This window comes from Macaca fascicularis, chromosome 4 (assembly GCF_037993035.2).
Source record: "Macaca fascicularis isolate 582-1 chromosome 4, T2T-MFA8v1.1".
NCBI lineage: Eukaryota > Metazoa > Chordata > Mammalia > Primates > Cercopithecidae > Macaca > Macaca fascicularis.
The window spans coordinates 29,263,945-29,408,123 of record NC_088378.1 but is presented as its reverse complement, the minus strand read 5'-3'; the positions used below and the strand labels follow the sequence as shown (position 1 = coordinate 29,408,123).

The 144,179-nt window shown below is 38.9% G+C and overlaps 2 long non-coding RNA genes across 4 annotated transcripts; both read left to right on the top strand.

Moving 5' to 3' along the window:
- Nucleotides 1-31,766: 31,766 nt before the first annotated feature.
- Nucleotides 31,767-87,851, top strand: LOC135970395 (uncharacterized). Of its 2 annotated transcripts, none has more exons than XR_012433410.1 (3): nt 31,767-31,920; nt 73,502-73,582; nt 87,553-87,851. It is a non-coding gene; the product is annotated as an uncharacterized lncRNA (long non-coding RNA). The 2 variants fall into 2 exon arrangements; XR_010586072.1 differs by lacking the exon at nt 87,553-87,851 and adding an exon at nt 68,676-68,804 and having other exon boundaries at nt 73,502-73,816.
- A 9,954-nt stretch (nt 87,852-97,805) lies between these two features.
- On the top strand, nt 97,806-132,219 carry LOC123573043 (uncharacterized). Of its 2 annotated transcripts, none has more exons than XR_006697774.2 (3): nt 97,806-98,083; nt 122,793-123,441; nt 128,945-132,219. It is a non-coding gene; the product is annotated as an uncharacterized lncRNA (long non-coding RNA). The 2 variants fall into 2 exon arrangements; XR_012433409.1 differs by lacking the exon at nt 97,806-98,083 and adding an exon at nt 119,645-119,711.
- Nucleotides 132,220-144,179: the final 11,960 nt, after the last annotated feature.

Below are 144,179 nucleotides of genomic sequence, written 5' to 3'. Positions count from 1 at the left end.
ATGCATAAACTATTTGCTAGGGAAACCTTGAAAAATGAAACAATTTGGTCAAAAGCACTAAATATAGACTAGCATGGCTGAAAAACCAAACAGGTGGCCAGTTACAATTCCATACACTTTGATGACCCTTGCCAGCTTATAATGCACTGTCACATTCTTCTAACTGTATTCTCATAACAACATTGAGAATCAGTGGGTAAGATTTAGAGAGAACAAGTTACTTCCCTTGATTACATGGCAAGAAGATGGCAAATGAGGACTCCAAATACATCTACTCCCAAGTTCCTGGTCTTTACCTCTCACATCAGGCACATGGACCTTAATTAAAATGCTTTGCAAAGAATGAAGCCTGTTACCTATATCCTCTGTTTCTTTTTGTTGAACAGCTGCATGAAAGTAGCCCATAACTTTGAGGCTGGTGCAGATGCTGAATTAAAGAGAAACTGATCTGGGTAATGTGTGCTTAGTGTGGAAGCATCTTCCATGTCAGGCTTGATGTGTGAAATCGCTCCGTGTTTGAATCAGCAGTGATACAGAATACAATTTTGTTCAGACTGATTGAAAAATGCAATCTGCTGGTTGGAAGAAATCTGGTGGTTAATGAATGTGAATGGGGACTTTAAGGAAGTCTCTTTGGCTATACTGTTTTCACATGCTTAAATGATTCAAGTGCAGTTCTTGAGAATGAGTGCTATTTGATGGAACCAGAGGAGATGAGCTTCCTTAAGGTAATGATCTAGTTTAGACAGAAAGATCTGCCTGATCGGTGTTCAGGAGGACTTCCTGAACAGGCTTCCCAGAGTGCTTGTGGCTTACCACCCCCTTGAAAGAGAGAAAAGAAAGAAGAGTTTCTTCCAGCCAAGCCCTGCAGACATAAACCTGGAGGTAGCAAACCAATGATGGAGTTTAGGACACATTACCTTGGCATTTGAGAAGACAGTAGAAGCAGGAAGGTCACCTCACCTTCCCCTTGCCCTTCTCTCCTGAAGCAGGTCATAAGACTTTCCTTCGAGAGGCGCTCTACCTGTACTAGAGGAAAGGAGCAACCTTAACTCTGAAGACACAGGGACACAGAGAAGGTGTGAAACAAAAAATAACAGACCTTCCTAAGTTCTTCCTAGTTTATTACCATTAGATGACACCCTCTTTGTCCAATTACACGTCTCCCTGACTATTCATTTCTTCATCACACTTAACGTAAAAAATACACAGGTTTCCCTGTTTCTTTGGGGGCTCATTTCCTTATGAAGGCTCCCGTGCCACAGAAAACTTATACTAAATAAATTTGTACGCTTTTCTTTTGTGATGGGGCCTGAGCCATGTACCTAGGGATGTGTGAGGAAAGGAAATCTTTCCGTCCTATACTATTATCACTGTGAGTGGAAACTGAAGTCCAAAGGCTGAAAAGTAAATGTTTCTAGGAAAGTCAAAATTGCCCCATATCCAATTGCCTGGCACATGTGAAAGACTGAGAGAGACAGATTGCTTTCATTTGGAAAATGGGACAGTCAGAGATGGCAACTGTATGGAAAGTGTAATTAGAGAGGGTTTAATTGTGCCCTTCAATGGACAGTTTAAGCACTAATATATATCTCATAAAATGCAGTAAACAGGGAACTTTTAAGGAACGTAACAAAATGTCATTAAGTGGCATAGAAATAATTGTGAAATTATCAGCAAAAGGTTGGTAATTAGGGGATGCTCTATTTCCTTTGGACCTCATGTTCATAAAATGAATAGGATTCAGGCAATTATCTGCACAATTGAAATTTTCTACATTACCTGAATTATTGGGACTCTGAGGTAGAAGGTCTGTGATCCTAGATTATCACTGTAATCTGGAAGTCTCTGTTTGCTTTGCATTGAGAAAGTGTGTTTGTATTCCCTACTAAAACACTTTTTAAACTTCTCACTTGAATGTCTTTTTTCAAAACACTGATGCTCACACACCTCATTCCTAGAGACTCTGGTATAGTAGATTTAGATGAGGTTGTAGAACTCTAAGTTGGAAACAGCTCACCAGGTAATTTTGATTTTCAGCCAAGTTTGGGAAGCACAAAACAATAGTGTCCTTCTGCTGGACCATGCCATGCAGCATGCTGTGTAAACAAACCCTAGCTCTTACTTGCTTTTTTACTATTTTCCCATAGTGCAGAACACCAGACAATTCCAGTTATTTGAAGGATCTGGTTAGCTCAATTTCTGTGCATTAACAGGGTACTGCAATTTCTACTGGATTTTCTTGCATTGGGAGTGAGAGAATTTAGCATGGAGTGTGGTCTTTGCAGACTTCAGCCTCCACTATCTCCAACTTCAGTACCTCATGCCTCTAGCCTAGTGAGATGACATCCCTGACTCAATCTTTTCCTCACTCTTCAAAAAATCTTACCCGCATTTCCGTGCTTAATCTGTTTTAGTCTTACATTTCTGTGCTTATTAAACAGTAGAATGGCCAGGCCCTCCATGGAAAAGAAGTAAATACATAAAAGGAAGGGTGCATTTATGCGCCTCTTGAGGAAGTGGCTGATCATGAATAAGTGAGAACTTTGAGTGGGATTTCAGTCTTACTCAAAAACAACAACTCTCTTTACTCAGCAAAAAGCACAAAATTCAACCTTTTCATGGAAGGATTTAATATTCTTTTCAAAGCTACATATCAAAAACCCACACACAATGGAAACATTCCCCCTCAAAGAGGCATCAAAGAAGAGAGAACTTGCAGACCAGGCTTTCTCAAATGAAGTCTTTTCATTGCAGCCTCAGATTTGCTCTCTGGGGATCACTGACTCAAAAACATGTAGAAGATGGTGAGGGGCCCTCATACCATTTCCATTAAATGCAGTTGTTGATGGCCATTTTCCCATTTTCTTTCTCTTCTTCCCTATTCCACAGTATGCTTGCATTCCTATAAAATGAGGCTTCGTGCAATAGGCCAGACAACACCATTCTTTCCCCAAATGACAGTTGCTTTTCAAGTGGGTGGTGGGATAAGTAAGAACATTTGTTACTGGGCAGAGTCTCCTCAAAACCCATTAAAACAAAGTATTCTGCCCCTTTTTTATGTGGGGATAGTTTTTTCTCTTTATAGTTTAATTTAATTTAATTTCTTTTGGGAGAAGAACAGTGGTCAGTTTAAAGTCACAATCACTCCATCTACACAACCAAAGTAAAACAGGAATGGAGACCTTTCCATTTCACACAGAGTTCTGTCTGACTGACTTTATACTGTGCGCTTGGAAATGAATAGGGAAGGGCAGCCACTCATAAATACTTGTGTATATTTTGTTGTTGTTCTTTGTTCCAAGTGGTAACATACTGTGGTAGCTAGTCTTCTAAAATGACTCCCAGCCTCCTAGCACCCATGCCTTTGTGTAATCCTTACCCTTGTGTGTGAGCTAGACCTAATGACTTGCTTCTAATGAATAAAACATGGCAAAAGCATTGGGATATCACTTCTATAAGTAAGTTACAAAGGACCATGACCTCCATCTTGCTAGCACCCTCTCTTGTGGGCACATTCTGTTGCTATGTTTTGACCTGCTGTATGGAGATAACTGTGTGGCAAAGAGTGGAGGGAAAAAAACTGCTCATGAAGAACTGAGGCCTCGGTTCAGCAACTTGCAGAAAACTGAGTCCTGTCAACAACCACGTGAGTGAGCTCGGAAAGAGATCCTTCCTGGTTGAGCCTCGAGGTTACCACAGCCTATGAGAAACGCAGAGCCTGAGAAGCAAGTTAAGTCATGCTTGGATTCTTGACCCATAGAAACTGTGAGATAACAAATGTGTTCTGTTTCAAGCTAAGTTTTCAGATAATTTGTTACAGAGCAAAAGATAATTAATTAGCATGTATTATTTTTATAAACATTATCTTTGAATAGCAGACATATAGAAAAGTAATGTGCAAATCAGAAGATCACAGCTCAATGAACTTTTTAAAAGGGAACACACACAGAATTACCATCAGAATCAAGAGATAGAATATTGCTAGTATCCTAGAAGCCTCCCCTGTGTCCGTTAACTCAGTAATCTTCTTCCTAAGATGATCATCATTTTGATTCCTGTCATTATAAGCTAACTTGCCTCTTTTAAGCTTTATATATTTGGCGTTTTCTGTTTTTTGAGACAGAGTCTCATCCTGTCACCCCAGGCTGGAGTGCAGTGGCACAATCTTGGCTCGCTGCAACCTCTCCCGGGTTCAAGTGATTCTCCTGCCTCAGTCTCCCAAGTAGCTGGGATTACAGGCACATACCTCCATGCCTGGCTAATTTTTGTATATTTAGTAGAGACAGGATTTCACCATGTTGGCCAGGCTGGTCTTGAACTCCTGACCTCAGGTGATCCACATGCCTTGGCCTCCCAAAGTGCTGGGATCACAGGTGTGAGCCACTGTGCCCGGCCTCTAATCATTATGTTTTTGAGATTCATCCCTGTTGCTTCAGTTAGCAATATTTCATTTACATTAATTTCACTGTGCAAAATTTTAAAATCCATTTTACTGTAGGGAAAGTAGACTTTAGTTTCTTTATTTTTATCTTTTTTTACTATTAGAAATAATGCTGCTATAAACATTCTTATTCATGTCTTTTGGTATATATATTTTGCATTTCTTTTGCATATATACCTAAGAGTGGAGTTTCTGGATCACTGGAACATGTGTATGTCCTGCTTTAGTAGACACTACCTAATCTTTTTCCAAGGTGGCTGTACCAGTTACAATTCTATCAGCACTGTGTGAGCGTTCCAACTGACCTCATCCCCACACTTGGTATTGTCAGGCTTATTTTTAATTTTAGCCAAATTAAAATCTGAGGCATACGCTGTAGCATCTCATTGTGATTTAGTTTGTATTTTTCTAAAAATTAATGACATTAAGTATTTCTCATGTGTTTATTGACTATTTGATTATTTTCACTCATAAATATTAACATATAATGTTATATTTTGTAGTAAAATTTTTATCCTCTTTGGTGTAATATTAAGATACATCAAAAAATGGATACTCAATTTACCTGTCACTATTTATTCAAGGATCATGATTCCCATAAAAAATGGACACTCAGTTTGTCTGTCACTATTTATTCAAGGATCATTATTCCCACTTTATTGCAATGGCATTGCATCAGTTTTCTACGGCTGCTGTAACAAAGTGCCACAAGCTATGTGGTTGAAAACAACAGAAATGTATTGTCTCAAAGTTCTGGAGGTTAGTCCAAACTCAAGTTAGTTTTGGACTAACTCTGGAGGTTAGTTCAAAATCAAGTTGTCAGCAAGTTGTCGTGCTTCCTCAGAAACTTGCAGTGGAGAATCTTTCCATGCCTTTTTGTAACTTCTGGTGGTTTGCTGGCAGTATCTGACATTCCATAGCTTTCATGCATCACTTCAATCATTGTCTCTCTTATCACATAATTTCCTCTCCCCATGTGTCTGTATCTGTGCTCAAATGCCATTCTTCTCATAAGGACATTAGTAATATTGGATTAAGACCCATCCTACTTTGGTTAAGACCTTGTTGACTTCACTAACTGTATCTGCATCCACCCCATACCCAAAATAGGTCACTTGCTGAGGTACCAGAAGTCTTGACTTTATATCTTTTGGGGGGACACAGGTCAACCCACAACAGCCTTTTTGTCATAAATCAAGTGAGTGTGTATTTGTGGGCCTGTTTTTGGACTTTCTCTTCATTCCTGGGCTTTCTATTTTTCCCTATTGACCTATTCACCTGTTTTTATATAATACCTACACTACCTGAATTACCTTGACTTTAAAATAAACTTCATATCCCAATAATATAAGTTTTCCAACTTTATGATTTTTTTAAAAATATAGAATTTCAGGTTGGCCCTTCATTTTAAAGATACAATACCATTCTCTTTTGGTTTTTACAATTTCTGTTCAAATGTCAAATAGAAATTTTCTTGTTATTCTTTTATTGGTAATATATCTCTTTTTCACTGGCTCCTTCCTGAAGTTTCTGTCTTTCATTTTCAGCAGTTTTACTCTGATGGCCAGGTATGAATTTCATAGTATTTCTCTTTCTTGGAATTCCTGGAGCTTCTTCAGAGTTTGATGCCTTTAATCAGTATTGGGAAACTGATGAATATTTAATTATGCAGCATTTAATAGATATTCAAATATTACATCGGCTTTATCTTCTTTCTTCCCAATTTGAGGAGTCCAAATACCGATGCATTAGACTTTTTCTCTAAATCTCATATGCCTTTAATGCTCTTTTTTGTATGTTCCACACTTCTTTCTCACTGTGCTCTAATCTGAATATATTCTAGTGACTTATGTTGCAGCTCAAGAACTATCTCTTCTTCTGAATCTAATCTTCTGCTAACCCATCTATTGAGTTCTTAGTTTTGTTTATTTTTTATTTTTATTTTTTGAGACAGAGTCTCGCTCTGTCACATAGGCTGTGCAGTGGTGCAATCTTGGCTCACTGCAGCCTCTGCCTCGTGGCTTCAAGTGATCCTCCCACCTCATCTTCATGAGTAGCTGGGATTACAGGCATGCACCACCACACTCAGCTAATTTTTGTATCTTTAGCAGAGACGGAGTTCCACCATGTTGGCCAGGCTGGTCTTGAACTCCTGACCTCAAGTGATCTGCCCACCTCAGCCTCCCAAAGCACTGGGATTACAGGCATGAGCCACTGCACCCAGCCTCAGTTTTAGTAATTTCATTCTTACAGAATTTCCATTTGGGTCTTTTTTTAAAAAAAAAAAAAAATCATGTCAGAGTTCATTTCATGTGCTTTATATTCATTATCTCATTTGAATCCTTACAAATACCATACGAGAAAGGTACAATTAGTATCCACGTTTTCAGAGGAGGAAAACAGAGACTCAGAGAGATTAAATTGCCCAGTGTATACAGCAAGGAGTTGATGATACTAGGACTCAAATCCAGGAAGTCTGACTCAGAGTGGACTTTCAGAGCCTTAAGTCGCATTGCTCCTGGGAAGTGCATGGTTATGATTATAATGGTCACTAACATCTATATAGGCTTACTGTATGTCAGACATTGTTCTGATATTACCTTATTGAATCCTCTCAATGACCTAGAGATATATACTATTATTGCCATTAAACAGATGAGAAGTTGGGGCTCAAAGAAGGTAAATTTTCCCTAAGGATTTTACATCTCCTAAAAGTGCAAGTCAGCATTCCAGCTAATGAAGTCTGTCCCCAAAGCCCATGCCCTTAGCTACACCAAAATACCTCCTAGCAAAATCAAGAAGGCAGTGACACTTGGAATTGAGAAATATCCCCGACAAGGGAGAGAGTGAATGGCATCTCAAATCTGTTCCCTAAAAAAGTAAATACAATGCTTAGAGAAGTGTAATTTGGAGGGGCAGACTAGGAAAACAATTACAAGTGTGATATAGGATAAGGAAGAAGAGAAGAGGGAAATACAAAGGACAAGATAATATCACATAAATTATAAACAAGGACATGCTGCATACAGCTTGGAAGAGGGCATTCTTTGGAATGTGATTTGCACAATCCTAATGTAGAAGACAGAGCTCTCAGCAGCACAGCAAGAAGAACCAAGGCTGTTTAGTGCTGAGTCCTGGCAAGTCTTTAAGGTCAGGAGGTTCTGAACACTATGGTGGTAGCGAAGATTTGCCTGATAATTGCTAGGTTTGAAAGATAAGTATCAAGAAGGCAAAGATGTGGTCAGGATGGTCCACAGGGGTACTAATCACCAGCAGTGGGAATCTGAAAACTGGAACTAAGCATGTGGGGGTAAGCTATGTTAACTTGGGGCTGTAATTATCAAACCACTTCCCAGGTTTTCTCAAAACACAGATATATATATTTAATAAGCGTGTTTGGAGAGTTTACAAAAGACATTGAATGTGTAATAAGTGACATTAGGCGATGTCAGCAGATAGGAATGTCATTTCTATTTCTATGTTACTGCATGCAAATATATCTCTTCTTTTATGTAACCTGGTTGAGATTCCGTAAACACTGGGGATAAGTAGCTTGTTTTTTAGTTTTCTTGAGGCAAACCACATGAAGAACCCAGGCACCAGAGTGGGATCTGGGTCCTTCCCCCATCTTGGAAATGCAGAACTGAAAATAATTTGTGGTAAAAGGATTAATAAAACAACACTTCTCTGCCTGTTAGCCCTCCTCAAAAAGGCAAAGTAGAATGTACTCTACTTCTTGTTGGTAAAGCACTCTAACATTTAGCATCCTTTATAGTAGGAAAAGGCCAAATCTAAATCTTTCTGTGAAAATTGAAGTCTTTCCCCCTATTCTGAGAAACAAAATACACGATACCAGACTGCAAGTCCACATTGAGTTTCCCTTTTAATCTTGCTTATGTTGTCTTCCTTCATATCCCACAGCACAGTTTGTATCCATATACTTACATGTGTATGTATTTGTTTATTGTCTCTCTCTCCGCATTTATAGTCTAGTGCCTGAAAGGCAGGGAATGCTTGCTTTGTTCACTATTGCATATCCAGAGCATAATCTTGTGCCTAGTAGGCTGTCAATATATATTCATTCAATAAATACTTGGGAGAGAAGATAAAATCCATAATTTCAGATTTATCCTAGTTCTTTGTTTAATGTCAGGCCCTAGAGTGGGCATTTATTTAATGTCTGCCACAGCATGTTAGATGTAGTCAATAAGTCACCTTGCTCCAGAACTGGTTCTCTCCATTCCATCTCTAGGAATTGCTCAAAATAGTCATACAAAATCTCTCCTCTGGGCCAGTGAGGCCCATGCTAGCTTCTAGTTTTTCTCTTGTCAGTCTCATGTAGTTATAATCATTTAAGCTTTTATGATACTTTATTCAAGGCTAGAATGAGCCATGTGGTACTGGATTACTGTTGGAGACATGATTATAAACTAATATTTAGCTTAATGTAGATACTGATAGATCAATATAGAAATAATTATAAATATATATGTGTGTGTGTGTGTGTGTATATATATATATATATATATATATACCAGTTAGTATACTTACATGTATTTCCCAAGTCTGTCTGCTGAGAGGGCCTAGAGGCAGTTATATGTCTTGGTTTTCTAATACTCTATTCTTGAATAAAATGAATCTGAGATCTTCGGAGAAATAACTGGTCCTAAGACTTGATGAGGAAATATACAAGATGGCCTGAATCATCTTATAGTGCCAGAAAATAAGGAAGTGCTCAAAAAAATAAGGCAGGTGTATTAGTTTGTTTCCATGCTTCTGATAAAGACATACACGAAACTGGGAACAAAAAGAGGTTTAACTGGATTTACAGTTCCACATGGCTGGGGAAGCCTCAGAATCATGACAGTGAATGGCAGCACCAACAGAAATATGAGGAAGAAGAAAAAACAGAAACCCCTGATAAACCCATCAGATCTCGTGAGACTTACACACTATCACAAGAATAGCGTGGGAAAGACCTGCCCCCATGATTCAATTACCTCCCCCTGGGTCCCTCCCACAACATGTGGGAATTCTGGAAGATACACTTCGAGTTGAGATTTGGGTGGGGACACAGCCAAACCATATCAGCAGGTATGCCAAAGGAACATGACAGTTTACTGAAAGAGCATTCAAAGGCCAAAGATGGAATAGTGTATGGAACAAAATAAATGAAGTAGCATTGGAATTATAACACCAAATATAAAATAAATGTCCATAGATTTAGAGTCTAAATAAATGATTGAATAAATAATAAATGGGAAAGAAAAGATAAATCCATATGGAAGAATTCCAAATCATTTGTATAGCTACTCTGCCCTCAAGGAGGTGGAACATAATGCTGTGCTCTTTAAACATGGGCTATGCTTGGTGAATTGCTTCTAAAGAGTACAGTATATAAAAAAGAAAACAGTGATTACACATTGGAGAAAGCTGGCAAACACTACCTTAGCCAGGTGATCACCATTAACATCACCAGTGATAATTAACATCACCAGTGATAAGTCATGTTGATAACATGCATCTTTAATGTGATATGTTGAGGATGACACTGGATCTATGTGCTTTCTCCCAAAAACCTATAATCCCAATCTAATTATGAGAAAAACACCTGTAAAATCCCAAATGAGGGACATTCTATATAACACATGACCATTACTCCTCTAAATGTTGAAGGTCATCATATACATGGAAAACCTGAGGAGGAACTTAAAGAGATGTAGTGACTAAATGTAGTATATTATCCTGTATGGAATACTAGGAGAGAAAAATGAAAAACTAATGAAATCTAAATAAAGTATGGAGTTTAGTTAATAATAATGTATCAGTATCAGTCCATTAGTTGTAACAAACGCACTGTATTAGTCAGCTTTCATGCTGCTGATAAAGACATACCTGAGACTGGGCAATTTACAAAAATAAAGAGGTTTATTGGACTTACAGTTCCACATGGCTGGAGAGACATCACAATCATGGTGGAAGGTGAAAGGCACATGTCACATGGCAGCAGACAAGAAAAGAGATCCCATGCAGGGAAATTCTCCTTTTTAAAACCATCAGATCTCGTGAGACTTATTTATTATAATGAAAACAGCACATGAAAAATCCTACCCCCATGGTTCAACTAGCTGCCACTGGGTCTCTCCCACAACACATGGGAATTCAAGATGTGATTCAGGTGGGAACACAGCCAAACCATATCATTCAGCCCCTGGCCCCTCCCAAATCTCATGTCCTCACATTTCAAAACCAATCATGCCTTCCCAACAGTCCCACAAAAAATCTTAACTCATTTCAGGATTAACACAAAAGTTCACATTCAAAGTCTTATCCAAGACAAGGCAAGTCCTATCCACCTATGAGCCTGTAAAATCAAAAGCAAGTTAGTTACTTCCTAGATACAATCTACTTCCTAGATACAGGCATTGGGTAAATAGAGTCATTCCAAATAGAAGAAGTTGGCCAAAACAAAGGGGCTATAGGCCCCATGCAAGTCCAAAATCTGGCAGGGCAGTCAAACCTTAAAGCTGCAGAATGATCTCCTTTGACTCCATTTCTCACATCCAGGTCACATTGATGCAAGAGGTGAGTTCTCACGATCTTGGATAGCTCCACACCTGTGGTTTTGCAAAGTACTACCTCCCTCCTGGCTGCTTTCACAGGCTGGCATTGAGTGTTTATGGCTTTTCCAGGCACACAGTGCAAGCTGTAGACAGATCTACCATCCTGGGGTCTGGAGGATGGTGTCCCTCTTTTCACAGCTCCATTAGGCAGCACCCCAGTAGGGACTCTGTGTGCGGGCTCCCATCCCACATTTTCCTTCCACACTGCCCTAGCAGAGGTTCTCCATGAAAGCCCCACCCCTGTGGCATACTTCAGCCTAGGCATTCAGGCATTTCCATACATCTTCTGAAATCTAGGTGGAGGTTTCCAAATTCTAGTTCTTGACTTCTGTGTACTTACAGGCTCAACACCACATGGAGGCTGCCAAGGCTTGGGGCTTGCACCCTCTAAAGACACAGCCCAAGCTATACATTAGTCCCTTTCAGCCACAGCTGGCACAGCTGGGACACATGGCACCAAGTCCTTCAGCTGCACACAGCATGGGGACACTGGGCCCAGCCCACAAAACCACTTTTTCCTCCTAGGCCTCTAGGCCTGTGATGGGAGGGGCTGCCATGAAGATCTCTGACATGCCCTGGAGACATTTTCCCAATTGTCTTGGGGATTAACATTTGACTCGTTACTTAGGCAAATTTCTGCAGCTGGCTGGAATTTCTCCTCAGAAAATGGGATTTTCTTTTCTATCGCATTGCCAGGCTGCAAATTTTCCAAACTTTTAAACACTGCTTCCCTTTTAAAACTGAATGCCTTTATCAGCACCCAAATCACATCTTGTATGTTTTGCCGTTTAGAAATTTTTTCCACCAGATATCCTAAATCATCTCTCTCAAGTTCAAAGTTCTCACAAATCTCTAGGGCAGGGGCAAAATGCCACCAGTCTCTTTGCTAAAACATAACAAGGGTCACGTTTGCTCCAGTTCCCAACAAGTTCCTCATCACCTTCTGAGACCACCTCAGCCTGGATTTCATTGTCCGTATCATTATCAGCATTTTGGTCAAAGCCATTCAACAATTCCCTAGGGAGTTCTAAACTTTCACACATTTTTCTCTCTTCTTCTGAGCCCTCCAATCTGTTCCAGACTCTGCCTGCTACCCAGTTCCAAAATTGCTCCCACATTTTTGGGTATCTTTTCAGCAGTGCTCCACTCTCCTGTACCAATTTACTGTATTAGTCCATTTTCATGCTGCTGGTAAAGACATATCCAAGACTGGGCAATTACAAAAAGGAAGAGGTTTACTGGATTTACAGTTCCACATAGCTGGGGAGACCTCACAATCATGGCAGAAGGTGAAAGGCACATCTTGCAGGGTAGCAGACAAAAAAGAGAGCTTGCGTAGGGAAATTCCCCTTTCTAAAACCATCAGATTTCATGAGACTTACTCACTATCTTGAGAACAGCACAGGAAAGACCTGCCCCCATGATTCAATTACCTGTTACGAGGTCCCTCCTACAACATGTAGGAATTCAAGATAAGATTTGGGTGAGGACACAGCCAAACCATATCATGCACCATGATATAAGATGTTAATAATAGAGGAAATTGGATGTCGGGTATACAGAAATTTTCTATCTCTGAAACTTTTTTGTAAAATCTAAATTATTCTAAAATAAAATGGTTTTTGAAAATTGTAAAAAAAAAAAATTTAACCAAAAAACTCACAAAAAATCAGCAAAAAAACCCAACAAACAAACCTCCATTTGCCACATTTTACCCCATTTGAAACTGTTAAAAAGTCATGGAGCCCAGGGCAAATTCAGGTCTGTCTAGAGCTCATGGGCCATTGTTTCTCTACTTAAGCACTTGTGATTCAAATGAACAAGGTGAAATGAAGACCAATCACAAAACAGACACAGAAACATGCCTCCCACCACACAGACATCTCCTCAAGATCATAATTATTTTTAAACCTGACATTGACTCATTAACAAGTTTAAACCCCACAGCAGCTCTGTGAGTAAAGTATTTCTATTCTCATTTTCTGGATGAGGTTGCTCGCAAACAAAGCAGGTGAACTGGGATTAGCACAAAAGCTGATACTGTTTAATTCACTCAAAAAGACGGATTGAGTTTATTGAGAACTGAGAAGAGTCCAAGGTACTGGTGTGGGTTCAGGGAACATAACAATGAATAAAATGAAATATATAAGATAACCGTTGTAGAAGGTAACAATAAAATAAAACATGCTCCTACCCTCATGGAGTTTCCATTCCAATGGAGGAGATGGGAAACAAAGACAAAATGTTATCACTAATTTATTAGATAATATTGATCATATGTATAAACTAGGATTTCCAGTTTCGGATCCAGCGTTTAAGGAGTTTGGAAGTCACCTCTCTTTCCTAAAAACAAGTAAAAAAACTGAACAAACTGAAAAATCAACAACTCTTCTAAGATCCTTGAAAGGTATGAGATCACAGGGAAAACTTCTGTGCCTGAAATTGGAGAGACAGACAGACAGATACAGAGAATTACAACTTACTGGAGCAGAAACCCCAAAACAGAATCCCACTTCTGAGGGCAGCAGTACCAAGGTAGGAAAACCTGAACTGTGATTTAGAAAGTGTGGAAGGCTTAGTGCGGATAAGTCTGTGAGTTAAAACACTCCAAGACCCCAGAAACTTTTGTAAGTATTACATCTTGGAGCTCTACTAGGTTCTTACAGTAAAGATTAAAAAAACAAACAAACAAACAAAAAAGAAACAAAAAAACCCAAAAAACAAACAAACAGACAAAAAAAACCTCCTGTGTTTATGGCAGGGAGAGAGGGGAAGAAACCATTGTTAAATGTTCTAGTGCACTCTGTTCTTCCTGTCCTCAAGAGAAACTATTTTACCAGACTCTAAACTGCTAGGATTTTACCAGTGACTAACCAACCCAGGAAAGAAAAATAACTAAGTCCAGCCAATTTCAGCCGCCCTGCTCCACCTAAGGCCAGAAGAGGAAAAAAAAAAAAAACCTGAGAGGTAATTATTAAGTTCACAGCCAAGGGGCAGAGGCCCACTAAAAAGACTAATATTTAATGATAGGACTGTAGAAGACTTACCCTCCTCCTACATCTCACCATCGCATTACTGAAGGTCTATGTATAACATTTCCTTTCACCTAGTATTATACATCATACCTGACTTTCAACAAAGCAATTACAAGTCATATCAAAAGGCAAAAACAGTTTGAAGAAACTGAAGCATCAGAACCAGACTCAGATATGGCAGGCACATTGGCATTATCAGACTGCAAGTTTAAAACAACGATGGATAATATGCAAAGGGTTCTAGTGGAAATAAGGAGATAACATGCTAGGACAGATAGATAATATAAACAGAGGGATGGAAAATTTAAGAAACAATCAAAAAGAAGCACTAGAGATGTGCACACATGCTATAACAGAAATGGAGAATGTCTTTGATAGGTTTATTAACAAATTAGACATAACTGAGAAAAGAATCTCTGAACTTGAGGATAAGTCAATAGGAACTTCAAAACTGAAAAGCAAAAAGAAGAAAAAAGACTAAAAAGAGGAAACAGAATATTCAAGAACTGTGGGACAACTACGAAAGTTGTAATATATATGTAATGTGAATAACGGAAAGAGAAGAAAGAGATAAAAGAACAGAAGCAACATTTGAAGGAATAATGACAGAATCTCCCCCAAATTACTTTCACACACTGCTTTGGTTTGAATGTCTGATCCCTCCAAAAGTTATGTTGAAATTTAATTGCCAATATAATGGTATTGACAGGTAGGACCTTCATTTGGTGTTAATTATTTATTAATTATTTATTAATAAAACATCTTATAAAAGGATTTTTGCCGGTGGGCTTTCTCTCTTGGCTCTTCTGCCCTTCTGCTATGTGAGGAACAGTGTTTCTTTCTTCCAGAAGATGCAGGGTTTAAGGTGCCATCTTAGGAGTGGAGACCAGGCCCTCAACAGATGCAAAACCTGCTGGCACTTTGATAGTGGATTTCCTCACCTCCACAACTGTGAACCAATAAATTTCTGTTTATTATAAATTGCCAAGTCTATAGTATGCTGTTATAGCCTCACAGACTAAGATGGACATTAAACCACAGATCCAGGAAGCTCAGAGAACAACAAGCAGGATAAATGTCAAAAGACCTACACATCCTCATCCTCAAACGGCAGAAAATCAAAGATAGAGAAAAAACTTGAAAGAAGTCAGAGTTGGAGAAAAATACCCACTTATTGAGGAGCAAAAATAAGAATTACATCCTGCACAAGCAAGAAATAAATCATGCAAACAAGAAAAGAATGGAGTGAAATATTTAGTGTTGAGAGAAAAAAACCCACCAATCTAGAATTCTGTTATCTTGTAAAATTATCTTTCAAAGTAAAAGAGAAATAAATACCTTCTCAGACAAACAAACACTGAGGGAATTTGTTGCCAGTAGTTATGTCTCAAAAAAAAAATTTAAAAAAATTATTTACAGAAAAATAAATTAATATAGGTCAGCAATTCACAACTATATAAAGAAAGGGATAACATTATAAGCAGTAGAAAAGAAATAAGTGAAGGGAAAAAACTTTTATTTTTCTTAATTAGTCTAATAGATAATATTTTGTTCAAAATAATAGTAGCAATGTATTCAATTATGTATGCTTATGTATAAGTGAAATAAATGACAGCAATGATATAAATGACTAGAGGGAAGAATTAGGAATATTTTGTTAGTGTAAGGTACTTGCAACACCCATGAAGTGGCATATTATTTAAAGTGGATCTGAATTAATTGTAAATGTTGATTACAAACTTTAGGGCAGCCACTAAAACCAGGAAAAAAAAGAGAAACTTACAGTTAAGGCAAAAGACCCAGAACAGACCCGCCAAATTGAACACAACATTGAAGAACAAAGTCAGAGGACTGATACTACCTGACTTTAAGACTTATTATAAAGCTACAGTAATCAAGAAAGTGTGGGCCAGGCGCGGTGACTCAAGCCTGTAATCCCAGCACTTTGGGAGGCCGAGGCAGGCAGATCACGAGGTCAGGAGATCGAGACCACACTGGCTAACACGGTGAAACCCCGCCTCTACTGAAAAATACAAAAAACTAGCTGGGCGAGGTGGCGGGAGCCTGTAGTCCCAGCTACTCGGGAGGCTGAGGCAGGCGAATGGCATAAACCCGGGAGGCAGAGCTTGCAGTGAGCCGAGATCCAGCCACGACACTCCAGCCTGGGCGACAGAGGGAGACTCCGTCTCAAAAAAAAAAAAAAAAAAGAAAAGAAAAGTGTGGTATTGGGGAAAGAATAAATGAATCGATCAAGGAACAGAAGAGAGAGCTTAGAAATAAACTCATATAAATATAGTCAACTAATCTTTGACAAAGATCATTTTGCCCTTTGAAGCAAAGTCAACATGATGGAGCCAAGATAGTCTTTTCAAAATGATGCTGGAACAACTGGATATCTATATGCAATAAAATGAAGACTAGACACAGATTTTACATCTTTCACAAAATTAGCTTAAAATTTTTTATAAACTTAAGTGTAAAATGCAAAACTATAAAACTCCTAGAAGATACTGTAGGAGAAAATCTAGATGTCCTTGGGCATGGTGATGACCTTTTAGATACACCACCAGTGGCATAATCCATTAAAGAAATAATCAAGAAGCTTGACTTTATGAAATTTAAAACTGCTCTGTTAAAGACTCTGTTGAGAAACTAAAAAGATAGGTCACAGACTGGGAGAAAATATTTGCAGGAGACATATTTGATAAGGGACTTTCCAAAATATACAAAGAACAGCTAAAATTTACAATTTAAAAAATGAAAAACCTGATTTAAAAATAGGAAAAGATTTAAACAGACAACTCAGCAAAAGACGTATACAGATGGTAAATAAGCATATGGAAAATAGCTCCACATAATATGTTATTGGAGAAATTTAAAATGACAGGGAGACATTAGAATGGCCAAAATCCAGAAAACTGATGATACGGTTTGGATCTGTATCCCCACCCAAATCTCTTGTTGAATTGTAACCCCCAGTGCTGGAGGTGGGCCCTGGTGGGAGGCAATTGGATCATGAGGGTGGTTTCTCATGGTTTAACACCATCTCCGCTAGGTGCCATATAGTGTGTGAGTTCTCATGAGATCTGGTTATTTAAAAGGGTGTAGCACCTCCCCACCTCACTCTCACTCCTGCTCTGGACTTGTAAGATAAGCCTGCTTTCCCTTTGCTATCTGCCATGATTGTAAGTTTCCTGAGGCCATCCCAGAAGCCAAGCAGATGCCAGTATCATGCTTCCTGTACAGCCTGCAGAACCATGAGCCAATTAAACCTCTTTTCCTTCTGAATTACCCTGACTCAAGTATTTCTTTAGAGTGGTGCAGGAACAGACTAATATAACTGACAATACCAAATACTAGTAAGAATGTGGAAAAAGAGGAATTTCATTCATTGCTACTAGGAATGCAATATAGTACAGCTACTTTGGAACACAGTTTGGTAGTTGATATAGTTTGACTGTGTCCCCATCCAAATCTCAACTTGAATTGTATCTCCCAGAAATTCTCATGTGTTGTGGGAGGGACTCAGGGGGAGGTAATTGAATCACAGGGGCTGGTCTTTCCCATGCTAGTCTCCTGATAGTGAATACATCTTATTAGATCTGATGGGTTTATCAGGGGTTTCCACTTTTTCTTCTTCCTCATTTTCTCTTGCTGCCACCATATAAGAAGTGCCTTTCACCTCCCACCATGATTCTGAGGCCTCCCCAGTCATGTGGAACTGTAGGTTCAATTAAAACTCTTTTTCTTCCTAGTCTTGGGTATGTCTTCATAGCAGCGTGAAAACAGACTAATAGAGTAAACTGATACCAGTAGAGTTGGGAGTTGCTGAAAAGGTAACCAAAAATGTGGAAGCAACTTTGGAACTGGGTAACAGGAAGAAGTTGGAAGAGTTTGGAGGGCTCAGAAGACAGGAAAATGTGGGAAAGTTTGGAACCCCTAGAGACTTGTTAAATGGCTTTGACAAAAATGCTGATAGTGATAGGTCTAGGCTGAGGTGGTCTCAGGTGGAGATGAGGAACTTGTTGAGAACTGGAGCAAAGGGGACCCCTGTTATGTTTCAGCAGAGAGTGGTGGCATTTTGCCCCTGTCCTAGAGATTTGTGGAACTTTGAACTTGAGAGAGATGATTTCGGGTACCTGGCAGAAGAAACTCCTAAGCAGCAAAGCATTCAAAAGGTGACTTGGGTGCTGTTAAAAGCATTCCATTTTAAAAGGGAAACAGAGCATAAAAGTTCAGAAAGCGGGCAGTCTAATGATGCAGTAGAAAAGAAAAACCCGTTTTTTTGAGGAAAAATTCAAGCTGGCTGCAGAAATTTGCATAAGTAACAAGTAGTCTAATGTTAATCCCCAGGACTGTGGGAAAAATGTCTCCAGGTCATGTCAGAGACCTTCATGGCAGCCCCTCCCATCACAGGCCTGGAGGTCCAGGAGGAAAAAGTGGTTTTGCAGGCTGGGCCCAGGGTCCCCACGCTGTGTGCAGCCAAGGGATTTGGTGCTCTGTGTTCCAGCCATTCCAACCATGGCTGAAAGGGGCCAATATAGAGCTTTGGCTGTGGCTTCAGAGGGTGGAAACCCTAAGCCATGGCTTGCAGCTTGGGGGTTTGGGAACCTCCACCTAGATTTCAGAAGATGTATGGAAATGCCTGGATGCCCAGGCAAAAGTTTGCTGCAGAGGCAGGACCCTCATGGAGAATCTCTGCTAGGGAAGTTCAGAAAGGTAGTGTGGGATTGGAGTTCCTACACAGAGTCCCTGCTGGGGCCCTGCCTAGTGGAGCTGTGAGAAGAGGGCCATCATCCTCCAGACCCCAGAATGGAGGATCCACCTACAGCTTGCACCATGTGCCTGGAAAGCAGCAGACACTCAACACCAGACTGTGAAAGAAGCCAGGAGGGAGGCTGTACCCTGCAAAGCCACAGGTGTGGAGCTGATCAAGACCATGGGAACCCATGTATTGCATCAGCATGACCTGGATGTGAGACCTGAATTCAAAGGAGATCATTTTGGAGTTTTAAAATTTGACTGCCCTGCTGGATTTTGGACTTGCATGGGGCCTGTAGCCCCTTTGTTTTGGCCAATTTCTCTCATTTGGAATGGCTGTATTCACCCAATACCTGTACCCTTGCTGTATCTAGCAAATAACTAACTTGCTTTTGATTTTACAGGCTCATAGGTGGAAGGGACTGGCCTTGTCTCAGATAAGACTTTGGACTGTGGACTTTTGGGTTAATGCTGAAATGAGTTAAGACTTTGTGGGATTTTTGGGAATGCATGATTGGTTTTGGTATGTGAGGACATAAGATTTGGAGGGGCCAGGGGTGGAATGATATGATTTGGCTGTGTTCCCACCCAAATCTCAACTTGAATTGTATCTCCCAGAATTCCCATGTGTTGTGGGAGGGACCCAGGAGGAGGTAATTGAATCATGGGGGCCAGTCTTTCCCTTGCTATTCTTGTGATAATGAATAAGTCTCGTGAGATCTGATGGGTTTATCATGGGTTTCTGCTTTTTCTTCTTCCTTATTCTCTTGCCACCACCATGTAAGAAGTGCCTTTCACCTCCCACCATGATTCTGAGGCCTCCCCAGCCATGTGAAACTGTAAGTCCAATTAAACCTCTTTTTGTTCCCAGTGTTGGGTATGTCTCTTTTAGCAGCATGAAAACATACTAATATGATAGTTTCTAACAAAGCTAAACATGCTCTTATTATATAATATAGCAATTGTGCTTCTTGGTATTTATCCAAAGGAGTTGAAACTTATACCCACACAAAAACCTTCACAAGGACGCTTGTGGCCCCTTTATTCATAATTGCCAAAACTTGGAAGCAACTAGTATGTCCTTCAGTAGGCAAATGGATAAATCAAGTGTAGTTCATCCAAGCAATGGAATATTATTACATTGGATGTACTGAAAACTGTGCATCCATTACAAAATAATATATAATGTAAATGTGGAGTATATGGTATTCTGTTTTAAATGCCACATCTTAAATGTGGGGTATAGACCAACTAATGAATCATATGTGTAAAAATAATATTTAATAACTTTTGGATGTTTGTTAACATGCCAAGTGTCATGCTAGGCATTTTACCTACATTCTCTCATTTAACTTTCTTTGTCACTTATGCGATGGGCATTATAATTATCCTCTAGTTTACACATGAAGAGACCAGGTCTCTGAAAACTTAAGTAACTTACAAATAGCCACCTAACTAATAAGAGATGGAGCCAAGATTCAAATCCAGGCAGACCGACCTTAAGGCTTGCTCCCTTATCACTTCCCTATGGAACCTAGAATGGTGTTCTTTGAAGATCAGATGAAGAAATAGGAAGTGACTAACTCAAGGACAAGCTGACTTGAGGATGATGATTGCCGTACCCAAAGACTGAAAGACCTCCCAGGTGAAAAAGGATTACACTTGGGTCCAAAGAATGATGTATGAAAGCCATACAAAAGCAAATTTTGCCTAAGTAAAAAAGATGATTTTCTAACAAAGAAGATGTCAAAATAAGAAATGCACAGTCTGATGTATGTTCTTTTCTCTCTCTTTTTTTTTTTTTTTTTTAACCTTTTGGGTCAATGGGTCAATGAGATAGGGTCTATGGACTAGATGAACTTCCTTTCAATCCTGAGGTTCTAGGACCTGTTCTCGTTGTTGTGAAACTTATCCAAACACTCTTGCTTTTGCTAAATGGAATACGTAGTACATCATGTTGTCTTCTCATAAAACTAGAACCTTATAACTATTTTAGTGTTTCTCATACCATTGTGTAAGAATTGGCACTTCTATTTGGCGAACTACTTGAGGACACGACTCTGCCTTATCTGACTTTTCTTCAGCATTTTTGTACTAAAACATGTAGAATGTTTTTAGTAACCTATTAGAACTGAATTTTAGCTTCTTTTTAAAGAAGTTCTTTTGTAACACCTATGGTAGATCTCAATCACCAACATGCTAAGGGAGAGCATCCTGTCACAGGCATAGAAACTGTGGTGTTTATTTCATGGAAATGTGATGAGAAGAACATGAGAAAGTTTGAGAACTAAAAGGGAAAATCACCATGACCACATAAGGACTGGTATAGTCATAGCTATTAAATATTTCCCCAAAATGTCAACTCACTGTAGTTCTAAAAACAAATGGGCATAATTCTGTGCCAACACCACAGAACTTCTTCAAGGAATTGAAGAAAATGCTAATTATCAGCAGTCCAATTATTTTAATCTAAAGCTTCTTGTTGGCACAGAAGATTCAACAAAAGAAGCTTTGCCATATTAGTGCTTATATTCCTGCTGGTGACTGTGTTATATTCTTTGCTCGTGGTGTATTTTTCACATGGGGCCTAAAACAGAACAATTTTATCTCATATTTTAAAGCATGGAATGTAAGTGAATCAATAGTAATTGAACCATCCACCAATTATACTAGCTATCTGTTAGTTACAAAATTTAATCATTTAATTAAAGTACCTATTTTCAGGTTACTGAATATGTGGTTGAGCAACACATTTACTGTAATTGTTCACTGCTGAACATTCCTTACTATTGAAACATGGTTGCTAACATCCACTTGGAAGATGGCTACAAGTTGACTCTCTGGGTGGAGGAAAAGGGGGTTGCTGAATGTCTGAAATCCATTTTATATCCACAGATATTTCTCTACAGAAATTGTTTTTGTGTGAAAATGGTAACCCTGACTTTAGTACTTAGTATCTCACAGAAATATTTTATCTTCACCTCATGGATTTACATGGCAGTTGTATAACTGAGTTGCCCAAATTGCTGAATTTCTGTAAAGCTGTGTTGAATCTACTTCTCTTCAGAATTAAGAAATGTAGTATGCAAAAAACAAAACAAAACAAAACAAAACAAAAACCAAAAAGAATTATAGTATGCAGTGCTTCTGTATCTTGGAAACTAGTGTTTCATAAAATACTCTATTTCTATTACATATATTCTCACATGTAATATAAAGTCCAGAGGATGATGGGGCTTCAGGACCAGTTGATGTTTTGGGGAAATATTTAATAGCTACAACTATACCAGTCTTTACGTGACTCAACAAGATCCCCTGAGACCAAGGGTTTTCCCATATCTTCACTCTGATATCCACAGCATCGGCAACATCATGAGGCTGGCATTCCTCAAGGTCATGAGTTGCCCATCAGTAGCAACTGGGACCAATATGTTCCCATTTGTACTCAGCAGGAATAAGAGAAACTTGGTTCTATTTCCCAGGAAGTTTCAGTAAGCCTCATCTGGTGTTTCACTGGCTCAAACTGACTTAGATTTGCCCATCCCCAAAAGAATCACTGGCAAGGGGATGGGATAACAAGACTGGTCAGCCTGTATGCTCTACACACACTTTGGAAACAGAGGACTTCATTCATTATTTTTCAATCTTTCATCTCTTTCCAAGGATATTTACAGAGAACTCTGCTCCAGGCACAGTAAGTCTGTCCCTCCACCCACCTCAGAAAGCTCACCATCTGGCAGGAAACGAAGATAACACTGCATCATAACTAGTATGCAAAAGGCAGTGCGGGGTCCAGATGAGGAGGGTCTAATGAGGATCCCATAGTGTCACAGGATCCTTGGGGTGTCACTTTTTCTGCCAGACACCTCTGTGGCCCCTAGTGCCTTTGCCTGAGTTTTGCTTGGGACCACTGGGCTCATTCTGCCCACTCGGCCTGGTAGGCTGTGCTAGGCTCATGCTACTGGCCTGGATCCCATGGCTATCAAGGGTGAGCCATATGCAGAGTGGCAAGGGGTATGTGAGTGAGTAAGCATGGGGTCTGCACGCTGCACGCAGCCAGGCACACTGGATGTGGCAGGGCAGGCAACTCCAGGTGCCAGCCTGGGCACCAGTTCCCTGTGAGGCTGTGGCTGGACCAGGTGTACCAAAAGCAGCTTCCACATTGCCACCAGGGAATGCAGTGGTACCCAGAATCTTGGAGATGCCAGGAACTGCAAAGCCCCAAAGAGGGTGTATCTGCCCTAGCCTAGGGAGCTCCTAAGTCTGGGCTCCCTGAAGGGCTGCAGCTCTTCTCTCCTTCTCTCTTCTATCCTTCTTGTCACCTGCAGCATGGCAAGCAAGGGGCATGTTTCAGCCCTGTTTGTGTTACAGCTCTTTCAACCCCACCATCTAGCAGGTCCTGAGTTCTTGTCCTGTGTCCAGGAAGAATGAGGTACACAGACAAGTGGAAGGTAAGCAAAGTGAAGAGGTGCTTTATTAAGCGACAAAACAGCCCAGAGGAGACACAAAGTGGGTAGCTCCTCCTTGTAGGCAGGTCAGTTCAATGAAATGTCCATTTCTCAGCACAGAGGAGACCCCCAGTGGGTAGCTTCTCTCTGCAGGGAGGTTGTCCCATCGTCTGCCTGAGTCTGGCTGAGTCTAGGGTTTTTACAGTCTTCAGAGGGGAATAAGTGTGTGCTGATTGATCCATAGGCAGACATGGGCAGGCCTGGAAATATCACCATAAGTTCTCACTCTGGTACACAGAACTGGCAGCCTGGCCTCCAGGCCTCAGGCCATCCCTGACCTGAAGGTGGGGTTCCACTGGGTACCCACCCCTTTCTGCACAGAAGCCTGTCTGCCTCCTGGCTCTGTTATCCTGTCATCCATGATGTCCATGGTGTCGTGGTGCTCAGGGTGTTCATGGTGAGGAGTGCCCGCAGGCCCTTGCCGAGCCACTCTTAGCTCCCCCTTGGCCTCTCTCCAGTGCTCATCAGCACTCAAAGTCTGGAAAGGGCTGAAGTGGCTGGGGGCTGGCTTGTCAGCATTGCCCTGAACTTGTGCACACCCAACTGGGTTGTGACAGTGCCCAGGCTCAGCCACAACTTCACTCTGAAATCAGAGCAGGCTCCAGGAGTAGGGAACAATGAGGCAGTGGGAGCAGGCACTTTTGAGTCTGCAGGGGGCTTCCCAGGCCCCCAATAATGCAGAGATGCCTGGGTCAGCAGCCTTGGTTGGGTGGCTGCAGCTGTGTCTGGGAGAGTGAGGCTCCTGCCACTCCAACTTGGAAGAGAGTGGGGCTTCCTTTTGTTCCCAGCTCCTGCTGGCTTCATAGGTCCAGGTGTGCCACCACTGCCATCAATAGGGAGGGGCCCGTAACTCGGCCTGGAAGAGAGGAACAAATGGGACAGTCTTTCAAGTAGAAGTTATATTTTGGCTGTCTTGGGGAAAACACACAATTAGACGAAAGGATATAAAAAGAGAAAATCTTGAGAAAGAGCACTATAGGAGTAGGATTAAGAGTAGATAATGCAGGCCAGGTATGGTGGCTCACGCCTGTAACACCAGCACTTTGGGAGGCTGGATCACGAGGTAAGGAGTTCAAGACCATCCTTGCCAAGATGGTAAAACCCCATCTCTGCTAAAAATACAAAAAATTAGCCAGGAGTGGTGGAGGGCACCTGTAATCCCAGCTACTCAGGAGCCTGAGGCAGAGAATTGCTTGAACCTGGGAGGCAGAGGTTGCAGTGAGCCAAGATTGCACCACTGCACTCCAACTTGGGCGACAGAGTGAGACTCCATCTCAAAACAAAACAAAACACCGCATGTTCTCACTCATGGTTGGGAGTTGAACAATGAGAACACATGGACACAGGGCAGGGAACATCACACACCAGGGCCTGTCAGGGGTTGGGGGGTTGAAGGAGGGATTAACATTAGGAAAAATCCCTAATGTAGATGACGAGTTGATGGGTGCAGCCAACCAACGTGGCACACGTATACCTATGTAACAAACCTGCACGTTGTACACATGCACCCTAGAACTTAAAGTATAATAATAAAAAAAGTAAAAAGAGTAGGCAATGCAGTGCTGAGGAGACCACAAAGAAAGACTGTTTCAAGAAAAAAGTGCAGCGACTAATGCAGCAGAAGGATAAATGAGAAGAACGGCAGTGACAACTCATCAAATGTCTAGCTCAATACATTTAAACCTCTCAACAGAGCACGAGCCTGAGGCTCAAGTAATTTCCCAAAGATGAGGGCAACTAGCAAGGAATTACATCAGGATTTGAGCCCCAGGGATGGCTGGCTCCACAATGCGCTCTTAAAATATTACTCTGCCTTCTAGTGAGAAAGAGGATTGAAAATGGTGAGTGTATTTTGAAAATAGGAAATGCAGTGTCATTAAAGGAGGTTAAAAGCAGATGAAGTAGGGAAGACATTACTGCAGACAACTGGGTTGAGGATCTAGCACACTGATGAAGAGAGGAAAGCATGGCTCAATGACACTAGCTCTGTTGCCATTCTGTTGTTCACTAATATGTAAAGTTTTCTTAGCAGTTGTTTCTGAGGGTCTTTTTTCTTTTCTTGTGCAAGTTTCACACTTTCCCTGCAACTCTTCTGCTAATGTCAGGCCTGCTTATTTCTTCTTTAATGATATCCTGTTCAGGCAGTCTGTCCTTGCTCTAACCACAAGAATCCTTACATTCATACACCTACTTGTCAAGCCTTCGCTCCTTGTTGTTTCATCCTATGGACATTTTGAGAGACAGTCAACAAACTAGCAGGGGACGTCAGTCACTGAACTCAGTACATGAGGCTTCTAGCCCAGGAGATTACAATTCTGGCTGTACATTTAAATCAGCCAGGAACCATTTTTAAAAATGTAGGTTCCTGATTACCACTTCAGACCTCCTAAATGGGAATCTCTGGAGATTGAACCCAGGTAGCCCTATTTTTTTTTTAAGTTGCCCAGGCGAGCCCATGCAGTCAGCCTAGCACATGTCCAGAGCCAGATACTGGGATCTACAGCTCTAGCTTCTAACCCATTCTTCTATTATTTAAACTCTGCTGTGTTCTGGGCTTTGAGAGCAAAGCAGCATCACCCTTGATGGTAGATGTTTTACCATTGTATCTCTCTTGCGTGCAGAGTTGTCTTGCTTGCAAAATGTCTGGGGACATTTTGGGAAATGATCCTAAGTTGACCTTGCATTTACCACAATTTTAAAATCACATCATAATTATATCCTATATGTCTCCTACACTTCCCTTGTCTGGAGCCCAAATCTCTTCTCACTAAGTCGTTCACTATTTTGTCTTAACCCAAAAAGGGGCAGTGTTCTATACTGGCTTATTCTTAAGAGTTGTTTAAAGCCAAAGTCAGGTATTCTTGCCTTTATTCCCTTAATGTTTTACCATGTTTTTTGTGTTCCAGTTACACATTCTTGGCCCCACTGGGTGTCATGGCCTACTCTTTGTCAGTAAATTCATCTTTTCTTCAGTTGAGCTAGCTGTTGCCTATATCATATGTATTGGGATACAGGTTGGGGTCTGAGGTATAAGGTATAAGGAAGGTATAAGAGTGAACAGTGAGGCTGGGCATGGTGGCTCACGCCTATAATCCCAACCCTTTGGGAGGCTGAGATGGGTGGGTCACAAGGTCAGGAGTTTGAGACCAGCCTGACCAATATGGTGAAACCCCGTCTCTACTAAAAATACAAAAATTAGCCTGGCGTGGTGGCATGTGCCTATAATCCCAGCTACTCAGGAGGCTGAGGCAGGAGAATCGCTTGAAAAAAGAGTGAACATTGAGATGGTAGAAAACTAATAGGTGAGGATGGGAAGCAAAATTACCACATGCCACTAGGGAGCCTGTAACTTTTCATCACTTTCTAATGAGAGTTCCTAGTTCATGAAAACAAGGCATTGAGAATGAACGATTGGGTGTCTCCCTGTAAGTCTCCAGGGTGGGGAGTCAGAGCCTGCGGTGGTTTCCTAGGGAAGCTGACCTGGGGACTTGGAAGCCTTTGCTGTCATTGGCATTTGTGGGGAATGGAGTCTAGACCAAGTTCTGTGACTTCTGGGGCTCTAAAAGGGCATGAAACAAGAACAGGGAGTGCTAGAAAACCCAAATTCCAATTCTCTGTGAATGGGGTACTGGGTGAGCTTATCATTTGTGAATATATTGTGTGTTGAGAGGGTATGATGGTGGGCAGGGCCAGGATCTGAGAGAAACAAGAGAATGGATGAAAGGGAAGGGATGGACATCTTATGGAGGAGTCAGCAGGGCATAGGAGGAGTCAGGAAGACCCCAAGGACTTAGAGGATCTTTCATTCTTGAACTCTCTAGTCAGTGCTTAGTGTTCATGAAAAAGATGGTTGATTAGACCTTGTTCAGTTATGCTACTACTAATTCCTAATTCTGAATTTCTTTTTCAATAATCATGATTTCTATCTTCCTTTTTTAAGTTTCAGGAGAATATTACATAAGCCATTTTTAGGGGGAAAAAACTATAAAACAGGGATCTCCAACTCCTGGGCCACAGAAGAGTACTGTTAGGAACTGGGCCACACAGCAGGAGGTGAGCAAGCATTATTTCCTGAGCTCCACCTCCTGCCAGATCAGCCAGTTTCTCATAGGAGTGTGAACCTATTGTGAGCTGATCTAGCACGTGATAATTGTGAGCTGGGCATGTGAGGGATCTAGGTTGTGCATGCGCTATGAGAATCTAATGATAAATGTAATGCACTTGAATCAACATCACACCATCCCTCCCTCCCCTGTCCATGGAAAAAATGTCTTCCATGAAAGTGGTCCTGGGTGCCAAAAAGGTTGGAGACCACTGCTATAGAACATTTATTTGCCTTTTCCATGTTTGCATTTTATCTATTATTTCTTTATGGAAACTCCTTGGTGACAACTTCACAGCAAATGTCATGTTACTTTATTTTCACTTCTTCTGCAATTATTTTTTCACCCTCCTGACTTAATAGAATACTAATTTCAATGTAGAAATGTTTAGTGTTAATTCAACCAAAAGAATATTAATAAAAAGTATTTACTTGATAATGGAAAATGATTATCATGTGCTAGATCAGCATTTATACACAGTACATTTTTTAAAAATGTATTCCCAAACTTCCACCTCCAAACTCATGGGACCAGAAGGCTGAAATGAACCTTGGCTTCAGCATGTCAGTTGTCCAAAAGTCAAATAAAACGTGTTTGAAAAACTGAGAAATTAAATATCTAAAATGAAAATGTTTCCACTTTTCTGTTGATAAAATGCTTTGATTCCTTCAAGTGGACAGGGAAAGGGAATTCCTATATCCCTTACTGTAATGTCTCTGATTTGTTAAGAACATTGTAGAAAGGCCCCCGCCAGATGCCAGCCCCTCCGTCTTGGACTTCCCAGCCACCAGAACTGTGAGGAAATTTATTTTCTTTATCAATTCTGTTATGTATTCTTTATGTATTCTGTGACAGCAGCACAGAAAGGATGAAGACATGAGGCTTTGAATCAATTTGGCAGTTGTAGGAACAGAAGAGAAGATAAACTCAGTAGTCTTTTCAAATGCTTTGAAAGACTTCATATAAGGTAGTATTGAGCTAAAAAATGACTCCATGACTAGGGCATGAGAAAGAGTAGGACAATTACAAATTGTTTTGTTTTATTCAGGTTTGAATTGAGATAATGATACAATGATAAAATCCTACCTACCCTTCAAGGTATAGCTCAAATTCTGTCTCCCTCTCAAGCTACCTACGGTTACCTCAGCCATGGGTGATTTCACCTTTATATAGCCCAGCTCCAGGAAACTCCAGACTCCTAAGCTCCTGCTCTACAGCACAGTGCCTTGTAGTATCTCTACAAGTTGATGTGCTTTCTCTCCTCCACTAAAGTGTAAGTGCCTCAGGGCTGGTTATGTCCTTGTGTAGTGTTGAGTAGTGGTTAAAACATGAGCTCTGGAGTCAGATTATTTGCACTTGTATTCCAGAAAACCCCTTAACAGATTTATGTCCTTGGTAAGTTGGCCAATCCAAGTCTCAGTTTTCTCACCTGTAAGTTGAAATAATCTAATAATAACCATCATATCTACTTCGTAGTGTGGGATTGTGAGAAATAAAGTGAGAAATACATATAAAACACTTACTATAGTGATTAGTAGTCACTCAGTGAATCTTCTCTATGATTATTACTCTTTGTAAATCCAACAATACTTAACACCATGTACTAAAATAGTGAATGCCTAAGCAAACACTTCTTGAATAAACTGAATACATGAATGAATTAGTGTCACCAAGGCTCCTCAGAGACTGCTACATGGGACAAGACTCAGGGTCTCGAGGACAAAGGATGGAATCTGGGATGGCCAGAGGTCACAGCTCTTAAATTCCCAGTTTTAAATTGACTTCCTACCATGTGATGATCCTGGAGATTTTATTTGGTTTCCTTTCTTTTAGGTTTTACTATGTCCCAAAGTCATCTTGAGCTTTTTGGGAATTGAGAAGGCCATCCCAGAGGTTTTTTTTTTTTTTTTTTTTCAGAAAGTTTTTTTTTTTTGAGAAATATATTATACATTTCCATCTTAATCATTTGAGAGGATCTCTGCATCCATTTGTCTGTTCATGCATACTGTACTTCCTGTGGATTGCCAGGGGGACATTATAGGTCTAATATATGTATACGTATATGTATATGTATATGTATATGTATATGTATATGTGTATGTGTGTGTGTATATACACACACATATACATATGCTTTATTTGACAAAGCCATAACTTAAAGTTTTCCAAAGATGATTTCTCATTATTATAAGAGATTATTATCCTTGCATTCATAAAAAGTTTTTGGGGGGATTTTTACTTTTAAGTTTCAAAGAGTATTGTCTTCTACAGCAGAACCTAAGCATGTTGTATGTGTTTTGTATAAATAGCCTTTGAAGCTTCCTAATCTCCAGCCTGATCTCAAGTTCAGAACTGAGGTATCTCAGGGAGAAGAGTAGAGAGGGGCTTGGGAAACAAGCTCAGGACTTTCTTACACCTTATTCAATAGTCTAAGAAGTACTTGGTGTCTGCAATGTGTTTTTATAAAATATCTGTGATCTTTGCAGTACACAAAAGATGAGGTGTGCCCTTACCCTTATTTTTTCTTATTTTTCCATCAAAACAATGACAAACAATTGGTAAGGGAATTTGCACACACCAGACATGAGATGCGCTCACTTGATGATGTCGTGGAGCTGCATATGACCACATGAATGACCAGGGACAGCAAAATGGGAGCACTATAATCCATTCCTTTAGCAACGCCCAGAAGCAGAGTCAGCAAGCTCTGAAGAGCTTCGTGGAGCCCTACCGTACAGGTGATGAGCTTGCTGAGAAGGAACTGGAATTTAAAACGAGAAAACAATAGGTGAGCAACTCAGAGACTTCCCAGTGACCTAAGACAAGTTGGAGGAATTAGCAAGTAGGAACGTGATGGGAAACAAGTCCCAAAAGGAAACATGAACAGCTTGAGACAGTGGCTGCAGCTCCATGGTAGCATATATTCTCTATGCGCTTCACCTGAGAAATGTTTAGAATGCATCTTAAGGGGGAAACTAGACATACTTTTAATGCTCTTGGCTGAAAACAGCAAAAGCAAATACCATTAACTTTTCTCTTAATTGTTGGACAAAGGAGGAACGTGGTTCCATTATGTCTGTCGTGGCACTCTGTTTGGCATTGTGGTAATTTGCTAGGATCTGTGTCTCTATGTGAGGGACACCACATACCACCCAGGTTCCCACCAGAGTCAGCGGTCTGTTTCCTCTTTGTCTTCCTTCTGAATTGCCACTGTGTGTCTTCCATCTCCCAAAATGTGCTGTCTTGCATTATCCAACTAAGAAGATACTTTAGCAGCATAAGCATCCTCAGATGTGGTTCCTTCAAATAGCATCCTACCAGCAACTAAACAGTAAACTGGCAGCCATCAGTCTCTGATGAACAAGAGAGCTGAGACAGGCAAGATTGCTTCAGGCTTAAAGAAGCAACAATAAGAACATGTGCAGATTCCACAAGAACACACACCAAATTTAATAAAGTCTTGGTGCCACAAAAGGCTGTGTAAGGGGATGATGGTGGAGTTCTTTTGTTTCCCTCCTGAATTTTCTTGTATAGGTTTGTATCTAGATGCCGTGGTCCCGAATCTGCACTCCCAGATGATAATGAGTCAGTTCATCTTAGACTGTGCTGCCTGTTGGTAACTAAGAGCTGGGGCTGGTCAGCTGAAGGGCTTGTTAGGGTACTGCTTAAATGAAGCCAAAATTACGAGCTCTAACCCATGGGATTGTTAGGTTCAGTGTCCTCCAGTCATCCCCCAAAATGCCTGGATTTAGTCACAAGGGGCATCAGTTTAGAAGCATTGATGAGGCATCCATGGTGCAGTGCTTCAAGATGAGCCTTAAAATCCACACTTCCCTGGCAATAGCTAAAGAACTTCATTACAAATCCGTAGTAGTTGTAAATACAGATTGTAGGAGGAGGGAATATCTGAACACATCCAGAGGCTTCACACAGAAAGGGATATCTGAATTGGCTTTGGAAAAAAGCAAATTAACATTTTTGTCTTGTGGAGATTGAAGCAAAGCATAAGCCCAAAGAACGAAGAATAAAATTCAAGAGCACATTCAGGTTTGTCACAGTGGGTGGAGGAGTGGGGCGGCAGGAAGGGAAGGGAAGGCACACTTAGTTCAGGTGAGCTGTCAGACGGGCCGGCTGTTCAGAGGTGGGTGCCCTTTGTGGGGAGGCTCTTTGATTCCTGGGGAGGAAGGCTAGAGAACAGGCAGTTCTTTTCTCTCTGCTAGGAAAGAGGAGGCGGCTCCTCACAAGGCTCCTTCCCACAGCTGAGCACTGCCCGTGGCTGCCCTTGCCCCTGCCTTTCCACATTGCACAAGTCCAGCACAGGGTACCCACTGGATGTGCCCGAGGCCTTCAGTGGGAAGGAAAGGAGGAAAAGGGACAGAAGAAATGTTCACAGGAACTACATATGGGCCTGCTACTTGTGTCAAAATGTGACTGAACTTCCAGCAGGTATATTGAGTGAAAGGGTTGTTGGGTGGGAAAGTCGTGTGTGGCTTGCTTTTCAATGGAAGAGAAGGGAGGAGAAGAAGCGTGAAGGCTCCATATGGTCATCAGCAAATGGCAGCTTTTCATCGTGCTTGTCTGTGCAAATCTGGTTTCCTGTCCTTGACCCTAAATTGCTTTATCCTGTCACGAGGCAGCTGGTTCAGTAAAGTCCTGTGCTGCTCAGCAGCCGCCCAGGGGTGGGGGTGGGGAGACAGGAGCAGGAGGTGGCCGCCCTGACTCCAATTTCGTCTGCCTCTGGGTTAGCAGAGGCAGCTAGAGGTCCTGTGAAAAGCGTCTGGGTGGCCTCTGTTGGCCGTCCTCCAGTAGGAACTGTTCACAGGGCTGTTCTCAGGCGGCCTCGTTCCAGAGGGTCTAACTGGGAACACAAAATGCATTGCATTTTTTTTCCCACCAACCTCAAAGAGGTCCTTTTATGGACAGACCCGTGCCTGCCTCCTTTTTAAAAAAATTCCCGTTGAGAAGTTGACCTCCCTTGACCTGGGCAAGGCGACAGGTGACCCCTCAGAGAGTGGGAGGCTGTCAAAGCAGCTCTGTCTCTGGGGTCTCGGCAGAACTGAAGACAAATGAAGCTTTCAGCCTGAAAGGACAGGCGTTGCCTTGGGACACGCCATTGAATCTGATGATGTGGCCATGGTGCAGGTCTCCCTGCCTCATGCAGAAGCAGTGGCTGGTCCCTAACCTTTGAAAACTCACTGGGTTTTGCATGATGATATTAGCAAACAAGAGAGCAGGATGAGTGCCTTGCCTTTAGGAAAAGTTACTTGGGTCTTTATCCACATCTACTTGGATGTATTCAGTTTAAACTTTTCCTCTCAACGCTGTCTCCTCTGCAGATAGTCATGGAGAGGAGTTTCCGAGTTAGGGCAGGACTCTGTATCAGCGACTGGATGAGACATGATGCAGTAGGTTAAAGGAATTTTTCTTAAACATCGTGGTGTCTGGGGTTTTTCAAACCTCAAAGAAAGTGTTAATTTGATATTATCAATTTATTAAACCATAATTGAACGTAATTACATGAACTGAAATGAAATTGAAAATGGACTCCAGCCACCACTCAGATGTCAGCAACTTGATTTACAGATCCTGTTTTAAGGAATGAGTAACCAGACATAGATCTATATAACCGAAAGCCAAAAGTTTCTGTTATTTTTGGTGCAAATGAATTTGAGTTGTTACAATGGATTTCGTTAGCTGTGTGTTTAGACCTCTATATTTACTTTACGTTTGGAGTAATTTTTTTAAAAAGGAGGCTACCAAAATGCTGGGAGTTCTTTTTCTACTGTTAGGAGATTTGGAATAGATGAATCACTTTTTCTCTTTCGTCTTTCTTTTTCTTTCTCTCTCTCTCTCTCTTTCTTTCTTTCTTTCTTTCTTTCTTTCTTTCTTTCTTTCTTTCTTTCTTTCTTCCTTCCTTCCTTCCTTCCTTCCTTCCTTCCTTCCTTCTTTCCTTCCTTCCTTCCTTCCTTCCTTCCTTCCTTCCTTCCTTCCTTCCTTCCTTCCTTCCTTCCTTCCTTCCTTTTTCCCTCCCTTCCTTCCTCCCTTTTTGTTCTTGGATTTATTTTAGCATTATTTATTTATATATCTTTATTAGTTTAATATGGATTTAGGACTCATACAATGTCTTGCAGTAAATTAACTATTCAAATTTGGTGTTGCAAAGCCAGAAGACACAGTATTTGCCATAAGTGATCTATAAGGCCTAGAGAAAAAATGGAAATGGTACCCCACACAGAGCTCAAACAGACTGCAGGATTTAGGTATGTATTAGTTCACTTGATATAAGAAGCGGACATAGCAAGTATCATGACTTTGGGACTTGGAGCTAACCCAGACCTAGTTGTAGTGGAGTCAAGCTTCAAACCCAGGTACTTTGACTCCTCCCCTTGTGCTCTTTTAGCCACAGGTAGGAAGCCTAGAGAAAACCATCATCAATGTAAAGATAATTCACCAAGTTCTTACAGTGCTTGCATATAAAGAACTGAGTCCTGAGTGGCTGAACCTTGAGTGGTTGGTTGGCTCTAGATCAAACACTAATGCTCTGTTTCTGTCAGTGTCTGCATCTGTGAAGTGGGGTCATTCAATACAAGTTATTTCATGACTCTGCCCCAGGGATAGCATAATAAATGATAGTCATTTACATAGACATCATTCTTTACCGTACAAAATTTCTTTTACACACAAAAGAGCTTTGAAAGGAAAAAGACTACAAATGCAAGTTCTCTTCTTAGAACTTCAGTTTCCCCAACAGCAAAAGAAGTGGCTCATACCTATCTCTAATATTTAATGGGAGTTTGGAAAGTCACTCAATGTCACTTGGAGAGTCTTTTCTGAGCTTAAGAGATGTTTACTCAAAAAAATTATTGAGCATCTATTATCTGAGAAGCATTGTATTAGGTACAGGGAAGCAAACGTGGATCCCATCCCTCAAAGACCTTGCAGTCTAGTGGAGAAACAGACATTAATAATAATATAAGGTCTATTTTAACAAGTGCTAGAAAAACTAAGACAGTCACAAGCTCAGCGCAGCCAGAGAAAACTGTACCAGGAAAGCAGTGAAGACTCAAGGGGATGGAGATGGAGAGAAAAGACTGGAGATGCAAAAGATATTTTTGAGGTGGATAAGACTCTCACTGGGCAATCAGTGTGTGAAAGTAGGACTTTTGGTCTTTGTTTCTGTGTCCCCAGCATGAAGCACATACTGGGGACACAGAAGAGGCTCAGTAGCAATGGTAAGACTTAACCCCATGGAGAGAGAGAGAGACAAACTTGCAAATTATAGGCATTTGAGGAGGATGTTTCTTTATTTGGGTTTAAAATCTAAGAATTAATATTTACCATTGGTATATGTGAAACTGAATGTGTGTGTGTGTGTGTGTGTGTGTGTGTGTTTATGTGTATGAAAGAGAGAGAGAGAGAGGGAGGAGGTGAGAGAACCATCCAACAGACATCCATCAAGCCTCTGGAAAGCTAAGAAGCATTAGTATGACCCACACTGATATGGAGAGCTAAAGGAGTCGGCATGTGGCTTGCTCCTATGCTGGCATGTCCTGCAGAAACCTCGAAGGCATTATTATGAGACTAGGTAATTCAGGCTTGGGGAATCAGGATGGGAACTTGACTCTGAAGAGAGGATAGGGGTTTACAAAAAGGAGATGATATACTGGAGAATGGATGTACTCTACAAGAGTTGTGAGCATAAGGGTAGAGGAATAAAGCAAAGATGGGGGCAATCAGCAAGGAATCTTTAAAGGATCTAATTCCTACTGAGTTTTCCCTTTGGATGCATTCAGGCTTGATTCTGTCTTTTCTAAGCTGAAATTTCCTTTATAAATCTCAGGGTTTCAACTCTTCTTTAGTCCCTTGTTTGTTTCTTTCAGGGCATTTATTACCAATTGTCATTATTTTGTTCATATTTTGTTATTTGTTTTTAACTTTCTCCCCAAATAGACAATAAGTTCCAAGAAAGATTTTTTTTTCACCACCGTATCCCTAGAATCTAACTTAGTAGACATTTGTTAAATATTTGTTGACAGTGAAGGCTAAATTTCACTCTCCTGTTTCTTCTGTTTTCTCTTGGTGATATTTATATCATTCAAATGTTTACTGAGGCATAAGTACCATATGGACTATGTCCTGAGCGGGCACAGGAGTACAGAGATGTGCATACAGTCATGTGTCATTTAACAACAGTAATATATTCTGAGAAATGCATCCTTAGGCAATTTTGTCATGGTGCAAACATCATAGAATGTGTTTACACAAACCTAGACAGTATAGTCTACTACACACCTAGGCCATATGCAATAGCCTATTGCTCCTAGGCTACAGCTTGATTCATGTGAGTGTACTGAATACTATAGGCAATTGAAACACAGTGGTATTTGTGTATCTAAACATAGAAAAGGTCCAGTGAAAATATATTATAATCTTATGGGACCACTGTGGTATATGCAATCTGTTATTGACTGAAACATTACACAGTACATGGCTATGCATGATTTTTGGATTAAATGAAGGCTCGAAAAGACAGATAGAAAAGCAGATAAGCAAGAATGCAGTGCACAGAGAGAAGAGGTCCATCTTGGTCAGGATGAGTTAAGGAAGGTTTTACAGAGAAGAAAATATTAAAGCTGGACCTTGAAAGCACCATAGGTAACCGCAAGGTGGAACACAGAGGAGGAATCACACAGGCACAACATGATGAGCTGTGCTTGGAGCTTGATGGTTGGAACACGAGATGAGCATAGAAGCTTGTTGGGAAGTGAGGTAGAACAGATGGGAAAAAATAATTTGGCTGCCATTTTAATAAAGACTCTGGGGTTTAACTTTTATGGATAAAGTATATTTGAAGAAGTTTATGTATGTAGGGAGATGTGATTAGTTTTCACAATTAGAAAGTCATTGCAATTGCCCAGACAAGAAACAGTAAGGGCCTGAACTAAGGCAAGAGACAGACATGAGCGATTTTAGCATATTTTTAGGAATAAACACCCATATAATTTTGCAGCTCAATATCTTAAGGTTTAGTTGCAGAGAACAAAATATATTCTGGCCAGATTAAGCAGAAAGAATTTTTTTTAACAGAGTATACATGGTTAAAAGAATGTTTGGAAGGGCTAAAGAATCAGATACTGGACTGAATTTCTAGAAATAATTCCCAATGTTACACAACAGAACTGGGCTGCCAAGGGAGTCGCTTCTCTTGTTGTGAGCATAATAACCAATTGATCAATTGGGAAGTTGCTGCAACAACCAAGTTGTGTGTTGTAAGATACACCAGCAAAGTGGATGCCTTGTTGTCTACTTTTCTCCTTTCTAAGCTCAGTTCTGAACCAAGCCTCACATAAATATGTCTGGTTAGTGGAACATAAATCACAATCAGATCTAGCTTCAAGGGCATCTAGGAAACATCATTGTTTAGTTTGCAGGTATTTTTGAGTACAAGAAGACACAGTAGAAACAGATTGGAATAGATATTGAGCCAGCAAATATCCACCATTATATCCACTATAGAGGCAGTTAAATGTAGGAGGTAAGAGTGAAGGTTTAAGGATGATTTTCTGGCTCAATTTAGGTGACTGATATACCAATAACCGAACAAGGAAATAGAGGAAGGAGAAATGCAGCTTTGGCTTTGGTTTCAGATGTTCTTAGTTTAAGATGCCAGCAGGTCACACAGGTGGAGTTTCCCAGCAGGCAGTTGGATAGACATTTAGCAGAAGTCAAAAATTTGGAGATCTTTTCATAGACAATAGATAGAATTAGGGAATAAACTAGATAATCCAAATAGATCATCATAGTAAAACGAAAGAGGGTCAATGATGATACCCAAAGAACACCAATGTTGGATCATAGTGTTAAGGAGAGTCCACAGTATAGATTTTAGAATGATGTAATGGGGGAAAAATCAAGAAAGTGCTATTTGTTCTTCTGACACCAGGTATGAGAAAATGTCAGAAACAATGTCAAATGCTGCAAAGATGTCACATAAGGATTGGAAAAATGTCACTAGACGATTACAATAATAAAGATGTTTGTAATCAATTTGAGAAAGAACTCTGTTGGTCGAATGGCAGGTAGAGAAATCATTCAGTGAATTGTGGGGCAATTTGACAGTGAAGAAGTGGAGATAAGAGCTAAAGAAGCCAAATTTAAGGAGTTTGACTATGAAAGGCATGGGAGCGATAAGGCTGAAGATGAGAAAACTGAGGAATGGAATTTCTTTTCTTTTTTTCTTTTTCTTTTCTTTTTTTTTTTTTTTTTTTGAGATGAAGTCTTGCTCTGTTGCCCAAGTTGGAGTGCAGTGGTACAAACTCGGCTCACTGCAACCTCCACCTCCTGGGTTCAAGTGATTCCCCTGCCTCAGCCTCCCAAGTTGCTGGGATTACAGATACATGCTGCCAAGCCCGGCTAATTTTTGTATTATTATTAATTTTGTAGAGATGGGGTTTCACCATGTTGGCCAGGGTGGTCTGAACTCCTAATCTCAGGTGATCCACATGCCTTGGCCTTCCAAAGTGCTGGGATTGTAGGCATGAGCCACCATGCCCAGCCAGAAAATAATTTTTAAGATGAGAGAAATGTAAGCAGGTTTACAGGCTAAAAAGAAGAATCCAGAAGAGAAGGGAACATTGAGGATGCAGAACAGAAGGGACTCTATGGATCAAAAATCTAGAAGAGACAGGAAGAGACAGTGTAGTATACAGAAGAGTGTAAAGATGTCCATGTCCTAATCCCCAGAACCTAAGAATATGTTACCTTCCATGGTACAGGGGACTTTGCAGGTGTGATTAAGTTAAGAATTTTGCCATGAAGAGATTTTCCTGGGTTAGCTGGATTGGCCCAATGTAATCACAATATTATAAAATAAAAGAAAAAAATGAAGACCCCAGAAGGAACTAGCCCTGCCAACACCTTGACTTCAGCCAAGGCAAACTGATTTTGGACCACTATCTCCAAAATGGTTAGAGAATAAATTTGTATTGTTTTAGGGCCCCCAATTTGCGGTAATTTATTACAGCAACAATAAGAAACTAACGTAGGCAGGAATCAATGAATTAAAAACAAATGTAGGCATCAGCTCTAAGAAGGTGGGAGAAAAAGTATCCTTCACAGAGAAAGGAAGAAAGAAAGTAAGCATAGGATGGAATGAGGATATCTTTATAGGTACAGAGCACTTGTGTATGGGTGTGTGTTCTACAAAAAGCAGAGCAAGGTTGGAGGCAGGAAAGATGAGTTTCCTGAAGGACGTTGGGGATACGTAATAATGATTTCTCTATTTTCTCAATAAGGTAGTAAGTAAGGCTATCAGGCTATTTTCTGAAAGTAAGAGAACAGTATGCAATTGCAATATTAATAGAGTTCTGCAAGTCATACCTTGTCATTAAGTATTGGGTAAAAGGTCTTTTTTGTTGTTGTTTGTTTTTTGTTTTGTTTTGTTTTGGGACAGACTCTCTCTCTGTCACCCAGGCTGGAGTGCAGTGGTGCGATCTCAGCTCACTGCAACCTCTGCCTCCCAGGTTCAAATGATGCATAGTATGGCAGCAATTAAGATGGAAATAATGAGGAAAAGGAATACTCATCAATGGAGATTAGAAAGAGACAAGGTAGGAATATTTTAAGGAAGTATTTGAGGTAATAGATGAATATTAAAACAAATAATAATACCTCTAATCCTCTACATTTGACCAGTTCTCTTTGGCAGTTCTCAGTAGCTGCAGAAAAGGTAATTATACGATTGAGGTAGTATTTAAGGCATGTTGATGGAAGACGGTGAATAATCTGGAGATTTCGTGTGCTGGTAAAATAGTTGAGTGATGTACAATGGAGTATAGCCTAGTTAAAAAGAAATGGATTAAGACACGACTGATAGAGAAAAAGAAGGGTCATGGGAAATGAAGTTTCAATAAAATAGGGAGTAGCTGTGTACCAATCATACAAGAGTGAAATAGGTGGATATGAAGGTATGAAGGATGTTGTGAGATTAGTCAGGGTAATCCAAGATAAAGAGCATTGAGTTATGCGGAAGACATTGGTGGGGCTTACTCAACAGTCAGACTTCTCATCTGATCTTTTTTTAAAATTTTCATTTCTAGCAGAGATTCAATTTTGCTCAGGTGCCTTTTCTTTGTTCAGGTAATCAACAAGGTTGATTCCCTTCTCAGCCCTAGGGGTCAAATCATGTTTGGCTAAGCCAGTGGTCTCAAATTTTAGTGTACATTGGAATCACTTAGAGGGTTTCTTGAAACACAAATTGCTGAGCTCCCTCCTGGCATTTCTCACTCACTTGGTCTTGAGTGAGGCTTGAGAATTTGCAGTTTTAACAAGTTTCTAGGTGATGCTAATGCTGCTAGTCTAGAAGTGGCACTTTGAGAATGACTGGTGTAAGCCAGCCATGGTGATCTAATCCCCCTTGTTTAGGCATGGCCATGTGACTAAACCCCAGTCAATGATAACCTAGGGGAAGTCTCCTGTAGAGGTTCCCAGACATGTTTCCCATCTAATATATGGAGCGGTATGAAGGGAAAGAAGTCCTCTTCTTCAGTGAACATGTCTAGTTGGATTATCTGTTTCATGGAGCTGAGTGTATTTCATTGATACAGATTTAATTTTATCTCCCGAAAAGCAAATAATTCAAAGGACTAGAGTATCCACTGGCTGATAATGATGTGGGAGAAAATTTGTTGCCAGAGAGAATAATAATCTTTTAAATATGTAATCTGGAGGTGTTTATTAAAGTTAAAATACATAAATATTTTAGTGTAAAAATCTTTCTTCCTGAAATTTATATTATGGAAATAAAAGTACCCATATAAAAAATACATAATTAAGAGTATTTATTGTAATTTTTGTCTAATCTAAAATAAAAAGAGATAACTTATATACATCAATAGGGGAATATTGAATCAATTGTGATACATTTACTCTACGAGATAGTATGCAACTGTTTTTTAAAACTATTTAGATTTATATCTATTGACCTGAAGAGATACCCCTAATATGCTATTAATTTGCAGAGGTATATATAGTATAATTTGATAAAAATAATAAATATCAAATATATATTTGTTTAAAATGCAAAAATTAGCCAGGCATGGTGGCATGTGCCTGTAATCCCAGCTACTGGAGAGGTTGAGGCACGAGAATTGTTTGAACCCAAGAGGCAGAGGTTGCAGTGAGCCGAGATCGCACCACTGCACTCCAGCCTGGGTGACAGAGAGACAGTCTGTCTCAAAAACAAAAACAAACAAAAAAACACAAACCTCTTACCCAATACTTAATGACAAGGTACAACTTGCAGAACTCTTATTAATGTTGCAAATACATAAAAATTAATGCTGCATATGGACAAGGAGTAGATGATATCAAGGGCAAATTGAAGCATTCATTAAATTAGATAATGTAGTATGGGAAAATTTTTATTTTTGATTTCAATTATGTTCATTGGTTGCGTTAAGGTGACATTAAACATGTGGGATGTTGAAATTTAAAAGTGTGATTGGCAAGACTGAAGGAATAACAACTGGTATGGACTGGGAAAATAAAGTGAGGGTGAAAGTCCCTGGAGGTGAGGAGACCAAAGACCTTTACATCTTTTACCCAGAAGTCACCAAAGAAAATTCCTCCTGGTGATAACCTGAGCCAGAGTCCTCAATAAAGGAGGGAGAGTTTCTGGGAAAGTGATGGATGACAGAGAAGAGAAAAGAAAAATGACATGAACCTAAAACAGAAAGAATTTGGCAAGAAGCTGGGAGATTCCATTAAGGCAACATGGTAGAATGGGCATTTTTTAAAAATGGCCAAGAATACTCTTGCTTCTCCCTCCCCTCTTTCCCCAATCTTTGATTTCAATAACTGAGTGGAGTTTGGGCTCCACTGGGCTGCTCTTTCTGTAGACTCCCGCAGGCCAAGTCCTATCATTGCACCTCTGCCTGAGTTGCTCCCTAAATCCTATAACCCTGTTTCTTCTTTTGGGCCCACACTCATCCCTCAGGGTCAACTGGAAGTACTTTTGTCTTCATGACATCCTTGCAGTTCTGGCTCCAAGAAGTGTGCTCCATGTATGAACTCCTAACACAACTTGGCACTTCATCACAGATGGTCATTTTTTCCTCCTCAGTGGTTCTCTATCTGTAAATCTTGTTTCATAAGAGCGGCGCCAAAAAGTCATCATTCTCTCCAAGCCTTTTGCTCTATCAAGTCCTCATCCTTTTTTCCTCTTTCATTTCACAGAGAAAATAAGATATCAGCTGGAAATTCCCTCACATTTCTCTCTCTCTTCTGAGTCCTTCATGTTGGCTCATCAAGGAGGAGGTGTCCCTCCACGTGTCAAAGGCAGGCTTCTCTGGCACCTGGATTCTCTTCTGTTATTTTCTGAGCTTCTTGATGTGCCAGCACTATCCTAGTTGCTGACTAGACAGTGATGAATCACACAAATGTAGCCCCTGTCCTCACAGAGTTTAGAATCTGATGGAGAGCAGGCGTTTGTAATTATAAATAGGATGGGTGTTACATCATGCGGGATTCCCTCTCCTCCTGTCTTCTTGGAAACTGCTAATGATTATCTCCTGCTGTCTTCATTATCTCTAAACTCTTTTCTACAACATTTCCCAAAGGAACATTTATATTTGGGGTCTCATCTTAAATGTAACAATTCCTTTACCCATATTTTTCTCCAAACACAGTTTGACATTTTCCTCCATTCCACAGCAAGACTTCTAGAAAGAGTTGCTTATGATCACTGTATTCTTTGTCGTACTTGTCCTTGACACTTGGCTTTGGAAACATTCCCCTGCTGCCACCACCACATCCCAGAAACTCTCTTACCAAAAACGATGACTTTGACTTTGGTGAACTCAACGCACATCTTTCAGTTCTTGTTTGACCTCTTGGCAATGTTTAATGTTGTTATCACTGCCTGCTTTTCCAAACCATCTTTGTTTGGCTTTAGATACTCCACAATTTCCCCAATTCCTCTCACCACTTTTGTTCTCTGTTTTCATCTGCCTTTCAGGTTCATCTTCCACCATCAGACATTTAAGGTTCCAAGTCTCCCTGCTTTCACTTGATATTTTTTACCTAGGCAATCTCATCCATTTGTAACCCCTAGGTTAACACGTCCAGATGATGTTTCTGTTAATGTAGGCAGCTTAGGCATGAGCAGGGCAGGAGAGGCCCCTCCTCAACCAGGAATGTCAGGAGACCATCAGGTGATGGTCAGGCGGTTGTTAAGCTGCCTCTCTAAAATAATAATTCGTTGCCGCTGACGCCAGAAAAGGCATTCTCCCAATAGGGGGAAAACCTGAAACTGGTGATCAACTTCCTGAGGAGATCCCAGGAGTTGGGCAAATGGGCTTAAGCATGTGCATTAAGGGGCAAAATGGAGGATGACCTTCCTCTAGGAGCACTGGACGGGTAAAGGGAAAACGCCTCAAGTGAGCATGTGCACAACTTTAGTAAACACACCATGCCCATGCTCCCCTCCAAATGCGGCAGGCCACCATGCATGCAGACAACCCACCCTAAGGCAATAAACGGGGAGAAGAGACGCAAGACCCCAGAAGCGTGCCAGTGAATAAACTTCAAGCCACCGGTCAAACAGTGCACTTGATCTCTCAAGTCGCCTGCTTGGTCCTCTTCCAAGTGTACTTTACTTCCTTTCGTTTCTGTTCTAAAGCTTTTTAATAAACTTTCATTCCTGCTCTAAACCTTGCCTCAGTCTCTCACTCGGCCTTATGCCCCTTGGTCAAATTCTTTCTTCTGAGGAGGCAAGAATTAAGGCTACTGCAGACCGGTACAGATTCGCTGCCTGTAACATTTCCACATTTGTATTTCCAGTTCAGATTCCCTCTTGGAATTTCAGACTAGTAAATCCAACAGCCCCTGTGCAATTCCCTCTGGGAATGTTTCTTAGAATCCTGGACAAGCTTAGGGCCCTTTATAATGTGCCCCCATATCACCTCGTATTTCACACTATTCTTTTTTTTTTTACTACTTTGTTGTGACTTTATTATCTGTATTCATCCCTGGAGTGTATTCTGTGAAGGCAGGAACCCCAGACAATGTCTGTCTTATTCATCACTGTATCTGCAGTATTCAGCAAGTGCTTGGTATGTAATGTTAAGTTTAACCTACAGCTAGCTGCCTCCTTACCCTTTTTTTTTTTTTTTTTTTTTTTTAAGGCGGAGTCTCACTCTGTCGCCCAGGTTGGAGTGCAGTGGCCGGATCTCACTCAGCTCACTGCAAGCTCCGCCTCCCGGGTTTACGCCATTCTCCGGCCTCAGCCTCCCGAGTAGCTGGGGCTACAGACGCCTGCCACCTTGCCCGGCTAGTTTTTTGTATTTTTAGTAGAGACGGGGTTTCACCGGGTTAGCCAGGATGGTCTCGATTTCCTGACCTCGTGATCCGCCCGTCTCGGCCTCCCAAAGTGCTGGGATTGCAGGCTTGAGCCACCGCGCACGGCCTGCCTCTTTACCTATTTTAAGTTCATGGTTTCTGCATACAAAGTGAACTGTGACCTAACTGAATTGGTAAATAGACTGCAACCTGCTCTTGTACCAATCACTGAGTTCTGGCCAATCACAGGAAGTCAACTGTTCAAACGGTATTCAAATAAGGCAAATGCTGAGCTGTAACCAATCCAACAGTCCAACTGTTTCTGTACCTCACTTCTGTTTTCTGTACATCACTTTCTTTTTTCTGTCCATAAATCCTCTCTGACCCGTGGCAGTGAAGAGTTTCTCAGAATCTATTCTGGTTCACAAGGAGTCGGTGGCAGGGGTGTGTGTGAGAGGGGAGCTGCTGGATTCTCGAATCGTTCTTTGCTCAGTTAACCTCTTTTAAATTTAATTTATCTAAAGTTTTTCTTGTCACAGTAATTACTACTGATTGCAAACCTGGGTTGATAAGTTTAACAATTCAATTTAAGCCATTGTTAGAGTTATCTTATTTGTTTTAAAGAGCATCAATATTAGCATGCATTTTATCTGTTGCAGTATCATAGTCTTTTAATGACTGATACCTTTGTCGAATATGATAAAAACAAGTTACTAGAAAAATTAAGCAAACAATAACAAAAAAGACATACAAAATGCATGTCCACATTTTTCATTACTAGATTCAACAGACTTGATATTATGAAAGGTTTCTAAATGTTCACCCTCAATTTCTGTAATTTTGTTGGTGCTGAACGGTGACAAAGAGTTCACAGACCAGCACTGGACAGCAGATCCCACTTCGAGTAGCAATGGACTCAATGACAGAGGTAGTCACACCTCTTAGCTTTTTTGCATTTTTCCTAGTTGTTTTATTTGCTGAATAGCTTCCTCTTATAATTGTAAGGAAAGAAAAATAATTTTCTCTCTACCCTGAACAGTTCTTAATCAGGATGAACCCCTGTAACAAAAGAGAGAGTAACAAAGAAAACAGAGGAACAGAGAAAAAAAACATAAGTTTATTAGCATGTACACCTCATATATACATGGGAAACACCCTGATAAATGAGTAAATTATTAAAAGGTGGCTTTGAAACAAGACTTTACTAGCCTCATCTGCTAACACAAAGGAAGAGGGATGTGGGGGAAGGCCCAGCAGATCATAGTAAGCAAGGTTAAGATGTGTCATATAAATTTAAGTCAGTGCCTTTTCCATTGATGAGTCTCTACTAATTGTTGTCATCCTTTGCTTCATGGTACAGACGGGGAGGCATCTTTACAAATGGAGATTTCCTTTATAGAAATAAATTTCCCTTATAAAAGAATAAAAGAGTAACTTGTCCAGTTAGCCCTTCCTACCCCTGGGTTCCACATCTGTGGATTCAACCAACTCTGGTTTGAAGATATTTGAGGAAAAAACATGCATCCATACCAGACATGTACAGACTTTTTTCTGTTCATTACTCCCTATGCAATACAGTGTAACAACATAGTTATTTAGACAGCATTTACATTATATTAGATATTATAAGAAATCTAGAGATGATTTAAAGTATATGGGAGGATGTGCATAGGTTATATGCATATATTATGCCATTTTATATCAGGGACTTGAGTATCCGTGGATTTTGGTGTCCATAGGGGTCCTGGAATCAATCCCCCACAGACAATGAGGGACAACTGTACTCTGATTTCAGAGTGTCTCCCATGTCTGCAGTTTCTCAAAATAATCCTTGTGCCAAAAAGGCACATTTTGAGATGGCTTGCTCTCGCCTCCTACATAGTTAATCCCTAAAGTGGCAGTGGAGGGTACAGATGTCAAGCAGGTGCTCTGAGATGGTGGGGAACATCAGTGTGCATGTGTGCCATAGGGGACCTGCCAGGCTGCTTGTGCTATGTGACTACTGTAGTCCTGATAGGGTTGCCACAGACTCAGGGCCCACTGTCGTGCAGCCTTATCCTTGGCACTGAATGCTTTAAAACCAAAGGACTTCCTGAAAAACTCTTATCTTTTCATAGCTTATCACTATTGTCTCCAGAATCCTTCAAATATTACAATTTTTATGACCTTTAGAAAATGCTTGCACTGTTTCTAATAAACATGGGAACTGAAACTTCTTATGGAATTGCCAACGGTTTTATTTTTTTCAAATTTTCAACAACCAAATATCTATGGATACAAAAAGTTCAGCATGACAAGATCTACTGTTTTCCCACATAATTTTTCACGGTAAGACTATGGGGAAGTTTCAACCTCTTCCCTTTCGTCAATTTTGGAGTATTTCTTTGTTTAATATTTGAACAACCAAAAAATGCCCAGTCACACACCAGAACCTCATTTTATCTCAAGCAGAAGCTGCTGAACAGAAAGCTCAGCTTTTAAAAGTCTTGTTAGAGTTGCCAGATTTAATAAATATAAATACGGGACACCTAGTAAAATTTGAATGTGAGATAAACAACAAAATATTTAGTATGGACATGGACATGATGGGCCTATCCTTTGTGTGAAATACACTCATACTACAAATTTATTCTCAATTTTCAGTCAAATTTAACTCAATGTCTTGTGTTTTATCTGGTAATGCTGTCTTATGTAAATTATTTTAGATGGGATGATTTCCCTATGTTACTACTGTGTGCTGTTTTGAGGTTTGGGGGATTTTTTTTTTCACTATTTGAACACACTTTTTAAAAGGCTCTCTGCCAGTCCCAGCTCATTATCAATGACACCATTAGCATCACCATAGCTTTAAATTATGTTAAAACAGGATTAGAACTACTGACAAATTGTAAAAGCAAGAGACTCCCAAGGAAGTAAGGATCAAATTATGATCAAGAAAGGAAAGGAAGGAAATGCCAGCCTCGGTCTGTAGATAATGCTCAGCATAGTGAATGCTCTGTGATGGAGTCAGACACAGAATACCCTTGGGAGGCCGATGGGCACTCAGTCTCACATTTCGCAGATGGAGAAACTTGAACACAAAGGGAGTTAGTGCCTTTTTCAGCGGGGCAGGAAGCAGGTGTGTAAAGGAATGGGAGAAGAGAAAAAAAATATTCTAAAACTCAGTCTTACCTACCAAAGCATGAAGAAAGCAGACATCACAAATATGTGGGTATTTTTATTAAAATATTCTTCTTCTATCTGGGCATGGTGGCATGCTCCTGTATTCCCAGTTACTTGGGAGGCTTAGGAGAATCACTTGAGGCCACAAATTTGGGGCTACAGTGCACCATGATCGCACCTGTGAATACTGACTGCATTCCAGCTTGGGCAACATAGCAAGATCGTATCTCAAAAAAATTTTACATAGTTTTCTCCTAGACAGTGAGAAAATTTTACCTCTACAGTCACCACCCTTTATAAGCATAAATCATGGGTCAACACATTCTGAAATTTGAAAGGTATTAGAGAACATTTATTCCAATCTCTTCATTATATTGATGGAGGAACTGTGAGGCCAAGAGGTTATGTGGCTTTACTGAGTTTTATAACTTGTAGAAATCCACCTGAGTCCAGGACTAAGGATTTCTACAACTCAGTGTTTTCAATCCAGCTTCTTTTAAATTAACAATTGATCCATAAGATATAGAAAAAAACAAGGGTTAGTCTCCTCAACCAAGGAAAGTGACTCAAATGGATGGGGAAATATTGGGATCTTAAAATGTCCCTCTCTTTTCAGTAATCTTAGGAACTGCCATCTAAGAATAAGAGTCTGATCTTTTTGTTAAAAAATAAATTACAAAAAAATAAAATTATAACACACATATATGTAAAACAAGCATATGTCAAAATATGTATTTACTCATTAATGAAGAAATGCATAAGATGTTACAAATAATTTAAACGGTGTACAGAGATAAAATGTTACATTGTCTATCTGAATGCTATGGACCGAACTGTGTCCTACCTTTTCCCTCAAATTTATTTGTTGAAGCACTACCCCGATCCTCATCCCCATGAAATTGTAATGGAGATAGGGCAGTGGTTTAAGGAGGTGATTAAGGTTAAATGAGGTCATAAGGGTAGAGCCCTGATTTGATAGAATCCGTGTACGTATAGAAAGGAAGAGACGTTAGAGATGTCTCTCTCTGTCTCTCTAGCATGTGAAACCACAGTGAGAAGGTGGCCGTCTACAAGCCAGAAAGAGAGTCCTCACCGGAACCCAATTGTGCTGGCACCCTAATCTCAGACTTCGAGTTCCAGAATTGTGAGAAAATTAATTTCTGTTGTTAAAGGCACCTAGTTTATGGTATGTTTTTATGGAAACTCAAGTTGATTAATACACTGAGAAAATCCATTTGCATTGCCTTAAACAAGAATCACTTGGATAGCTATGGGCAGGAAACATTTGTAGTTTTGCACAAGTTAACTTGTCTCTCTACGGAGTTGTAAAAGGCTAGTCAAAGACAGACAAAGGGACACACCCCTATAGAACTGGATAATCCTCATAGCCAATAGTGCCTGGCACACTGGAATGCTGGAAGGGACTATGCTAAGATACTGTTATATAAGGGGCTGATTCCTCTCAGCCCTTAGGGCAGTGGGATGAAATTTGAAGTTCCTGAGTTCTCTGGCTCCTCCAATTATGCTAGTGTGCTATACAAGTATGATCATTTCTACATACATCACAATGTGAAAAAGACTGAAAAGTACTGCCTTAAACAATGAACACCTGTATTACTTTACCCAACAAGAACTATGGAATAAAGCAAGCAGTCAAGGGGTGGTTCAGTCCCTCCATGATGTCACCAAAAGTCCACATTCTTTCCATCTTTGCCCTCTGTGACCCTAAGCATGTCTTAGCTACCCTCATGGTGGCTGTTACAGTTCCAAATACCACACCCTCACAAGACTATGTGTGAAAGCAGAAGACCAAGTTGCTTCTCTTCCTTGTTTAAATATGGGAGAGAAACTTTTTCCAGAAAGACCCTAGAGGGTATCTGCTTATGTGTCATTGACTAGGTTTGCTTTCCAAGTGAATGAATTCTCATGATTGAGAAGTTAAATTAAACAACATTTCTTCTTGGGGAAGGCAAGAAGCTACATTTTCTGAGAATGGCAGGAGCCATTTCCCACAAGGAACAGGTGATGGGGCATGGGATGTCTGTTGCACAAGCCATTAGTGTCTTGTCACTAATTTGTTATGTGACTTTGGTTGAGATATTTTACTTTCCTAGTTATTAGTTTTGTTGGTAACAAAGCAATGGGGTAAAGCAACAGCAGGAGTATTTAACTCATGTCTGCATAGGCCCATGACTGTGCTTCTGTAATTCTGTGAATCCCTAATTTATATGCAAAATTTTCTGCATGTGTATTTTTCAGAAAAGAATGCCAATAATTTTCATCAAAATGTCAAGGAGTCTATAAAAATGGGTAATAACCACTGGCCTCAATGATTTTTATAGCTCAGGCAGCTCTCATATTTTAAGGTTTATAGAATGAGTGAAGAATTTACAAATTAGAAATTAAATTTTGAAGAATCCCCCTCACTGGGTTAACTTGTGAATAGTGGCCAGTTTGTGCCTGGGATCTATCTGTCCTTGCCTGAAATAGGTAATACTAACCCCAGAACCAACAAAGAGCTCTTAGCAATGGTCTAATGATCTCACTTTCTCAGTTTAGGTGAAATCCAAGGATGTTAAGTGATTTACCCAAGACTCACATCCAGTGCATGGCAGCTGAACTCCTAGAACCCAGGTTTTCCAACCATTTAATCTTTTACCTAAAAATGCCAAATGGTTGGAATTTCTCGATCTCTCTTCTCTCTCTCTCTCTTTCTCTTTTTAGATCAAATAATGATAGTTAACTTAAAAAATTCATTATCAAGTTCAAAGTCTAAGTCTACTGTGATTACCCTAAATCCTAAATTCTCCACAGTTGAGCTACACAACGTGGGATGGATCACTGACATTTTAGTTGCTACCATAATAATAGTAGCAACAGCAATAATAAAAGTAGTTATTGATCTTGACTTCAAGATATTGCAATGATGACAGGATATTCATCATTCTTTGGCACAAAATCAAAGACTTGATATAGAAGGCCTAATGCAGAAAAATCTGGAAATCAATCATCTATCCTTACCAGCATACCTGGTCTGCAATATACAGTAGTCTTAGGTGACATTCCTCATCCCTTTGCTATCAGCTTCCCCTAGTTTTAAAGAAAGGAGGCATGGAGAAATTCGCATGAAAATAATGAGAAGGTGGAAGAAGAAAAGGTAAAAGGGATACTTAAGAGTTCTTTAAATTCACTATAGCAGAGAAATAAAAATTTTATTTCTAAAAAGATCTGGCCACCCTCTTGCATGCTTTTCCCATTTTTATCATTTAGGATATTTGCAGTGGTGAGTAATAGAAATCCCAACCGAAATGTCTTAAAAATAAAGAGACAAGTTTATTGTCTCCGGACTTGAGTGAGGAAGCATGTAGCCCAAGAGACTCTTTAAATAAAGACATTTTGTTACCATGAGGAAAGCTAGTGTGAGAACTAAGCTGATACAAGAAGCAGGGCAGAGCTGAGACGATGTCAGATAAATGAAGCTATTTTATTTTTTAAATTGACTTAGCTTGTGTTTTCTGTACATACAATCCAAAATAGCCAAATGATGCATCATTTAAAGAGCCGGTTCTTCAAGTCACACAGAGCTTAAAGGTAAAATAAATGAATAAAGAGCTGGTCCTACATCACTAGAAGAAAATCATGGAAAGGTATCTGGGTTGGGACAGGACAAAGACATAAAGTCACTTGTTCCAAAAATTGGTAAGTCAAGGAAATAAATTAAAACTATATAGTTGATAGCAGAGCACGCTTTAGAGCACTGGATTTTTAAGAACTCCTTTAAAATGTCACTAGCATAATCCATAAAGCAAACCTAAGTATATTTACATGAGATATCTCAGATTTCTCTCTGATTTTCTAGTCTAAAATATTTCTACTCACTGAAATGACCAGGAGTGCATTCTCGTATCTATAATACATAGAGTGTTGTTCAGAACTGTAAACTTTTTTTTTTGAAACCTGAAATAAGCAAAAATTTCCTCATCAGAATTTTGTCCTAAACATGAACCCAATCTGGGCATGTGTTCATCATTTATAAACCACAAAGGAGAAATCTGGGCCAAGTTTCAGGTGAAACTTCTTTTTTCCCACTGGTTTCAAGTCAGGCAAAATTTAATGTCTCAAGTCCATTAAAAGTGGAAGTTATTGATGTCAGCTGACAGAAATTCAGATATAAGATTTTCCAACCCTGTAGTCTAAGCATTGAGTGTCAGAGAAAGAGCTCCATTATTCAGATCATTCCATTTGGCAGCCATGGTTCTCTGAATGGGTGTTGCTTAGTTTCTGTTTCGAAACTAGACTTTGAAGTAACCAATTGAAGCAGGCAACTCACCCAAAGCTAAGAAAGTTTAAGGCAAAAGGATATGAAGATCAATTTATCTAAGGAAACCTTCAGGGTAATCATTTTAGGTGTTTTAAACATAGTCATTATTCATAACATGTGTAGACTTCTTATTTGGTATACCAAGGAATAAAAATGGCCTAGGTCTCTTATTTGGCTTATTGGGATCCTACATACTCTCAAGTGTAATAAAGAAATCTTGAATAATAATTTTCCAGAAGTTCATCTAGGTTTTTGAAGCTTCTGAATTGAAATTTTTCATTAGCAAGATTCATAGTCCTAAAAGGACCAAGTTCCATGCAGATCTGCAGAACAAGAGCCGAACACTTTTATCTTTGATTGTACATTCTAAAGGGTGGAGGTTTAAAAGGAGGAGGCTGTGCCACAGATGAAGGGTTGTGATTCCTAACCCAGGGGAGCATTGTGTCTTCTCTGCTCCAAAACAGTGAGTTGAGCTGAGAAATATGTGCCTACCCTGGGCAAATTAACGAATATGTGAGAATGATGTATGTCTAAGAAACTGCAGACATCTACATAAATGTTGTGTGGTCAAGAGCAAATTTCTTTCAAGCCTGTGGTTCTCAAAATTACAGTCCATGAGAAACCTATGGAGACCGTGTTTACGGTATCAGCCCCTCTGGAAGCACCTCCAGAGTCTAATTCAGTAGGTGTGGGACAGAGCCCAATAAACCACACTTTTGGTAGCTTTCCCAATGATTCTGATACCAGTGAGATGGGTCTTTTCCTTTGAGAAACACAGTTTTAGCACGGACTGCTTTAGCCCAAGCCAAACTATGCAATAGGAAAAGCTCTACTAATTGGCATCATCCTATCTTGAATTCTGATATGCTTAGCGCTCCCCTTAAATGAGTTTACTTTCCTAAGAATAGAGGCAGGCAAACCTAGGTTTAGGACCTGGTTCAACTGTGCAGTAACTGTGTGATCTAACTTAAACTACTTACCATTCAATCATTCATTTATTCATTCAACAAATATATATGAAGGCCCTGGACCTAACATCTTGAAAAACCCTTATATAGTTTACATGAAGGAGGCAAACAAACATATACAGAGAAGAAAATAGGTAAATTTCAGAAATCAGTGAGTTTATTTAAAAAATAAAACAGAATGAGATTGAGAATAATTCATGGGGCAGGGAGGGGCAAGCTACTCTTTTGGATGGATAGTCAAACTCTCTTAGGTCAGATGAGCAGAGGCTCAAACAATGTGAAGGAGCTAGCTATGCAAAGATCTAAAGGAAGGTCAAGAGGACAGCAAGCCCGAAATAAGATTTATGAGCCATGGAACAGAAAGAAGACCAATAAAGCTGGAGCAGGACTGGCAAATGGGAGAGTGGAAGAGAAAGATCAGGTCAGAGATTAGGATGAGCCAGAGATTAGGACGAGCCAGATTACCTAGGGCTTTGGTAGCTTGATAAAGTGCATTGATTCTGTTCTAATTAGAATGGAGGGCCATGGGAGCATTTTAAGCAAGCCACAATCTCTTGTTGTACAATGGTTAGAATACATGTAAGTACTTTACAGGGATGCATCACATTGTTTTGGTTCTTAGTAAGAGTTCAATAGACTGCAGCTGTTGTTATCCTTTCCTGGATGAGGAAAATGCTGCCCACCTCAGCATTCTTTGCTCATCAGCACCATATTCCTCTACCAAGACATCTTACTTGTCCTGTATCTCATCATCTCAGGGTCAATTAAATAGACTGAGCAAGTTACTTCTGCTGCCATGTGTGGATTTGAGGCCCCCAGAGAATTAATACATAGTAAAGATGGCTTTCCAGATGCCTTATGACACCCCTGTTCTGTCTCACAGTAGAAAGAACTTCAAGGATCTTGGTTTTAAACTGAAAAAATCAATCCAAAGGTCTAATAATCCAAAGTTGAAAGTGTGAGTTAAGTATTTTGGATAGAATGGCAACTCATACACTTCTTATGGCTCCCAAAAGATCGCCTTAACCCCAGGTGTATGTGAGGCAATGGTAGTCTGATATCCCTATTCTTCTAGCCTGAACCAACTTAATAGTGTCATGGTTTCATCTTTTATAAAATCTTATTAATGCTTCTAATACTATCTCATTTGTTATTTTAAATAAGAATAAAAAATAGCTAGTCCAGAAGAGGCATTTGTGGTTCAAGTAATCTACCCTTGGCCAATAAATATGTATTAAGGACCTACCACCTGCCAAGCACTAAATTTATTTCATACAGTGACTTTCAAATTAAATCTTTCAAAATAGTCCATCATGTGAAACAGATGATATGAAGCACCTTTGGGGAAAGTAGGGCCTCAGTCCTCAACTAGGGCTTTTGGATCGGCCATTGCTCTCCAGGTGTATACCTGAAGGGTCTGAAGGAATTTGAACACATTTGAAAACTAGTGTTCTGGGTGAAAAGACTCAATAGTCCCCAGATACTGATAGAAAATGGATTTAAAATGTTTGTGATAATGGCTCAAATGTTGATTCTTCATTCTTTGTTCTATAAAAGATATTTTTGATGTTATAGGTTGTATGTCAAACCCTTTATGGTTTTATAATTTAATGTGCCTTTTTAGTCAAAGGTCCTATAATCTATACCATTCAAATAAGTATCCTGAATCTTTTATCTCCAAGAAGCCCTATCCCCTTTGTTAAAAGATAAACTTAGGTACATTAAAATTTTAAAGAGTTAACTTGAACAGACAGCAGGTCATGAATTGGGCAGCATCAAACCACAAATGGTTTGGGTTTCACTGAGAGGGTGTAATGTAAAAACTGTTGCAAGACGTCCTCAGAAGAAAGACAAAGAAAATATTTGATTGGCTAAAGTAGAAATCTTTAGTTAGAATTAGTTGGTAGTTTCTGACTGGTAACGTTTAAGTTTCATTTTGCTATTTACTTTGAATTGTCTCACTTTGCATATGTAGTAATCTAAGGCCCTGGAGCCATCTCACCCTAAGAATCACTTGATTAGTCTGTTTAACACTTTTTAATCAGTCATCACTTCTGCATCCCACCAATAGCGTCTAGGACATAAAGAACCAAAAGTCTCCCCAGGGGCAAGGTGCAAGACTCCCTCACAAATGTGCATGAAAGGTAGTCAGCCAGCCAGTCCCTAATATACCCCCAATGAAGTTGAGTTGATTTAAGCAGGAATTTAGAGTGGAAAGTGCTGTGATTTATGAAAGTTTCACTTACCAATAATATGACCCAAGGCAGGTATCTTAATTTCTCAAGTTCACTGTTTTGTATTTTATAAGACAGAAAACAAACAATACCTTTCTTATCCAAGAATGATAATAGTCGATACTCAATAAAGGCCAGTTTCTCCTTTTCACTCTCATTCTCGATTGCGAAGCCCCATACTTCTCACCTGGAAGCCTCCAGGGATGGGAGAGAGATGAGACAGGTTGTGCTACTCTTTTCCAACGACGTATGCCTACTGTTTTCCCACGAATGCAGCTGCTGTTATGAAAAGAAAAAGCGAATTCATTGCAAGTGTCAACCAGATTCAAAATAGCCGTTTTTGAAAAGTATACATATTATAAGATTTGTTTTCATTCATGTAAAAAGCCGCAAAACGAGTGATATTAAGAGGTCCTTCAACTTCCAAAGACTGGGAACAGCACTGGGATTCATAAAGCTGGAAACAAAAGTGCAGCCGCCACGCTCTGCCCCTCAGTTGAAGTCATGTTGTCTCCAGAATCCCACCCAGCAGCTGCCTCTTCCCATCCCTCACTATTGGTTATCAGTGGGTAGATAAGGACAATAGCTTTGCTTTTCTTCACTTCATCTATGGTGTTTCCTGGCTTCCTGCCTCGTCCCCTTCAGTATCCAGGTCTCTCAGGGTCTTGGGAGTCGCCTGAGCAGGCGGGGATGTCTCAGGAGTGCAGCCAGGCAGGCGGGCCGCAGAGTCACAGGCTCTGTGGTGTCATTGGCCAGTAGACTGGAGGGAGACAGCTCCGTGGCTGCATCTGATTGCTAATGAGCTTTCTGGGGCCCCAGCTTTCTCATCAGCATCATTTGTTTTTACAGGCTGCCTGCCCTTTGTTGACTTGAGGCTTGTTTTCCCTGCCTTAGAGGCACTCGGAAGTTTTTCCTCGCTGGACCTGGCTGTCTCCTTTTCTTTTGAGACTTCGTGGGAGCTAAATTTAAACTTGATTAACAACATTTAGTCCAAGGAGGGTCAGGATACTATTTTCATGTTAAATGCTGCCCTTTATGTTCTTTTTGTTTTGTTTTAAGACATAATAGGCCCTCACAATGAGATCCCTTCTGATTTTGTTGCTATGGTGTGAGAGACAAAAAAATAGTATAAAACATTTGATTGGTTGACTCTGATCAGAGGTGGGAAAAGGGATTAATACCTCTTTTGTAAAACTCTATCGATAGCTCTATTTGTAAAACCTCACAAATACTTCTACTAATGATATTTTTACTCTTGGCTACTGAATAACTTCAACTTAATATTTAGTGTACAACTTGGAGTCACTTGTTCAAGGAAACTTCCAGACTAGACTCCAGATCCCATTCTGCAACCACTAACTTTTCCTTTCTAGGATTTTCCAAGGTGTGATTAAACAATGAGACTGTAAGTTCCATTAGTGGAGGCACGACATCTCTTGTGCCCCATTAAGGGGACTGAATAAATAAATGGACATATATAAATATATAAGTGGAATATATAAATGGGCAATGGCCAGATCACATATGAGAACAGAACTCTGACCATTCACCTCTGCAGCAATCACTTCTGTAAGCCAAACTATAACCTCTGGCCTAGAATGGTCAGCAGAACAGAATGGTATGCTCCCCAAACCAATCACATATATGCACCACTCCCAGAAAGCCCACCTCATGCTAGCATGAGGCTCCCCCATGCCAACAGCCTCTAATCAGAGCATACCTGAAGCCTTCCTTCTTCTTCACTAGAAAGATTTGCCATCCTCTCCCTGCCTTTGAGTATATACCAGATGTGATAGTGGCTGACTTCCCAGCTATAACAAATGGAATAAATAGCCTCTGTTTCTTCTCATTTGGGTTGTCTTTATTTTCATAACATGTAATCTCTTGTAATCAGGATAGTGTCTAGCATATAACAAGCCCTTAGGAAAGATTATCTGAATGAATAAATCAATAAATAAAGGACTACACATTAATCCATTCTGGATTCGAATTCTGCCTTCCTGAGGACCTGGCTTTTCACTTCGCCTCTCTAAGTATCTGACTTGTGGCCTTGGAAAAGTCACTCAATGTGTCTGGGTACCAGACTGTAAACCAGCAAGTTTTGACCAAATAATATGTATGTTTCAAATATTCCCGGATTCTCATGTTTCAAGTAGCCTTCATAAAACTTCTCTGCAACCATAGCACAGGATGCCCACCTAAATTTCCCCACCCATGCTTTACTTAAAGAGGAAATGTACTGAGTGTTTTCTATGATAATCCACTTCTTCTGAATGATGGAAGGAAAAGATAAGCTTTTAAGAAAATCAGCTTGTTCCCCTTGAATTATGACTTGGTGAGCCATGATACATGCAAAGTAAATGGAAAGATGATTTTTGTTGCTTATTTATTTATTTGCTAAAGATTCTGAGGAAGAATCATGCTTTCCTACTGGAAAAATGTGTTAAACTCTCTGTACCCCTTCTGCCTTCCCTACACTTACTCACTTGGCTAGGAGGCTCCCTCTTGTACTCTAACAATGCAAACCTTTAATCTTCAAGGCCTACATCACCTTCCACATTCTACATTCACTCTTCCTCAACTTTTCTTGTTTCTGATAATCTTCTGTCTAAACTCCTATAAGATATCACTTACAGTGCATATATAGTTTTTTCCTACTGGATTATAAATTATTGAGGGAGGAAATTTGCATCTTCCTATATTTCACATGATGACGTGATAAAGCATAAAGAGTATCATTGAATGAGAAAATACGGTATACCAGCTGGTTTCATTTCTGTTATGTTATTGATTTTCTGCTACCCGTGGATAATGGTTATAGACTCCATTTTAAAGAAGGAAAGACTGAGTTTCAGAGAGGTTGAGTAAGTTCTCCAAAGTCACAAGGACAGCAGTATTGGGTCTCAAAGCCACTTCTTCTTACTTCTGGTCAAGTTCTCTTTGGATATCACTACACATTCCTCCACATCGTAATGATTAAATCTGTTGTTATGTCCCCATTGACAAATTCAGCTCAAATATCTAAAACAACAACAAATACAGACTGGAGGACAAAGTTTCAAAGTTTCAAGTTATATTTTCAAATTAATTTGAAGTTGTAAGTCACAGCATGGGTTCTTTTTTAATTTTCCTAGAGCTTTGAACTCAGGCCTATGTCCTTTTTGCATAGAAACAATAATCTTTGTCTTTATGTACTGAGTAATTTAGATACTTTAAAACTTTTTTGTAGCTATTAGGCTAAAACCTAAAAACCAAAATAGTCAAATGAAAAGCAATTTGATTACAGTGGACATTCAGTTCAAAGTTAATCTGTTAGATACTATGAGACCTTATCACTTCTTAGGTTTTTTTCTTCCATGACCTCCATAACAGAGATGTGAAGGTAAGCTAGAAGAAAACCTAAGAGGAGAACAGATTGGAAGTAGCACACCATCCAGCACAGTAGTTACTGTTAAAAGCATGTTTATAAGGCTCAAGTGAGGAATTAGAATAATGCTCTTATTATTTTTATTATTCAGACCTTTACCAAAGCAATAATTCTAGCTTTAAAATTCAAAATGTAAGGACCTAAAGAATTTACAGGCAAATCTCAATGGTATCCAGAAATGTTTTAAACGATGAAAAATGAACCTAGAAGTTATACTAAAGCAATTGGGATTTTTTGGCCTTTGGAATGGAAGGAAAACAAAATATTCCACTCTAAAATACCGAGGATTTTAGTCAAAAGGTTAAATGCAGGGGTACACTCTGCCTCTCCTCTCTGCCTTTATCAGCTCAGAGACAGTGGCATCAGAGATCTAGGATCTATCTCTTCCCATAAATTTACCCTCCCAAATCTCCCCCCCTTTTGGAAGCCTGAGGATACTCTGTTCTTTGTTTTGCCACTATACAAGAGTGATGGCTCTTTGTTAAAATACTATTGAAGCAAGGCCTCTAAGCTACTGCCTTGAGAGAGAAGTGCTTTCTTGAACTGAGGCCTCTTCTGTGTGATGGGTACAGTGCACATTAACAAACTTCTGTTTGTTTTTCTTTTGTTAATCTGACTTTTGTTTTCAGGACAGTGTTTCAACTAAGAACCTAAAAAGGGAAAGAAAATACGTTTCCTCCCTTGCAGAATGAACTCCACAACTCTTACCAAACAATGGCCTCCAAGGATATCAAGAATAGTAAATTAGACAAATGAGAGAGGCTCTCTGTTTCCTCGGAACCATTGCAAAACACAGAAGAAGTGGGCAGCTTCATCCATGTCCCTGCAAAGGACACAAACTCATCCTTTCTTTTTTTTATGTCTGCACAGTACTCCATGGTGTATATGTGCCACATTTTCTTTATCCAGTCTATCACTGGTGGGCATTTGGGTTGGTTCCAAGTCTTTGCTATTGTGAACAGTGCTGCAATAAACATACATGTGCATGTGTCTTTAGAGTAGAATGATTTATAATCCTTTGGGTATATACTCAATAATGGGATTGCTGGGTCAAATGGTATTTCTGGTTCTAGATCCTTGAGGAATCGCCACATTGTCTTCCACAATGGTTGAACTATTATTTACACTCCCACCAACAGTGTAAAAGCATTTCTATTTCTCCACATCCTCTCCAGCAACTGTTGTTTCCTGACTTTTTAATGATCGGTATTCTCAACAAAGTAACACAGGAACAGAACACCAGACACCGCATGTTCTCAGGTAAGTGGGAGGTGAACAATGAGAACACATGGACACAGGGAGGGGAACATCACACACCAGGGCCTGTGGGGGATGGGGGACTAGGGGAGGGATAGCATTAGCAGAAATACCTAAGCAGATGACAGGTTGATGGATGCAGCAAACCACCATGGCACATGTATACCTATATAACAAACCTGCACGTTCTGCATATGTATCCCAGAACTTAAAGTATAATAATAAATAAAGAAGGGGGGGCAGACATTTAACTGTGTCTTTCCTTCGTGGTACTCTGATACTTTACACTTACTTTTCCCTGACTACTTATCACTTTATCTTTGTCCTATTTCCTGTCTTCCTCTTTTGTCTTCACGGGGCTGTATTTTATTCATTGTATTTGTATTTTATTTTTGTATTTCCTGCACTTACAAGGGATCAAGGGTAACTCTGGTTTTTACCTGTCCAGTACCTTTTTCCCCTTCTTCAATTCTTCTCTACGGAGCCACTCCTCCCTGAGTCTTGTTCCTTGTTGAGTGGCTGGGCGACCTCAAAGCAGAGGGGCAAGGGACTTGACTGAACAATCAGAGTATTCCATCCACCTTTCTACAGTGATGAGTTTGAGAAACAGTATGTCGCTCAAGTGGAGAGAATGAGAGTTGATCCCCAGATTTCAGCTGGAATTTTTGGTGCTGAGAAACTTCCTTTTTTGGGGTTTGATACTGGTAGGATGTAGGACTGGAATTCCTGGAGACATCCATGTGGAGAGAAAATGTTTCAAAACAAAACCAGTTTGGAGGACAGCAGAACTGAAAGATGCAAAGAGGCCAAGTCCTAACTACAGTATTTTAGCACTTCAATCCAGCCAAACTTCAAGGTCGTCCACCCTGTGCATTTCAATCTGTGCATCTATAGGCTCATGTTTTCTTATTTTCATCAAGTCTGAAGGAGAGGATGGTTCTTGTTGTTGTTGTTGTTTCTTTTTTGTTTTAGAGACAGAGTCTCACTTCGTTTACCCAGGCTGAAGTGCAATCGTGCGATCTTGGCTCACTGCAACCTCTGCCTCCTGGGTTCAAGCGATACTCCCGCCTCAGCCTCCTGAGTAGCTGGGATTGCAGGCGCACACCACCATGTCTGGCTAATTTTTGTATTTTCAGTAGAGATGGTGTTTCGCCATTTTGGCCAGGCTAGTCTCAAACTCCTGACCTCAGGTGATCTGCCTGCCTCGGTCTCCCAAAGTGCTAGGAAATCAGGCATGAGCCACTGTGCCAGGCCAAGAGGATGATTCTTAAACTAAAAGAGTGATGATAGACATGAGTAGGTAACCAGGACTGTCAGAATAATAACAATGCTGAATTGGGTTTTTAAGGGGCATCTTTGGGCCGGGCGCGGTGGCTCAAGCCTGTAATCCCAGCACTTTGGGAGGCCGAACGGGTGGATCACGAGGTCAGGAGATCGAGACCATCCTGGTGAACACAGTGAAACCCCGTCTCTACTAAAACTACAAAAAACTAGCCGGGCGAGGTGGCGGGCGCCTGTAGTCCCAGCTACTCGGGAGGCTGAGGCAGGAGAATGGAGTGAACCCGGGAGGCGGAGCTTGCAGTGAGCTGAGATCCGGCCACTGCACTCCAGCCTGGGCGACAGAGCGAGACTCTGTCTCAAAAAAAAAAAAAAAAAAAAAAGGGGCACCTTTGCTAAGCGTGGTTTTCATTGTATGCTTTTCCTGTCCTCACAGCTTCAAGAACCCAGTTGAAAGTAACTCCTATATCTGTATTTTTAGATTAGAACTTCTCCAGACATAGCCAGCTGCCTACTGTCCCCTCCATGGGTGCCTCAAGCTCAATGCCATTAAACCCACATGTTTTCTTCTCCCTCAAACTTATGCATCCTCTTGCTTCCCCCATTTTGCTTAAGGAATTTAAGGACCCAAGCCAGTCTTTCCCAACTAAACTACTTCCTCATGGGTAAACATCATGTTTTCCTTTTCTTTTTATCTTGTTAGCTCCAATCCTAGTAGCATGCCTACCATTAAGTAGATGCTCCAAAACTTTTTAGCTAAATAAAATTATTAATAAAAAAGAATAAGATATGATAAGATATGATAAGACTTGTCTGTTATTTACAGATAACTAGAATGGGTTTTGCTTGAAAGAAAAAGAATGAAGTGGATGACCTCTTAGGATTCCTTCCAGGAAAATATTAAAAAATAAAAGAAAAAAATGTCTTTGCCTTGTTTACCACGAAAATCACAGGCTGACTTGTGGTTTTCATGGTGTTTTACAGTTGAAAAAATTTTGCTTTTGTTTATATTTCATTTCTGACCCATTTAATAAAGTAAGTTAGATGCCTAATTGGTGTTGATGCAATACAGTTAGTCATAGACATTGAATCTATGAAATAGCTTCTTAGTTCAAAGATCTGGTATTGTCCTAAGTATCAATAATGCAACTTTGCTCACAAGACATTCTGACCTAATTATTATATTCTTCTGGTCATTTCTTTTCTGTAGGACAAAGCCAAATGCAGTGCTTAGAATAAAAGTCTCTTCTCCACAATGCCATATTTGCTCAGAATATCCCATCATAGAAAAATGTGATGGTTCATAGAAAGGACATGAGGGGCCAGGCGCAGTGGGTCACACCTGTAATCCCAGCACTTTGGGAGGCTGAGGCAGGCTGATCACGAGGTCAGGAGATCAAGACCATCCTGGCTAACATGGTGAAACCCCATCTCTACTAAAAATACAAAAAATTAGCTAGACATGCTGGCATGCGCCTGTAGTCCCAGCTATTCTGGAGACTGAGGCAGGAGAATCACTTGAACCAGGGGGGCGGAGGTTGCAGTGAGCAGAGATCGCACCACTGCACTCCAGCCTGTGTGACAGAGCGAGACTGTCTAAAAAAGAAGGAAGTACATCAGGGAGAATGATGTATTTGGCAGCCAAGACCACATACTCAACCTAATCTAAGCCTAATCTCCTTGGCTTAGAACTAGAACAGGACAATCAGTCTGAGGGCTCAAGGAAATACAGACAATAGTCTGAAAAGACATTAATTACACCTCAGTACTTTTTGCCTGTGGGAGAATTCTGTGTGTTTGCCACATGGAAACACTTGTTTCAATCTAGACATGTGCAACTCAGAAAGTGTGGATGAATGTGATTGCAACGGGAGTGAAGAGGTAGGGAGCTAGGGGAGATGCCAAAAAATGTGGGCACACCATGAGGTCCAATAGGAACCACACTTTCGTCAGAAGGTATGGTCCTATGGTCACCTATGGCCATCCTATCGCATTGACAACCTCCCCATCCCTCCACAGCACTCATGTCCTTCACTCCATAAACCCCGACCTTGTTATACATAGCATATATATTCTTATATCTCTATCTATTGACATATATGTTTCACAGTAGGTTTAGATATCCTGCTGGCTCTTAAGTACCTTGAGGTCAACCCTTATATCTATTTTCTTTTCTTCTACCCTGGATTATTCTATGATTTGTGGCTTTGAATAAATGCTACTGACTGATATTGTTTGGCTGTGTCTCCACCCAAATCTCATCTTAAATTCCCATGTGTTACAGGAGGAACCTGGTGGGAGGTAATTGAAGCATGGAAGCAGGTTTTTCCTGTGCTATTCTTGTGGTAACAAATAAGTCTCACAAGATCTGATGGTTTTAAAAAGGAAACTGTCCCTGCACAAGCTCTTTTTGCCTGCTGCCATCCATGTAAGACGTCACTTGCTCCTTTATGCCTTCTGCCATGATTGTGAGGCTTCCACAGCCACGTGGAACTGTAAATCCAATTAAACCTCTTTGTTTTGTAAATTGCCCAGTCTCACGTATGTCTTTATCAGCAGCATGAAAATGTACTAATACACTGACCAAGCGATCTACATTTTGCAATCTCAGAAAATTCTTTATGAGAAGAGTAAAAATTTTATGGGGACCTGTGACTACAAACATGATGTGAAGGACAGCTCTGACTAACATGGTTGTGCTGTCTTATTTATGTATAGGGGATATCTTTTTTTTTCCTTTTTTTGGACAAAGCTACCAATTTTTAACCCATTTATTCATTTGTTTTTAAAACAAATATAAAATACCTGAGTATTACTCTTAGTTAAATTCAGAAAAGAAAACTGAGATTTCTGTTTCATATACACCTTATACATACAACCTGAAGGTAATTTTATACAATATTTTAAATAATTTGGGCAGGAAACAAAATTTTGACTGTATTTTGACTGTGAGCCATTATAGAAGGTCAAGTGTAAACTTTTTCACTTTTGGTATCATGTCAGTGCTCAAAAATTTTTGGACTTTGGAGCATTTTGAATTTCAGATTTTCAAATAGAAATGCTCAACTTGTATAAGAGAGAGCAAGCTTATTTTTATAGGTGTGTATTTCTTTCGGTTAATGTCTTATTCATGTTCTTTGCTTGTTTTTAAATCATTTTTGTTGCTCTTGATTTATAGTAGCTCTTTGTATGTTAAGAAACTTAGCCCCCATCTGTCATATGCATGTTAAATATTTCCTATCTGTACTGATTTTCAAATTCTTATTTCTTATTTATTTTATACGTTATAGAACTTTAATATTATTATCCAGTCAGATTTGTCTTTTTTTTTTTCATTTTGGATTCTTGGTTTTATGTCATATTTAGGAAATCCTTCTCCATTTCATGACGATTTTGAAAAATCTAGTGCTTTGGTACTTTTAGTGCCTCTTTACATACATGCATATATAAAATTATTATTTCTCACCACCGCAAGTGAAGTGTAACAAAAGCATGGAATAGGAGGTCAAAACTTGAAGGCAAGCACTGGCTCTGGCACTTTGCTGTTTCTTCAAGCTCTGCTCTTCAAGCTGTTGTCCTCTCTACAAAATGTAGATCAAGGTAAACATTTCAAAAGGACTTCATGGGGTTTAAATTATATTTGCAAATAAAAGAAACTTATAAACCAAAAAAATTGTACCATAGCTAACTATAAGCAATACTTAATAATTGAAATTAGTAATTTTTTATGCTATGGACTGAATGTGTCTCCCTCAAATTCTCAGGCTGAACTCCTAACTCGCAGCATGATGGTATTAAGAGTGGGGCCTTTGGGAGATAATGAGGTTTAGATGAGGTCATGAGGGCTAGAGCCTCCATAATGGGATCAATACCCTTCTAAGAAAAGGAAGAAACACCAGAGCTTCCTCTCTGTGCCATGTTAGGATACAGTAAGAAGGTAACCATCTGCAAGATTAGAAGCAGGCCATTACCAAACCCCAACCATGCTAGACTTGGATCTTGCGCTTCAGTCTCCAGAATTGTGAGAAATAAATGTCAGTTGTTTGAGTTACCCAGACTTTGATATAGCAGCCTAAGCAGACTAATACAATATACTTGAATTTGATAATTTGATTAAAAGTTTCCAAGAACATATTAACAGTGCGAGGGCAGGTCTAGTGTAGGAGTTTGAAAGAAATTACTCACTAGTGGAGAATGCCTATCCCGGGTCCTGTTGCTATTGACTCTGCATATCATACATAGAGTCTGCTTAGATTCAGGAAGATGAAGAGAGGAACATTTACACTTTAACTTATGAGATGCCACTAGAATACATTTCATGTCAACATGAGGCAAATTAACCAAGAGATCAAACTCTAAATTCTGGAAATAATCATCAAAAGCTAAATGGTTTGCTTCCAATTCAACACTTCAAAGATTAGCAAATTAGTAAGCAGAAATGAAAGTTTAAAAAACTCATCAGGGTAGATGAAAGAGAATTTTCCAAGATTTTGAAAAATTTAACCAGGTTCAGCTGACTTAAAGATTTTCATGATGGTTTTCTATTTTATTCAGTTAAACCAAATACATGAGCATCTTTGCTGCTTTAATGTTTTGGAGGTATCCTCCAGCTCCAATACAGTCTTATTGTCATTATGAAGTAAGAGTTTCTGGGTCTTTTAACATAGCTAGAAAGATGGGCTCCAGGCTCTGTCTTGGAATAGAAAAGCTCATCTCATGGTACTGGGTGTATTCTCGCATTTTAGGTAAGATCTAGTTGGTTCCTCAACCAAACTTGAGGAGAACACGTAAGTTCTACGGTATAAAAATAAAATTTGGTTCAATTTTTCCCTTTCTATCTAGGCTGCCCTAGAAAATGATCTGGTCAGTCCAGTAACTGAGCTTGCAGATGTGGCAGCCAAAAGCAGCCTTTTGGACATTCTGCATGAGATGCTGGCCTTCGCAGCAGCCTGAGGCCGTGAGGAGTCTTGAGCAGCAGAGGCACTTTCCCACTTTCAATCTGCTTTAAGCTCTAGTATTCTCGGTCTGTGTGGCCCCAGGAAGAGCAATTTCTTCTCAGGAAAGGAGGGCACAGTCTCTTTTCCTTTCCTCTTCTCTGCTATTGCCCTTGCCCACCTTGTTTTTCTAGTACTGGGAAGTGCCCGACTCCTCCCTTCCTCCTGGGAGGAAACAAAGTGAATTTCAAAATGACATACTTGTCCATCATTTTCTCCAAAGAACATAAAACATTTTTATGAAATTTCTTGTTTGAATAGCTCTTGGAAACATAGATGACAAATATTAAGTTTTCAAACAGGAAAAGCTCCAGCAAAAGGCTATCCAGGGATTTTCTGTAAGAGAAGAATTTCAGAGCTATTTACTAAGAGGTGTGAATGCTTTCCTATATCATATCCCATTTACAAAATTTCTGCAGTGGTAGTCTCTCTGTTCCTGTACCTACAAGTCAGTCAGGATACTTTTACAAATTAAAAACTGGGGTAGTAAATATAAAGAAAGGAAGTACTCTTGGCTCCTTGATATTGCACTATACTTCCAGAATTTCTAATGGGATGTGGGCAAAGATGGATGTTATGGAGTTCCCTTTTCTAAAATATTGTTTTAAATATACCAGCTAATAAAAACAATCCAGTCATTTACGAAGAATAATTTTTTGATTACTTTTTTAAAAAAATCAGATCTCTCTGGGATGAAAGGAATAATTTTGGAAATAAGCTGGGTAGAAATGTGCATGTAGAAGGCCCTTGGTCAGGATGATCCTTAAGTGGAAGGACAAGGAAGGACTGGGAGTTGGTTGACACATAAGATCCTTGGGGTTTTCCAAGCCCAGCTGTTGAAGCCATGGTCACAACTGCTTGTTGTTTCCATGAGTCACATTAAGAGCGCTTAGATGAGTGCAGTCGTCAAAGAAGTTATGCCTTCTGGTTAACGCTGCTGTAAATATGCCACAGCTAGCCGTTCCTGGGACTACAGAAAAATTTGATGTGCTTTTTGGGTCATTTTAGTGAAATGCTTACTTTCATTTCATGATTTTTGGCACTATTCCAATTGCTAATAAAAACAACTGGGAAAGAGACCCTTCTAAATATATACCATTAGCTCCTAAATATACTATTTAGGAGCATCTGAGAAAAACTCCTTTTGGCCCTCTGGGATAAATGTTTTTACGTCTGTGTCTATGTGATAGCCAACAAATGGTATTAGAAGTAACTAGTCAGACTCTGGAATCAAAGTGTACATTTCTTAATATATAAACTAGTTCCACGAAGTCAAATAACCACAATAGACCTAGCTCCCTTGTAAGCAGCCTGTACAGAGATTCGAGACCAATCATGGATATCCAAGAAAGACAGTCCTAGAATGGAGATGGAGAGAAGCACTTTTGCAGAGGAATACATTGAAATGTGTTTGATTCTAAGCAAATCATTCCATCTTTCTAGGGGTCATTGTCCAAGCTTTAACAGACTCTGGCATGTAATCTCACAAAATTAAACATTTCAATTCCAAAATTATTACTGAGTACATTAGATAAGTTAGTTATGTTCTTGAACTGTGGAGGTTAAAATACTGAAAAATTAGATATGGTCCCTGCCTTCCAGGATTATGTACCAGATAATGAAATAAATATGCAAATTGAGGGCCCAAATGATTATGTAGCCGGAAAAATAATTTTTAAAATGTAATTCTCCCCAAAATAAGTTAGATTTAAATAAAAAGAGGTTAAATGCACTGTTTTCTTCCTCACTTAATTTCTTTTATACACTTTGGCATATTCCCCTCACCAGTGCTCTTCTTTCTGACCCTAATGATGTGCCCAGTCCTCTCCATTCTTTGAATGCTTCCTGGAATGTTTTTTTTTTTTTCAATTAAATTTTTTCTTTATATTATATTTTCATGACAAATCATACCACAAAACCACATACAGCATATATTTACTAAATGTTAACCTATTCTGAGTTGTTATTAAGAAGCGACACATGCACATATAAAAAATAATGACCTTCTAGATGACAGAGAAAATGATCACTGGTGCCATCATGAATTCTGTAAGAGTAAGTCATGGCATACCATATTAGTTTGTTCTCACTCTGCAATTAAACACATACCTGAGACTGGGTAATTTAAAAAGCAAAGAGATTTAATTGACTCACAGTTCCACATGGCTGGGGAGGCCTCACAATCATGGAGGAAGACAAGGAGGAGCAAAGTCATATCTTACGTGGTGGCAGGCAAGAGACCCTGCACAACTCCCATTTATAAAACCATCAAATCTCTTGAGACTTATTCATTATCATGAGAACAGTATGGGGTAAACCATGCCCATACTTCAATTATCTCCACCTCACCCTGCCTTGACACATGGGAATTCTTATAATTCAAGGTTAGATTTAGGTGGAAGTACAGAGCCAAGCCATGTCACATACCAACCTCTTTCCTCTAGTTAGCAAACTGACAGAAGGACAGCATATAGAAATGCAGTAGTCAAAAGCCTCCAAAGAGAACATTTTTAACCAGTAATGTTTGGAAGAAAGTTCAGTTAAATGAATTCTTTTGTTGAACAACTATGCTCAGTGAGGATTGATCTAAGCAAACCTGATGGGAGATTCTATTCAAGTACATAGGGCCCTATCCTCAGCTCTATCCTGCTCTACATTTTAACCAAGGAGTAGAATTAGGTTATATAAAATTAGAGTAAATTTTCAGATGCTTTGAGACTGGGAAGAATAACTTATTTTATTTTCAGAACCTGAGAGACTTTTCAGATGCTTGAGAAAAGAAATGCATCTAAGATTCAATTTTACAGCAATAAATATGAAGTCCTATATTTTAGAGAAAAAACAAAATAAAGGGTGGGTGAATAATGGCATAGCAGTGTTAACAACCTAGAGGCTTTAGTTCATAATTGACTCTTAATCATTAGAGGTGAACTATGGCTTATAAGTAAGTGATTTACCACGTAGCAGGTAAATCAAGGAGTTAAAAGTTCTATTCTACTCTACTCTGGGTTGTTTATTCAGACGGCACCTAAACTATTTTCTGTGGGCAATATATTTTAATGGTAGACAAATAAGATTGCATTTAATAGGGTGTCATCTACATGGTTGAAAAAACTGCAGATAATTTTACTTAAAAAGAAAGTTTCCAGGAACTAGAATAGTGGAAGAAAGACACACACATTATGGTTGCCTACAAATATGTATATTCTTTTTGGATTCCAGGTGTGGGGACAAGAGTGACTTCATCTTAAATGTTAACCCACCATGTAACTTCTGACTAATCCCAAGTCCAGAAATGCCTCCAAATGTCTTGTTGCTGTATTACTCTTTATGTGGAAACACCTATTCACTGTAAGTTTCCTCCAAAACCACTCCTGATGCTGTTGCAGAAATCATAGCCTGTGACACCCATAGCCACCTACACATTCTCTCTAGAGCATGTATACTATACTTTCCCCAAAATGTAAGCCCTGGGTCTGGGGTGTTGTGGTATGGAGAGCTACCTGTTTTGCAACCACCCAAGACCACATTTTCAACTGTAAATTCCGCCTAGTAAATCATCCCATCTCAACAAACTGGATTTATCTGTGTCTTTCTTTGGTTCCACAACTCCTTTGGCCCTTTCACAGAACACAAAGTAGAAAAGAAGGCCCAGAAGACAAAAATAACAGGTAACATAGAATGACTGAACAAAAATGTTTGAATGATAGACTAGGTTGTTTTGCGGGAGTAGGGAGTTCTCTTTTTGGAGAGGATTTGGGCCTCTTTAGAGATTTGAACCAATGGCCTTTGGGCTAGTATCTGTTGGGAGACAATTCTCCATGGACCACTCATGTTTATCCATATTTTGTGAGCAGAGTTACTGACTGTGTTTTCATCATAATCTTTTTTAAAATATGGTGAGGCACAAAGAGAGCTGCTTTGAAATCACAGAAGCTTATTATCCTCACAGTTCTCTAAGAGAAAATACAGCATGCCATGTGGGGCCACATAGGGAAAGATTAGGATCGATTATAAGGTAGAAAGAGAGTAGGTAAGTGCCTTACAGTGGTTTTTGCAGGGAGGAGGAGGTGAGGTAGGAAAGGACACACTGGGACTGGTTTGCTGTATTTTAAAGTGTCACCCCTATAAACTCATGCTGGGCTAAGAGTGTGGGGAGGTCAGGTGGTTATCTCAGGTCCCTAGTTGTTTACCTAAAGTAGTTCACATTCCATCTTGAAGATGTTAGTTCGTCAAGTTACAGAAACTACAAAACATGGTTTATACAGATTGCCTCTGTGCAGAACTATATTTTCAAATTTGTTTGTACAGAAAACAGCCTTAAAAATTAGATACACTGTCTCCTTCCGGAGCAAGGTGTGAGTTTGTTTACTATTCAGTATAATAAAGGTAGCTTCTCTTTTCCTGGGAAAGGGCAGGCCAGATTGCTGCCCGTTATAAAACACTTGGGTTCCCTAAGCTCATGATTCCTCTCCTCTTATGCATCCACAGCACATGCAGGTATCATTTGGCCCTCTTTGTATTGCTCTGTGGGAATTGGAGCTCAGGGAACCAGAGTTAAAATGCTGATACTTTGCCACTATTTCTGTGAATAATAAACTACCCTTTGTCTGTGTCTTCTGCCAGCATCCAAGAAACTGCAACTGGCTAACTTGTTAACCTGCAAATAGGATGAAATTTGAGACCCTTTTTAGTTCTTGGCAGTACTTTTTGATACTATGATTCTGTAATTTAAAAAAATCTGGAGGTAATGCCTTAGTTCAAACACGGTATTCTAACAGTGAGAATTCAAGTGCCTGGTAGCATAAGAGAGGTGACTAAGAGCAGGTAGGACTCTGAAGAGACTACTGGGACAAATTTCATGGACCACCATCTGTTCAGTCCCTGTTATAGCCAGTTCTGCTTTAGCGGAAAATCTTTAGCACAACATGTGGGAGCAGAAATACAGTCACTTCCCAGGGAAACTGTGTTATTTCAAACTTTGAACAAAGATAATCTGTTTTGGAAATATGAGGTAACCTGTACTGTATTTGATTCCATACAATAATTGATGATACCATACAAAATTCCTCTTATTTCATATCATATTGTCCCAAAAATATATGAAGGCTTATCTGTGTAAGGAAGATACAGACGAGAAGATGCCCTCTGAACCAGCATTAGACACCATCCATGAGGAAGATCTCAATCTTTCTGGTTTTTCTGAAAATTTGACTTCTGTATTTTTTCATGGGCCCTGTATCAACTGGCTTTGATTCTCATTTGATGAATAAATTTAATTTTCAGTGTTCCCTTATCTGTTCTTTGATTCCTTATTTTTACTATCAACACTGGATTACATTTGTTTTCCATGAGACCTTTCTATTGCTGTGTTAAAATAGTGAAACTACAGTGTAAGTATGTTTTAAAAATACATTAATTCTTTTTGGAAATATAGTAATAAAAATGATGTATTTCCCTGAAATTCCAGCAGCTTTAGCAAGACTGATGCCCAATTATTTCTACACGTTTATACAATTATCTTTACAAGTGTTTTATCAAGTTAAAAAATGTGAAACATCACATCTACCTGAGAATTCATGTATGTGTTGACTTTTGTGTAGCACATGCACATGTTGAGGTGGATTTACTGTTTGGATTCTACAGGATGTCATGGACTGGGTGACAGAAAGCCATAATGAGTGTCAAACCCACCAACTCATTCCACATCTCACCTGAATGGGGTTAGGACTGATGTTTAGGACTGATGCTTTCTCCAAGCTTGCACTTCAATAAGGAGAGAGCGCTGATTAACACCTAGACTGGAATGGGAGCAAGGAATGCCTGGATCTCTGTGTGGACAAGTTGACAGCTGAAGGTAGTGTGTGTTAAACAGGGGTCTGCCATAAGAATGCCGCTGGTCTGTGACATACTACGGCCTGCACCAAAAAGACTGTAAAATGACAGGGAAAAAAGTTTGCTTATTGAAATACTTATAGCTAGGGTGGGAAATTTGCTTTCGTTGTTTATAAAAATAATGCATTCTGTGAATGGAGCATGGGGAAGAACTTTACTTTTCACATTCCCCATTAGATTTTTTCTTCCTAGTTCAGTGAATAATGGAGTTGGGGGGAATGGCAACTGATAACATCTGTTCGGTTAGATGGCTTATGATTGAGAGAAAGACCATTTTAGAGATAAAAGCCGCTGCTTATCTCATGGAAGAAAAACTTAGTAGTTAGAAATGGCAATATTTAGGTAAACTGTTAGAAGCAGGAAAGAACCCGTACTTACATTCATGGACTGATGAGCAAAATCAGCCCTGGTTTATTAACTGGTTTTGTAAACCACGTGAAGATCAGCTAGAATTTCAGATACCTTGCCCTGTGGACCAGCATTAGACACAATTTATGAGGAAGATCCTAATCTTTGTGGTTCTTCTGACAAATTTGACTTCTGTATTTTTCATGGACCCTGTATCAACTGGCTGTGATTCTTATTTGACAAATAAATTTAATTATCAGTGTTCCCTTATCTGTTCTTTGATTCCTGGACCCATCTTATCTTCTCATTCTTTTCCCATTAGTTTCTCAGTTTAAATTGATTACCTGTTCCCAATCTCAGTTTTTAATGGCATTAACTTTCACCCCTACTCTCTCCATCCCCATTCACATCTGTGGTTCCCTCCTCAGTCATAGCATCTTCCTCTAAAGACTGACACAATAGTTCATCTGTCTCCTGAGTGCAGGTGAGCCTCCCACTCCAGCAGTGCTTTGCTTTGACCACCCTTTAATATCATTCACTATGGTCACTGATAGAAACTGTCACAGCCTGGATGTAATCGTTCAAATTTTGACATTTATTTATGTCTTGTACTGGAATTGGGTAAACTATTTGTTTTGAACTAGGAATTAGATTATAAGCAGAAGAAAGGTATAAGTATAAACAGTTTCATTTCTGGACAAAATGTGCAAAATGTGTATTCATTAGGAATCAGTATTCAGACCTTCTCTGATCCTTATTAATTGTTATAGAATGAGGAATCTAGTGCACCAAGTTGGTAAATTAGGCTCTTCTTGGAAATAAAAGTCCACATTGGAGGAGAAAAATCATGAGAAATATTTAATAAAAGTACGTAATTTATAGAAATACAGCAAAAAATAATCAGTGTGAGTCATTGTAAGATTATATATTTTAGAGAAAAAACATTTTTAATTTAATTATGATTATTGTCTCTGAGCTACCAAAGAAACTGTATGCTAACAACTGGCATGATTATTGCAGACTGTTCTCAACATCCTTCCATGACCACAAAAGACTGAGCAACATTGTCTGGTGTGAATGAGATACAGAAACACACTGCCACCACCCACATATATGTTATCCCTTTCCTTGCACAAAACCTAGGTGAATTCATACTAGATTATGATGTCTTACTGATACACCTGACAAAAGACATGATAGAGCTAGAGAAGAACCAAAGGAAAGTAAAAAATATTCAATCTATGGAAGATTTTAATACCAAGAGAAAGAAAAAAATAACTAAAATTAATGGTAATTCATCCAAAAGACATAGGGAAAGAGGACACATTTCACTGGCAACTTTTAGAAAAAAAAAACTTTTAAGAGGTAACAAACTAGCTAACTTAAACCAGCAGCCATCTTTGTACTTAATGATGCACTATTATGGGCATTCTCATTAAAAACCAGAACAACTTAAGGATAGTTACCCTAACCATTGTCATTTTTTTGTGTTCTTGGATTTGCAGCCTATGCAATAAGAGAGGAAATAATCACGAAAGTAATAATTTTGGAATGAAGACAACTTTGCTGGTTTACTCTCTGCCATCTCCTGTCCTGAAGTTAAAAACCATGGGAGAAAAGCATACAGCTGTGATGACTGTTCTTAATTAAAATTTTTGCTCACTAATCTCCAGTGGTAGTTTAATGCTGCCCCAAAATTTTTATATATTTACCAATTTCATTCACTTTCCCACTTTTCTAGATGATTATTTATAAGTTCTGCTCTTGCTTAAATCTTTAATACCTCCTTTCCATGTCATTTTCAGGCTATTTCGCTGAACTGAAGAAGTCAAAAGAGAATGCTCATGAGATCCCATCACCACCACTTTACCAAACTACTTCCATATGTGACTATTTACTCTTTCTTCTTTTCTATTATTGTTGATGAACTGGCCATGTTCCTAGCTAAGGTGGATCCTGCCACTTAGGTATTAGATCTCATCTGCCCTTTCTCACTCTGAAATATTGCTCCAATAATTCTTTCCTTGTATCATTACTTTTTCCTGTTTACTAGTGTAATAAGTATGGAAATATGCCGTTATTTTCCCATATTAAAAAATTCTCTTGAGTAGGAAGCTCAATATTGTAAAGATGTTAGTTCTTTCTCAAGCTGATATACATTTATCAACTTAAATCAATTATCAATTTATTAATTTAAATCGATCTACATTCCTCCCAAATTGATCAGCATTCTAAAAATATCAACATTATATGTGTATATAAAGAGATAAGATGTTTCTAACGTTTAACGAAATTGAATGGGACTTGAAGAACAGAGTTCAAGGAATTGCACTATTGAATACGAAAATCTATTCAAGATGAAGAGTGTTGGAGGAATTGTATGATGAATGTTAAGATTTATTATAAAGTTGCAAGACTTATAATGCTATAAAAAGTAGTCTTTAGCCAGGTGCAGTGGAGCACATCTGTAATCCCAGCACTCTGGGAGGCCAAGGCAGGCTGATCACTTGAGGTCAGGAGTTCGAGACCAGCCTGGTCAACATGGCAAAACTCCTCTCCATAAACATACAAAAATTAGCCGGGTGTGGTTGCACATGCCTGTAATCTCAGCTACTTGGGAGGCTGAGGCATGATAATTGCTTGAACCTGGGAGCCAGAGGTTGCTGTGAACCGAGATTGCACCACTGTGCTCCAGCTTGGACCACAGGCCAAGACTCCGTCTCAAAGAAAAAAAAAAAAAGGAAACAAAAAGTAATCTTCCAGATTAACAGAGTTGCAAGAATTGCATTGCCAAATATTATGACTTATAATTTATAGAAATTGAGATGATCAGATATTTGTGTAAGAATAGACAGGTTAATGAAATAGAACATGAAATACAGACAAATATTCACATATATATGGTCACTTGATTTTTGACAAAAGTATCACTGTATTGTATAAAAGAGGTTCTTTTTCATAAATGACATTGAATCAACTATATGCTCATATTGTAAAAATGACTCCTAGCTCTCACCATATACTAAATCTCTTCCAGATGAACTGTACTCTTTCCCATTTAAGTTAATGGACACTATGTCCTTCCAATTGCTCAGACCAAAAATCTTGGAGTCATCCCAATTCCCCTTTTTCTCTCTCATTTAACACTGAATACATTGGCAAATTCTTTCAGGTCTTCCTTATAGTGTATCCAGCATTAAATCAATTATCACCATTTTAAGAGTATGCGTTGGTCCTAGGTATTATTTATTCTGCCTTGCCTAGATTATTACAACAGTCTCCGTGGTAGTTGGGTTCCTCCAAAACCTGACTCTAAGAGAGTAATCCCAGGAAGCATGGTAGGGTAGTGGGAGAGTGTAATAGGAAAAGCCAATGAAGCCTGCATGGATGAGTGAGTTATGCTGTTTGACACTGAAGGCTAGTTCTACAGGGTATCCTCTAATAGACTATATAGAACACACCTCAGAATTGTCTCACTGAGGAAAACTGGAGTCTTTGGCACCAACTCTCTTCCCAATTTGGTAAGGGTCAATTCTAGGCATACATCCCTGGCACTTTCGTGCTCACTGCTTTTCAGGCAGACAAAAAGGAAGCAGTTAATATATGTGGGGATTGTCTACAGGTGTCTCAAGGTGAACCAAGGCTATAGGGATGGGGTGACTACAACTTCTACTCCACTTCCCAACTAGTCTTGCTTCTGTCCTTTTAAATCTGGTCTTAACACAGTCAGAATCACAGAATCTAAGGCATCTCATGCCACTTTTATGCTGAAAATTATCCAACATCTCCCCAAATCACTCCAAGTAAAAACTCCAAATACGATCCATAAGAACCTCCAAAATCTGATCTTTCGTTACATTAAAAATATTTTATTTATGACTGTTCTGTTTCAGATTTGCTCTGACTTCTTTACTCAGAAGTTTTTTTAGTGAGGCTCTCTACTCCAAAAATTTCAGCACCCACTCTTGTTATTTTATATGCCTCTTCTCTGCTCAATTGTTCTTGCTTTGCTTTAAGTACCGTTTATCCTAGTTTATACATTATTTTTGTAAAATTTGGTTTATTGTTCTTCTTTTCTGCTGGAACTATAACCTCTATAATCTGTTTTGGGTCTTTTTGTTGTTTTTCATTTTTTGATTTCTTCAGTACTGTATTCTCAGTGCTTATTAAGTTTGGCTGACACATAGTAGATACTTATTTGTCATTGAATGAATAATGTAATTTGTATATAATATGATTTTCTTTTGACAAAATCCAAGATAAGCTAATAATTAATAAAATGTGCTTGTAAGAAGCAGTTATAAGGCATAATAAAAATATTAGGTCTAATAAAAATCTAATAATTTAACTGTAAAAAGATCTAGTAATACTTTGTCAAGAAATGTCTGAGTTCTACGCTAAGAAAACAAATATTTACTGAGATATAAAAGAAGGTTTTACTATATGGAGAAATATACCATATGTCATGGAAAATGAAACATGAAATATGTTAATTCTTCCCAAAGTTATTTTTACATTTGTCCAAGTCCAACAAAAATTCACAAGGTATAAATTTATAACATTAAAATTTTTCTAAACTTCATTTCGAAGAATAAAGAGACAAACTTAGTCAAGAATATTTGGGGACAAAAAGTTTTTAAAAGTCTGAAAAAGAGTAGCTAGGGAAGAACTTACTTTACAAGGTATTAAAACTTTATATAAAAATTTAGTATGGTGCTAAAATCAATAGATAAATTGATGTAATAAAATACATAGGCCTGGTGTTGACTGTAATATATAAGAACCTAACATACACTGAAAGAGACAACCTAAACCAATGGGGAAAATATCTTTGAATAGTATTTTCACTGTCTGAAATTCATTCTAAGAAATTAGTAAAAGAGAAGGTAAAAAATTCCTGAACAAATAAATTAATCACAGCACTATTTAAAATAACAAATGGCTAGAAACAACTAACCCTTTTATAACAAAGCAGAGTGGTTAAATAAACTATAGCAGATCCATATGATGAAATATGCAGCAGTTAAAATTACATCTTTATCAATTTTATTGATATGAGTAAATACTTATTATAAAGTTTCAAGATACTTTATATCCAAATGATCATAAATGTACCTCAGCTACATTATATGTATAAAATGACTCAAAGATATAAACAAAAATCTTATAAATACATTTATATAAATGGAAAAAGTATGACATGTTTAAATCTATTAAATAAAAATAACTAAAAGGAGGAATTACATAAGTTTATAAAATTGTTAAGGGAATATATGGAAAAGTGAGCACTGACTTTTCTACTAAGTCCTAGAATTAGGAAGGTCCTCCTCGAATCTTGAACATTGTACATCTAGAAAAAAATTCAGAGCTGCTTTAAGTTATGGGTATTATAGATGCCACTGGAGGTGGATTCTAGCCTTAAGAAAGTTCATTTTGGATAATTATGCTGCTATATATTCCCACAGTCACAAATAGTTCATAGCCACATTTCAAGTACAGATGATTCACAAAGTTTTTAATGTAAATAGAATTTTAAAAGTTATTTTCTCCCTACTACCTTTATCTCTTTAAACACATCTGGTATCTACAAATAAGAGACAAAAATAGATTCTTAATATGGTTTGACTGTGTCCTCACCCAAATTTCATCTTGAATTGTAACTCCCACAATTCTCACATGTCTTGGGAGGAACCTGGTGGGAAGTGATTGAATTATGGGAGTGGGTCTTTCCCATGCTGTTCTCGTGATAGTAAGTCTCTCGAGATCTGATGGCTTAAAAAACAACAACAACAACAACAACAACGGGAGTTTGACTGCACAAGTTCTCTCTTTGTCTGCCACCATCCAAGATGTGACTTGCTCCTCCTTGCCTTCTGCCGTGATTCTGAGGCCTCCCCAGCCAGGTGGAACTGCTAGTTCAATGAAACCTCTTCCTTTTGTAAATTTCCCAGTCTTGGGTATATCTTTATCAGCAACATGAAAATGGACCAATACAATTCTATTGCCAAAATTTTATTTTTATCTTTTAGAAAAATAAATGTAAATTTAGATATACCCCTGACTAATAGATGCTGCAAAAAATTATTTGATATAATTTTTTAGCATTAGTTTGTATGTCCCTAATCTAAATAGGGCACATTTCATCAAATCTTCTTCAAACCAAAAGATTACGTAAACAGAAAAGATTTGCATTATAATTATAGAAAAGACAAAGGTTTAAAAAATTATCTTGAATTATTATACACAGCTGAAATTTTAAATTTACCTGAACACATGGCATCACTGAATACCCTGTTTTTAAATTTTGTCCCATTAAATTTGCTTTGACAGGCAAAATCCAGCCATCTTACTAATTTTTCAATTTTTATTAGGACCCCAAGTGTGATTTTTAAAAATAAAATGGTTTTAATTAAAAAAAAAAAAACAGGAAAAACGAAATTTGAGCTGTACCTCTACCCTTAATCTCCATGTCAGAAAAATGATTCCACAGTGTCTTTTACCTGTTAAAGAACAATCTCCTAAAAATAAAAACATGCCTCCCCACTGCAGCCAAGAAAGCTTCTCTTCTAAGAAAAAGATATATTTCCTTGTTTTGATGATGTTCATATTTTGTGGCCTGTCACCACTGAAAGAGAGCTTTCAATTCCCCCTAAAACCACAAAATACCCCCACTTCTCCCTCATCATTGTGGTTACCAGTTTATTTATCAGTTGTGGCAAATGGTCACCCTTTATACCATACTTGGCTAAATATTGTTTGTTTTAGGAACAAAGCACAGAGGACAAATATTTCAATGTGGTTTTTCATTTGGGGAGGGAGTGGGACTAACACTTGCATTCCAGCTGATTCTCAGCCTCTCAGCCCCGTGCTCTGGAGGCAGCTGAAGCTTCAAAGAGTCCTCCAGACTCTGAGGAGACACTTAGGCTCTAACTTGCACGGAGGAGGCAGGAATTAGATTGGGTGCAATTAACCTGAGAAGTCTATAGATTCTAGGCCCTAGGCAAGGAGAAAGATGGAAAGACTACAGCAGCACCCTGGTTTAATTATTATATAAACAGATCATAAGGAAACAGTGTCTCTTCTTTTAAAGAGCCTCTGCAAGGGAGTTTTTTTGGTCAGGATTTAGGCTGATTCCAGTAAACTAAATATGGAATGAATGTTAATTCAAGAGAAATCAAAATTAAAAGAAACCACCTCTACCCAAGGCCACCCAATACGATAAAGAAAAATCCCTTTCAAGCCTAAAATATTACTACTGGGGGTCCATGATAAAGGAAAGAATGTAGTGTATTTTATTTAATTAAAAATTTGTTAGTCATGACCCACTGAATTGATTTCTTGGTACACTAATGGGTCATGATCCTCAGTTGGAAAAAACACCAATCTTATGGGAATCCATTTATGAGTAGGAAAAAATTTAGATTGGATGCTGTGAGCGGCCCAGATGCGTAATTCTTCAAGGCAGTGTGGCCTGAGAAAGAGGAAGTATAGGGTTTCAGCGGGGTCACCAATGAGAAAAACCTACATTTTCTTCCCCAGCATTGGATTTCCTGGTGTCAGAATCTGAGGCACAATAGTGTGAGCTGTTTCAATGGTCTTGCCCATTTGTTTTTCTACAAATCTCTCCATCAAGTTTTGATAAGACTGTCAGTTCTGGCTTTCATTGTTACCAGTGGGACACTGGGCAAGAAGTATGGTACGAATGGGGAAAAACTCTGTGGGGTATTGGATAAGAGCATAGGCTGGGGAGTCAGACAGGCTTTGAAGCAAATCTCATCTCTGCCGTTTACTAGTTGGTCACCTTGCCAATTTACCTAACCTCTCTGATACGTTTTTTCAGTGGAACTTATTGTGACACCAAAGCATGTAGCATAATACTGGGCACAGGATGCTTAATAAACAGTAGATATGTGATGTGATTTTTAATCAAGGGTCTACTAGAAATAGCTATGTGACCTTGTACCAATCACGTAACATCTCTGAGCTGAGAGAAGCTATGACCCTGTCTTCCTCTTCTCTCTACAAATAATGTATCAATTAAACCATGGATCATTGGCCTAGAGAGAAGTAGAAAGCAGTATCTTTCCTACTTCTCTCTAGGCCAACGACCCATGGTTTAATTGATCCATTGTCTGTAAAGTGAGGGGCTTGAATGAGAGGTGTAATGTGCTCCCCAGCTTTCGATTTCATTAATTCCACTAGGAATTTGGGAATACAGTGACCCAGTGATTGAAATGTATCTGCCAGCTAGATTTGCAGAAAAGGCCACCTTTGAGCTTTCCTCTATCATCCAGACACTGGCTTCTTTTAGAAACTGCCTCGTTCGTAAAAATCCTTCAGAAACCATTTGAGAAACAGAATAGAATTATAAAATCAAACTTATACTTACATGTTTCAGCAGAAAAATAAGCAAGCTGCAATGACATGATGCAGTGTTGCCTAGATGCCCGATGTCATGAGAGGTTTTGCTATATATCACTGGTGAAGATCTGACTATAAGTAAGGTTTTCCTCATCCAGTTATTATGAGATCTTCTGCCTCTTTGATGGTATAAGGATTATACAAAGGTACCTTTTTTGCTTTTATATTTTAACCTTAATAATCAGTTGTTTCTTCATTAAAGTAAGAAAGGTAATCTTTACTATTAGAAAAATGATTCCTGTTCTCCTTTTACCCCAAGTGCCCTTCCTCCTTCTCTCTAGTCCAATGATTCATTGTTTAATTTATTAAGTGACTCAAAATGACATCCGTCAGTTGGCCCTGAGCTTTCAGTCTTCTCCTTTTCACTTTCTTCTGGCCTAAAATAAATGTATTCCTTCTTCCTATGCATTTACCTACTTTTTGTCAGAATTCATGCCCTTCAGCTTCTCCAGGTTGGGGTGTTTTTGCCTCATCCATGTCTATGGGATCTCTTTCATTCTCCCTCCTCTCTCTTCTCTGCACCTTCATGTTAGTGTAGGTATTTACTATATCCCACCCGCACAATTGAAAACATCCTAGTGGGTCAGCAAGTCTCCTTTTTCCCCTCATCTCAATATAGTCTTGCTACAATAATTAGTCAAAACATTCTAAATAATATCACCAAGTAAGTCAAACCTTGCTTTAAAATCATCAATGACTTAGTACTTAAGGAAAAGGAAAAAGAAAAAAATCCAAGCTGGGAACTCTCTATTCCTAGAAAACTCCTTATTGGTTTGCTGTTTAAAATCTATCCTATCAGCCTTCTGCTCAGTCATGCTATTGGGACTAGTACTAGCTAAACTTGTGCTAAGACATAAATGACTATTCACCTGGGTAAAATTGTATGAAATCACCAATTCAGATCTTTAATAGCAGGCAGCACAGTGAACTTTGGCAGAGAAGGCAAAAATGAAGTGAGCCCATGATTGTCCCCAAGTACATAATCTTAAAAGCAGACAGAAAAACATACATCACCTACAGGAGAATGATAATAACAATGACTAATAGTGATGATAATGATAATAATAATAATCATGCTTTCTCCTCAGAAATAATGGAAATAGAATAATGAATTACCATTTTTTCTTAAATAAACAAAAAGACTGTGAATCTAATATTCTGTAACCAGTTAAAATATCTACCAAAAATGAAGTTGAAATAAAGAGATTATCAGACTAACCAGATCTGAGAGAATTCATTGCCAGGAGACGTCAGCTACAAGAAGTGTATAAAGAAGGTCTTCAGTTTGAAGGATAATGATATACGGAAACTTGATTCTACACAAAAGAATAAAGAGTGCCAGATATGGTTTAGTATACAGGTAAATCTAAAATTTTTTTCATATTGTAATTTCTTCAAAAATTGATTGATTCTTTAAAGCAGAAATAACAAAATATCATGGTGTTTAAAATATACATAGCAAACAATAATACAAAAATAGGAAGGGAGAAAATGGAAGTATACTACTGGAAGATTCTTACCATATACATAAATTAGTATAATACTGAGGGTAGACTCTGATAGATTAAAAATTCATGTTGTAAATCCTAAAGCAACTACTAAGAAAATGGAAACAAATCTAGCAGAAGACAAGAAATAACTAAGATCAGAGCAGAACTGAAGGAGACAGAGACATGAAAAATCCTTCAAAAAAATCAGTGAATCCAGCAGCTGTTTTTTTTTTGAAAAGATCAACAAAATAGACCATTAAAATCTTAGAAGAAAACCTGGACAATACCATTCAGGACATGGGCATGGGCAAAGACTTCATGTCTAAAACACCAAAAGCATGGCAACAAAAGCCAAAATTGACAAATGGGATCTAATTAAACTAAAGAGCTTCTGCACAGCAAAAGAAGCTATCATCAGAGTGAAGAGGCAACCTACAGAATGGGAGAAACTTTTTGCAATCTATCCATCTGACAAAGGGCTAATATTCAGAATCTACAAAGAGCTTAAACAAATTTATAGGAAAAAAACAACCCCATCAAAAAGTGGACAAAGGATATGAACAGACACTTCTCAAAATAAGACATTTATGCAGCCGACAGACATACGAAAAATGCTCATCATCACTGGTCATTAGAGAAATGAAAATCAAAACCACAATATGATACCATCTCACGCCAGTTAGAATGGCGATCATTAAAAAATCAGGAAACAACAGACGCTGGAGAGGATGTGGAGCAACAGGAATGCTTTTACACTGTTGGTGGGAGTGTAAGTTAGTTCAACCATTGTGGAAGACAGTGTCGCAGTTACTCAAGGATCTAGAACTAGAAATACCATTTGACCCAGCAATCCCATTACTGGGTATATACCCAAAGGATTATAAATCTTTCTACTGTAAAGACACATGCACACATATGTTTATTCCAGCACTATTCACAATAGCAGAGACTTGGAACCAACCCAAAAGTCCATCAATAATAGATTGGATGAAGAAAATGTGACACATATACACCATGGAATATTATGCAGCCATAAAGAAGGATGAGTTTGTGTCCTTTGCAGGGACATGGATGAAGCTGGAAACCATCATTCTCAGCAAACTAACACAAGAACAGAAAAACAAACACTGCATGTTCTCACTCATAAGTGGGAGTGGAACAATGAGAACACAGGGACATAGTGAAGGGAACATCACACACTGGGGCCTGTTGGTGGGTGGGGGGCTAGGGAAGGGATAACATTAGGAGAAATACCTAATGTAGGTGACAGGTTGATGGGTGCAGCAAAACACCATGGCAAGTGTATACCTATGTAACAAACCTGCACGTTCTGCACATGTACCCCAGAACTTAAAGTATAAATAATCAAACAAACAAACAAACAAAAGAAAACAAAAACAAAAAAGTATCATAATAAACCAGAAGCCAGTGGAGGAGATGAAATAAAATACTAACATATACTCAATTAATCCAAAAAAAAAAAAAAGAAAAAAATGGGAAGAGACTATAGAGAATCTGAAACAAATAAAAAATTACAAGGTAGCATATTTATAAACAATGTATCAATTATTGCATTATATATAAATGAGATAAATCAAAGATAAATTTCCCCAGATTCGATTAAAGACCAAGGCCCAACTATAAGTTGCTTAAAAGAGACATACATTAGATGTAAAGACAAGAATAGTTTAAAATTAATGGGTGGTAAAATATATGTCATACAAACATTAATTTTAAAAAAAGTTGTGCCTATCCTATGTTCATTGAAACATTATTCACAGTAGCCAAAATATAAAATCAACCTTAGTGTCCATTACTGGATGAATAAAGAAAATGTATATATGCACAATGGAGTAACTATTCATCTTTTAAAAAGTAGGAAACCATTTGCAACAGCAGGAATGAACCTGGAGTATATTATGTTAGGTGAAACAAGACAGACACAGAATGACAAATACCATATGATCTCACTTATATGTGGAGTGTAAAAGTGTCAAACTCATAGAAACAGAGAGTTAAATGGTGGTTACTAGAGGCCAAGGCATGGTTCACTGGGGAGATGTCAGTCAAAGACACAAAATTTCAGTTGGACAGGAGGAACATGTTCAAGAGATCTATTGCACATCATGATGACTATAGTTAATGATATATTGTCGATTTGAAAGTTGCCCATTTAATAGAGTAGATTTTAAGTGTTCACACCAAGAAAAGTGGCATGTGACGTAATGTACATGTTAAATAACTTAATATTCCCCAATGTATACATATACCAAAACGTTATGTTGCATACCATAAATATATACAATTTTTACTTGTCAATTAAGAAATAGTTAATAAAAATAAAAATTAAAAGATAAGAATAGGAAAAGTAGTTGTGTCTATATTAAGATCAAAGTAGACTTCAGAATGAAACTATTGATCAAGGGAAACATTTCACAGTTTTAAACAGATCAATTCATCAAGAGGAGACAGCAATCATAAATGGGTATTCACCTAAAAACAGAACTTCAAAATATATGTAGCAAAGAATGGCAGAGCTGAAGGGAGAAACAGACAAATCCACAATTGTCCTTAAAGGTTTTCATACTCCAGTCTCAGAAAATGATTTTTTTTAAAATGGCATAAATTAATAAAGACATTGAAGATTTGAACAATACTGACAACAAACTCAATCAAATTGACATTTGTAGAATTCTACATCCAGCAACGGTAGAATAAATATTATGTTTAAGTGCACACGAGACATTCACAGAGATAGAGCACTTGTTAAGCTATAAAATATCTCAATAAATATTAAATAATTGAAACAGTTCTAAATCCGCTTTGAATAAAACAACGCTACTTTAGAAGTGAATAAGAAACATATATCTGGAAATCTTCAAAGATTTGGAAATTACACAACAAACTTCTATATCACCTATAGATCAAATAAGAAATCTCAAAGAAAACAAACAAATGTGTATTTAGAGCTGAATGATAATACAATATATCAAAATGTGGGAATTGTAGACACAGCAGTGCTTTAGAGAAAAATTTATAACTCTAAATGTTCTTATTAGGAAAAAAGGTTTAAAGTCAATAATATATGTTTTTACCTTAAGAAGTTAAAAAAGAATGAAATGAAATGAAAATAAGCATAGGAAAGATATAGTAAAGACAAGAATAAATGTCAGTGAAATAGCAAACAGACAAATAATAGAGAAAACCAAAGACACCAAAAGCCAATTTTTTGTAGTGATTTATAATATATTGGTAAAGTAATTAGATTGGCTAAGATAAAGCAGGAAAAATCCCCAGCAATTACTAACTTCTAGAATAATGAGACTTTAGTACATATTCTATCAACATTAAAATAATAATGAGGAAATATTATAAACAATTCTATGCCAATAAATTCAATAATCAGATAAATTGAAGGGTATGAATTCTAAAAAGTAGAAAAATACGTATAAAAGAGGAAGACATGTATTTCTTTTAGACCAGCAGAAAGTGAAAGGGAGAGAAAGACTGATAGCTCAGGACCAGCTAAGGAGTCTCAGTTCAATGACTTCTCAATAAATTGAACAATGCATCACTGGCCTACAGGAAAGTAGGAAGGAACTTTCCCTTATAAAAGGAAAACAGAAATTATTATTCAAAGAGTTAAGACTAAATTTCCTTCTTTAATAGAGAAGCAACTAATTATTGAGATACACTTTTTAAATGCCAAATATGGGTATTAGATTATTTTTTAAAAATACTAGAAAGTTTGTTACTATGTTCAAGTTCAAAAGTGGGTGAGACTGGTACTTTCATCCAGGTTAGACAAAATGTCATATTAGATGATTATATGGATTTCAGTTTGAGGGTGATATTTTTGGAAGGAAAAGATATTTTTTAGTGGGCATTGGTTTTTTTCAGTTCGGTCCCCTAAAGAGGCATATATGAGATCTTTATGAAAATGAGTTCTGCAAGTATGTGTGTTGGGTGTTCAACAGAATGTTTTCTCAAGGACCACCTTCTATACCCAAAGAGTAGTCACCAAATTCATAAAATGTGAACATGAAGAAAACCTGCCACTATCTCCATGTTGGAGGGATCTCTTCCACCCAGGGTCAAAAGCAAGCTGTTTTCTAGTGTCTGCACATTTCGGGGAAAGGAGAGTTAAACCCAGCATTCCCTGGTAACAAAATGAACTCCCTCTCTTTGCTTCTCTCCTCTTCTCTTCTCCAGCCTTATTATCTCCATATCTCTCTGCTCTCAGACTCAATCCATTCTCTTCTCTTTCATATTCTAAACAGCTTTTGTTCCCTGTTGGTTTACTTCCATTTAGAGTAAATCAACTTACCCACAATATGCTTTGGAGGGGAAAAAAAAAAAAGACAGATTACAATATTATGTTTATGTTATTATTACATTTTATTTTTATTTTTATTTGTAGAGATAGGGTCTCACTGTGTTGCCAGAGTTGGTCTTATACTCCTAGGGTCAAACAATCCTTCTGCCTCAGCCTCCCAAAGTGCTAGGATTATAGGCATGAGCCAACAGGCCTTTTCTTGTTATTATATTTTTTATATATGCATAGAAAAATACCTAGAAAGACAGACCCAAGTTAGTCATGGCTTCCTATAGATATTAGGGTTATCAGCGAATATTCCTTTGTTTTTCTTTCTGTATTTTTACTTATCTATGTTCTTTATTTTTCTAAAATAAGTATAAATTTTTTTAAAAATTAAAAATCCAAAGCTCTAAAAATCAACTAAGAGATCACTAACATTGAGATAATGCATATGTCTTTCTTTTTCTTTTTCTCTCTTTTTTACTTATCTCAACTCTCTCATTTTCCTAGAATAAGCATAATTTTTTCATTTAAAAAATCAAAGGCTATAAAGGATGAACTAAGAAGACATCAAAGGAATTTTTCTATTTTGAATTCTAGCTGTTTCATGGAGAGTGAAAAGACAAATACCTTTAAATAATGTCTGAAATATAAATATATTATAAAAGAGTGAAGGACTTGATATAGCCGTAGAATATGAAATAGCAAATTGAAGTCTCAATCTCTTTGGCTGGGTCTAAACTCACATTTTATTGTCTTGCCACTGTGCTTAGCTGTTGGAGAGTTTTATGCCACTAACGGCATGACTAATTTGATGAAGATCTTAGGAAGTCGGGAAACAAAAAATATCTATATGGCTGACATATGGGAAACCATATGAAAAAGATGAACTTCCTTTTCCCAAAAAAGTTGTCAATAAAAGACAGGTCAAATTTCTTTAGTTAGCTCACTCTTACTGATCGTATAACATTTACCCGGGACTGTACTAGACAGTTAATTTAATCCTTACAACACTATGAGTGAGGTAAAACTATTGCTTCCACTTTTCAGAAGAGAAAATTGAGGCAACAACATCAAGCAGCTAGTAAGTAAAAAACTAGGATCAAATCTTGGCAGTCTTTCTCTTAACTACTGTTCACGGCTTGGGGAAAGGGTAGCCAGACTTTGGCCCTTATATGACAATAGATGAGATAATGGTTGAAATATCACTGTGTGTTAGACAAAATTGATGAAAACTATAGAAAGAACCCATTTCATTTCAGAGAACATAGTCATAGGTGTGAAAAAACTTTAAGATAATGGCAGTTCTCGCCTTAAGGCAGGTGAACACCTGTTTCTTACATGATCATCTGTTGTCTATTCAAGTTCTAAAATACCTAATGATACAGAATTATTTGTGGAGTGCTGTAGAAGGCAGGCTCTAAATTGACTCCCAATGGCTCTCACTTTCTAACATCTACACTCTGGTATAATCCCCTCTGCTTGAGTGTGGGCTGCACATGGCCACTGGGTTGTGACACATGGAAGAGGGCAAGAGGGATGGGATGGGATATCACTTCTTAGATGAGGTCAGAAAGACTATGACTTCTATCTTGCCCATTCTCTCTCGCTCTTTTTCATTCTCTAGCTTACTCTGAGGGAGGCCTGGATGCCATATTGTGAGCGGCCCTGCTGAAAGACCCATGTGGCAAGGATCTGAGATCATTGGCCAACAGGCTGCAAAGAGGCCTACCAACAGCCAGGCTAGTGTTCTTGGAAGTGGGTCTTCTCCTACTCTCCTACTTGAGATGACTGCAGCCCCAGCTGACACTTCGATTGCAACCTTGTTAAAATATCATGAGCCAGATACACCCAGCTAAGTTATGCTTGGGTTCCTAGCCCACAGAAATGGTAAGATAATAAATATTTGCTGTTTTAAGCTGCTAAGTTTTGGGTTGTTATACAACAATGGATAACTAATACAAATACAGTCATTGATCTCATTGAACACACTAGTAATTCTTTGGAAAAATGTCTACTTTCTCCCCAAACTAAAATCCATTAATTCTAGCAGTTAGGTGGGTGTTTGACAGTGCCTTTAAAACGATGCATAGAAGTACATGGCCAGGTCTTTAAAATTGCATTGCTAGACTGAACAAGAGCTGTCTGTCTTACTGGGCTTCCCACATTCCTGCCTTCAATTCCTGAGTTAGTGTCACAGGTTGCAGATTTTCCACTCCATCTCCCTGTCACGTCTCTGGCACTTACCCTGCTTGGCTCCTAGTAATCAACTTTGGCTGACCTCTAACTCTCCACCTCCTGGACCACAAAATAAACCCAATGCCCTGATCACAGCTCCTCTGCAACTATGTTTACTCCTTGGTTTGGGATCTGCCCAGACTCTCATTGCGCCTGCCATAGCATTATCTTTCTGTCCTGTACCTACGGATGAAGCAAACCATTGATTTCTCCAACTATGCTAAGTAAGAGCTAGTCATATTGTAAGTAACTTAATAATATGGAAATTCTAGAGTTAGAAAATAATGAAGCAATTTTATAAAAACTATCTTTTTAATAGGTTAAAAAATAAAGCAATGTCATCATTTCCAATAAATTTTGAACAATAGAAGGCAAGTTCTACCCATTTCCAAAAAGAAAACTTGTGTTTTTGAGGTTAAAAAGGTATGAAAGGTAAACCATGTAATCATATGGTTATTTTTTAGCTTTAAACTAATAAAATAATGGTGCCTTCTTAGCACAGTAGGCAGTACATCAGTCTCATAAACTAATAAAATATTTTGCTCTATAATACATTTGAGGTGTTTTCTATATCAAGAATTTGCCTCACACTGACAAAATAATTGTGCAACATATATTCGTTGAAAATCTGTAAAAGACAGGACACTGGGCTGGGCTTTATGAGAGCACAACAGAAATGAAATTAGAAAAGTTGGGGAGAAATGTTTTTAAAAACTTTCCCTCCAATTCCCACATCTCCCGTGAAATAGGTTGGAAAAATATTTTTCTTCCTTGCTTATATGGCACCTGATTACCAAAAATTAAAAATTTCTGGAAAAAAATCACATTTTATATAACCTACTTTTGTTCTTCAAACTAAAAAAATCATTTTAGATTTGCTTTAAAATTACTAAAACTTATATTTTGTATGTATTCCAACTTTCTTAAATGGTCAAGGATCTTTAAAACATTTATTTCCTGCTTCTAGAATTTCAAAAAATCTTGTCTTACTCTTAGACTTACTCAATATGCATATATATGAGAGCATTTAAAGCAAATATTTGACAAATTAATGATGTTTTAGAGCATCTCCAGTTCATTACCTTTTACTCCAAGAATGTCAAGTTCTTGAAAGCAGAAATTTTCATCTGTTTTGTTTCCTGCTATATCTCCAAGGCCTGGAACAGTGAATGCACAGCACATAGTAGGTGCTCAGTAAATTATGTGTTAATGGAAGGGATGACTGCTCACTTTGGCAGAACAGGGTTGGGATTTTGCTAACATTTTTACTCTCACTATCCTGCCGTCACATGTAGTTGAATGTGGAGTGGATACTCTTTCCTGCTGATATAATGATTCCGACTTTCAACTCCTGCAAAAGATTTATATTTGGCTTTAAATAGAAATAAGTGTGAAAATATTCTCAAAGGCCTGAACTCAAAAGGAAGAAAAAAAAACCCTTTCCCAACCTGTTATTTACCTTAATCTTCTTTAGAGTGAGTCTTTGCGCTCCTCAGTCCCTTAAGCACTTTCTAAAGATGAACTAGATCAGATTCAGGAAGATGAAAGGAAGTCAAAGCCTCAGATTAAAAAACTAGCTAACGCCCAAATCGTGGCGCTGGGCTGCAGTGTGTACATGCAGGATAACAGCAAGTTACTCTTAAGAAGCTAAAAGACGTTTGCTTGTTGGGTCTTATTGTGGCTTTCTTTCCTCCTTTGTTCCTTCCCTCTCCTCCCTTACTTTTCTTTCATCCCCCCTTCTTTTCTTCCTCTTTTCAATCTTTCATCCTGATCTCAGGGCTTTCTAAGAAAATTAGAACCTTTTGGGCAGGGCATTTCTTCCCATATGTTGTATTCCACTGTAAGACACACACATAGAAATCAGTACTGGATTACTTTTCTCTGGAATTTACTTTTAGAAAAAAAAGAATGATTTTTTGTTAAAAGGCTAATGTCAGGATTTTTTTCCTCCAAAAACAACTTTCAAATTTATCTTTGGAGTGATACACGCTTAGGCCAAAAAAATCTATCTTTTCCTTTCTTCTATAACCATATCTACACTTCCTGAACAGCAAGAATTAGTTTTCATAATTTGGAAATACAAATTTATATAGTTCTTCAACAGTTTACAAATATCCCATTTTAATCCTCACAATAACCCTATACAATTATAACTCAATACAAGGAAAGAAAATATAGTTACTACCCCATAGAGAAGTCTCTGCATTTCGCTCATATTTATTAAAGCAAAATGCATCTTGAAAATCACATCTGATGTTCATTGAAATTTCTGAGGCAGTTAGATGTGGGTATAACTAGGGAATGTGCTTTCTTTGAATTCTGTAGCTCTTCTACTTATTTCTTTATATTCTTTTTATTTCTTAACCATATGTTTTTGTATTGTATTAATGAAAAACTGTGGGATCCCTTGCTGGGGGGATTAGACTTGAGGGAACTTGTTCTGTGTTTAGGGAGGGAGAGGGAATGTTTTCTGCCTCATCTTTCTATTGTGCCATCACGTTTCTCGGTGCCAATTCTGGGAAGGGTATGAATTGGTCATAATTGTTTCTATTATAACAAGAATACACTTTCTTTATTACCAACAATATTTTTATTTGTTTAAATGTGGCAAGGTTTATGTTATTTGATCGTGTTAAATTTAATGAATATTATTATGCCTTGAGAAACAAATTTTAGCAAAATGTATAGAAACTATTTCTAAATTCTTTAAATATAAAATGTCAATGAGAATCCGCTCAGTGCTGAGACACAAGGTGAGTACTTAAATGAGGTTGAAAAACTTTCAGTTCTTTTTGGAGGGTTATGATTGTATTTAAATTCTTGTGATCCCTCAAGTAGTTCCTTCTGCTGTTCTTCCTTATTTTTCTCTGTCCTTACCTCTCCTTTTCAGGGTAATTTGAGAAGGCGAGTAAAGGAAAAGAAACATTATTCTAATTCTTCACTAAAATTCCATCCACATTTCACTCCCTACTAATCTCCCAAAGAGAACAGCATTAGCTCAGTCCCTGTTTTCACCAGGACATCTCTATGATGCTATTTGACCTCTTGCTTTCCAGATGTCATTGGAAGTGAAACCATATGTGGTTTTCTAATGACTCAGATTCAGCCCCTCTTACATGAGAAGTCAGCCTGAGCAGCATGGAGGCCCGTATCCCTCATAAGAAAAGGAACATGAGATAAAACTCAGTCACTCCCCTGCTTCGCCCAAGAAGAAAGGGAGGGGAGTTGCGCCACATCTTGTGGGGTGGCAAAATGTTTCTCCTCCAGGATAAACATTGCGCATCCTCTTTCTCAGGGCCAGCAGCCTCCGTTGTTTGTTGTTGCTGTTGTTTGTGTTTAACATAGCCAGCTACAAGCTTCTGCTGACAGCAAGAGCTTCCAGGGAGGCTGTGGAATTTTCAGTACTGCGAAGACACTGGCCTGTGAGATCCTGAGATCTGGTTTACAGTAAAGCCCCATATTCTTCTATTTATTCTTTTACTCTTTAGAAAGTTCGTACCAAAGCAGCTAGCTCACTGCTTGGTTTTTAAAAAAAAAAACTTTTTTAAACACCAGTCTCTCACATCTCCACAGTTTCTTTTGTGCTTTTAGCCCCTCATTAGTCTCACTACCTGGTCAAATCACAGGCACTTCCTTCTATTCTTTCTCCTTGATGGAATGTTTCAAAGTCATTACTCCTTTGTCTTTGTGTTTTCCCACCATTTTCGTTTCTACTGTTTTTCAAAGTGACTTTATTTTTTGTAGATATAGGGTCTTGCTATGTTGCCCAGGCTGGTCTCAAACTCTTGGCCTCAAGTGATCCTCCCACCTCAGCCTCCTAAAGTGCTGACATTACAGGGGTGAGCCACCACAACCTGCCAGGAGTGACTTTTTACTTTTTAGTCTATCGTTTACAATGGTTTTTATGATTATATTAATTACTCACCTTCCCTTTTTCTCTGCATAGCTCAACACTGATCAATGATGGTGGTCTTCAGCCCTTATTATGGTTCCACCAGCCTTTGACTGTTTTTTCCTTGGCTTTTCAATTACACATGGGACTCAAGGCCTAAGCTGACTCTCATCTCATCTTCCCAAAGTCAAAGTTGCTGCAAGATCTTGCTAATAAAACATTGGCTAGGCAATGCGCTATCACGCAGTGTCATCTTTTTATTTAGCACAACTTGGCTTTTCTAGCCATTTTGTTGTTTTAGTGCTTCCAGATTAGCTGTCTCTTTGAAAGAGATCTTTCCTGACTTCCCCAAAGAAACAAAACAGTGTTCTAGGAAAAGCAGTGTGAAAACTCATGTTCTGATTTCACTCCTCAATGATTCATTGAGTGTACCGCCATGTTAGAGGCATAAGGATGTTGCTGAATGATCTTCAGAGACTGGATTCTCTTGCTGAGGAAATTCTCGTGTCAAAGTAACAGAAGATACAATGATCTGTTTAGTTCATAAACTCATTTGTTCCCCCCACTCTTTCAAGACAACTCATGAAAATATTGGACAACATTTCATCCCATAATACATTATATCCCACCACACCACCCAACACCACAAACCCATCTTAATGTGGGGATTCTCTTGAATCATGAAGAGTTCCACAAAGTAAACGGGCAGGTTCCTATGACCCATGTCTATCAGGTAGACTTTTTAAGACAAGGAGCCAACCAATATTCTTTCCCTCCACCTTCTTTCTTAAAGTGAGAACTAATCCTCTCTGGGCCACCTGGCCCATGTTGAATGATCCTCTGAGAAAAGTTGACCCTTTTCACAAGATGTCAAACCAGGAGTGCTTAGATGATAAACTGGAGTGGGAAGTATAATAGGAAGAGAGCTTTCACAGAAATTGGAGGGATTTCCATTATTAAGAGGTGAAATACCCTGTTTTGTCTCTGGTTTAAATTTCAGTTTACTGCCAAAGGTCACATGATGCAACAAGTCGTGCAGGCAGTCTTAAAGTTGCCCAAGGGACAGAGCTTATTCTCTATGAAGTGATGTCCAGGCAAAATGCCCTTTAGAAGTTTGTGGTTTCCACAGCAAGAGGCTGAATTGTGTTGCTGTCTGTAATTCCAGCTCATAAAAGCATGCAAAAAGATTATCCAAATCCTAGAGTTAAGGAACTATATTAAAGACAGATTTCCTTTGAACATCAGTGGCCAAAATGATGGAGAAGATGAGAGAAGACAGAGGTGGAGAAGAATCAAAATTTCTATCTACACATTATGTGTCTTTAAGATTAAATCATTATTGTTATTCCATTCTACTTTTGTACTCAGCAGATAACTTTTGATCATGTCTGCAAAGAGACCAAAACCTGAAACCTGAAATATGGCAAATTAGCTAAGAACCAGATATTCCTGTTACTATACAAATCATTCTGATATTGTCATTGTCTGATATTTTCACTAGAGTGTCGAGACACTCTTCAACTGGAGCCAGTACAAAATCTTTGGTTGTTTGGTAACACCTATTATAGTTCTAATTGGAAATATCCTTCAACATAGTATTTTCACCTTTGAGAATTTGCCCTAAGTATAAGTATACTTACAATATTGAAATAACATATGTTCAAGATTACTCATAAGTGAAAAATACAAAATATATTCTGATATATCTATTTAAAGAAATAGCATACAGCTGCAAAAAATGGCAAAATGTATCACTTATTAGTGTGAAAAAATTTCATATTGGTAAATGAAAAATGTCAAAGGAAAGAACTGAGTATAGTATAGTACGTTTAAGAGAGGGAGGGAGGGAAGGAGGGAAGAAGGCAAGCAGGGAGGAAGGAAGGAAGGAAGGAAGGGAAAATAAGAAAGGAGGGAAGGGAAAGAAAAAAGGAAATCAATCAAAGGAAGGAGGGAGGAATGAATGGAGAGAAAAAGGAAGAAGGGAAGGAAGGGGGAGAAAATGAAGGGATAAAAGAATAACATTTACTTGTATAATCAGTAAATATCTCCGGAAGACTTGTCTCTTGGGATAGCAACTGTCAGCTGGGGTCATGTACTTTGTAGCTTTTAAATATTTTGAAATGTTTTGTACCTTAAAACAATGTTAAGCCAAGTGAATATATTACTTGTTTTAATATAAACATGAGAAAGTTGCCCTACTTCCCTGTTTCCCATTAAGGAGCTGGAAATGGGCTGTGGCATTTAGTCTAATACAGAATAAAGCAAGAATATGAAAATGGCTATTTTTTACTTTCATCTTGATAATTAGACTGTCTTTTTTTTTCTTTCTTTTTTTTTTTTTTTTTTTACAAGGTCTCACTGTGTTGCTCAGGCTGAATTCTCCTACTTCAGCCTCCCCAGTAACTGGACGTAGCCACCACACTGGCTCACGCTGCCATTTGTCATGCAGTGGAATAGGTGGAGTAGGGGGTATGGGCATTTGAAAATGTGTTTGAAGAAGCAGCTTCAAATGTCCTTCCCTTTGTTTTGTGTGAGTGGTAAATAGTACAGGCAGTCAATCAGCAAAGATACTAATAAGCTGAAGAAGTGACAGTAAAGAAGAAGTAAACAGCAGATTAGTGGTTTAAAAATTCTTATAAGAGGTAATCATGTAAAACTTGAAGCTTAGACAGTCTGAAAATAAGGCACATATCTGCATCTATGTGCAACTGAGTATAAATTGAATCAACTTCTCCTGTAGTTCTTTTTTTAATATGCCTATGATGCCATGCAGCACTGTGATATCTTTATCTATCTACACATTTTTCTGCAATGTGAAACCCTGGAAGGCAAGATCGCCATTCTGGTCCCTTGTAGATATCAGTGCTGAGCTCAGCTTCTGATGCATGGCAGTCAATTAATAAATGATTGTTGCCTGAATAACTGAGCCCCAAAACGATATTACAAGTTTAATATCAGTGAAGGATTTAATGCTTTCGAACATGAAGATACCAGAGTAAGTGTTTACAGTATTCTTCCACTAAATTCCTTTTACGAAGGCAACTATGTGTTTCTAAGAAGTAAAAATGTCTAACACTATAGCAAGATTTATTTATGTACTTGGTAGCAAGTATATTTTAAAATGCAAATATTTGATCTGTATAAGCAGTAAAAAACATGTAAGCTTGATGAGTTCTTTGCTTTAAATTTCAGCAATTGAAATTGAACATGAACATGTTGCCATTTATTTGTCAACTGATATCACTTTACACTTTATTTGACACACTTACTGAAATGATTTAACAAATATAGAAAGAAAAGAGAGTTACCAGAGACAATGCTAGTAGTCATACTCTTTCTATAGTATAGCGGCTGTGTTCTCAATGTTTTTATTGTACGTTTAACTCAAAAACCACAGAAGAGTTTTTCTGATCGACTAAATTTATAGTTTAAGAAAAGGAAAATATGAAAAACCGTCTATACTCTTCTGTTTTTGGTAATTGGGTATAATCTCAAACATAAATTAGCATTTGAGGCTTCATTAAATGAATATCTCTTTCTTAATTTAGCTGGTCTAAAAGTTTAGTTCTTTAAATTGAAAGTTTGAATTTAAAAAATATATATATAAAGTCAGGAGTGATTGTTTGAGTATGGGTTTTTTCCCCTATCTTATTCTTTCTTCCTTTTCTTGTCTTTTAAGACAAAATAGTCTTTTCTATTCCTGGTCTTTTAGAGTTGCTGATTTTTGTATAACCCAGAGATGGATTTAAATGTAGACTGTATGAACTTCATTCCTGAGGGAGGGCTTATGATTTTGTGAGAAATGCCCCCGGAAAGGGGCCAGGGAGACTGATGGAGAAGAGTTTGGGAGGCAAGAATGGCTTTCCGTGTGTGCTTTGCAGCCAGACTGCCTAAGTTCCTCTAGTCACGTGGCCCTGGACAAGTTCTTCAACCTCTCTAGACTTAATTTAAAACTTCATAAAATGAGGAAAGGGCTATGTGTCTTCCATTCTAAGACATTGTTAATTGTAAATGCACCATTAATTTATATTTAACTAAGAAAGCAGAATTCAATGACTCCTCTGTTTTGGAGGATGCATCCTAGTTTCAGAGATGTCAGCATGTGTGTGGGGTGCATATTAGATCCCTAAAATGTAGTAAAGATACGTACCTCGTAGAATTGTGAGGATTAAATGATCGAATAAATGTGAAGAGTTAGCACACCTCAGAGTGAAATAAGTGCCCAATTACTATTAACTACTGTTATTATTATCCTAAACTTGATTCATGATTTGTCTTTAAAGTAGAGTCTGACTGGACTGAAAGCAATCTGGAGCACTAGCAAGGGGCAGAAGGAGATTGAAATGTAAAACACATAGAATGGAGACCGATTTCATCTCTCTTGAGTCTAAGCTCATTTGTAGCCATATATGTATCCATTCATAGATGGTTATGGAGATAGTCACAAGGTTTAAACTATAGAGTAATTCTTATACTGAAGTTCTACCAGTGTTGATGCTATTGCTGCAAATGGGGATTTTTTCCTTCTCACTTGTCATTTCCTAAAGAGTTACTTAAATGTCCGTAATGGTGACAGAAAATCAAATTTTAAACATTATTGTGATTTTTATATAGGCTCAAAGTTATATAGAAACAAAACATATAAGAGAATGAAGTTAATCTAGGTAAAAGCATTATAAAATAACCAAATAATTGCAACAGAAAATAATAACAAGCCCCATTATACCGCCATAGTTTTGTGCTTGATTAAAATAAAACAAATCTGTGAATTAATGGAGTTAGTTTTCTTGAACAGCTCATGCTTTTTTTGTTGTTTTTTTGACACAGCAATTTTGTGGGGCTTTAAAATTTTTTATTGATACATAATAGATGTACATATTTTGGAAGTACATGCTTTAACTTAATAAATTCATGTGATTTATAAAGATCAAATCAGTGTAACTGGGATACCCATCACCTTAAATGTTTGTCTTTTCTTTATTGAGTAGGTTATACTTTTCATTTTTTCAAAAACTCCTCAGGTTCAAAGTGCTTAATACATATATCAGTAAGGACAAAGGTATATTTATCATATTTATGTTATTTTAATCAAACATAAAATGTTGCATAAATTACTTTTTTCATATAATGATATTAAAAAAATAAATAATGAAGTCCCAAGGTTCCTGGGATTCAGAGCACTTTGCATTCAAGTTCTGCTACCTGATTATGCTATTTAATCTTTCTTAAGTTTGCTTCTTTAGCCCTCTCTATCGCAAACTTTAGAATTCAAGAACTTAAAGTGAGAAAATATGATTTATCTGAATAAATGGCCCAGGGCCAGGTTTATGTAAGAACGTATTTCATGTTTTTGTCCAAATAAGGTCTCGGGCTTTGAAACTTCCTTTGGTAAAGATGAGTGCTATTTATTTCAGCTAAGAAAATTCTTCCCCATTTATCCAGTGTCCGTGAGGGTGTCATGTGTGTGCGATGCTTTAAGAATCCTAGCTCAGGAACAGAAGTTAACACTCCACACCCCATGCTTACTTGCCAAATACACTGTTTTGTTTTATTCCAAGTTGAAACATTTCCCAGTGGTCTCAAAGTTATTTCTACTGACATTTTTGAGATGGCTTGCTTTCTGCCCATTTTGCTGTCATCTGGGGGTTAAGGTCCATGCTTGGCATTTTTCTTCCTCTTAAAGCCACGTAGCAGTTTCAAGGGTAGATGATGTTCTCTTTTATTTGGTACCATTGGCTTTAGGGAAGCCCGAAGGACCATCAGCTCCATCAGAGTCACACGCAGAGGGTTCTGCTCCTGCCTTTGGAAGTTGGCTTCCTGAGCTGCTGAACGAGCCAGTCCTGCTGACCTACTCTCAGATATCACAGGCACCGGCTGTGTCTGACAGAGACCTTTCTGCAAGTACACATGCAGGTCTGCTCTGTAAAGACTTTATCATTTGCAGATTATTGCCCAGAGTGGCTACGAGCTGTGGTGTGATCCTGTCACAGAGAGAGCCGGGTCGCGTTTTCAGAACAGCAGGAAACAGGTACACCTGTAAACTTATACTTACCACATATCAAAAGAAAAAGAAAAATCCATGCTGTTCCATGAAAACCAGGCTCCTATAAACTTAGTCACTGATCTGTGAAGTAAATAATCTGATGGTAATGCATCAGTTGATGCTTCGGCCTGGGTTTTTAGGCACCAATGAAAGCCAGGGCAAAGAATTTTTAATTTACCGTTATTTCCCTTGATAGTTCAACAAAGTTCTTACGCTAGGAAGTTTTATAAAACTACTTTCTGAGTGTCCTTTGACATTTCCCTGATGATACAAAAAGTCAAATTTAAGAGCTCAAATATCAATATTGACAGAAATATGATTATTTAAATAAGAACACAAATAGTAAAATAATTTTATATGATACTCCTATATATTAGTATTTTTAAAACTCTTTGGAGCAGAGATGAACTTAACATGTGGTAAGTATTAGACATTAAAACATTAGACATCACCCACAAGTTGCTTTGGGCTTTCTCCTTTTATATCCTAGTCATTTAAAAAACTTAAGAGTTTGTGGTCATCCAAATTTCCTTATAGCTTTAAACTAGGAAAATGCTTATGCTTCATACAAAGCAGACTTCTTCCTCATTTTCATATGGAGTTGCAAGAAGACTTTCCTCTTAGGTACTTAGAAACTTCTTGAATATTATTTGAATTTATTTTTAAAAATTCTTTCATAACTTTAGATTTTATTTGGTTTTTTTTCATCTTTTCCTCTCACCTCCACTGTATTTAGCGATCTAGTTTTTAAAATATGTACAAAATATCAAACCTGCAAACATACTACCAAACCAGACCAAACAATTATCCATGACGGATGATTTTCCTTATATAATTTCTCCCTTATTTTTTCATTCTCTAATTTGTCTGTCTTTCCTTGCTTATTAGTTATCTTCTCTTTTCTCTTAATAATAGTGTTTTGATTCTATTATTTAGTTTTTCTAAGAATGTTTATGGTGTCAATCTTCTTCCTAAACCATTATCTTTGGTGGGTAAATCACCATTCTTTGATATTCTAGTTCTAGAGGCTTCTCATTATGTTTTAACATAACCTATACCCTCGTCCATGCCATTCAAACATTTCTGTATTCCCCATGATTCTTCTCCCCAAAACTCTTACCATATATAACCCTGCTAGTCTCGGGGGCTGTGTGTTTTGTTCTTTGATTTATAATCATTAGTCCTCCTTCTGATTTCAATTTTCTCAGGATATCTATTGGGATATTTCCTATTTTCTTAGGACTTCTCAGAATGTATTTAGCATTTTTCTCTTTCAAATTCAAGTTTATTTACATAATTTTCCTTCAAGGTAGCTAGCTGCCTGGGTTATTTTCCATATTTTGGTTTCAATAGCCAGCTATTCATCTGTCTGCCAATGTTATTTCACCACCTTTCCCATTTTTTTTTCCCCTTTAGAGGAGAATCAACTCTTTCATCAACATTCCCAGTGAGAAAGTTGAAACACCTCTTTTCACAATGTCCTTTCCCCCTAATTGATATGGTAGCAAGAACAATAACTCAAAGTCCTTCTAAAGGAAAACTCGGAACCCATTATCTACAGCCTTTTGCTTCCCTAAGGGGAAAATCATTAGGATTCTTCAAAATCTATTCACCCTACCTGTCCAGCAGGCAATAAAACTTCTCAAGATGCCACACTTGAAACTAAAGATAAACTTGTACATATAACCATAAGCATATAGATAAATGAGAAAGAATTTAAATAGAAAAAAGAAAAAATGTAAAACCTTATCTAAACAAGACTTGCCATGTGATTGGCAGGCAGAATATTGTTTTCATGAAGTCTTTTTTTTAACGTGAATCTGTATAGACCACAAGTATTTTCTTTATCACTTGAGATTTAATAGCATACTTTGAAAAAATGTTTTTAGTTCTGACACAGATTTTGTATGAGAATAATAACAATAAAGGAAAATTATACTATGAAAAGTGAAACCTTTTGTCTAAATACTAAAAGACATTCAAAATAATTTACCCTTGCAAATTTTTAAATTTTTTACAGTCTTTTGATATACTATCTCACAAATTTCCCTAACAACTTTGTGATGGAATGGGGGTCGTTATTATCATCCTCCAAACGTTTTAAATAATACAAGAAGCGAAAACCCTATAGGACTTGTCATGCATCACAAAGGAATTTGAGCTGGAACCTGAACAAGTTCTGCTGCAAGTAAAGCCAAGGCTCTCTTCACTCTGGGACTGGGGTAGGATGCTGGCCTTTTCGTTCTTATTCCAGTTTTAAATCGGCATTTCCAGGTGCAAATTCTTTCTTTTCCCCTAACTAGCTATTTATACTTTGGAAGAGAACTTCACCTCTCTCTGTTTCACTTTCTTCCCTCATAAAATTAGCAGGTGCTTCTCAGTGGTTTCTCTGTTCCTTTTGGCCTTTGGCATCTCAAATGCAATACAACAAATGTTTGTCTCTGAATACCAATAACTTTTATCATTTGGCCTCGGTTCTATTTTTGCGATTAATTACTCATCTCATGCCCATATCAGATTCTATTTTACTTTATTCCATTTCTTTTCCTGACCTCGGTTCTTGCTTGGAATACATGTTAAGGTTTACTTCCACAAATATGTATTGAACTACATACATAGTAGCTACCTCAGATGATGTGCTACATACCAAGGTGACAGATCTGAACAAGGAGCATTTCTCCCCATCAAGTTGAGACAACTATCCAGGTATGCAGCACATCAGCTCTGCTTTCCCCTCCACTTTTCTGCTGGTCCCCAGCTGAGAGAGCCTGCATTTCCTCTCATCATACTCCTCTTTCCATAGCTTAGCAAGCTCAATAGACCCCTTATTTATTTATTTATTTATTTATTTATTTATTTATTTGAGATGGGGTCTTGCTCTTTTGCCCAGGCTGAAGTACAGTGGTGTGATCATGGTTCACTGCAGCCTTGAACCCCTGGCTCCAGCCATCCTCCCTCCTAGGCCTCCTTAAGAGCTGGGGTTACAGGCTTATGCCACCTTGCCCAGCTAGGCCCCCTTAAATTCACCCTCAAGCACAATCCTTCTCATCAGGGTATCTGCCCCACTGCTTTTTATTATTTTTTCCCTTCTCTCACACGTTCTTCCCCATTTTCACTTCAGGATGTCTTCCCTGTTCAACTGTTGATTCACAGTTTCTATCACTCCCAGCTTGCTGAGCCAAACCGCCTTTTTGCCTGAGTAGTAAATGTTTGTACTGAGTCCAGGAGGAATGGATAATTGCTTATAAAAGTGAGGAAATGGGGAAAGTAGATGTCACAGCAATGCCAACCTTCTTGTTTTGTTTTTGTAGAGATGGGGATCTTGCTCTGTTGTCCAGGCTGATCTCCAATTCTTGACCTTAAGCTATCATCTCACTTTGGCCTCCCAAAGTGCTGTGGTTACAGACATGAGCCACTGTGCCTGGCCCCAATTTTCTTTTTGTTATCTGACTGCCATGGCAGTGCAGTGTGGAGAATGAGCAGTTTCATATCAGAACTAGAATTCCTCCATGGAAAGTGCTCCCAAGAGAACTGGACTTCTGAGGATGTGAGTTCAAGTCTCAGCTCTGAGATTTTCTTCACTAATGACCTTGGGGCAAATAACTTCTTAACATTTCTGTAACATAGGAGTGTTAAAAGCATACAAGTTGAATTGCTTGTTGAGGTGTGGCTCAAACAAGCTATTTTACATGGAAGTGCTTTGTGAGGGGAGCTAAAGGTATTAGTCTCTGAAAGCAGCATGGGGGTGCTGAGTATCTGGAAGATGGGGAAAGGAGCAAGAGGTAGGAGAGAGATTCCGAAAGGGAGGTAAAAGAAGCACAAAGACCAATTCTGCATATTCTGTAGTTTTGCACAGGAGCTCCCTGTAGCCCACAACCACAGAAGCTGCTGCCTTAGCTCCTGCTGCCTGAAATAAAACATCCTGACTCACTGAAAGGCAGCAAGTTGCCCAGATCAGACAGATTCAAGGAAAGGGGACTTGCAGCAACATCATCTTAATTCATGTTCACAATAGGGGAGAATTTTCCTTCTTCAACCCTGTCCAGTGTTCTCTTCCAATTCCATCTCCTGTAGTGAAAATAAAAGAAAAAGAAAAGGGAGTCGTAGTTCTATATCCCCATGTTCTGTCTCTCCTTCTCATGAAGTTTATATTTGTCCATTTTCACATTGCTATGAAGAACACCACGTGAGATGGGGTAAATTATAAAGAAAGGGAGTTTAATTGATTCACAGTTCTACATGGCTGGGGAGGCCTCAAGAAACTTACAATGATGGTGGAAGGGGAAGCAGGTACGTCTTACATGGTGGCAGGCTAGAGAGAGCGAATATAAAGGAGGAACTGTCGAACACTCATAAAACCATCAAGTCTTGTGAGAACTCACTATCACAAGAACGGCATGGAGGAAACCACCTCCACGATCCAATCACCGCCCACCTAGTCCCTCCCTTAACACCTAGAGGTTATAATTGGAGATGAGATTCTGGTGGACACAGAGCTAAACCGTATTAAAGTTGTACATGGGGAGTCCTTTTCAAATAACCATCTTCAGAAGAAGCATCTGAGGGGAATGCAGTGGTTACATCATACCCCTTTGAATTTCTTTTACCTTTGGTCCCTTTCTTCCCGTTGATCTTCAGTGGTCATCCTAAAGAACTTCAGTGTAGTTGTCCTTTTATCCCCTTCTTGATTGTCTGATTCTCTCTACTGACTCAGCCGTTCCTTACCAGATGGGACTATTTACCTCACACTTTGTCTCTTTCACGTCCACTGAAATTTGATAGGTTTTCTCTCTCCATTCTAAAAACTTTTTTTGCCAAAGCATCTTTTCTAGCTTTTTTTTTTCCTTAAATTTTTTTTATTTAAACTTCAACCAACATAATGCTGTTTCGCCCTCCCCTGCCCCTGGCAACCATCATTGTACTCTCCGTTTCTGTGAGTTTAACGTTTTTAGATTCCACATATGAGTGAGATCATGCAATATTTGTCTTCTGTGCCTGGCTTATTTCACTTAGCATAATGTCCACCAGCTTCACCCACATGACCTACCACAGTTATATTTTTCTAACTAAAACAATCAAAAGTCTCACTCGTCCGATTTACATTTTGCAGCATTTCTTTAGCTTCTTGTGGCTGCAGTTTGATTTCTGAATAGTCTGGACACAGACAGTTTTTTATCTGTGACCTACTTGTAATAATAGTACTGCAAAATCAAGCCAGAAGTTCTCTTCTTTTTTTCCAGAAAAACTTTCCTAAGCCATCATCTGTTACTCTTCTCTTAAAACTGACCTCATAGGCTCTTTTCTGTCCATGGAAATGTCTGTCAGAATTACAGCAAGTGCCAGTATAACCAAAGTTTCTAGTTGTTATCTATGTATAGGTGTCACCTATCTCTTTTTCAGGTCTCACTTGTATTTTATAGAGTAGTGGAGTTTCTTTTTTCCTTCGTAGCACTAAATTAATCCATATTTCTCTTTGCTTATCTCTCTTTCCAGGGATTTTAGAGAAATCAACTTGTTCAGTAGCAGCCATTATTCAGCACCGACTGTATGCAAGGCACAGTTCTCTGTGTCGAGAATAGAGATGTACAGCATAGTATTGCCTTCTAGAAAATTATAACCTAGCTGAAGAATCAGATCCTGAATAAGCTATACGATACAAACAGAATACTTAATTGGAAATTCAGACTCCTGGGAACCATTTCATTCCAGTTCTGTCCCTAACTTAATTTTGAAAATTTAATGAAGGGTTTCTTCTATGTTCTGTGGAATCTAATCATCACCCCAGTAACAAGGATTTTTGAGACTGACTTGTGTTCAAAAGAATTAGGGTGCACCTGAGGGGTGTGGAAACCAGATTACAGTAAGGCTGTGCTTAAAAGGATAAATAATCTTAAATGAACTGCCAATGATCAATTGAATTATTATATAAGTCTTGTTTATTTTACTAGCTCCTGAAGGAACGTTTATAGTTTACTGACTAGTAGTAAATATATGTGTATATGAAAGAATCCTATGAAAATATATATGAATGTGTGCATTGTGTGTATGCTTATATTCACGTTGGAAAGTAATTAACAGGATTTTGTTCTTTAAAATGGATCGTTCAAAACACTAGCCTTCTCCCAGGGGTAGGAGTCACTGATATTTGGCCAAACGTCCCCTGGTTTATGTCGCAGAGGGCATCTGAGTATTGACGAAAATGGGAAATTGAGCATAAGGGCAGTCAAAAGGGACTGTCGGAGGTTAGAGAGCAGGTGAGGGTCAGAGCCAGGAATAGCCCACAGCAGGATTCCTGAGCGATAATCGGGCAGCCTGACCTCCTGCAGGGTCGCCCATGGAGACAATTGCAGGCGAGTTTATCAGTCCTCATGCCCTCCAGCCTCTCTTGAAAGAGGGGCTGTGGGCGGCAGGAGGAGGGCAGGACCCAAGGCCTGGAGTTACGTGAAGGCGATGGCTGCACTTCTTCTGCCTGGGCATCCCCACCCCGCGGGTGTGGTCAGCAGCAAAAGTCGGCCCTGGCTGTTCCTACGCCTTGACCGCGTACGTCCTGGTCAAGAATCGTCCGGGGGCCCTGTTGCTGGCTCTTTGCCTAAGAGCAGTGGGAGGTGCACAAGCCAGCCTGGTGGGAAGACAGGACAGACGTGCGCCTCCCTTTCAACCCTCGCTGCCCTATCAGTCACTGGGTGACAGACGCATTGTTCTCCCGAGAGGCCGGCAGCTGGACGGGGCGCGCCGGCCACCCACACTCTCAGTCGGTGCGAGGGGCTGCGCATCCCCCAGCGGCACAGCCGGGAGGGGGCCTAGGCTAAGTCCCGGGCGCTCCCTGAACGTTTAACAAGGCCGGCTAGGCGTGTCTGTCGGTGACGTGAATGAATGAAGCTGGCTGGCTGTGCGGGGAGGCCTTTATTTTTTTGCCAGGAGGCAGGAGCCTGGGAGCTGTCCCCGTGGAACAGGAAAGCCGCAAGAATGTCTGCAGGAGGGAGAAGCGAGTGCAGCTGCAGATAAAGCTCCAGCGCCTGTTAACAATTCTTGGGACAGGGCAGGGCTTGTCCTCTTCTTACCTGATACGGAAAGACAAAGACAACCCAACTGACTTTGGAAGGTTCATGTTACCTCGTTTGTCACTTTGCAAGGAAACAACTGGCCTCACAGCAATGGAATCTGCAGTTTCCTCCAGGCAGGAGCTTTTCAGTGTGACTCATGCTCACTTTTCCCGGGAGGGAAGGACCTCGAGTGAAGGAAATTTAATTAACTTTGTAAAATATGGACGCTTAAATTACATTAGGCAAACGCATTTCTAAATGCCTGCCGAAATTTCCTCTTCCAATCACTTAAAATAACACATGTCAAAAACTGAACTTAGTATTTTCTCTCCTCTCACTGATTTCTCTGCGCAACTTACTAACAAAAATATTACCATAGTCATCCGGATTTGCAGATCTGAGGTCCTCTTGCCTTTGCTCTCTACCCTGTCTGGCACATCCTACCTGCTACGAAATCCCTTCCTTTACTTCTTCACACCGTTTTTCACAGTGGTCTTTTCCTTTACGTTTTCATGGACACTGTCCTAGCTTAAGCAATGATATGTCTTCCCCTCACATACAATTGCCACGGGGAAGTCTGTTTTCTCTGGGTCCCCAAGGCCTCCTGTCCTCCAGTCCAGGGGACGTGTTGCTGCCATCTTGTCATACGCTGATCATCTCAATGATGTGGCAAGATTTTCTATTCTCTATAGCAAAATGTGCAACTCCTTCATCTGACATTCAAGGTTCTGCAAGACCTTTATTGACTAACTTTATTTGCCTTTTCTCTATTCAAACTTCTTGCTTCAGTCAAAATAACTACCAAAAATTCCCTGAAAATGCCTCATCATTTTTCTGCCTCTGTACGGTGTGCTCCATAAGACACCTTTCCCCTGTCTATTGAAATTGTATCCATCCTTCAAAGTCCAGGCCAAGTGTCCCTTTAACTATGAATACATTCCCAATCTCTCAGAGAAAAAGTTACATTTCTTCCCTAGAAATACCTAACACTTGCTTACATTGGTTAGGTACTTCTAGGGAAATTATTTCACGTGGTTAATAATTTCCGTCTATATATCTTATCTCTCCACATCTCCTCTGACATACCCTGAAAAAGGCAAATGAAATGATTAGTTGCTTGCTTAATTGATGCAGCCTTGAAAATACTCATGAAGTGCCTATGAAATCTCCAATAATGTTTGAAACTATTTGTTTATGAATGAGCTTAGAGCAAACTAGGGCACATTTTAAAGTGTCAAAGTAATTATCACATCTGTTCCCCAGCTCCTCTCAGTGTTGACCTTGGCTTTCTTCCTGCCACACCTACTTCTGACCAAGGGCATGCATTTGTGTAGTCCGTAGCCATGGAAAGACTAAGGAGATCAGCTAATATTGGAATACTGGGCTTAGTGGTGCAAGGCAGAAGACAAATGAACTAACCAAACACAAGTAACAAGGGTTTATGGTATGGTCTATAAGCAAAAACATTTAAATCTCAAAGTAGAAACATTTAGGGGTACTGAAAAGTCTCTTCAGCTATTAGATTTTTATTAATACAAGCAAAGTAAAAACACGAATGCCTCAATATGAAATGGCTGAACAAAATTTCCAAAGATTGATGTTCTCCCAGAAATGATCATTTTGGGTTAATTTGCTTACCTGAACTTAGAAATAAGACAAAATCTAGAAGTCTCTCTTCAAAATGTGTTGTAACCAGAAAGCTCTGCAAACCAATGTGGAACTAAATAGTATTTTTTTTCTGAGTTTAGACTGTCTGTGTGCTTTCTGGGCTAGAAGGTCAAACTTGAGTGATACGTGAAGGAGAGAGGAAGAAGCAGTGCTGCGCAGTGGCCATGGTGATAACCGTGGTCTCCGGGTCAAAGGTGATGGGAATACTCCATAGAGACGGGAGCTGTAAGTAAGGCTTTGCAGAAGAGGAGTGAGTGGTTTGACTAAAACAAATAGAGAAACATGCTCTGAGGGCATATCAGGTAGGTGTGCACTGCTAGAGATGAAGGCATGGCCTTGGGTGTGGGAAGAGATAAGAGAGATTAAGTAGAGTCGAGTCATTGAAAAATATTAGAATGGACACTTGGTTATTTTAATTTTACTGGAGCAGTAAATCATAAAACTTTCTGTAAAAAGACCTAATCACATTCAACCACATCCATTGATGACCATTAACAAAAGTGTGTGAAGAGATAGATGAACTAAACAGATATGCCAAAATTTAAGGAGATACCCCTGGTTCTTTGGAGACATGGAATTTTGTTTGAAGATTTAATTAGAAAAAAAAAATGCAATTTCAGTAAAATCAAATGTCAGAGCATTCTAGAAAATATCTTCATTTTGTGCCCCAGGATTGCTGCTGTTAACAGATGCGGGTGCCTACAAAGAGTTCTTCTGCATAAGCAAAGATATATATGTCTCTACCATTTGCATGCAAATAGAATCATACTATACATACTTCTCTGAAATTTGCTTTCACACTTTTAAAATATGAGAACAACTTTGTAAACTTGTACATAACAATTTTGCTGTCATTAAAGAAATGATAAAATGAAATTGTATTGAATGAATACTCTGTAGTTCATTTAATTGCAGATTAAGGTGGTACTTTTCTAGGTTTTGCTTTCCAACATTAGGAAAACAATTACAACTTGTATGTTCTTTTCAGTAACATCCATCAAATAGTACACTAAAAATAGGCCTTCATTCCTCTTAGAGGTTTTATTTTTTTCTTTCATGAATAAAAAATAAAAAGAATATAAAAATACATTTGAAGAACAGTTGAGACTAGTGCTAAACAGGTAAACATCAGTAGACATAAATAAGTTTATCATTTTTTAAAGTTAATTAACTTAGGAAAAGCTGATTTAGAAGTGGTAAGACCACTCCAGGATACACAAACATTCAAAATGTGTGAACTAATGGTGAGAAATTGTCATTTTTATCCAGTGAGTTTTCAAACAATTTACAGCACAGACAAAATTCGAAAGAAACTTATAAAAACCTAGTTATATAAGCTAAGCAGATGTAGCTGTCTGAAAATTAGTAGTGCTTTGCTTAATCAAAATTCTTTAAAAAGCATGGAAGATTAAGAACTGTCCCAGCAGTCACAAAAATGATCAAAACACCCTATAATTTTTATTAATAATGCAAGATGAACATAATACTTACTGGGGAAAATTATAAGTATGTGGAAAAACAGAAATTAGAATTATTAAATTTGACCAGCTTATCAGTTTACCAGCTGTGAAGTATCTCCTTAAATCAGAATAGCTCAGTGTGGTTGCCACGTGGACTGATTACAACTGCTACAGAGAAAACCTGACATACATCCCACTTACTACTGTTCTGGAGTAGCAAACCAGATGGTGAGCATCGTTTATATCTCAGATGTCCCAAAAGATGTAAATGTACAACCTTGTATTGCTAGAATAGGAGATAGGGGTGTGTACCACAAGGAAGCAAGGAGAGAGATATGATAAATTGATTCTTCTTCTTTTTATTTTTTATCTTCTTCTTTTTCTCCCCCTCCTCCTCTCCCTCCCTGTTCTCCTCTTTCTCCTCCTCCTTCTCCTCCTCCTTCTCCTCTTCCTCCTTCTTCTTCCTCTTCTTTCTCTTATACCCCCTCTCTCTGCCTCTCTCCCTTTGGAGAATAAGAGTATATATGAATTGTTCATTACTTTTTTTTTTTTCCTTTGAGTCAGTCTCTTTCTATCACCCAGGTTGGAGTACAGTGGCATGATCTTGGCTCACTGTAGCCTCCGCCTCCTGGGTTCAGTGATTCTCCTGCCTCAGCCTCCCAAGTAGCTGGAATTACAGGTCTGTGCTACCATGCCTGGCTAATTTTTGTATTTTTAGTAGAGATGGGGTTTCACCATGTTGGCCAGGCTGGTCTCGAACTCTTGACCTCAAGTGATCCACCCCCTCGGCCTCCCAAAGTGCTGGGATTACAGGCATGAGTCATGGGGTTCAGCCTGTTCATTATTGTTGATCCTTAAAATTAATAATTCCTTTTCAACATTTCTTTTTTAAAACTGTAACCACTTGTCATTTTAGTCATTTCTTTATCCTCGTTTTGTTTGGTCTCTACATCTCAGAATGTCTCCTTGCCAAGCCAGCCAAACCTAGAAATTTGGTTTCTTCAATCTGACTCCTATAAGAAAGGTTACAATACCGCTTCACCCCACCAGGCTGACTGCAATCCAAAAGACAGACAATAGCAAACGTTGATGATCATGTGTATAAACTCTCATCCATTGCTGATGGAAATGTAAAATTGTGCAGTGACTTTGGAAAACAGTTTGGCAATTTTTAAAATGTTGAACAAAAATTTACAAATGTTGAACAAAAATTTACAAATGACCACTCCTAAGTATCTACCCAAGATAAATAAAAACATGTTCTCATAAATACTCGTACACATGTTCATAGCAGCACTATTTATGGTCACCAAAAAGTGGAGTCAATTCAAATGCAAATAAACTGATAAATGGATAAACAACATGTAGTATGTCAATACAAAAGAATATTAGTTAGCAATAGAAAGAAACGAAGTACTCATACATGCAACTACATGGATGAACATGGGTGAAACTTAACAACATTATGCTGAGTGAAAGAAGTCAGATACAAACACACCCACTATATATATACACACACACATATATATATATGATTCTATTTATATGAAATGTCCCATAAAGGTAAATCCATATAGACAGAAAGTGGACTAAGGGTTGCCTGGAGCTGGGAATGGAGAGTGGTTGCTGATAGACAGAAGGGCTGTTTTGAGGGTGATGGAAATATTTTAAAATTGAATTGTGGTATTGGTTGCATAACTCTGTAAAACGGGAATTTATATTATGCAAATTATATCTCATGAAGCTGAATGAAAGAAAGAGAGAAAAAAATGACAGAAAGAGAAAGAAAGAAAGAAAAAGAGATAAAGAAAAGGAAGAGAGAAAGGAGGGAAGAAAGGAGGAAGGGAAGAAAGGCAGGAAGAAGGAGCAGCTTGAGTAAAACACCTCTCTAAGGTAGAGCGCGTCGCCTTATAAGCAGTATGTACGATGCACTTAACAACCACAAGTCTCCTATTTCTGGAAAAATGAGCAAGTTATGCACAGGGCTAAGGAAGTTCACAGGCTGAAAAGGGTGGAAAAAACAACCTTTCCTTTCATCTATTTTTGTAAAAGTAGCAGAAGCTATAAACGTCTTCTCTTTCCTGGGTTGATAATTTTATCCCTCATGACCTGTCTTTAGCCCCAGGGAAGGAAGTCATTTAATTGGAGCCCTGAGGATGGAGAGGTCCTTGTAGCTCTCTCACACTCTCCTTGTCAGCACACAGCCCCTCACTTGCTCCATCTTCTCTCACCTGCTTCCTGCGTTCATCGTGCCAATCAATGGCAAGAGAGGACAGAAGAATTAGTTGTTGGAGTGGAGACCCAACACCATGGGCTGACCCAGGGGTCTGGGAGCAGTTTATTTGTTTGCTACCATTTCCTCAGAGCTGACAGGCAGCCCTTTCTTCTGAAATCACTCTTGGGCCACCAGCATACTTTGACAGCAAATGTACACAGCTGGGAGGCGGCCAGACACGTCCTACATACTTACTACGCGTTGTCCTAGAAACAAATGAAGGGCTGTGTGGTTGTTTCGCTTCCTGGCAGTGCCCTGCCAAGATGCTGCTGCTGGGAACATGCTAAGTATATGCAAGGTCAGGACAGGGCCCATTCTCAAGCTAACAAAACCAGTAAAGAAGTAACATCTGAAAACTCTGGTGTCCTTAGAATTAAACACACTCACACTTGTTCAAGTCTATATAGGGACAAACTTGTTCTTTGTGACCAATCCTTGTGCACACTGAAAACCTCCAGTAGAATGCAATATACAGTTTATATGCTAACGATGTCACCTTTCAGCCAGAGCAGTGTTTTCTCTTGTGAAGAACAGTTTCCAAAAGGATGTATTTCTTTTTCACAGCAAGTCAAATATCGGACTACGTGTTTCGGAGGAATTGAGAGGTGGGGGATATCAGGCTTTTCCAGATAACTGACTGCTTACCTTCTCATCTTTTGAACCAAATATAGAGATTTATTTAAAGATGCAGATACTGGAAGCTCCATGAATGTAAATGAGCTCATTAGTAAGTGGGAACCTAACCTGTCACCCACCCCCAGGGGAGGACTGCCGAGTGACAGTCAGAGGCTTGAGAATGCCAGTACATTCAGAACAATCACAACATAGCAAGCAACATCCTAGAAGGCGGTATGCTTGATTTGCATAGAAACTGCATAGGGTGTGTGCCCAAGCCAGACTCTGAGGGCCACGTCAGCCATCCTGGAGGAAGGAGCATGGGATACAGACGTACTCAAGTGACTCCAGTCTGTAGAAGAAGCACCTTTATTTGCTCTACATACTCCTTCAACCACTGCCTCCATTTATCTAATCTTCTGCAAAGCAAAATTGCTAGAGTGTTCTTCCAGTGGTAGCAGCTTCCTTCACCTGTTTACTTTCCACTTCATTCTATCTACTATTTGTTCTTAGCAATCTACTGATCCACTCTTATAAAAGTTGCTAGTGACTTCCTTAGTGTCAAATCCAAAGAATATTGTTTTGACCTCATCCAACTCAGTTTTTCAACAGCATTTGACAGTGGAGTACCACCCTCTTCTTGTAACAGTCTTCTCTAGGATTTAGGACTATTCCACCTCACTAGATTTTTCTTCTACCCCAGTGGCTCTTCATTCTCAGTCTCTGCTATTTGTGTTTCTCTTGTACCTGAACCTTACATTTCAGAGTTCATTGGTTGTCTACCCTGGGTGCTTGCTTTCCCTCTTTAAGTGATCTCATTTACCTTTTTTTTTTTTTTTTTTTTTTTTTGAGACAGAGTCTCACTCTGTTGTCCTGGCTGGAATGCAGTGGCATAATCTCAGCTCACTGTAACCTCTGTCTCCTGGGTTCAAGAAATTCTCCTTCCTCAACCTCCTGAGTAGCTGCGATTACAGACGTTTGCCACCACACTTGGCTGATTTTTGTATTTTCAGTGGAGACGGGGTTTCGCCATGTTGGTCAGGCTTGTCTCGAACCCCTGACCTCAGGTGATCCGCTCACCTCGGCCTCCCAAAGTGCTGGGATTACAGGCGTGAGCCACCGTGCCTGGCAGATCTCATTTATTCTTATGACTTTTAATATCATCTGAATACTAACAACTCCAACATTTATTCATTGTAATCTTTAGCTCTTCCCTAATCTCAATGGGCATATCCAAATTCTTATTTGATATCACCTATTGGCTTATCCTCTGGGCAACTCAAATTTTATGTGGCCAATATGGGACTCTCTACTCTCACCCCACTACCAAATCTGCACCAGCCCCAGTTTCCCACATTGCAGTGGCTATCCCAGGAGCATAACACCAAGCTCACCAAGTGAGGTTGCAGAAAAGTGTCCTGCAGAGGGGTAGGGGGTCTGAACTCCAACCCGCACATTCCTTAATGGACTATATGCCCTGGAGCAGGATAGCTTGCACTTGCCTAGAAGAAGGAAGCTTTTTTACACTGGCACCTCTCCAACAAGCTGAGTGCCCAAGAGGTTGTATCTGCCCAGAAGAGACACCATATTTATCCCCACAGAGGATCTGTGTAGGCGAGCTACAGTGCTGCCATCCACCCAGTTAGCAGGGATGGAAACTTAGGGTCACCCTTGGCACCTACCACATCAACTAGCAAGTCCTGTTAATCCCACCTCATCTCTGCAGCCACTACCTTAGTTCACACCACCATCGTGCAGACTATGACACACACCTCAACAGATTCCCTACTTTCACATGGTCTCTTCTGATGCATTATTTACAAAGTAGTCAAATTAGTTGTTTAACAACAAAACCAGATGTTATTATCTCTTTTCTTCCTTGCATCAAACCTTTTAACCTTCCCCATCATCCTTAGAGTTGAGTTCGATTACCTTGACTGACAAAGCCTTCCAGGGTCTGCGTCTGCCCCACCTCTCTAACCTCCTCCCTTTATGTTCTCTTCTGTCCCCTCCCTCATTTATGCACCAGCAACAATGGCCTTTTGTCAGTTCTTAGAAAGGGTAAGCCACTTTACCACTTCAAGGCCATAGTACTTGCTTTTCCTTTGCCTGAAACATCCTTCCCCAGCTTTCCACAGAGCTGGCTCCTTCTCACCCTTGAGGTTTCAACTTAGTCTCTCTGACAATCTAAAATGAGTTACTCTTGTAATGTCCCATTCCAATACCTTGTTTATTTTTTTCATAGAACCACAATCTCTAGTTAATACATCTAGTTGTTTATTATCTGCTTTCTACACTAGAGTACAAGTTCCTGAGTACAGATCCCTTGCCTATCCTGTGTTCCATCAAAACTTCTGGGCTGAAACTTTCTGGATGGTAGCCAGCACTTAGTATGTACTTAATGAATGAGCAAATGAATTAGTCTATGTTTGGAAAGATAAAGAAGCTGTCCAAGCGAGGCAGTGTTAAGGGCAGTTTCAAGTGAAAGAAACAAGTGCAGAAACTCAGGAAATAGAACGCACAGCTGTTTGAGGAGGGTCATTGGCCTGTTTGGGTAGATAAGTAAGGTTAAAATGTAAATTATGTAAATTGTAGCGAGAGAGTGATCTAAAATTGGCAGACAGGGCCACTGTGTCTCCAACTGAATTAGAGAGAAGTTCTGTAAGAGGCATAAGAAGGCTACCTTCCTAGAGCTAAGTGTCTCTTGATATCCATACACAACTGGGATCTTCTGACTGGACTATCTATCAATTGGTCTTTGACACAGTTTCAAAACAGTAATAGAACACAGCAGGAGAAATATTTCATGATGATGACAGCATAGTTGGAGCATTCAAGTCACTCATTCTGAGATTAAATTTCCAAGTGTATTTTTCTCTTAGATTTAATTTCAGGTTGAGAGAACAGTTCCAAATGTAATACAGATCCATTATATGGATATAATGGTGGAATCTATTTTCCTGTTTCACTACTTATTTGTCAGCCATGAATCTTGAGCAAGACAGTTATCATCTCTGACATGGTCATCTTGTTCGTAGATAGGGAGGAGTTAATGATGGTATCTCAGGGATTGGGAGAGTAGCAGGATACCTATACATATTTAAATTATCCAAAAGAAGGTAAATGTGTATTGTTTGCACCATGTGTAGAAATGTAAAAAGGGAAAAAGGAATAAATATAGATATTTTCTTGTATTGATATAGAATACCTCTGGAAAAATACACAATAAATTAGTGTCAGTAATTGCCTCCGTGGTGGGGACTGGGGACAGAGGTGAGAGAAAAGATTTTCATAGTATACATGTCCTTTCCTACTTCCTACTCTTCTTTCTTTTCTTTGCCCATTCCTGTCCTTCTTATTGCCAATAATGGCTAATGTAAAGCATATCACTCTTCTGCATGTATTACTCTTCTCCCTGACTCTAGCGCTGTGTCAGAACTGGGACTTCTACTTCACAGAAGATATAGAGATGATATTCAGATACGTCTCAGTTTTATGATCATTTTCTTAGATATCACTTGCCTTGGCATTTGATTTTACTTTGATTTCTGCCATTTCAGAGGATAATCTCACCTGCTCTCTCTCTCTCCTCTCTTTATTTGTATTTCTGTCTCTGTGTCTCTTTTTGTACGTTCTTGGTGGTATTGAAGTATCCTCATATTTTTCTTATCCTGAAAAAAACCATTCCTTAGCCTAGACCTTGTTAGCTGCCATTTTCCTTCTCTTTTCCTCTTTATAGCTACATTTCTTAAAGAGTTTTCTGGGCCGGGCGCGGTGGCTCAAGCCTGTAATCCCAGCACTTTGGGAGGCCAAGACGGGCGGATCACGAGGTCAGGAGATCGAAACCATCCTGGCTAACACGGTGAAACCCCGTCTCTATTAAGAAATACAAAAAAAACTAGCCGGGCGAGGTGGCCGGCGCCTGTAGTCCCAGCTACTCGGGAGGCTGAGGCCGGAGAATGGCGTGAACCCGGGAGGCGGAGCTTGCAGTGAGCTGAGATCCGGCCACTGCACTCCAGCCTGGGCGACAAAGCGAGACTCCGTCTCAAAAAAAAAAAAAAAAAAAAGAGTTTTCTGTATTTTCTCTCTCAACTTTATCATTAATATTCATTCACATTTTGCCCCACTGGATTTGATTTCTTGCACTCCCCTGAAACAGTGTTTCCCAAGCTCACTAAAGGTCTCCTTTGTTATTAAACCCAATGAACATATTTTCTATCTTTATCTTATTTGACCTCTGCCAGATATATTGTCTGACCAAAGTCTACTTCTTTCTTTCCATATTTTTCTTCTGTGGCTTCCATAAAGCCTTCTTCCTTTTCCTCACCCTTGTCTGAGTGGGGAGTTTATCTTACTTGTTCTCATAAAAATCTATGGGTACACCTAGTATGTAATCATCTATGGACATGAACATGTATTTCCTCCATTAGACTGTGATATTCTGAAGACAGGAACTGTGTCATTTCAGTTTTTGAATCCTTAGTGTCTAGGACAGTGACTTCATCAATAAATGTTGTTTTATAGAATGTTAAATGAAAGATAAAATTTTCTTTTCCGACTTCAGTTTTAATGCTGTGACAGGAACAGCTTCTTGCCTCTAATATCCTTTCTCCTTCCTTTTCTTTATAATGGAAACTTAACTGTGTTCAGCTGTAAAATTACATTTCCCAGCCTCTCTGGTTTGGCCATACAATGAGCTCAGGGTAACGGGAGGAAAACAAAAGTACCTCCAGAAGGCACTTTAGAAAGGAGGAGCACATCTTCTTTCCTTATTGTTTCTTCTACTGTGAAGTGAATAGTTACAGCTCTATCAGCCCTCTTGTGACCTTTAGAACAGAAGGCAGAACAGCAAGAAATAAGTCTAGGTCTGTGAGATTTTTGTAGAGTTCTATGGTTTGAATGTTTGTACCCTCTCAAACTCATGTTAAATTTTGATTTCCTTTGTAACAGTATTAAAAGGTAGGACCTTTAAGAGGTAATTAGACTGTGAGGGCTCTGCCCTCATGAATAGATTAATGCTGTTATCTATCTCAGAAGTGGATTCCAAAAGGATAAGTTTGGCTCTCTGTTCTCAATCTCTCTCTCTCTCTCTCTCTTTTATCTCTTTTTTCTTTCCCTCTCTCTCATTTTCTTTCTCTCTCTCCCTCTCTCCTGCCCTTTCCTTCTGTCTCCCTCCCTCTCATCCCACTCTTGGCCCTTCCTCCCTAGGATGATGTAGCAAGAAGGCCCTTGCAAGATGCCAGCCCCTCAGCCTCGTACTTCCCATGGTTCCCAGAACCATGAGCCAACACATTTTTTGTTCATTATAAATTACTCAGTCTGTTCTATTCTGTTACAGCAGTACAAAATGGGTAAAGACAGGGTTACCACACCGGACCTGTAAAAAATACCCCTCAACTTTTAAAATATAAGATAATATGCCAGGTACTATGGCACATTCCTGTAATCTCAGCTACTTAGGAAGCTGAGGCAGGAAGATGGCTTGTACCCAAGAGTTTAAGGCTGCAGTGAGCTGTGATTACTCCACTGCCCTCTAGCCTGGGGAGCAGAGAGAGGCCCTGTCTCCTATTTAAAAAACAGAAAAAGTAGGATAATAGACATTTAAACTGTTTAAGTCACTGTCAGTAGATCTCTATTACTGACAGCTGAACTTAATTCTAACCTATACACATCCTAAAATAAAGGTTCTTAACATAAGTTAGCACACCTGAGTGCTAGAGAATCAAGTCTTTGTTTCTCTAGTTCACTTATACATAGGGGTAGATTTAGGTGAAACACAGAAACTGGATGACCAGTAGCATGTTTGATGGCCACGGCTTCATGGGTTTGTCCAGAGCAGAGGGCTCTCGTAGGGAAAAAGTGGGAGTTTAGCAGATTAAGATGTGGTTGTCATTTAGGAACCAATTTTTGAGGGTAAAAGTGACTTGATTAAATCTAGATTATTCAAGAAGTGATTGGATTGAACAGGCCAGTTAATTCAGTCCAAATGGCTATCTTCTTTTAAATAAACCTTCAGCTGGATTTTCTGCAAGTTGATAATTCGAAGACCAAATGAAATTTGTTCATAAAACAGGACAATCCAACAGCAATGGAGCATGTCACTGGGGTCTAGGGAGTGCATTAGTTCTAATTATGGAGCTAACAGGAATGGCTGGAGGAACACCATGGATCTAAAAGGCCTGGACCACAACAGGTAGAAAGGCAGTCTGGGTAGTGACTAATTTTTTAATGTCTTAGAAAAGCCTGCCTCGATTTATCTTCAGGAGCATTCAAAATATTTTGCAACCATAATTTTAAAATATGTTTTGAAATAATTTGAATACCTGAATGTATGTGAAAGAGTCCAGACTCATGTATTTACATGGCAAAGTTTGATAAGGCAGAGTTTTTCCCATATAGGCATGCAATTGATTTAACTATAGGCTTGACCCATGGAATTCTCTTGTAAACTGACAGCCATGAGAAAACCCATTCTTGCAGTAGAGCCCTGCTCCTGGAAATAGAGCAGCACTTCTTGCCCTTTCTCACAGTCCTCTTGGCTGCAGGGAAACAAGAATGCTCTTTGTCAAGGCATACCCAGGAGGAGCATTTTAGAGCTCAATTTTCTCATGGTGTATTCAAATAAAAAGGAATGAAGATAATTTAATTTGAACTATGTCCAAGTGTTTCTTGTATCATCCCTGTGCTGTGGCATGTTTCTAAAGCAAATAAGATAGTAAGAAATCAAATATGAAGAAATTCAGATGAGTGTTTCATGTCCTAAAAAATGGCCATTTATAGAGCTTACCATGCCTTTTCTCTTATCCCTTCTTTTCTGAAATAAAATGCTTCATGACTTGGTTTCCTGACAAAGAAACAAGCAGAGATGACTACCAGATCATATTCATAACCTCAACCTATCTCAACATATCATGTAGCATTTCTTCAGTAGTCCTGCTATGTAGCTTCCTTCCAGACACAGTAAATGAATCATGAATTGAAGGAGATCTTAGTTGCAGAGAGAGGACCCAGGTTACCACCCACACAGACTAAGCCTGCAGGACCCTGCACTGGAATCTGCAAAGTAAGGGTGTTCAGTGTCCTGAAGTTATCCCATCCAGGATACTCCACAGGAGGTGGAGCTTCCTCAGAACCTGGCCTAGCAACTTACTGCTGCTCTTGGCTCTGATCCAAGGTGGTACTCTAGTTGGAGGCAGCACATAGTAGGCATTCAGTGAAGCTGAAACAATGAAGGATATGTGAAGTTTTTAGTTTCAATTAGTTTTTAGTTAACACTTTGCTAGATTATCTGGATAAAATGATTTTTGTTTATTTTTCATTTCAACCCATATATTCACCAGTTAAAATCTCTACAACCAGTACTGGTCTAATGCTAGTGACTGCACACTATTTTTAAAGGAACACATGAAGCATTGTAAATTTTGCTGAATGTAACTTCCACACTATTCACATATTAAGAAGGCTAAAATAATAGGTTATGTACTCAGACTACCTAAGATCTAATCCTACATCTGTTACTAATTGTAACAGTATAATATAAAGTTGATGAGGGAACTTTTTGATAAGGGAAAGTTATTTTGCCCAACTGGGCTTCTTTCCTCATTTGTAACAAATGGGAATAAAAATAATAGTGCCTACTGATAGGTAGCAAGTACTCAGTGGACGTGATTATACGTAGCAGAAGCTATCAAATATGCAGGATGGAAATTTAACTGCTACACACTGAAAAAAAATCCAATGTTACAATGAATGTCTGTGAATGAGCTTTAGGCTTTGGAGTAAAAGTAATTTGGCCTGCTACAAAAATATTATGGTTATAATTACAAAGTAATAGGATGGACTAGAAAAAAAAATTAAGGTCTATGCAGAAATTTACACATAAAAAGGGCTGTTGACCCTCAAAGCTGTGAACTTATGAGACATTTCTATACATTTATTCAAATTCTACTATTGTTGCTGAAAATGTTCTTGATTCTTCTGTTTAGGAAAGGCCATCAGAGACAATTTATAGGCTGCAGGCAAAAATTAATCAAATCCATTTTTGTTTCCCATCGCATCTGATATTGATTTGTGACTATTCTCCAAAATCATATTTAGCTTTAAAAAGTTGTTAACACTAATAGAAATCTAAAGAATAAATAACTGACCCTGAAAGCAATCACATTTAGCCTTAAACAGAATTGTTAACACTAATAGAGGCCAAAGAATAAATAGATGACCCAGAAAACAATCATTTTTAGCCCTGAACAGAACTGCTAACACTATGAGAAGTCCAAAGAATGAATAACACCCTGGAAGCAATGAACACATTTATTCCTCACTCATTCTTTTGCACATATTTATTTCAGTGTGTTACTAAAGTTGATTTTACAATAGCAACCCCACTGCTTTAAGTCAATTATTTCTTCCAGTGACTGTTTCAACGAGGATGTGTACACATTCCTGCACGTGTTTAATTAAATAAAAGCAATTCAAATTGGTTTATAGATACACCTCTGACTTGAAAGGGTCAGCAACGATGCCACTGCTGAGAGTGTCACAAGAAAATTGTGGTAAGCATAGTCTTTGTTTTTAATAAAAGTGATATCCTAGATGTCGGTGAAGTAGACATTATTTATTATCACAGTGTTATTGTGTCCAGAATTGGTGGGTTCTTGGTCTCGCTGACTTCAAGAATGAAGCTGTGGACACTCGTGGTGAGTGTCACAGCTCTTAAAGATGGTGTGTCTGGAGTTTGTTCCTTCTTCTCGGTGGTCTTGCTGGCTTCAGGAGTGAAGCTGCAGACCTTCGTGGTGAGTGTTACAGCTCATAAAGGCAGCGTGGACCCAAAGAGTGAGCAGCAGCAAAATTCACCGCTAAGAGCAAAAGAACAAAGCACCCACAGTGTGGAAGGCTACTGGAGCATGTTGCCGCTACTCAGGCAGCCTGCTTTTATTCCCTTATCTGGCCCCACCCACATCCTGCTGATTGGTCCATTTTACAGAGAGTTGATTGGTCCGTTTTGACAGACTGATTGGTGCATTTACAATCCTCTCGCTAGACATAAAAGTTCTCCAAGTCCCCACTAGGTTAGCTAGATACAGAGTACTGATTGGTGTATTTACAAACCCTGAGCTAGACACAGAGTGCTGATTGGTGTGTTTACGATCCCTTAGCTAGACATAAAAGTTCCCCAAGTCCCCACCAGACTCAGGAGCCCAGATGGCCTTACCCAGTGGATCCTGCACGGGGGCTGCAGGCTGAGCTGCCCGCTAGTCCTGAGCCACGCCTGCACTCCATCATGGATCAGGATCAAGGAGAAAAGGCAGAAGGAAATCATCAGGCAGATGCTGAGGGCTGGCGAGAACTCAAGTGCAGCGCCAGTGGGCCGGCAGCTGCTGGCTCAGGTGCTAAGCCCCTCACTGCCCTGGGCTGGCAGCTCAGGCCGGCTGCTAGGAATGCAGGGCCCACAGAGCCCGCGCCCACACCCGCACCCGTGGGAACTGGCACTGGCCTGGATGCCCACTGCTCGCAGTCCCTGTTCCCGCATGCACCTCTCCCTCCACACCTCCCCGCAAGCAGAGGGACCCGGCTCCGACCTCGGCCAGCCCAGAGACGGGCTCCCACAGTGCAGTGGTGGGCTGAAGGGCTCCTCAAGCACTGCCAGAGTGGATGCCCAGGCCAAGGAGGCTCCCAGAGCCAGGGCTGCTAGCACGTTGTCACCTCTCATTATTTTTGAGATCCCCGTAGTATTAGTTCCTAGGCCTGCCATGACAAAGGACCACAAACTGGGTAGCTTAAACCAACAGAAATTTATTGTTTCACAGTTCTGGATGCAAGAAGCCCAAAATCAAGGTGTTGGCAGGGTCTTCCTCATGAAGGCTCTAGGGAAAGAGGCTTCTTTGCCTCTTCATGCCTTCTGGTGGCTTCCACAAGTTCTTGCCATTTCTTGGCTTGGAGATGCATCACTCCAATCTCTGCCTCCATTTCCACAGCATTCTACCTGTATGTTTGTGTCTACATTTCCCTTTTCATCTCATAAGGATACTAGTCATATTCAACTAAGGTCTCACCCTACTCTAGTATGACTTCACCTTACCTTCATTTCCTCTGCAAAGACCCTATTTCCAATTAAAGTCACATTCACAGATACCAGAGGTTAGGATTTCAACATAAAACTTTGGTCAATGCAATTCAACTCAACACTTTATGAGTCAACTTATTCAGGCTATAGGCTCCAGTTATTCAATCAAACACTAATATAGATGTTGCTGTGAAGGTAGGTGTTGTTAAAGTCTGTAATAGTTTGGTTTGTGTAGAAAGATTATCCTAGATAATCTGTGTTGGCCTGATTCAAGTAATTAAAAAGCCTTAAGAACAGAACTTAGGCTTCCTTGAGGAAGAGATTCTACTTGTGGACTGCAGTGTTAGCCCCTGCTTGAGAGTTTCTGTTGGCCCTTCCTGAGGGTCTGCTGTAGAGATTTCAGACTTTTGTAGCCAGCTGCCACAATCACGTAAGCCAATTTTCCTTGCAATAAATCAACATATATCCATATATATTTACATTATTTCTAAATATATTTTATTAAAAATACATAATGTGAATTTATTATATATTCATATTAACTATGTCTATTGATTACTAGTTCTGTTTCTTTGGTGGAATCCTAACTGATACAATACTTAAAGCAGTTAATACACTTCTTGACATCAAGATTTCCTCATTTAGAAATCATTTGCTGACACCTGCACTATTGCTTCCAGTATGGTCTAGGGATTGTGTGCATGGGCTCTGGATTTAGGCAGCCTGGGCTCAAAGCCTGGCTCCACTGCTTACCAGTTCTGTCACCTTATGCAAAGTAACATAACTTTTCATTGCCTAAGTTTCCATATCTGTATGATGGTGAATAATAATATCATTTTATAGAGCAAATAAAACTTGTTAATATTTAAAGCAATTAATGCCTGTTAATAACTTATTATAGAACCAATAGTTTGTTGCAGCCAACTCATACTGGCTCAGGAAAGCCAACTGTGATCATCCCTACTCAACACTACACTTAGCTTTCAAGAACTTTGGTAGCCTGAAGGTGGCTATGGTGCGAATATTTACACTATGGAAATTGGCACGCACTGCAAGTCAGGGCCTCTTTTTTCTTTTTCCAGCTCTATTACCAGCATAACATTGTTTATACTAGTGTCTGATAGAAAGTTAGCTCTCTGTAAATAGTAATGATTATAACAGGTAAATTGCAATAGGAAAAAAAAAAGTGGGTAAGATTCATTCCTATCCTCAAAACAAGTGATTACTAATAGTCCATATGGCCCCTTTGTACAAAAGGGACTCTTCCTTCAAGACATTTCACTAATATATGACAGGAAATCATCATATTAAATTAAATCTATATTATGAGTGGTGGCACCGAGTTATGTGGTGCATGACCTAGACAACTAATTAGACTCAGTGTTCCTACAAGAAACTACACCCACAGTCGCTATTTCATTTTCCATCCTGTTTTAAAGGTAATTTTTTCCACTCAGTAACTATGTGAGTTGTTCCCCTATTTTCATTTAATCCTCAAATATAATGTCACTCTTGTGAATAAACTGCTTGAAAATACATCTCTTACGAAATAAAATATTTTCGATTCCAGGACATTTTGAAACATCTTTTCAGTGGTGAAAAGGACGTCAGCAAGGGGATCTGAAAGAGAAATAAACAGTCACTGGAAACACACGCTGAAGGCAGGGATTGGGGCACATATTAATAAAATAGCTTGAGTAACACTGGATAATGCACAAGAACAGCAAAAAAAAAAAAAAAAAAAAAAAAAAACCGACACAACGATGAGGAATTCATCAGTGAAGGGCTCGCGGAATGTTCTGAGAATAATTCTTCCTTGCTAACGCTCTCCAGTTTGCATTAAGATGCCCGGCAGTTCACCCTCCAGTCTGAGCCAGGCCGGTTACACAGGCTGCAAAGTTTCTTAGGCCCTCAACGACGATCCTGGACAGACACCCTGAACACAGCCTCCCTGGTACATTCTTAGTGCACTCACAAAATCTGCTGCTTCCCAGGTCTTTTAGATGTGAAATGAAACCCCAAGGGCTGCATTAACAAGGAGCAAAAACACATGCAACCAAAGCCAGCAGTTATGGCGAAGCATCCCGGATTCCCATGAGAAAGTCTCTGGATCTAGTTCCTCTACGTCACATGAGTGTGCAAACAGGAGACTACAAGAGTTTAAAAATACTGGGACTGCTGGAGATTTCCCTGGCCATATATAGTTCATTTGTTTCACAGTAAGTTCAAAAGAGACAGAGGGAGAGGGAGGGAGACAAAGAAGGCAACGGGCACTCAGCTTGAGTGAGTTGGGAACCTGAATACAATACTGTGCCACCTTCCTTCACGCCCCCGCCCCGCACTCCCACCCCCAGCCCCCAAGGCTCCCTTGAGCTTGTTTTCTCTCAAGGAAGCTGCAGCCAAGGTACTCCTCCGCCATCCCTGGACATCTGCTTGGCTTGTCTATTTTCTGCTACAGGCAGAGGACAGGAAGGAAGAGTTTGTTTCCTGTAAATAGAGGGAGAGAAAATTACAGCTATTATTGTTTTGACAACGGAAGCCCTCCCTGAAACTTGTACCACGGTTCTTTCCTGACAGGCAGCAGGTCTAAGTTGCCGACTCTCGGCAAAAATTCCTCCCGAGGGGTCCCCGAGGAAAGCTGAAAGCCTTGATGGCTTTGCATTAGATGTCTAATGGCATAAGATGTAATTCTGGGCAATCTTGATATTGGGCTGTGGAAATGGAATGCAGCCTGTGTTTTGATGAATGTTTTGATACAAGCCTCTCCTACTCCAAGTGAGCATGCTGGATCCTGACCCTTAAGCACACATGCAGGTTTATGCAAACACACACCCCAGGGTGGAAAATGCCTTGATAAGGCAAATTATTTATGTTTATCTTTTTAAAATCTCCCCCTGTTCACTGCTCTTCCAAACTTTATTTCTTTTGAAGATTCCTCAACTTTTTACACTAAATATAGATACACACATATTCAATATGAAGCTACAAAATTACCACTATATGCAGGCTATCCTACCTTCTACTTTCAATATTTGATGTGTTCACATGTTGTTGGGAATGTATTTGACCATGATCCTCAGATATACATTTGTAATTTTTATATGTTTTAAATTCATCTTTTACCTGATTGGTATTGGATATCTAAAAAGAAAGGAGGCAAGGAGCTAAGCACTGCTATTGAGTTGGGAAACAGGAAAACCTACTGTTAGTACTGTGTCCACTTACTAACAAGAATGAGATTTGTTACTCCAAGGGATGATTATCTCCTACTGGTGGAGAAGTAAACTTAATTTTGATGATTGATTGGATTCTTTTTTTAATCAAATATATTAAGCAGGGGTTGTTTAGATTTCTTTGATGAACTTGCAACAATAATAGAACTCCTGACATAGGATTAAGTTAATGAGATTATTTTTATCATTGGCTATCTGGACACACCACCCTTTGGTTGTCCTCACTCACTGGCTGCTCCTTTGTAGTATTGTTTGCTGGTACCTTGTCCTCTGCTCTATCTCCAGATGATAGTATGTCTGAAAGCTCAATGCTGGTCCCCCCTCACTGTTCCATCTAGACCTATGGCTTCAATATCTATATGGTTTCCCAGTTTGTGACTCCAAGCTTCACCTGACACCTGAATTCCAGGCTCTTAGAAGCTACAGCATATCTGACACATCCACTTGGCTGTCTAATGGACATCTCAAACTTGACATCTAAAACCAGACTCTTGTTTCCCCATCTCCAAAGCTGCATCCCATCTCAATAATTGCTACTGCCATTCACATAGCTACACAATCAGGAAATCATCCCTAATTCTTCTTTCCCCGTATCCCCCTATCCAATCTACCAGCAATTTCTCTTAACTCTACTGCCAGCCTGCATCCTCCATTTATCTGTCTTTCTCCAACCCCACTGCTACTATCCTAATCTAAGCCGCCATTGTCTTTCACCTGGACTACTGCAGTAGCCCCCATCTGATAGCTCCACTTAGATGCTTGCACATCCCAAATCCTTCTACACAGAGCAGCTAGAGTCATCTTTTGAAAATGTAAATGGGGACATGTAATGTCCTTACTTAAAGCCCTTCAATGGCTTCCCATCAAACCTCAGAATAAAATCCAAACACCTCACCTTGACCTAGTCCTGCCCCTCATTATATCTTCTGCATAACATAACCCCCTTTACTCACACACTTTATCCATCTTTCTCTTCTCCAGAGAATCTCTCTCTCCCTAGAACCTCTGCTGAGAATGCTCTTCCCATGGAATTGTATGTCCTTGGCTCCTTTTGATACTCAGGTCTGAGATTAGATCTCATCTTCTAAGAGAAGCCTAATGCTTTTCTCAATTCTTTCTACCATTGAACTTACCACTACTTGGTGGTTTCTTATTTATTTACTTGTTTGTTTTCGTTTCCCTGCAACCATATCATAAGCTTATGTGAGCAGAGGCCTTGTCTTCATGTCCAATGTTGCAGCCTAAGTGCCTAGAAGAGCCCCCCCGCCACCCCACATGCAGTGATGCTCAATGACTGTTGAATAAATGACAGAACCAATAAACATACTACTGGGATCCCTGATCTGTTCTGGGATACCTGGAAAGACTTTCTTAAAGAAATGTTGTCTGAATGGAATTCTGAATGATGTATGGTAATCAATGGGAAGAATTCAGGGAGGAAAACAGGAGAGAAAAGTGTTCTAGACAGAGGAAATAATAGGTACAAAAATCTGGAGTTGAGAGGAGCAAAGTGTATGCATTACACTTTCACGATAAGAAGGTATCATGTTTGGAGTGCGAGGAGGAGGACAGTAGTGTAAGCTGAAACTTACAGAAGTATTCTGGACTTCTAGGCCAAGTTAAAGATTTCAGGCTTTACTTTGAGGACTTTGGAAAACCATTGCACATTTGCACAGGCAGGTGGCTTACTATTTGCTCTCTAAAAATTTGCCTTTGACTGCAGTGTGAAAAAGAGAATGGGGTGGAAGTCAGTGTGGCTGTTGTCCTTCCTGCCATTAGATGGCTGCTGCAGTAATCTAGAGGAAAGATCATAGTAATTTGGACTAAACTAGTGGTGAAGGAGATGAAGAACTTAAAATAGATTCCAGAGACATTTAGGAAGTAAAATAAAATAGTGGTGTTTAATTAGATAAAAGTAGAATAGTGAAGATGGAGAGAGATGGAGATGTTAAGCTTGAAGCACAGGTTTTTGACCTGGATGGAGGGTGGCACTATTCCTGGAGGCAGGGACATGAAAGAGAATTGGAATGACAAAAAGTATCACCAGGCCGGATGCAGTGGCTCATGCTTGTAATCCCAGCACTTTGGGAGGCTGAGGCGGGTGGATCACAAGGTCAGGAAGTCAAGACCATCCTGGCTAACACTGTAAAAGCCCGTCTCTACTAAAAACACAAAAGCAAAATTAGCTGGGTGTGGTGGTAGGCACCTGTAGTCCCAGCTACTCCGGAGGCTGAGGTGGGAGAATGGTGTGAACTCCGGAGGCAGAGCTTGCAGTGATCGTGCCACTGCACTCCAGCCTGGGCAACAGAGCAAGACTCTGTCTCAAAAATAATAATAATAAAAAAAAAATATATATATATATATATGTGTGTGTGTGTATGTATATGTGTGTGTGTGTATATACACACACACACACATATATATATATATATATATCACTAGCTAGGTTTTCTGTATGTTCAGTTTGACTGTCTTTAAGATAGCCAATTGGAGATGTAGAGGCAGACAGTGTGATTCATCAGTAGACACCCAAAGAAAAAGTATGTTGGGAAGGAGGCATAAATTCAAGAACACAGTGTATAGCCTATGAACACTTTGATAACAAAAACCACTTTGTATTGTTTATTTTTTCCATAAAGTTCAACACAAAAATATAAGCTACCGTAACTACTGCAAATAGTAAATATGTATGAAAGCAAATGGTACAGATCATTTTAAAGAAGGAAAATAAATATTCATTGGGAAAGTGTCTTATTTAAAATATAGTTTTTAAATGAATGATAGGAAGATCATATATTTAAAAGAATTTTTTTAATTTATTTTTTTTGAGAGAGACTCTCACTCTGTCACCCACGCAGGAGTGCAGCGGTATAATCTTTGCTCACTGCAACCTCCACTTCCCAGGTTCAAATGATTCTCATGCCTCAGCCTCCCAAGCAGTTAGGACCACAGGCACACACCACCATGCCCTGCTAATTTTTTGTATTTTTAGTACAGATGGGGGTTTCATTATGTTGACCTGGCTGGTCTCGAACTCCTGACCTCAAGTGATCCACTTGCCTAGGCCTCCGAAAGTGCTGGGATTACAGGCATCAGTCACTGTGCATGGTCTATTTTAAGTTTTCTATGAACATTCTTTCTGCCAAAATTTGAAATTGGTTAAAAATTGCCACATTGAAAACTCCCCTAAAGCCAAATGTGGGGGTTCACACCTGTAATCCCAGCACTTTAGGAGGCTGAGTTGGGCAGATCACTGGAGGTCAGGAGTGCGAGACCAGCCTGGTCAACATGGTGAAACCCTGTCTCCACTAAAAGTACAAAAATTGGCCGTGCACAGTGGTGCATACCTGTTGTCCCAGCTACTTGGGAGGTTGAGGCAAGAGAATCTCTTGAACCTGGGAGGCAGAGGTTGCAGTGAGCTGAGATTGCACCACTGCACTCCAGCCTAGGTGACACAGCAAGACTCCCACGCAAAAAAAAAAAAAATTCCCCCAAAGACTACTTTGTTCACGGGCAAGTTTACTACAGTATTTAGGTTAGTAATGAGAAAAATATATGCCAAATAAAAATATTTGCTATAATCTATCACAACTGTCTCTGGGTTGAAGAATCATAATGAAAGAGAACATTTTCCTCACTTCCAACGTAGTGCACAAAGTAGTCATTGTCCACCTTGCAATTCTGACTAATCCTCTATGTTACTTAAAACACATACATTGATTACAGTAGGAGGAGTGCATGAGCTTATTGTGCTTGAATTTGAATTGTTGTAAGTGAGACAGAAACCTGAGTGTGAAGGTGTGACAGAAGATACAGGAAGGGTCGTAAGTGTGAGGAAGTCTATTTCATGAACGTGAGCTACAATATTATTTTCCTAGGGTTGCCATACAAAATTCCACAAACTGGGTGGCTTAAAATATCAGAAATGTATTCTCTCTCCGGTCTGGAGTGTAGAAGTCCAATGTCAAGGTGGTGGCAGGGCCACACTTCCTCCAAATCCTCTAAGGGAGGATCATTCCTTACCTCTTATATCCTCAGGCATTCCTTGGCTTGTGGCAGCATAACTCCAACGTGTATGCATCATCACACGGCTGTCTTCCCTCTGTGTCTCTGTGTCTTTGCGTCTTCATATGGCATTTTCCTCCCTATGTTTCTGTTCTCTCTTTTTATAAGGACGCCAGTCATATTGGATTAGGGCCCACCCTAACCAAGTATGACCTCATCTTAATTTATTACATCTGCAAGTAACGTGTTTCCAAACAAATTCACATTCACAGACACCAGGGTTTAAAACTTTAATATTTCTTTGGGGTGGATGGCCAAAATTCAACCTATAACATGAACCATGGATTCTAATGGAAATGTGTGTGTGAAGTTACAAGTGTGGGCTGAGCGTATGAGTGTGTGTGAGTTTTTGTGTGAATGAGTGTGCACATAGTAAAGAACTATAACCAAGTAACCAATTCGTTGATCTCTAATCTGCTTCCAGGTTCTTGCTTTCAGTGGTTGCTCGGCTAGCTTTTATGCTGTCCCATGACTCCATTCACAATGAGTAATGGATCGTTTCCGGGCCCTCACTCCCAGTTTTAATGAATACCAACGCTAATTAACTGACAGTAACATGTAGCTGCTCTTGGCTGCATGCATCTCTCACTGAGGTCATAATGGCTGTTGGTAATGTAATTTATTACTGTGTAAGGCACACTCTGGGACTCTCAATGTGAAGACCATTTTTGCAAGTGCCAAAGCATTGCAAAGCAGGCCTTTCATGGTAAGCTAATATGTTCCATAGCTTCTGGGCCTTGGCATAATGACGCATCAAAGTCGCTATGGTTCTACAGGAATCCTGTAAAGATTTCCAACCACAGGACCATCTGTTGGGAAGGACAGAAGACCACTGTTTGAAGAAGGACTATTGCTTAGATCCTGGAATCAGAAACAGCAGCAGAACATCCTAAATGATCAGAACACCACATACCATTATTATTATTGTTGTTGTTTGCTTTAGAATTGTTTTGAGAGTGACAAAATTGCATCTCAAGGAGAAAAAACAACATCAAAGCAATACCAAGAATTTCTGTTTAGGAGAATAGAAGGCACTCAAGCCCTTGTATGTCCTACAACGAGGTCACTCGGGCAGCCTGCTTGAGGACCCAACTCTGTACTCCCCGTGAACTCTACCAAATTAGCTTTACACAACGCAGCCATCTTGCTTCTCTAGAGGATCAAAGTAGCTGGACCCAGGCCCAGTGTTCTGCTGATAACCAGTCACAGGATACGTTTGCACCCTGTTCTGCTCCTAGTACACCATGCTGCAGATTCCTCTGTATTTCCCAGCTTATATCCATACAGGGAACTTGGGTTCACATATTTCCTTCTATTATCTGAACTAATCTGGTGACCTGAGATCATTTATGTACCCTACACTCTTGTTACAACGATCTGGAACTATGTAACTATTTTTTTCTCATGTATGGGGCTACTGTTCCCAACCAAGTCCTTTTATCCTTCTTATAATAACTTTTGTAATAGTAACAGCACCTCCTTGTAACACTTAAAATGCTTGTCTCACAAGGGCAGCCTGACAAGGGAAAGTATGTCAATACAATTTTTAAAGGACAGCTGAATAGTGAAAAATCACAAGACTATCTAGTCGAAGTAATAACTAACAATAACAGTGAGAAAGATATATTACCAAAAAAAAAAAATTGGAGAGAATAATATGAGTTAGGATGGAATTTTAGCTGCTCAACAATGGGCATCATTGGTTGATGTGCCACACTTGGCCCACTATATGAATACATAGTAACTGTGACCATAAAATATTGAAACTGACTTTTAAAAAATGCCAGAACTTAAACATCCAAATTATTTTCCTCAACCCTGAAATCCTGTGGTTTTTCCAATACTACTACATTTATCTAAAAGCCTTGTGAAACTGCTCTTTAGAAACACTGTTGAATTGAGTTTGTGAAAACTAAGAACAAAAAGCAGACTCATTACTTTGTAGTCACATCTTAAATTTGTCATCAAAGTGTTTAATCATCTTGATTACTCATCATATTCAGAGAGTTGGTTCCAAGTAACCTTGAAAAATCAAGCCAGACCTCTTTGAATGAACATTTACTGTCATATTTTTAACTTTATCTGATATTCTTAATAACACAAGTGATGTATGCTCAGTACAGGTCAAAGACATGTATAAGTAAAAAATAATAATCTCCATTTTCTTTCCTTTTTCTAATCTTGCTCAACTGAGCTAGTATAATATCCATGCTAAAGAATAATAAACAGTTATCTGTATTAACCTGGAGGGATGTCAAGATATATTTTAAATAAAAAAGAAAGAATGATATATAGTCAGCACTTCACGTCTACAGGTTCCACATCTGACGATTCAAGCAACCACAAATATTTGGAGAAAAAATAAAATAAAAATGACAATACAATAATAAAAATAATATAAAGAAGAAAAACAATATTCTGTAACAACTGCTTATAGCATTTACATTGTATTAGTGTTAAAAGTAATGTACAGATGATTTAAAGTATATAGGAAGATGTGTATAGGTTATATGAAAATACTATGCCATTTTATATCAGGGACTTGAGCATTGCAAACTTGGGTATCACACAGGTCCTGAAACCAATCCCCTGTGGTTACCAAAGAATGACTGTACACAGTATGACTCCATGTTTTTAAACAATTTTATCTATACATGTATAGCTCTATAGTATTGATATATCCAATTGTATTCAAACACTGCCCTGTAGATGGACAGTCAGGATATTTGCAATTTATTGCCTCTACAGGAAATGCTGCCAGAGACTTCCTTAATCATGAGCCTTTATGCCTAGGTGCCTTTATTTCTGTAGAAGATATCCCCTAAGGTAGAATTGCTGTGTCAAAATGTACATACCATTACTCCTAGGAAGAGGAAAAATGCATAGAATTAATAAAACATTACTAAAATTTAATTAATAGAAAAGTTAGAAGGCCAATCTGTGTTTCCCTGTGCCCATGACCAGAGAATACTCGTCAGATAATTTAGTGTCTCCAACCATTCAGGAGAGACAGAATACTCTGAACACTTAACACAATAAGAAAAGCCAAGGTCATTACTGGAGAAAGGTTTTAGTGGGCCTCATAAAGTATACATACTGAGTGCTTCCTCTCTGCCAGGGATAGTCATAGGCATAACAGACATAGAAATGGATAAACTGGTCCCTGGTCCCAAGGAGGTTAAGGGTCTGGTAGAGAAGACAGACCAGTAATCACATTTACAGTACACTGTGAGAAGAGCTATGACAGAGACATGTACAAGTTGCACTGGAAACCCAGATATGGGTCACCCACAGTTCTTAAGATTGCCTAATATACATGTCGAATCACCACATGTGGCCAAGAAAGCACATAGAGCTGAGTTTGCTAAAAAGCTCAGTGATTAAGTACTAAAAACTCAATGATTAAGTCAAGTGGCAAGACACAGGCCAATAAATGATGTAATAGCAAGTTAAAGCTTTACAAGGTTATATTTAAGTTCTTTATTTTGAGAGCCCTAAAGACAGACTTGCATATATTTATAGTGTAACTTTATAATGCTCATATTGGGGATAGGAACAAACACAACTTTCCAACTTGTAAAATCAATTTATTAAATGAAAATTTTTTTGACCCCCAGTATATCCACATCCATATAAGAAGACATTGTATAATGGGGTTTGACTGTATTTCTACAATCTTAATAAACAGAAGTCATTGAAAACACAACTCTTACTTTATGATTTGCTTTTTGTCGACAGGAGTGGATTTCCACATGACACAGCAATTACTGTTTAATTTAGCTTTAAAGATGAGCTATAAAATAAAAGAATCCAGGGAATATATTTTTAAATTGATGATGTGTTGGCTTCAAGAACATCTGCATAATCCACTTAAAAGGAAATGGTAAATGATGTGAGTGTAAAGAAGCACTACAGAAAACATTTCCATCAATTTTTTTTTTTTTTTTTTTAAGACAGAGTCTTACTCTGTTGCCAGGCTGGGGTGCAGTGGCAAAATCGTGGCTTACTGGAACCTCCTCTGCCTCCCGGGTTCAAGTGATTCTCCTGCCTCAACCTCCCGAGTCGCTGGGATTACAGGCACACACTACCACGCCCAGTTAATTTTTGTATTTTTAGTAGAGATGGGGTTTCACCATGTTGGCCAGGCTGGTCTCGATCTCTTGACCTGGTGATCCACCTGCCTTGGCCTCCCAAAGTGCTGAGATTACAGGCATGAGCCACGGTGCCCAGCCCATCAATGCTTATTTTTAATCTAAAAATATATACTCTATAAAAGCAAAAATTTAACATTTGGGCTTTTCTTTGGAAAACTCTGGTTTTCTCAACCTCCCTGCCTATGCCCAACAGAGGAGAGGTATTTGCTGATTTTACATTTGTTTCTATAACATAAAGAATTCTTAAATAGTTTGCTTAAGTGAAATATTGTATACCTTCACTTAGCGCCTTCCCACAAAGAAATTAAAAATAAGGGTTTTTTTTCCCCTGCTAAGGTCATTTTGCAAGGACTACAGTATATCAATGCGTAGCACTTATCTACACACCAGCAAACAATTCCTTCTTCCTTCCATCTCTCCCTTCCTTCCCTCCTATCTTCCTTGCTTCCTCTTTTTTTCAACAGTATTAACCAGTGACAATTGAATGCTTATCATGGTGCTATCTACACAGATTCCAAAAGCAATCTATTCCACTAAAGGGTTTTATAACACAGTGCAGTATTAGATTGTAAATATACATGATTAAGTTTAGAAGAGTTGAACATTTCTGGTTCAGTGTTGTTTAATAATTGTATCAATAGTATGAATGATTAAATAAAAGTCTGGTTTCCTAGGGACCAAACTGTTCTTCTGCCTTGGAGGATAATTTCTGAATCCCAAAAGATCATAGTAAATTGGAAATGTCGTCAGATGAAAATAGATTAAAATCATTGAGAAAAACTGCCTGCTAATTTAGAAGTAGGAAAACTAGACTATTCAAATGAAATTATTGAGAATAACTTTTTGTGAAAGAATGACAGAAAAGTATTACTTACAGTAAATACAAAATTATTATAGTTATGTAGAATAGTCACTTTTTCAGGGTGAACATAATAGTTTGTAGGACCCAGAGGTAGTTATTGCTTGACATTCACTCACAATATTACTAAAGCACACTCATCAGTTGGGATATAGTAATTCAAAGAAACATTGACAAGCTTATAGAAGATTCACAGATATGTCTATATTTGTGATATAAATATTATTAATTTTGTTTATAAAGGCATTAAGCAGCCCCTGAGTATATTCACAGCATGACTCCACAGTGCCATTCTCTAACCCCACTGAGGGTGGACAAGCAGGTAAAGGAAACAGACAAGGAATAAAAGCTGCCCCTGTGGTTTGAGATCAGATCAATTCCTCATCTTTCTGAAATGTTTGCATGGTCCTTCCTAGAAATGGAAAGGAGCAAAAATCAAAACACTGACTTTAAAGCTAATTAATAAGCAAGCAGCTTGTCAGGAACTGTGAAAGCATAGCTATATTTCTTCCAAATTTTGATTAGAGAAATCTGTAGATACGGATTACTTACATATAACAGAGGCTTATAATGTATGTGAGGGAGAGCTTTATGTTTTATTTATTCTTTTGTTTTATAATCTTCCTTCCATCACAATGGGTTTTAAACACTTTTCAAGGAGTCTGGGTAGAAGGTAGTGAGAGAGGTATGGTTTTTAAATATTCTTGAGTCCTCTCATAAAGCACAGGCAGAGAAAGTATGATAGCAAAACCATAATCCCTTGGGCAATGTGTGCAGCAAACAGGTGACAAGGTATCCCCTACAAACCCCTAGATACTGGGAGACGAACCACCCACAGCTGCAAGACCAATCTGAGGTCATCCTCAATGAAGGAAGAAGGAAGGTCAACAGGCCATCAGCATCCCTGGGAATAAGAGAACCCAATGAACACTCCCTGGAGGCCCCGTGCCAGCTGAGAGAGTGGCTTAGGTTACTTTTGTTCCACCAAAGTTCCCTTCCAGGACAAAATCCCACAATGAGGAGAAATTGCTAGGGGAGAATCCAAATTGGGCAGGATGTGGCAAAAGGAACAGAAGAAAGAGAAGGTCCCAATATGTTCCATGAAAACAACAGAAAAGGGGACATTAGAGGCCTCAAATTAGAAAAAGCTACCCTAACTATCATCCCACTGGAAATGATGGAAAACTCATTTTCCTTAAAAATTAGCATCCAAAAAAAATGAGAGTTGAACTTATACAAAGATATCACATGAGACAGAGAAAGGCAAAACATCCATGCAAACAATTAAAATGAGTCAAAAGGAATACTTACAAAAGATAAAAAGTGTAGTACAATATTTAGCAACCACTTACATGAAACACAAGAAATGATAGAAGACAATAAAGAATAACCAATCAGATTTAAGAAAAACTAAAAAATGCGATAACTGAAGAAAATGAAAATTTGAAAAGAAAGGTGACAGAATTTATGAAAGATTTTAAAACAAAAGAAAAATAATATCATAATGTAAGACTAAACTAGAAGGGACACAAGAACAAGTAAATACAATCAATAATACCTTTATGAATTAGATGACCCAACAAACTAGAAATATAAGGGAGCACCCTCAACCTGATGAAAGGCACTGATGAAGAACTCACAGCTAACCATACTTAATGATGAAAGACTAAATGGTTTTCCCCTAAAATAAGAAGTAAGACAGGGACATCTGCTCTTACCACTTCTATTTAACATTGTGCTGGAGAGTCTAGCCGGGCAATTAGGTAAATGAATAGACTAAAAGGTATTCTGATTGGACAAGAAAAAATAAAACTATCTCTATTTGAAGATGACACAGTATTGTATACAGAAAATCTTAAGGAATACATTAAAAAACATGATAGAACTAATATATGAGCATAGCAAAGTTGTATGATCCCAATGAGTATACAAAAATCAATTATATTTCTATAGAGTTACAATGAACAATCTAAATGAAATTAACAAAAAGCAATCTATTTTATAATACCATCAAAAGAATAAAATGCTCCCAATCAAAATTCGAATGACATGTTTTGCAGAAATAGAAAAAAAAAAATCCTAAAATTCATATGGAACACAAAGACCCTGAATAGCCAACACAATCTTGAAAAAGATGAACAAAGCTGGAGACATCACACTTTCTGATTTCAAAATAGATTGCAAAGTTACAGTAATTAAATCATATGGTACTAGTATAAAGACAAACATGTAGATCAATAGAATCAAATAGCCCAGAAATAAACCATGTATATATAGTCACCTAGTCTTTGACAAAAGTGCAAAGAAAATATAATAAGGAAAAGATAGTCTCTTCAACAAACGGTGCTGGGAAAACTGAATATCCACATGTAAAATAACAAAATTAGATCCTTATCTTACACCATACACAAAAATCAACTCAAAATGGATTAAAGACCTAAATGTAAGACCAGGAATGATAAAACTACCAGAACAAAACATAGGAAAAGTTTCTTGACATTGGTCTTGGCAATGATTTCTTGGATATGACACCAAAAGGACAGACAGACAACAAAAAGCAAAAATAAATATAGGACTACAGCAAAATCAAAAGCTGTGGCAGAGCAAAGGAAACAATCAACAGAATGAAAAGACAATCTATAGAAAAAAAGAATAAAAGAAAATCTTTACAAATCATATATCCGATAAGAGGTTAATACCCTAAATATATAAGGTACTACTACAACTCATTAGTAAAAATAAAAAAACAAATAATCCCATTTAAAAATGGGCAAAGGACTCTAACAAACATTTTTCCAAAGACATACAAATGGCCAATATGTATGTGGAAAAATGTTCAATATCACTAATCATCAAGGAAATGCAAGCCAAAACCACATTGCAATATAACCTCACACCTTGTTAGGATGGCTATCATCCAAAAAACACAAGACAACAGTGTTGGTGAGGATGTGGAGAACTTTGAAACCCTGTACACTATTGGTGGGAATGCAAAATAGCCACCATGGAAAATACTATGAAGGTTCCTCAATAATTTAAGAATAGAACCACCATATGATCCAGCAATCCCACTTCTGGGTATATATTCAAAAGAAATGAAGTTCGGATCTTAAAGAGATATCTGCACTACCTTGTTTACTGCAACACTATTTACAATAGCCAGGATGTAGAATAACCTAAATGTCCATTGATGGATAAAAGGATAAAGAAAGTGTGGTAGATGCATACAACGGAATATTATTCAGCATTAAAAAAGAAGGAAATGCTGAAATATGCGACAACATGGATAAACCTGGAAGACATTACGCTAAGTGAAGTAAGCCAAAGAAGGACAAATACTGCATGACTTCACTTGTATAAAGCATCTAAAATAATCAAACTCACAGAAGTAGAGAGCAGAACAGTGATTGCCAGAGGCTGAGGGCAGGAAGAAATGGGGAGTGGCTAACCAATGGATATAGAGTTTCAGTTATGCAAGATGAACAACTTCTAGAGATCTGCTATGCAACATACTGTCTATAGTTAGTAATAATGTATTGTACACTTAGAAACCTATTAAGAGGGTAGATCTGGTAAGTGTTCCTATCACAATAAAATGAAACTTTTTAAAGTTGCTATATCAGCAAATATTTTGTACTTGAGAATCTAAGTTGAACTCATTAGACACTACTTTCTCTATTTTGCAAGAATATTAATAAACACATATCTGCAAGAATAAATACACTTTTCCTAATTTTGCCCACTTGCAAATTCAAAAAAAGAAAAACTTAACCAGTGTCAATAAGCTTTCTCAGAGCTTTAACTGAGATCTCTAAATACCATGCCCCACTGAAAATAACCTGTTCTCCCTGCAGAAATGGCCAATTCCAAATCTGCAACAAAACAGTATGACAAGCCTGGAACACCTTGTCATACCAGAATCAAGGTCATCTCAAAAGATGTCAAAATATATCTTAAATAGGCTCCTGCTGACCAAAGATGGGACATTCTAAACATTACTAAAAATAATATCTGTAATACATCAAATATATGTATATTCATAAGTATATGAAGTATAAAAAACACTGATGGATAACTTCAGAACATGTTCAGTAATCAATTATTATTTTGAAAATTGATGAATAAACAGAAAGAGTCAAGCATTTAAAAGTCAAGCTCTTCCTATATGAATTATACATTAGTTAACCAAATAAGGGGATGTTTTTCTTCATAGAACTATTCCAGCTAAGAAATCATAAAGGAATTCTACAGTCAGATGAGAAGTATGCCAACATTAATAAAGTAATGGATCTAGGAAATACTCATTAATGGTGGCTAGCATGGTGGGAGGGTGGGGTGAATAGAAAGAGAGATTAAGACAGAGAGAGAGAGAGGGAGAACAACTTAAATACATGGACATATCTATGAGGTAATCTTGCTTAAAAAATAAAATGAATCTGACTATGCTCTAGATTTAACTATCAATCTAAGAAAAATACAAGAAACATAGAAACACACACTAAACAACATTTCATGGATGCAATCAACAAAATCCAGACTGCAGGACACTCTACAGTACAAATGACCCAGTTCGTCAACAGAAAATTGCAAGGAAAAGAAAGGAAGATAGAAAAAGGTGGAAGGTGAACCAAGAAGTCAAAGGAGTCTTGAGAGACCTATAAAGCAATCTCTATGTATAGACTGTATTTGGATCTTGAATCAAACAAATTGTTAAATACACACACACACACACACACACACGGCAAATTGCAAAGTGTGAACATTGAATATTTGATGATAAGAAATTTCTTATTTTTAGGCATGAGAATATTATTGTCATTATATATTTTTTGGGTCCCTATCTTTACAGAAACATTCTAAAATATTTATAATTTATATACTGTCTAGATTTTGTTTCAAAATAATCAGCCTGAGAGTGAAAATGGGGAGATAGCTGAAACATGATGAGCCATGTGTGGATAACTGTTAACACTAGGTGGCCAGTACATGGGCATTTCTCTTGTCTCCACACTCGGATGTGTTTTAAATTTTGTATAATAAAAAACTTCTAAAAAATAAAATTACTAGAAAATAAAAAATACATTAAATGGCCAAAATATTGCTTACAAGAGTATACAAATGATGACAAAGCATAATAAAGTTAGACACACAAATGAAAAACAATAATGACACAGAAGACAAGCAGGAACAAAGCTTAAAATTATATCGTAAGGACCTCCACATAGGCTACTGGTGGGTCATGTATTTGCCCAAAAGTTTTTAGTGGTTAATGTAAAAAGTGAAACTTTTGGCCAGGCATGGTCAGACATGTGCCTGTAATCCCAGCTACTTGGGAGGCTAAAGTGGGAGGATCACCTGAGACCAGGAGGTCAATGCTGCAGTGAGCTATGATTGTGCCACTGCACTCCAGCCTGGGCAACACAGTGAGGCGTTGTCTCCAGGGAAAAAAAAAAAAAAAAAAAAAAGTGAACTCTTTGAGTTACAAAGTTTATAATGTCAGATAAATACTAATTGCTCAGAAAAAGCTGCTTGCTCAGTAGTTTAACCATGCTTAAAGTTAAGATTCTACCAGAATTTCTCTGGAAGAAGTCTCTTGAAGGGGACATGGTGTGCTCATTCATTCATACATTCATTCATTCATTCATTCACTCATTCTTTCAGCAAACATTTTTTGAGCACCTAGCACATTCCAAGCTCTATGTTCGAAACTGGAGTCACAATGATGAACATGAAGACAAAATAGACTCCTGCCTTCACAGTGCTCACAGTTCAGTGAAGAAAATGACGAAACAAGGAATTAAGATGAAGCTGTGATGGGCAGAACTCAGGAAGGAGACCTAATCCCAACTAAGGATAAAGGAAGAATTATTCCCTGGAGAAAGCAACAGTTTTCTTATTTGATATGTGAATTGAGGGGCAGGAATTAACTAGGAAAGGGTAGTAGGAGGGAAGAAGTTCTCAGATGGAGAGAAAAAACAAGATGTATGGAGAAAGCAGGAAGAATAAGTTGGTGGTGATGACACTGAGGAGGCGAGCATCAATCCAAATGTGTCCACAACCAACTTCTGATTTTCTCCTAGAATTGGCTCCGCTTCCGGTCTTCTCATGTCAGTAATGACAACTCCATCCTTTTAGTTGCTCAGTCCAAAAATCTTGGGGTCATTTTGGTGCCTGCTTTTTGTGTGGTGGGGGGTGTGTGTGTGTGTTACAACCAACATTCAATCCTTCAGCAAACCCTATGTGTTCTCAAGTAAATCCAGAATCCAACCCCTTCTCACCACCTCCACTGCTGCAGTCATCCCTTCTCACCTGGATTATTTAAACAGCCCCCTCCCAAGTGATCTTTCTGTCCTATCCTTGATTATCCACCACAATCCCCTAACCCCAGTGGCTAGTGGGATTTTTTAAAAAATAAATATCTTAATTCAAACCTCAATGGCTTCCACATTCAGAATAAAATCCACAGTCCTTTCAAGGTCCTGTATGTCCCTACACCATTGGGCCCTCACTGACCCAGTTTCCTGCTACTCTTCTCCAGCTCGCTAATGGCCTCCTTGCTCTTCTTCAAATGTGCCAAGCACATGTGTCCACTAGAGATAGCATTTGTTCTTGCCAGTCCCTTTGCTTAGAATGCCCTTCTCCTAGATATCCCCAAGCTTTCTTTCTCCTTTCCTCAGGTGTCTGCTTAAATACTTATTTGCAAGTGACACTTTCTCTAGCCATTGCATATGAAATAGTAATACCCCTTTCCTCAATTTTTCTGTATAGCACTTGTATTAATTGGAGTAGGCCATTTGCTATTGCAACAACTTCAAAATTTCAGTAGTTTAATACAACAAAAGCTTATTTCTTAGTCATGCAACAGTCCAACAGGATGTTTTTTATCAAGCAACATTTCTAAGTAGTTCCTCTTTTAGTATTGATTCAGGTCCCAGGCTCCATTCTTCCATGACTCTTCCATCACTTTGGTTCTCTGAGTCCACTGATACTATTTGTTGCATCTGCCATCAGATAGGTGAAGAGGAGGCAATAGAGGATAACACGGAAGTTCATTTTATGGGCCAAACTTAGGAGTGGTACACATCTCTTCTCCCCATATTCCACTGGCTACAGTCACACAGCTGCATTCACTGCAAAAGAAGCTAGAAAATGTAGCCCAGCTCTGTGCCCAGGGGAGAAAAAAGACAGTGTGGTGAACACTTAGCCAGTCCTAGTCACAGCCTCTCATTCATTTATGGACACCAAACACTTGTTTTGCTCATCCTGTGATACATAGAACACTTTGCCCTTTTTCCATGGGAGGCAATTCTAGTCCCATTCAGTTACTGTATCCAGCTCAAGTCCAGGACTTCTGGGTCATGTGAAGTCTTCTCCATAGGGCTCTGTGACCCACAATTTAAATGACAAGTTATCTATGCTTTTCACCTAATATTCAACTGGGAACAGGAATGGGATAATCACATCTTTTTTCCTTTCCTTTGGAGAAAGTAAAGCTTTTAGAGCCTAATTCCTGTTGGTACAAGTATGGGGACCAAAGATGTTTTCAGTTATAAACAGTCAAAAGTTTTGGTTTTTAATCTAGGATCACGCTTTTTTTGGTTATTAATCTTTTCAAAAACTTACTAAGTTTTTGGTTCATTTGCTTCGAATGAGTTCCATATGCAAATAAGGACACTCATCGTTCTTTCTTAGGGATCATTCTCAAGCCTGATTTATTCCCAAGCTTTCTCACCCCATGCCTCTATTTTTCAACATGTTGGCAGTGATCCATGGTTATCTGAAACAATAGGTGGGAAAGCCACATTTTAATTTGATCTTTTCTCTAGGTCTAAGTCATTTTGTTTAATCAAGAAGTTTTACTGGTTCTTTATCTCTCAGAGCCCTTTTTGTTTCTACATCTTGCTGTTGGGTTATTTAGCAGCAATTGGTCTTTCCAGTGTTTCAGTGCACCAGATTTTAGAACTAAGTTTTTCATTTCTGTTTATAAACAGGTCCTTGTCTCATCTATTAATTGCAATACTTTGTCAAAGGCAGCCAATGGTAGTCGACATACTCCAAACACTGATCTCGTCCAATCACTTTCTCCAGAGCTACCAGTTTAGTAGGCACAAGGTTTGTCTTCCAAGTTTTCTTAGGCACTAGCTTTAACAAATGGTGAACCACTGTATAATATGGGTCATCTTAGCTCCTACCTCCCATATCAATGTTAATATTGCCCAGTAACTGACTGCTAGGATAATGCTGCACATTCTAGGTTCTTGGTGATAGCAGCCCCCACTTCCTGGTGCTAATATGTGTATTTGTCAGGGGATATTAACTTTCACAGAAAAAAAAAAAAACCTCCAAAATTTAAATGGCCTAACGACATAAAAGTTTACTTCTCACTCCTACAGCAGTCTAAGGTAAGTGTTTTTGGCTAGATGGCTTTTCTTTAGGAGTGATACAGGCTCTTTCTGTATCCAAGCTCTGACATTGTACAGAGCCTCAGAGTCCTTCAATACATTTATCCATCTGACTGGCAGAGAGGGAGAGAGAGAGACAGAGAGAGAGAGTACAGTGGAGGAGGCTTAGACAGGAAGGTTTATGTGGCCCAGGCTAAAAGTTGTGCATATCACTTTAGCCCATCGTTCAGTGGCCTACTACATGGTTTATTATTTAAAATTGAAATTATATATGACAAAACTGCAGAAACTCAATGAAATGATAGACACAAAATTCCAAATGGCAGTTACCTATGGGGATGGGAATGGAAGTGGGTAGGATTTGGAAGGAACACTCAAGGGTCTTGCTAGAGGTTGATAACATTCCATCTCCAAAGTTTGGTCATGGAGATCCAGATGTTTGTATTGTTCATCTTTGTACCTGTCAAATATACCGAAAATATTCTATTGTGAGTGTGTTCAACATTTCTAAAAGCAATTAAATTGAGTAGTACTATGAGGCAGCATCTAATACATATCTAACAAAGAACACAGACAAAGTGGGGAATATTACCCAGCAGTGAGTGTGTGAGTGTTTGAGCAGTGTAAAATGTCTAATAATTGTTGAGTTCTTATATATAGCAGGCAGTATCTAGAACATCTTATATTTACTAGTTTAATTTTCTGAATGATCCTATGAGGTAGGCACTATTATTTTGCTCATTTTGCAGATCAAGAACCTAAGGTACAAGGTTCAGTAAGCTGTGTAAGGTCACACAGTGGGTTAGTAACAGACTGGAATTTGGATCCAGACCTCCTGGCTTTAGAGTCCATGTCTTTAATTCTCAATATTCCACTCTCTCTGGATCTGCTTAGACAGGCGATGGTGATGGTTGTGCTGTAACAAGTTTGGGAGTCATGCCAGCTATTCACAAGGACCAGACGGGGGAAGGTCAGAAGTCTCATCATTCTTAACTTGCCACAGCCTCCCATTCTCACGGTAAGGCAAGAGCAGCCTGAGAAGGGCAGCTCAGAGATGAGAGCAAGCAGCTGCAAGAGCAAGAGTATCTCTTGAAATGGGCTTAACACGTGCCCTCCTGCTACAATCCCATCTCAGGGGACCAGGTCACATGACCCCTCATGGACAGGGCTTAGGGAGAGAAGGGCTTCCAGCTGCACCTGCAAGCAGAAGCACTATTGCAGTAGTCAAAACACAGGCAATCTAAACCCCAGTTATGGGGGTGGATATGGGAAGGAAGGACCTAACATGAGATCACAATGACTGGTTGGTTATGAGTTGGAGCTAAAATCACCAAAAATGAGAGTTTTGAGCCAAAAAAATAGAATAACGGTACTGAGAGAAATATGAAAACCAGAAAGATGTTTGCTTTGAGTAGGCTGCTATTGTGCCCCCTTTTTTTTGAAGCATGGTGGTATAGCAAAGCTCACAAAATTTAAATAAAATTTCAAGTTCCTGATGTACCACCTTGAAGGCTTCAATGAAGGCTAATGACTCAATATGCAATTTTCCCTATACATTCGTGGGGTTTTTTGTTTGTTTGCTTGCTTGTTTTTTGAGACAGGGTCTTACTATGTTGCCTAGGCTGGAGTCCAGTGGTCCGATCTTGGTTTACTGCAACCTCCGTCTCCCAGACTCAAGCCTTCCCCTACATCAGCCTCTGGAGTAGCTAGGACTATAGGCACTCATCACCACACCAGGCTAATTTTTGTATTTTCTGTAGAGATGGGGTTTCTCCATGTTGCTCAGGATAGTCTCGAATTCCTGAGTTCAAGCAATCTGCCCTCCTTGGCCTCCTAAAGTGTTAGGATTACAGATGTGAGCCACCACGCCTGCCCCACCCAGGTGCTTTTGAGAGACTTTTGTTGCTTGTTCGTATTTGGAAGGGAGTGTATATGTAATCTACTCATATGCTTTTTCATGGGATGCAATAACTAATGATATGGGCTTCTCAATAAAAATAATAGTATCTATTGCTTGAGTATTTATTTTGTTCCAAGCATTACGTTAAGCACTTTATACACATTCCAGGAATACATGCTGACCATAGCACTGTACAGGCTACTATTGTTCTCATTTTGCTGATGAGGAAATTTAGGCACTGAGGAGTTAAAAATGCTAAGAAACTTGTCCTAAAACACATGACTAGTAAATGGCCAATCCATGCTTTAAGCTCAGGCCCAACTCCAACACACCTTATCCGTGGT